Below are 114667 nucleotides of genomic sequence, written 5' to 3' on the forward strand. Positions count from 1 at the left end.
AGTACCTCGAGTTAAGAACTTTGCTTCAGGATGAGAACAGAAATCATGCGGCCGCGGAGCGACAGCAGCGAAAGACCCCATTAGCTAAAGTGGTGCTTCAGGTTAAGAATAGACCTCCGGAACGAATTAACCCAAGGTACCACTGTGCTTAATTCATTCCAGAGATCCGTTCTTAACCTGAAACTGTTCTTAATCTGAAGCACTACTTTAGCTAATGGGGTCTCCCGTTGCCGCCGTGCCGCCAGACCACGATTTCTGTTCTCATCCTGAAGCAAAGTTCTTAACCCAAGGTATTATTTCTGGGTTAGCAGAGTCTGTAACCTGAAGCGTATGTAACCTGAAGCGTATGTAACCCGAGGTACCACTGTATATGAATCATGGCTAAGATGATCACAAGAGCAAGGATCCAGAGAGTGATCTGAGATGCACCCAAGATCTAGCACAAAACCAGTATATATTTTAATACTAACCCCCAATTCTGAGCAGCATCTCATGTCATAGCACAAACTGCTTTTGAAAATTCCCTTAATTTCCAAAGGCACACACATACTGCAAAGACTCATTCTAATTCACAGAATTAGAAGCCTTATAAGTGTCTAGGTCCTGGTGATTACTTTAAAACTAATAAGAGGTGTACCTCACATTGTATTTCTGATATAATTTTATGTCAATATCAGAAGGGGACAATATAATGCAGAATGACTGCTGCTTAGACATAGAATAGATTACATAATGAAAGCTTTCAAAATTTTCTGTTAACTATATGCAACCTCATTTGAAAAGGCAGTCAATCAGTTTCTCTCAAGTCTTCGGGATTTGCCCCATGGCTGAGCAAGGAATATTCATTTTCAACTAGGACCTCAACTAAAACAGAGAGAGAGAGAGAGAGAGAAATATTAGGTTATATCATAGAAGCTAAATTATTTGGAACTACTTTTATGTCCTTGTCTCTAAAGTACTTGAACATGGTCTAAAACAGGATGGCTTGACAACCACCAACTCTGCAAAGATTTTTTTTTTAAAAAACCCACCTCAGCCTCATTTTTGCTATTTTATTCAGTAGTTTCCATGTGATCAATATACCCTGACTCCAGATTTCAACATTCTACAGCCACGAGAAGCTTTAATACCATTTGAGCATTAATAGTATCCTAACAACCCCATACAAAGCAGTAGCTTTAAATTAATGTAAGACACCAAAGAACTGTACTATATTAGTCGGTTCAACATAATAAAGCTTGCTGATCATAGCTTCTTCTTTTTTAAAAAATTTAGTCATCCAGTAATTATATCAGAACCTCCTTATTACAAAAGATATTGAAAATGAGGGCAAAAGGGTTTAAACAGATGGGAGCCATGCACCAGAACTATGAAACTGTGATTTTGCAAGGTTCTAAATCCCACGGGGAATCTCCATGCATAGAGGAGGGAAGACTCTCTGCTTCAAACCGTCACCCTCAGACTCAATAAATAAAACACAATAAGAGAGATGTGCTGAAGGGGGTGTTCCATCACTGCCCCTCACATATTTCTTTGCATGCAGAAACAATGAGAGAGAGAGAGAGAGAGAGAGAGAGAGAGAGAGAGAGAGAGAGAAAGGAAGGAAGGAAGGAAGGAAGGAAGGAAGGAAGGAAGGAAGGAGCCCATTGCACACAATTGTGCAATGGATTGTGGCCAACATTTTGGGAAGGAGGTTAATATTATTGATATTCATCTAACAAAGGAAATTTAAGACACAGAAGCAGAAAGAACGCATACCTTTGTCAGTGTCTAGGGCAGATTCTTGTTCATCCGCTGAGCCTATTTGCTCTTCCATGGGTCGTTCTCCTGAACAATGTCGGCCAGCCAGTGCTATTGCTCCTTTGGGGTTTCTTGCAGGAATGTCATTTGAAGCTTTTGGTAAAAACCCAACAGATAATTACATTTTCATCCATTGACTACTGGGGTAGCTTCTGTGGCTAAGAAGACATACCACTAGTCTCAAAATAAATTGATGTTTCAATATGTTATGCAGGTTTACTAGATGTGGCAGTGAGAGTTGTCCCAGAGAAGCCAGTGAGCAAAATAATATCCATGTGCAAATAGCTTGTGCTTTGAACATCTTAAAAGCAATGCTTTGCCCCCACCCATCCTGTCCTGGCAAATGTCACACCACCACCACTGATGGAGCTCTGGGTCCATCACATACCACTACTGCTTCTGACATTTAACAATAAAACAAACTCAGATTGGCTCTCTACCTCTCTATTGAGGCAAAAATCATGGATAACTTAGGCCCTCACCTGATAAGTCACACTGTTTACTGAAGATAGGAGACCTAAGAAACCAGGAGTGGTGGGTGCTCTGCCTTTTCTGAATAGGATCACATTCCCTGTAAGAACCAGGTACACAAGATTTGGGGCAGAGGAGCATTCTTGAAGCCAGTACTGCTCCTTGATAACTAAATATTCCTTTTTTCCAGTTTCTATTGATTTGCCAGCTGCACCCTCTTCTGGAAAAGGGACAGTTTGCACCTATCATAGATACCATGGTGGTAACTTCTAGATTAGACTACTGCATAGCAGGTTTGGAAAATTCAGCAGGTCCAATATACAGCTGCACAATCACTAATTGGGGGTAGTTTTACAGGCCATATTGTGCCAGTATTGAGAGAACTGCCTGCCCATTTGTTTCTGAGCTAAAGTCAAGGTACTGTTGTTAAAGCTCCACATGGCTTGGGACCAGGATACCTTAGAGAATGAATTCTGCCGTGCCAATGTCCTCAGGAACCGAGGACATTTTGCTGAGAGCTTCCTCCAGGTGCTTGTCCTGGCTGAGAGAAGAAGTGTGACCTTTTTGGTAGTGGCAACCCAGCTTTAAAACACTGTCACTTATAAGGCCCATGTTGCTACTGTAGCTCTTTCGCCTCATTTTTCTAAGGTTAAAGTCTTATGCTGCCAGGCCTTCAAGAAACATGTTCTTGACCTTCTGCTGTTTCCTTATATACCTTGTAGGAATTATGTTTTTAGCACTTAGGTTGCAATCTTATACCTGCTTACCTGGGATTAAGCCTCATTGAGCTCAGTAGGGCTTACTTCTAAGGAAAGAATAGGCTCTTACAGTACTTTTGGTGATTCAAGTGCATTGATATAATGGATACATGGACAAATGCTCCAGCTTAAATCAGACGCACTTTGGACCAGCAAGATCTAGCCAACCTCCATCCAATTGTGAATGAAAACTGAACATGACGCCAGCAAGGGCTGTCTTGTGCCATATTTTGCTGCCCCAACAAGAACCAAATGCACAAAAGCACCAAGAGAATAGACAGCTTTGCTTACCATCCTTCTTTCGCTTCCTTATCTTAAGAAATACAATGATAACAGCTGCAGCCAGAACAAGAAATCCAAGCAAAATTGGTATCACAATTGGAAGTAGATTTAGTTCAGTTTCAGACAATCTAAAAATAGACATAGTACAAAAAAGACCTTTTTGGCTTGGTTTGGTTTGGGTTTGGGTTTTTTTGCTTGTCATCATGTGTAAACTTTTACTTCCCCAGTGGCTGGTGAATGTCTGTTACACATCTGTCTCTTTTGGTGTCAGTGCAGGGATCAGGAGCAGCTCATACAAGTTAGCAGCCCAAACATTAGACCACGAAGTTGCCATCATGAGTCAGATGGAAGACAGGAGCCAAAATCTCAAGTAACAGACCAAGAGGAAGCAATAGTGAGAGAGAAGTAGAGGGCCTTAATAGCAATGGCATTCATCTTTTGTACAGGGTGGGGTGGATATTTATTTTACTTTTTCTCCTTATGGTCCACGCAAAATTATTTTATTGTAAGCATCACAATGAAAAAGATATCAATATTGTTTATAAAAAGTGCAGAGTTGATTGGGGTGAAACCTTGGTGCTGGGAGTGCCAGTTTCTTCATCACTCCAATGGTTCTGCTGCCCGCCTGGAAGCTAAGTCAGGCAGACTGTAAAGGACAGGGTGGGGCAACACTCCGGTGAAGATGGAAACCCCCAACCAGCCAGATGATAAATTGGTAAATGGTAGCACATCAATAGCAGGTCCCAAGGTAAGGGAAATTGTGAAGAAAAGGCAGGAGATAGTAAGGACAAGTAGCAGAGGAGGAGAAGTTGAGCAGCCCAGGATAAAAGGGAGACAAGAAGATGGGGGAGATTGAATAAGCAGGGGAGAGAGGAAATAAAGGCAGATCAGAAGGGGTAGAAGCTGGCAAGCAATGCCTCAAAGCAGCATCACCCAGTGGAATCAAAAGGAGTTCGGGAGTTCACCTTGGTGAGAGAAAGGTGGGGTTGTCCACAGACAGGGCCCCTACACTACAGGTGCTTTAAGCATTACTGGCTAGTAAAAATACTTGGTTAAAAGCATTCTTGAGGGCATCTCATGATAACAAGAGTCCCAAACATAGCAGGAGTGAGGGGCTCACCAGGTTATTTCTGGAGATAAGCAGTGGTTTTTTACTTTAAAAAAATATTTAGGGGTACTCTCATTTTCCTACTCATATTGAAATACTGCCCCTTAATGAGGCCAAATTTAGATTCACAAAATGTTTAGGGGTATGCATACCTCTGCGTACCCCCAGGAAGAAAGCACTGGAGATAAGGGATAGTCTGGTGTTCTAAAGATCCTTGCTACCTTTAGGACTTGGGGCAAAAGAGTTCAAAATTACCCTTGTGTTGTGGTGGGAATTGGCATGTTTTGCCCTTTACAATAGAGCCACAGTCACCCTAAGCTAACTCTTCAGAGACTTCAATCTAGCAGAGGGTGTGGCAAAAAGTGGATGCAACCACCAATCACACACACACACACACACAGAGAGAGAGAGAGAGAGAGAGAGAGAGAGAGAGAGAGAGAGAGAGAGAGAGAGATGCACAGGACACTCAAACATTTACCACTCCCTCCCCACCCTTTTGATGATTGCTCCAATTTCTGCCCAGTCTACAAAATTGCACCCTTCCCACCCATCAGTTAATCAATTGTCTCTAATTTTTCTATAGACCTTGAATTTTGTTTTTTTGTTTGAAATAACATTTGCAGCAGTGTAATAAGTCTTAACACCAGTGAAAGGAGTGCCATCTACTGGCTCATCCTTATTTCTTGCAACGCATAATTCTTTTTCAACGTTTCCTTTCTAAGCATTTGACTGGCTATTCTGGGAAACTGCAGTTCATCTATTAAGTGTGCAGAACACTAGCAGCTCTCCCCCATTTACACATGCTAGTATTTTAACTGGAAGATTCAGCACATTAGTTTGGATCAGTTTCTCATTCTTTCCTTGGCATCAGCTGCTAAACTACCCTCTGGAAGTGCTGGCGCCTATTTTTCAGACTGGTTGGATGACATTTTTTTAAACTTAAATTTTAGAGAAATGGCTGGATGCCACTGAGCATGAGAATGTGCTTAAACTAGACAAGGCATCTTCTAACTTTACCTTTGCCTGTAAACTTCATTTGTAGCTGTCACATAACTTTGGGGAGATGTCCAGATTGTTTGTGGCTCATATGTGGTTGCTGTATCATTTACGATGTTGAAGAAAACCAATTCTGTTAGGAGGAAAAAGATTCTGTAATTGAGGATCATTGAAAATCAAGATGCTCTTGAATGTTCCTACACCAGGGGTGGCCAACTTGTAGCCCCACAGATGTTGCTGAACCACAACTCCCATCCACTGGCCCTGATCATTGATCATGTTGAGTGGGGATTATGGGAACAGTATTTCAGTGCTATTAACTGGAATTCAGAGGGAGTTGTCAGAAGAACGATGGCCAAGGCTTTGCTGGATGAAGCTGAAAGAGGCTACAGCATGGCAATGTAGGAACTGGGTCCTTCTCACCTTTACCTTTTGACTCCAGGGGGCAGTCGAGTAAGTGGAGGTTCTGCAGCCAGTACCATGGAAGATGCTGCACAGTTGATACATGGCTAGTTGGCCCTTCTGATGCCAGCAGCATCAGTTCCAGAGATGCTATCAACTCAGCAACTGTACAGTTGTATGGGGCAGCAGCACTGTCCTATTCCACCTAGCATTGATCAGAAAGAGGGATATCCACCACCTTTATCATGATGCAACAGCTGCCAGTGGTTTCACTTCATCAGGGTCAGCTTTATTAGGCAGAGTGAGACAGCTGCCTCAGGCAGCAGGTGCTAGGGGGCAGCAGCAACCCACTAGCTGTTTCTCCTGGCTGTAGCCTTCTGGTTGTGTGTGTCCTATCCTGCACCCCCATGATCAACCTAATCCTCTCAGAAGCACTGAGTGATGTTCTACTGTTAACAGAATTGAAATAACATCCAACTGCAGGCCAAGTTGCCTTCTGTGCATCAAAAGGTGAAGGAACCATCTTGTCTTTGTCCCATGTGGCAAAATGTATTGGGCCAGACCTGCACATAGCAAGCTATCTCACCACCTGGAGTCTACTTAGAATTGAGCTTTACGCTATTGTGGGACCCCAGATTGGATGTCTGCATGTGATTCACTGTGCAGGCATAAAGGGCAATGCTACAAAAAGTACCCCTAGGGTGAAGTAATGGTGCCTTATTAAGATAGTAATATATGTTTGAGCTATACCACTTCAGACTACAGGGAATGTGGGGAATCTCATCTGATCACACACTGTGTATCTATCTGCCTATCTATCTATAATCTCCTTTCCCATTTTGCCACCCCACCCCACCGCTGCCCTGCACCAAAGGCACCTGCAACCACCAAATCCTCTCTTACCTGGGTTGTGTGGCAGCGCCTGTGAAGTGGCGGTGGCAGCGGGTTCCAGAAAGATCTCATGAGGTGGCAGGGTGGACGTGGGGGTGCCGCCACTTAGGGTTCCACCACCCAAGACAGTTTCCTCAGTCTGCCACATGCGTGGGACAGCCCAGCCTTCCACATTAAAAAGGGAGGTCATGGAGAAAGTTATAGCCTTCCTTCCTTCCTTCCTAAAATCTAGTCGCCCGTGCGCAGGGAATCATTTGTACATTCATTTTTAAAATGCACCACCTCCCCACTGTCCCCCGCCCAACACACATGCACCCTACCTAAGAGCCAACTCTTCGCCTGGCACTTTCATTATACACCTTTAGGCGCCAGGCAAAAATGTTCCTTTTTAACTTGGCTGATTTGATTGACATCCTATGCCCTTTTAAAATGTGGGGGTTTGGGGGGAGGGGTGTTATTGGGCCATTGTTTTTATTTCAATTATGTATTTTGTGGTTTCATATTTTGATTTTATTCTGTGAACCGCTCTGAGACCTCCGGATATAGGGCGGTATATAAATTCAATAAATAATAATAACTTCTAGGGGCCAAGTTCCCTTCGCCCCTCCTCCCCAATAAAATATTCACCATTCAAAGTAGAGCAGCCCGGGATAAAAGGTGATAAAGTGGTGTGCAAGCACTGCATCTTGTGATCTATTATATGGGGTGGGGCTTACTTGCCCTCCCCTCCCCCCATATTATATTCAAGTGCACCTCTGCACACCTGCCAGGAACCACGTGCTATCATACATGCCTCATGTTCCCATAGAACCCTGATTGAGAAAGCAGAGCACAGGTATCATGGCAACAGCTCACCGGAGGGATTTGGAACAACTTCTCTTAGAAACGGCCCTGCCTGTTCTAACAGATTTAGCCACACACAGAAAGGCAAGGGGTTTTATTCAGTAGCAGCCTCTTTCAACTGAGGGCCCCCCTGGTGGGTTTGCATGAAAAGAGTATATGCTCAGGCAAGGTCTGTGACTCCTCAACTTCCTCTGGGTATATCCACACTGCTCAGGGCAGGAACATTATCAACAGTCAGACACATGGAAGTGGTTTCAAGCCTATAGGATTAGAGCAGTTTTAAACAGTAGGTCTTGGACCACTTTTAGTGCTGCAACCTGCTCAGTGCCTCCTAGCTTGCCTGCCCCACCCCCTAGCTTTTCGGTTGCACAGATGCTGTGGGACTTCTTACCATGAGAGAAGGTTGTGAAAAAGAATTTAGCAATTTCCAAAAATGTATTGGGTACCAGCAGAAAGGGATGTCTCCATATAAGGTCATGTAGAATACGTCAATTGAAGCTAGACTTCACTTAATAAGCTGTGATTAATATGTGATTCCCTATACAGTGGAAGTGTCTAGACTTGACAAGTTTATCAGATGAGCTGCTAAGATAAGGAAAAGCTAAATGTTTTGGCAAGGAATGTTCTTTTGCATTTTACAACCCCTTTAGGCAGGTGGTTTCCAGAAGCACTGTAATTTTGTAATTGCTTTTAAAGAAATGCTAATACTTGAGGAAACATTTTTGCAAAACTGTGTGTCTAGTTCTGCCAGCACACTCTCTCGTGGGCAGCTTGGTTTTATAGAAGACTTTTAGTGTCACTAATTGGACCAGAAAAGTGACAGCAGAAACAAGCCCTCAGCCAGCCTGGCTTAGAAGTGGAGGTGGAAGGAAAGCAAATTTGAAAAATTAACTTACTACTGCTTTGGGTTGGGACTAGCAAGGAGAGGAGCAAGGCATTCTGCATCCCCCAAAACCAATCCCATGCCCAAGGATCATTGAAGCTCTGAAGAGGATTATCTTCCATATTTGCAGAGGGAGTATATGCATACCCACCAGCTCATAGGGCCATTATGACATTTGTGATTTTGTCATTTTACTTCTCTGCTTACCTTCTGTGACCTCCAGTTGTATGATGCTTGAGCTTGTATTGTCATCAGACGTTCCTGTTCCACATTTATACATTCCTGAATCTTCTTTTCTCAGTTTGTTTATGAAGACTTTGAAAGTTTCTGAGCTATTTCCAGCAGTAAAAACAATTCTTCCTTCTTGCAGTTTTCCCTTATTCATGCTAGTATCTGCTATGAGAGAACAGCCAGATCTCCTCATCTTACAAAAGGATCTCCTCATGCTTGACTTGGCAGTTTCCACTGGGCATTGGATCATCACTGACCCTCTCACTTTACCCCAAAGTATTTCAGGTGATTTTGGCATATTTGGACCTGTTTGGAGAAAATAAATCAAAGCATTTATTACTCTCCCCCCCCCCCCCGCTAGTCTTAAACAATTTTTCAAAGAATCATTCCTACCTACTACAGCCAATAGTGCATGTATATGAAAATATAAAAAGGTGTTTTACTAGAGAAAGAGGGCACCTCAAGGGCACCTCTACCAATATCAATGATATTGGCACATCATTGGTACAATCAGCAGGAGAGGCCCGATTGGTGGTGTTTCTGTTGGGTGATGTACAGTTCACACTGACCCATGATAGGGTCTCCTCAGAGGCTGAGTCCCATTTGCTGAATGCCCTCCCTGGTCAAGCATATCTGTCTCTCTCATTATTAACATTGAGGAAGAATTTTAAAATGTTGCAGTTCACCTTGGCATTTGGTGACTGAAAGACGCTGTTCCTTAAGATCATTAGCTGTGAGGATATGTGCCTGTTTTAAAATGTTTAATTTTTTTAATGTAATTGTATTGTTTTGCTAGTTTGTTGTTTGCCACCCTGGACTCCTTTGTAAGAAAGGACAGGACAGGAATTAAATTATTAATTATAAAACAACAATCAAGCAGGCACAAAATGTAAACAGACTTTCTCATTTAAAACATTTAAGCAACCCAAATACATGTGAAAGCTGGGCTTGTCCTCATCCACCTAGCAATTTATTGAAAGCCTTGTTTGCCTCTACATTTTTCAGGTGGGTTATTAGCCCTTTGAACAACTGTAAATGGAAAACTGTATCTATAGATAATGGCTCCACATTAGAGTACAGATATGAGAGAGCTTAAAGAGCCATGATTATTGAAGGTTAATAGAGAAAAGTGAGGCAAAAGCAGAACTGGAAAGTGATTGATCTGAATCCCAGATTTCTGCCAAGAAGTCTTTTGAACTAACTTCTTAGCATAGAATTTTACCCAAATATATATTTGTTTTGCTTTTTCTAAACCAGGATATCCCTAATAGCACTTTTGGATTTGGTTTGTTTAGAGAATAGGTGGCAAAGCAACTGCCTTCCAAAGAGTTTTGGAAAAACCTGTTGTGGATACACAAAATACCCATTTAAAAGAAAAACAAAGAAGCAATACTCAGATCCTTCTCCTCCCCCTACCCCCAAAAACCCCATGCACAGCACCAATACACACAGACTAAAACACAGACCAACAGAGACAAAACACACACCCTACACTGCCAAAAAAAGAAAAAGCAGGCAAAATTATCCCATCAAGGCAACTGAAAAAGCAGACCCCAGAAACAAAACAAATTGTTAAAATAGCCCTTCAGTTTTTGAAAAAAGTTGTTTGGATTCCAATAGCTTGCTTACCTTCCCAAATGGTTAGATTCACTCCAGCATAAAAACCATAAGCATTTTTGTTGCCAATGCCACATCTGTAATTACTGGAGTCTGTCTTCACCAGCTGTGTCATTGTCACTTGCAAAATCCCACTTTGAGGGTTATCATGCATTGACACTCTTCCTTCATAGTCTTTGTGAATGAAATCGTTAGTTGAAATGATAGTCTGGCAAGAGTGATGGTTGGTTGACTCCTTGCACCAGTATTTTCTGCCATGTCTATTGGCTGATGTGGTTTCATAGTAGCACTTGATTGTCACTGATCTTCCAGCATGGCTTATCAGCAGCCTTGGAGCATATAATGTTCCTGAAACTGTTTTAAATAAGGGTACAAAAGCTATCAACACATTATTCAAGCAATAACACAATTTATATAGGGTCATGGAGCGATTCAAGCCCCCTTTGAACCAGGCTGGGAGTGATTTGAATGGATTGGGAAGAGATGTTGCTCCATGTGAGAAGCAGTTCCCATTGATCCTGCTGACCCTATTAAGGATCGATGGGAATTATATCTTGCATGTATCATTGCAAGCAGTATGCTGCTACAGTCCTGAGGGTCAAATTTACCACTGCTACCAGGTATATTCTTAGAATGGGTGGGACACAATGGGGAAGAGCTCAGGACTGCAGTGAATGGTATGATTGCTTATTAAAGTGTAATTTAATTCACACTTCATTCACTATCTGAACAAGGAATTAGTATCCCAACAAAGCTTTGGTAATGTTTATATTTTACTAATTGGTTAATCATTTGAAGCATTGACGGTTCCCAGTAAGGAACATACTCATACACAATCCTCTGAACAGTGATAACTCCAAGGGTATAGCATGTATCCAAGTTGCAGTTGGGTTACTGAAGACTTACTATGTTTTGTGACACATGGTTTATTTACATGTATTTACAGGTTGCGCATGGGTGGAGATTCACAGCTTTCACACACTAATAGATACTAGTTCCGTATTTGGTTTTGAGGAAACCCAGGTACTGCACAGCTCCCAAGACATCCTCCAATTCCAACCTTTTCCTCAGACAGTCTTAGTACGACCCCAACTTCAGGTTCAGGCCACACAGACACAGTTGGACGACATCATCCCCAGAGAAGGGGTGGGGGAGAAAGCTAAGCCCTGTTTACCAAATGGCCCCTGACCCTTGCAGTGCACAACAGAGGACACCAATAAGGATGAGATTCAGGTGAATAACTGTTGGTAGTATATTAGGGAACCTCCCAGTCAGAGGATACAGCCCGGCAACCATGCTTGGACTCACCCTTGGAGGTTTCCCCAGCATGTAGTAGTCAAATACTGTAAAATCAGGTCAAAGTCCATCAAAAACTTAGCCAGTTCCTCCAGGAAAGTAGAGCCAACCACCCTACAAACTTTTCCATTCTACATAAAGCTTCAGCAGGGTTTTGTAGCATCAGTTCATTTGGAGCTATCCAAGGTCCTGTTTTTCTCTGCTCTCTGTATAGAATAACCTTAATCTGATTTGCCAGCTGTGATTTGACTTTCTCTACCTTGGCTAGCCTTGATTTGACTGTACTAGACACTACCTGTGTCCTGTTACCTTCAGGTGGCTATGGAACAAATTATTTTTTCAGAAGGGTCTCAAACTATGAGTTCCTATCTGAAGAAGTGTGCATGCACATGAAAGTTTATATCAAGAACAAACTTAGTTGGTCTCCAAGGTGCTACTGGACAATATATATATATATATATATATATATATATATATATATTCCTATGTTGACAAATTGCTTATACTTAACCAACTACTGAACAAAGCTAGACCTGTTTGGCAGCCTTGAGCACTGAAGCAGTCCTTCTACAGACCAGAACTGAACTGTATCACTGTAGAGTCAATGAACCAGAGATGGCCTTGAGGCTTTCTAGCTCAAATCCTAATCCCATTCCAATATATTTTGAAAGATCCTGCTTTGTCTGGATCTTCTCTAATGTAAAAATAGTTTCCTAGAAAAAGTCTAACAGATTTATCTGTGAAAGTCAAAGTAAAGCTCAAATATTTCATAATATACCTGAAGGAGGATCTCCACTCCTATTTCTCAGCCAGGACACTGAGGTCCTCCTCTGAACATCTTCTGCTAGTACCCTCACTACAAGAAGCAAAGTTACAGGGAACCAAGCAGAGGGTCTTCTCGGTAGTGGCACCCTACCTGTGGAATGCCCTCCCTTCAGATGTCAAGGAAATAAACAGCTTTCTGACTTTTAGAAGACATCTGAAGATGTCCCTATTTAGGGAAGTTTTTAATGTTTTTATTATGTTTTTAGATATGTTGTAAGCCCCCCAGAGTGGCTGGGGAAACCTCCTATGTAAATCGGGGCACCTGCAGCAAATTTATTTAATCCTTTCCTCAGACTATGGAAAAGAGACTTAAATATGAACTTTAATATTATTAAGTGTACAGAAAGTTTCCAAGTTACCAATAGAGTAACTCTGGCTGTTGTTATTTTTGTTGTTGTGTTTGCATTTTTTGATATTATAAATTTAAAGCCAAAGTATATCTTAAGCATATATGAAACTGGCTGCAAAGAGAGTGAAAGAGGGGAGAAATGACAATTTACTAGCTATATTGGACTAAAGATTTGTTCTTGAAGGAGCAAGCAGAAAACACAGAAGTGCCAAAGATAGACCAGAAGGAGGATAGTTGTTATGAACCCCAATTCTTTCACAACCCTGAAACAAACTTATCAAACTTATTGAAGATGACACAACTTTTGTCTACTCACCGTGTATGAGAACGAGGAAAAAAATAAAGGTATTCATCATTGTGCTTGATTTCAGATTTATTCAAAATCAAACATCTAAACTGGATGCAAGGAGTAGGACAGGCTCTGAATACCCCTACAAAACCTGGCAGAAATGTGAAGGGTTTTTTAAAAAATCATTACATTTATTAAAGATATTGAAGTGTAAAAGAGAAAATATATATATGTATGTATGTGTGTGTATATATATATATATATATATATATATATATATATATACATACATACACACAATTATATAGTCCAAGAAGGCCGATCATCTGTGAAATATATCTAGCATTCATAATTGCTGTTACAGGTGAAAAAAATGAAATGTTTTCTGCAGAATAAAGCAGCCCCCCTAAAGTGTTTTCTCCCCCAAAGCCTGCTGACAACTCCCTTTCCCTTTCCCTATTTTGCTTCTTTCTGGAATTTCTGGGTAAATTTGTCAGCAGCAGTGACTCTGAATAAAGATAATGTTCATGTGTGTGGCTGCAAGCTCTGGACAGAGAACTTCCTCATGCATGTTAAAATCCCCTTTTTAGTTTGTTTGTGTGTTTCATTTTAAGAAGTTGCTGCTTCAAGTGTCTTCACTTGAAGACAGTAGAATTTGTACATTTCACAAGCACACACATCCATGCCCATGATGAAGAAGATAGATGAGGTTGTCAGCTTTCTTGCTTCTGCAAAGGATGTGGGGGATAAAATAGGACCACAAAGGAAATAAGCATTTAGTTCTAACAGTGCATTGTGTCCCCCAAGCTAGGGTCAGAGAATTTAACCAGATCAGCACTGTGTTACCCCAAAATTCAATGGTTAAGTATGACTTCAAAACCAAATGGAGTCACACAGCTCCTTGCGCAGCTTCCTTTCTGGGGCCCAAACTAAACTTGTTTGTTCACATTTTTGCCCCACGAATGTATACATGGATGCATAACATATGGTACCACAAAATAAGTTTTGTGGTATTTTAAAGACTATCAATTTCATCATGGCATTAGCTTTTATGGACTACAAAAAATATTCTGAGCCTATGGGGTCTTATAACACTCAGAAAAACACAAATAAAAAAACCCATTTTATCAGCTTTGATAGATTAAAAAGAAAATACTCTTGAACATTTGCTTAGTTCTTGCCTTGGCTAGTCACCAACTCTCAGCTCAGTCTCCCTCACATAACTGTTGTGAAGATACAGAAGGAAGAATAAACTGACTGTACCACAGGCACCATTTTTTTCTTCCTTTAACTAGAGTGATGCATCATTGTACTATAAAGAACCATGGGTGGGGTTTGGGGGGGGCTGCAAATTAGTATAGCTCCAAACCTTCAACGAATCTTACTCAGGCCTGATTGTTGCGTATTTTAGATGCATAAATCACAATCCCACTTTTCAGTTCAGCTTACTCCCAGGTTAGTGTGCACAGGTGATGGCAGCAGGGCAGGGCACTCCTATCTGCAGGAACTGCTTTTCCAACACAAATGTGTTATTTCCTTTCAGAAGCTCTGGAATTTGTGATGGAGCTTCAGTTCCTGCCATTTGCTACCCTCTTCCTTTTCCCCAAGTAAGGCTCCCCACTCCCTTGAAATGGGAGAGGAACAGTTGTGCACAATTGTGTGCATGGTTCCTAATCCAACACTGAGGACTTCATGTTCAGTCCCAATTCCTGACTGCCAGCTTCCAGCCAAGACAAACTTCTGAGCACTTTAATGCAACAAGTGCACAGAACCCTGCTTGTGCCCAAAGCTCTGTCTTGCTGGATCAGAGTAAAGTTGGGGCCATATATCCACCCATACTTTCATGGGACCTTTCGTTGCCCACAAAAGTTGGAGGAGAAATACTCACAGGAAGATGTGCCCGTTTACTCAGAAATCAGTCTCACCATTCAACAGGCTGACAACATGGTAAGTGTGCCTAGGAATGCAGTTTTGGAAAAAGCTGTTATCATTATTTTAAAGTGATATGCATTCTCAGCAGGTTTTTAGCATATTCCAAATAGTAGCAATTCAAAGTCCTACTTATTCTCAAAAAGATCCTTATATAGTATCCTCCATTCATTCATTAAATGTCACTTTTCCTATTTTTACCATTTGCAAGAATTTATTCAACCAGCCTGTAATTTCAGTGGAGACAAAAATATCCTGGCAATTAAAACTTCTCATTGTACAGTATGCTATATTGGGAGAACTGGTCAAACCTAGCAAGTTATAAAAGCTGTAATCGCAAAGTCAGCATTTAGCATTAGAGAACAAAACACATTGGATCCAATATAAGCAATGGCTACCTTGACAGGTTTGAAAGAATGTCTTTTTACACTGTTAATTTATCATTGACAAAATGACTTTTCCTTACCTTATGATGACTATTAAAAGCACGTTGATTTTCCAAACTGCAGGTTTGATAATAGCATCACCTACCTGAAAATTTTGGGTTTTTTGAATAAATATTTAAATACTACACATGAAGCTGCAAATTGATTTCAGTCCTACCTTTTAAAAATTTCTGTTTCACACTCTGCTATCTTCAATAAGTAGAGTATAAATGAAACAAGCTGTGTGTTAAAAAGAGGAAGCCTCAAGTCTAGTCTAATGCATCTCAGGTCACCGCAGTTAGTAATATAATGAAGTTCTTGATTTTAAAGAAGAGGAAGGATCTATGGTCAGAGTACGAAACAAAAAAAAATCCCCTGCTTTCTGGGCACTAGAGAACAGAACAGTGGCTGATTCACATAAGCCAGTCCAGGGAGAGTTTCATTCAGTAAATTAGAAACGGTTCATTACCTTGAACTTGAAGTGAACCCCTAAACCGCAAAAAGGAGGCAGTTCAAAATAGGTGGCATAATAATTTGAAGTTCGTGTAATTACTTTGTGGGTGATAAGAAAAGGCCTCTCTTTGCTCAAACCCTATAGGAGTCAAGAGAGTGCTTAGACATTCACCTGAACATAGGATGTTTGAATGGGAGAGACAAGACATGCATACAGGCCTCACCTTCAATGTCCCCTGTATGCTTTGGCATGATCCGCTCAGTACCCAGCCTTCCCATGTTGAGTGAAGATCTGCAGAGGGCTTTTACTCATGTTCTCTCCAACACAATTAGAACCTTCTGCACCTACAGGAGCCCTGATAAAACAATGTTCCTAATGCATCTTTCCAGACTTCTCTTTCTGGCCCTCAGGACCCCTTTCCCCTTGCCACACATCTTATCAAACCTACTTCATAATAATCTCAAACACTTTTACCTGGCAGGAATGTGTGTGTCCTTGGACTGTGACCATGCCTCTTGCTTGCATGGACAGAGGATGGGGAGATAGTGGGTGGTGGTGGTATGGAACTATCAGGGTTTTGCGCGGCTGCTGTAAAAAGGTAAAAGTCCTGTCTCTTGCTAACCCACTTTTGCTTCTGGCCCTGCTCACTTTCATAGAATTGTACAGCTGGAAGGGACCTTGAGGGTCATTTGCCCGCCTCCAGTCCACAGGGACCTTACCTGTTCTCCAAAAAATCACAAAGATTGTAGACAGAGCCTCTGCAATTACATCCATAAGTTCCTTCAGTACCCCTAGGCCTCAGAAGAATGCATTTGTGTCAGGAGCTAATTGGACCGAACACATGCTCATAGGTTCTGTCCTGCAGTCAAATAGTCATGCATGTGACACTAGATAGCCCATACAGTGGTACCTTGGGTTAAGAACTTAATTAGTTCTGGAGGTCCGTTCTTAACCTGAAACTGTTCTTAACCTGAGGTACCGCTTTAGCTAATGGGGCCTCCCTCTGCCATGCGCCACTGCTGCACAATTTCTGTTCTCATCCTGAAGCAAAATTCTTAGCCCAAGGTACTATTTCTGGGTTAGCGGAGTCTGCAACCTAAAGCGTCTGTAACCTGAAGCGTCTGTAACCCGAGGTACCACTGTACATCCGTTTTCTACCTTCAAACCCATCTTTCTTTCTTTCTTTCTTTCTTTCGTTCTTTCGTTCTTTCTTTCGTTTTGGTCATTGTTATTTATTGGGCTTCATATGTTAACATCTACATATTTCTTTTCATTTCTTAACACCCACATATCAAATTGATAATAAGTATCTATAAAAAGCAACTGTGGTTTTTTATAAAAAGCAACTGTGTGTATCTGAAGAAGTGTGCATGCACACGAAAGCTCATACCAAGAACTAACTTAGTTGGTCTTTAAGGTGCTACTGGAAAGAAAAAAAAATTATTATTTTTTTTTTGACTATGGCAGACCAACACGGCTACCTATCTGTAACTGTGGTTTTTTAGTTTTAAATGATTTACTGGTAATCAGTTGTTCTAGTTGCTAAATTTATACAACTGGCCTATATGCTTAACTGTTTGCCTTGATGCTTTATCAATGGGGCTGAAACACTTAATCCCTTTAGACTCCTCTTGTGGTTTTGTTTTTCTTCAGTTTGTCCTACTTTGGAAAATGTGTTTGCTAGCTCAAAGGTTGGTAGATAAATAATAACCATATCGTGCGATTTGATAGGACCAAGCCTAATTGTTTCTCTGGTAATGTTAATGATTGGTTGATATAAGGCTGCCAAGAATAATAATAGTGATCTCACTCTCTGGCTTTATACCTCCCCTTCCATCACCATGCAAGAACTTCCTGCATCAGAAGGCGGTGCGAACAAGGTCTTTATCTTATTCTTTATCTTATTTTGCTGCTTCCATCTTGGCAATATTGGTAACTATAAAACTAATGTGATATGTAGACCCATTTTTATCAAGTATGCCTTTATGGATATTGTACCTGTAATGTACCAGCTCCCAGAAGAAGGGCATTCTGAACTACTAGTAGGTACTAGTAGTAGTAGTAGTACTAGGTACTACTACTACTACCCAGCCTTCTCAACCCAATCCTGGTGTTTTCCCCACACACAATGTGCTTTAATCAGATTGGTATCAGACAACACCTTGCAGCAAGACACTTCAGCACCTCATAATTTGTGGTAATTGTCTACTATTTTGCTTCTCTTATTACACAGCAAGTGCAGAACAATGCTGCCATCAAGTGGCTCTGGAAAAACACTGCCATGAATAACAGAGCCCATTTGAAGAGATGCACCCATAGCTTTTTTGTCTTGTTTTTACGGGGAGTGTGTGTAAATTTAACACTGCAAGGTAAACATTATTCCAAATACACATAGCCTTAGGTCCAATTCATATGTTACCACTACATTATGGGATTTGTTTCCCTGTGATCTGCATTTTTTAAATCATATTTTGATATTTATTGTCTGTTTTACATATTACATAAAGCTATAAAGCTATTCTTCAGTGTATCTTGCCAGCTTGCCCAACTGAACAAATTTAATATCCTTAGAAGCAAACTATTTAGAAGGGTATAAAGCTCTGACAGAACGGATCTGGGTTACAAGCCTAAGTAAGTTCTCAGTCTCCATCAATCACCGTCTTGAAACTGAACCTACAGCATTCAAAGTAGAATAATAATGATGAAATAATATAAGCATATAATGAAATGATATAAGCAAAAATGTATTATCAAAGTTGCAGGTAATATTCTTTTTTCTTCCTTATTGAGCATAAGACAAAGGCATTGACACCAAACATTATTTTACATTGATATATTGATGATTGACTGGCCTTTCTATGGTCTTCCTTGAGGGTATTATGATGGCCTGTGCTCCAGTCAATGGTTTTGTTGTGGGCTTTTATGTGAAAAGCATGAAGGAGGCTTTGTGTGTACATTTCATCTGATTTTTTTATTTAAAAAGTCTGGTTTGTTTGTGTGTACACTTCTTTCCCTAGTTTTTCCTATTGACACAGAGCAGAGTTTCAAGATTTTGTAGCATTCCCAATTGATTAAATAGCTTTTGCTGGTGATTGTTTAAAGTAAGTGTATTCTCATCATCATTAATATGAGTGACATGTATTTACACCGTGATGTGATATAGGCCAAACCTTGACTTCAGCTCATGATTAGTGAGGAAAGAGTTTAACCATGTGACCGGGTTCAGACAACATGCTATGCCTTGGCTTAGCTCAGCACAGCAGTAAAAAGGAGCAAAGAGGAGCAAAATGATTAGGTCTTTTCCAGGAGCCCACATACTCACAAGGTCTTGCTAAGCTGAGCAGGAAGGGGACTCCAGCCCATGGCCCAGATTTGGCCCACCAGTGCAGATTTCACTGATGAGATTATTTCAGAAATTTAAAAAGCATCAGTGAGTGTTAACTAAAAGCTCATCCAGGCAACCTATTTATAGAGCATTCATTCTTATTCATTTGCAATGACAGTCGGTTTGCTGTTCAACAGTGGAAGGCACACCCTTTGGAGGTTATAGGCTTTCCTTCTTTGGAGGTTTTTAAGCAGCCATTCAATGGCTGTCTGTCTTGGATAATAATAATAATAATAATTTATTATTTGTAGCCCGCCCATCTGGCTGGGTTTCCCCAGCCACTCTGGGTGCTTTAGCTGAGATTCCTGCATTGCAGATGGTTGGACTAGATGGCCCTTGAGGTCCCTTCCAACTCTATGATTCTATGAGATTGTGTAACATTGTGTCAAGCAATTGTTATTCCATGTTTTCCTGTCACTTTCCTTACCAGAAATAGCTCAATTTTTATTTCTGTTTTGTGGAAGCAGGTTTATTGCACAAGAGCACCAAATCCACTGTAATTCTGCAAGCTAAATTTGCTAGTATATGATCTAATCCCACCCACAGAAAAGCAACAGTTTGGAGGCAGAACTGTCATAGGGGCTTTCTGAAACATTTAATTACTCTTCTAAACAGTTTAATGCAATATCTCCCCACCAGCAATGGATGTGAGTGAAAGTTTTTTCTAGAATTCGACACCTGTCTTCTCCTGTCCATTTACACTGTTGCTGTTCAGAATGCCACAGAGCTACTTTAGCAAAATCCTGACTCAAGGATTTTACTTTACCTGTTTCTAAAATATCTCCACTAGATGGACCTCTGACTGTGCTCCTTACTTTCTCCCAGCCATACAGTAGCTGCTTATCCACATGGATGAGCCTGATTGCAAGTATCTTACTCATGACCTGGCACCATTGTGGGTGAGCGCTGATTCTGTAGAAAAGACCCATGCAATTGGCCACTGAGTGCACATCTGTTTTGATTAGCTGATCTCCCAGGTGTCCAAGAGCTGGTCATAGATAAATTGCTTCCATAGGGCTGAGAAACATAAGTGCCCCTTATTTTCCAGGGACAATCCCAGATTTACAGAGGCTGTCCTAGTTTCTGATTTGATCCCATAATGTCCCACTTTCCCCTAGGATGTCCCTAGGGAAACTATTAACTCCCAAATCTCTGTGTCCTGAATCTGGACTGCTGTGTACCCAAAGAAAAATGCATATGCAATGAAGTAACAAAGATCACTTGGGCAGGGCCAGATTTTCCTTGATGCAGTAACTGTCAGAAGACATTTTGCAATCAAATGACATCAGAAGGAACATAAAGGGACTTTCTGACTGTGGTATCAATCTGGAAGGCAGCACAGATGAAGGCAAGCTAAAATCAAGGAATCTTGAGACTGGGCTGAATAGGCACTTTAATAGGCATCAGCTATAATGACCTGACAGAAGCCAGTTTAAAATGCCTCCGCTTAAAGTCTTGTGATGCTTTTTATCTTCATAAACTAAACACGAGTCAGCTGTGTCCTACAGCTACAGAAAAGGTGAATGCCACTTTAGACTGCATTAATAGGAGCATAGTTTCTCAGTCACAAGAAGTAATAGTTCCATTTCATTCTGTGCTAGTCAGACCTCATCTGAAGTACTGTGTCTTAAGACAAATTGCAATAGATTCTGAGAAGAGCAACAAAGATTATCGGCATCACAGGAAAAGAATCCTATGAGGGATTCCTATGGATACAGTTTGCCTGGGAAAGAGAACCTTGACAGGGAAAGTTGATAGCACATAGCTGTAGAAGGCGACAAAGACTTGTTTTCTGCTACCACAGAGAACAGGCTCTAATGGGCTTAAGATACAGGACTCTAATTGAACATTAAGAAAAATGCTTACTGATAGAACTAATTACCTAATGACATGGCTGGGCTCTTCCTCATCATAACTTTTTCAGGAAGAAATGAGACAGTTTTCTGCTGGGGATGCTGTGATCCTGAATTTTTTGCACTGAGCAGGAGATGATCAACAACAGCAGCCTTCACCAACCTGACGCCGCCCAGATGTTGTTGGACTACAGCTCCCCTGGTGAGAACTGTAGTCCAGCAGCATCTGGAGGGTGTCAGTTTTGTAAAAGCTAGTCTACAATGCTAGTGTGCCAGTGTGGTGTAGTGGTTAAGAGCGGTGGACTCGTAATCTAGTGAACCGGGTTCATGTCTCCTTTCCTCCACATGCAGCTGCTGGGTGACCTTGGGCCAGTCACACTTCTTTGAAGTCCCTCAGCCCCACTCACCTCACAGAGTGTTTGTTGTGGGGGAGGAAAGGAAAGGAGAATGTGAGCCACTTTGAGACTCCTTAGGGTAGTGATAAAACGGGATATCAAATCCAAACTCTTCTTCTTTTTCTAATTCTGTAATTTCCATTGCTATACCTCTTGTCATCTCTTTCCCTAACAATTCTTCACTGTCATGCTGTTTGAAGTCCTAAAATGCATTGACTTCTCTGCAGTAACACTTAGTTGTTGGCATCTGTCTGTCTTGAAAGACAATGGAGTGTGCCTCTGGGAGTAAAGTCAAGCCGCTATGTTAGCAGTACCAGGTGACCTCCCAAGGGTGCAAGCCTGGTTGGTGTGTATGGAGGTGAACAGTAACACTACAGAGAGTGATATAGCTTTATAAACCTGCTGTTAATTGCTGCTCGGCTAAGCAACAACATGTGGAAATTCTTTCTGGCATGTTGTCTCAGAATTGCAGTGAAGTAGCCACAGTGCCATAGTGTTTTCCATAAGGGCTGTTGCTACTTGAATTTTTCTGCACCATTGTACGAGGTGCCAACTTTGCCAGAAGCATCCTGTAAATGATGATGCAACATGTATTCATTAGACACAAAGTTGTTTCCTTGGAAATCACCATTACCTAACAGTTAGTTACATAACTACGTTGATGGGATTTTTAAAAAAACAACAGAGCCTGAAAACTAGTAAACAGTGCCTATGGATAGGGATACAGTGCCCCAAAATATGTAAGGCATTGTGGCAGTGGCGTAGCGTGGGTTGTCAGAACCCGGGGCAAGGCAAGTAATTTGCACCCCTAACCCGTGGATTTGCGCCCCCTAACCCGTGGATTTGCGCCCCCTAACCCTAACCCCCAGATGTTGCGCCCGGTGCGGCCGGCCCCCCCCTGCACCCCCCACACTACGCCACTGCATTGTGGGCTCCTGGTCAGAGTAACCAACAGAGTCACAGGCGACGAAACCTCATTCTAGCTCCTTTAGATAATTCAAGGCAACATCACAATGTTCTTCTTCACAGAATTTAGGAGTTAGAAGGGACATTGGAGGTAATCTACTCCAACCCTCTGTTTGATGCAGGAATCTTACAAATTACAACATCATGGAATGGCCATCAATTATCTGCCGACATAATGCCCAGCAAGGAAGAGTCTACTACTTCCCAAGGCAGCTTGTCCCACAATTTCTCCTAATGACAACTTCTTCTTTGCCATTTCCACCCATTAGTTCTTGTCCTGCTACCTGGGGGGAAAGAAAACAAGCCTGCTCCATCTTTTGCATGAGACCCCTTCAGATATTTGAAAATAGCTATCATGTCTCCTCTTGACCTTCCCTTCTCCAGGCTAAACAGAACAAACCCTTCCCCATTAAGATTTCTTCCAGACATCTTATAATGCTGGTTGCTCCCCTTTCAACACACATTGTAGTTTGTAAATCCCCTCCTTAAAACCTGGTGGCACCCAGAATGGGGTGCAGCACTCCATTCATGGTCCAGAAGACAAAGACAAGGGTCATGATCCAACCATCATTAGGAACATTTAAGTCCTGTGTATCTCAACAGAATTGCTGAGGATGCACATGCGCTTAGCACTCTCAAATAATAATTAGTGGGACCCAAATGCTTCACTTTGGATGGTGCCCAGCAGGTTATCAGATTACATGCAAAGCCTGATAGTTTGTTTTTTTAAACTTGAAGGCTGTAGCTAAGGTGTTTCCCATCACACCTGTAAACAGTACATTGCAAGGCAGATGTGGTAACTGGAGGCAGAGCTGTGTTGTTCTCTGCCTTGTGTTTTCTATCAACAAAGCTGCTGCTAAAATTCTGACCTTGATTGCCACTGGTGGTAGAATGAGCTGGCAGGTAGTTATCTGGATCATCAGACAATTTAACAAGGAGTCCTGAAGCACAACTGGGGAAGAAACAATCATTTGGCTAAAATTCAGAAACTAGAGACATGGGAGGGAACGTGGAACTGAGCTGAGAATGAAGGCAAAAGAATGAGAGTGCATCTGGATAGTTCTGATTTACAGCTGATATGAATTCATATGTAAGATTAGCACACATTCACCAGGTCTTTGACCTCTCATTTATATTACTTCCCCTTACACTGACTACAGTGTTTGCTCATTTCATTTGCAGCTTGAAGAGTTTGTGGCTGGGTGAGTACCTTTCCTGCAGCTGCTCATTCCTCACACTAGTTTTAACTTGCCAACTCAACAGACCAATCAAAGCCCCAAAACAGAGTCTGCTGGAGGAAAGGGAATGCAAAGTCAGACACAATATGCAGTCATCAGTGTCATTGTTCCCTAACTCTGTTTAGCCCTGTTCACAGAGGTAGGCTCTAGGCAGGGTTTTGTTTTTTAATTTTATTCAAACACTTCTCTTGTGTAACTCAGAATCCTTAGGTGGAAGATAATGGAGCTTATGTCAGCAATGCCCTTTAAGGATTGGGCTGTTGCAATCCAACTGGTTGCTTACGTCTGTGTCCGCCTTTGCTTATTTATTTATTTTTTTAAAGTTTGACATGCATTGTTTGGAAAGGCACCTTGACAAACAAAATGGTGATCAAAATCCGCACATTGGTTATTAAAAGAAACAATAGCCAAAATCAGGAACTTCCTATATCTTTATTGATTGAAAACATTTTAAAGCTCCCTTTCAAGATAACATACATGGTTGAAATAAACAGAAACATTTAACAGATACAAGAACAGTATTTTCCAGCAGCAGCAAGGAGTCAAATAAATCTCTATAGTCTCTCCAAATTAAAATCATTTAATGTGGCATTTGACAGCCATCAAATTTGACCCTAGGCAAATTTATGTGAACATTGCTAAATTCAAAATATGACTAGAGATCAGGGATCTGTGGCATTATTTTTGACTTCCCATGTCTACACTGTACTAGTTAGGGCTCAGTCCCTGGCATCTGTAGGCAACACTGAGGAAAAGGCAGCACTATTCAAAATGCTGGAGAGCCACTGTCAGTCAAAGTCAACAAATATTGAGCTAAATGGGCCAGGTGATCTTGGTCTACTGTTCTTAGCAGAAACCCTATGATCCTATGATCTACTCACTTCTTAGCAACCAGGCAGTTCTCCTTTTACCTTCCTCAATGTGTAGAAACCGATCCAAAGGAAACCAAGATGCTGATATCAATGTAACAAGGGAGTGCATTGTAAATAAAGTATAATCAGAACATCTCCAGTACCTGTTTTATATGTTGTGCATAGAAACAAGAAAAGTAATCCTGAAATCTCAGGTTGCTGTTTTTGGGAATAAAGTATGACTGTGAACAGTCAGTTTGATCTCTGTGCCCTGTGGGGAGTAACTGCTGCACCATCAGGAATAAACTGGTTCAGACTTGTGATTTCTATATATGGGTGACTTTGGTAAGATTTATCACCCTGCTAAATACACACACAACATTCCATTACCGATGGCAGATCCAGGATTACTGAAATGCAGTGACATGAAAGATAAGAGCAAATACAGGGCTGTCTTCAAGTTTGCAAACACACACCTCTTACCGTGCAAAGCGTGACAGGTGACACCAGATCTCTGTCTTATTTCTCTGCTCCTCCACACTCTAAAAGTGGGCAAATGGGAGGAACCACCCTGCAAAGAGCAAGGAGAGTGAGGAGCATGGTGTAACACCATGGACAGAGGAACCAGAAATGGTACCACGGATGAAGGATGAAGGTCAGCAGTAGCAGCAAAGGCATGGCAGAGGATTTTTGATTGCTGACCATGCTGAATGGTACCACCAGGCCTGGGTTGTTGATCTGCTTGATCTGGAGATATAGTTGAAACTTCAAATTGTATTTGACCCATGAACACCAATACAGACTATGGAACAGTCTTACTGAGCCAGTTCTTAGGGCATTTTCAGACCATTGCTATTGTCAGGTGGGATCCAGTCGCATCGCAGCAAATTCAGGTTCTGCAATTAGGAGAAGAAGAAGAAGAGGAGGAGGAGGAGGAGGAGGAGGAAGAAGAAGAGAGTTTGGATTTGATATCCCACTTTATCACTACCCTAAGGAATCTCAAAGCAACTAACATTCTCCTTTCCCTTCCTCCCCCACAACAAACACTCTGTGAGGTGAGTGGGCCTAAGAGACTTCAAAGAAGTGTGACTAGCCCAAGGTCACCCAGCAGCTGCATGCGGAGGAGTGGGGACATGAACCTGGTTCCCCAGATTACGAGACTACCACTCTTAACCTCTACACCACACTGACTTTCTTAGAGTGGATTTGGTGCTACCTTGCCCCTCAAAAGCAAAGTTTTTTTGCAATAAGGAAAGTGATAAGAAAATGCTCTCTCCAGGAACCTCCACACAAACAAATCAGAATGAATGTTCAATAAATAACCAATATTGTCTAACCACCCTGCAAAATTTGCACCAACAAATCAGGATGAGTACTCAATATATAGATGTCATCTGAAAGCAACCCTGGTATGAGGGGCACCGGTGCCTAAGAATATCACCCTCCACTTTGCTCCATATTTATTCTTATGCAAGTGCAGAAGACCTAGTTAATACAAGCAAAAGCACCTGGAACGACTGTGCAATCTCTGTAGTCCTTTCTCTTATAAAGAAGCACTCCACCCTTCTAACAAATACTTCCTTTCTAGGTAGTAAGAGAATCAAGTTGTAAATGTACATGTCACCTTAGGACAGCTTTTAAAACTTGCAATACTCAAGAATATTCCAAAGCAAAGGAAAACACTTATTCAGAGAAAATGAAAGGACAAACTGAAGCAGTGATGTTTAACATTCAACAAAGCTCACATGGTTTCCGAGAGCATTGACAGGTCCCACGAAAGAACAATTAGTGGAAACTATTTCTGATCCTGAGAAGGGAAAGAAAGGGAACAATTTTTAACAATCCTTACACATGAAGTTTTGAAACTAGTTTATGTAATTCAAACAGTATGGAAAATCCTATATGTGATGGTTAAGGTGATTTTTTATATGGGGGTGAGAATTTTCTCCATTCACTCTTTTTATTCTTTTACATATTTTAAAACTAGTAAAGTCTATTTAAAAAAAAATGGGTAGGATACATTCCTGATTTTGCTTTCCCTTAAAAGCTTCATGCAAGTATGATTCAACGGTTTCACTATGTTTCACCATATAGCCTGCTCCACTGTCCAACTTCACAGATGAGTCCTGCATTTGAAGGGCTATCAGATGGCAGCCCTCTATTGGAAGGCATTCTCTGTCTGAAGAACACTCCAAGGGCTCATTCACTACTTGTCCCTTGCTTAGGAAGCACAGGTCTGAGTGACCTTGGTTTTATCGTAGTTAATTTTTAGATGCTCTTTTTAACACAGCTGTCCAAATTTGACCAGCATTCTTCTAAGTCCTTTTTTATTCTGAGATAACAAAACTAAATCATCAGCATAGAACAGAATTGGCACTTAATTCTTCCCAAGGGTGGCGGCGAGAAGGGGTGGGGATGCCATATCAAGGATGAGATTATTTATATAGCAATTAAATAGGAAGGGTGCCAGTATACATCCTTGTTTGACACCTCTGTTAACTGGAATTACCTGTGAGAGGGTGCCTTGAAGGCCCAGTCTCACTTGCATGAGGTTCCCTCGATGTAGTTGATGGATGAGCCAGAAAAGTCTTTGACTTCCAGGGTGGCGCCATCGGTAATGGCGGACTCCCTCTGATCTGGAGGGACCAGCTCCACGGGAAACGGGTCTTTCCCGTTACGGCGAAGCGGGGACCCTTTCAAAAATCACAGGCGGATGAAGCCTGTGACCATGGGACTCGGCGGGCACCTTTAGCGCCCCCCAACCCGCAAAGGAACCCACTAACGGGCTCCGGAGCGAAGAGGGGGAAGTGGCGCGGTGCTGAGAGTCAACTGCTTCTTCCGTGGAGCGAAGCCGCACAGCCGTTGCCGGAGAGCGCTGCCTTTTTCCTGGGACAATTTGGCTTTTAAAATAATCACCCGTGAGTATTTAAAGCTCGGACAATTGAACTCTAAATAATGATTTGTGAGTAGAAAGGAAAATTGGACTTAAAAATTTATTTTAATTTGGCACTGAAACGGGAAGGTCTAAACAGGAAGTCAGCCTTCCCTTTTTTTGTAGACAGATCAAAGCAAAGACATGGCAAACTAGAGTTCAGAAAATCGCTTGTAAGGATTAACTTCCATCATTTAAAATTGTTGAACCCCCTTCGGAAGCAGGAGAAGAGGGGGGATTTTTTCCAGACTGTTTAAACCTGCAGAAGAGAGTGTAAAGCAAAGTAACTTTCCACCGTCTTGATCCTGGAGCGGGGTGTCAGGACTGACGTCCTTTGGGAAGCTCATTGACCAGAGACAAACGCTTTTGACAGATAGCTAAAAGAAGAGAAACAAAATATCTGAAAAAGGACAAAATATCTGAAAAAGGAAACTTTGTTGTCAGATCTGCCTTTAAAAGAAAAGAACAAAAAGAAGTTCTTCCCCTAGAGGGAGCCTGTGAAACAGTTTCAAATTCTGAATCGGGGAGCTTGCAGCTGCTACAGATTACGATCGTGGGAATAGCCTTCTGACCTTGCACAATAATGTATTCAGAAGCTCTGCTGTGTGCTTTCTGTAAAACATGTGCCCTACTGGAACAGCTACATGAGAAGACGGACTTGATGACTGATGCGATCAGAAACTTTGGACAGGCAGTGGGAAATTATATAGAGCCCACCCAGGATTCAAATCAGGAGTGTGCTCTGACAGAACAGATGAGAGAGGATGTTGCTGAACCTTGGGCGCCAGAGATGGAGGGAGTTGTGGCCCAGCAGGAACATGAGTTCTTAGATTTGACAAATGAACTTGGAAAAAGCCAGATTTGGAAAGATAAAGTTTGGTTTGGTTTGGAAATGGGGGGTTGGATAGACCCCCCTATGCAGAGATGTTTGGACTTTTCAAGTCTGGCAATGGGTTGTGAGATGTTTGGGGTTGTGGGGGCTCTTAATTTTGGAGGGACTTTGAAATATGTTTTTAAATACCACATGGAGTTCAGTGTGGACTATGGAAAAGGGGCTGATTTGTCGAGAAGGGTCAAAAACATTGTTAAGTTGGAGTTCCCACGAGTGAAAGGAGCAGGAGACAAAGTAAAGTATGGGTATAAATATGAAGAAGAGCCGCGGAAGAGACATGGAAGGGACTTAAGGGCCTCGGACATAAGATTACCTGGTTAATGCGCTAGATTGATGAGATAGAAAGGACTGACAAACCCGGGACCAGGAGAAGGAGACGCTGGATGAAGATTGGGGGGGGGGGAATTTATCAGGATTGTTTTATAAAATTGATGAATGTTAGAAAAATGTTGGAACGAAATTATTTGGCTTTAGCAAAAATGTTTAAAGAATTATGTAAGAATATTATGGTTATGAGAAATTGGTATAAATAAGATGTAAGTTTTAAATTTTAAGGTTTTTTTATAGTAAGATAAGATTAAAATAGATTAAGGTAATGTAATGACAGAATATTATGAAATATGGAAAGGATTTGCTGCGACAATTAATAACTAGGATACAAAAAAAAGGGAGGGATGAGGAGGTCAAAGAAAGAAGGTAATGACAATTAAGGATTTGAGAACATTGGATTTGTTTTTAAATGTTTGTGGCACATTTTTGTCTTTTGATCGTGATGTGTTATTTTTTGATTCTGATTTTTATTAATTTGTATTGCTTGATGGTGGCTTGCTTTTCCTTTGTTGTTTTTTTCTCTTTCTTTTTCTTTTTTGTTTCCTTTTTGTAACTCCAAAATTCTTAATAAATATCATTTTTTTAAAAAAAGAGCCAGAAAAGTCTTTTATTGGTATTTGAATGGACCAGTTTGTTTTTTTCAACTGTCCCATGCTTTCCAGGCACAAGCCTGAGCAGTTTTCTGTTTGTCCGGCATTTCCCCCAGGAAAGTCCACTGAATTGGAGCAAACATCACTCCTCCGAAACCCTGATTGATGATTGTTCCAATTAAGTGGTAAAGAGCAGGTTTCTTCAGGGAAATGTGCAGGACAAGTAGAGGTCTGAAGACAAAGAACCATAAAAAGGGAGACAGGGGCCTTGGGGTTGCCCAAAAATAATTGACATTTCTAGTTCACAGTTCCTGTCATATTTGTTCTGTATACTAAACATAGACAATCTTCCAAAAAAGGAGTATGTATTAGCTAACTCCGCCATCAACACTTCTTTTCAGACTGATTACAAATAATAAATATTTAGACTTTAAACCAAGGTGTGTATATGTTTCTAGTTCCGTGCATTCATGCATACGTCATTACACGTTTTCTTTATGGGGTTCCTTGAAGACTGAATTTTATTATTCCAGGAAATGGACATATAGATGTGTGTGATGTATAAATAGCTATGTAAACCAGCAGAAAATCTAGCCATCACCTCCAATCTTGAAGTAAAGGGAGAGGCTAGTCATGACATGTCTTCTCTGATCTCTCCCCCACATATACCTTAGGGTTGCTATTTCCCCCCTGGCAAAGTTCCTGTGCCTTTGACAGCTGTTCAAGTATGGAGGTGAAGTGAAGGAAAAAACATATTTTGCCATGCACTGTGAAAGACATAGAAGCTTGACAGACAAAGAAGTGGCATTGCTACTTTGTACAAGTCTAAGACTATGTACATATTAGCAGCTTATTTGCATGGTGTTGTCAGACACCTCAGGCAGCAGAATCCCCTTGAGCATGTTTTGAACTATGGAAAGGCAGCATAGAAATAAAAGTGTGCGTGCGTGCGTGCGTGCGCGCACGCAAGCACACACACACACACGCACAGTTTCATTTTAAAATGAACTTTCCAAGCAATAGGAAAATTCACATTCAAATACCTGTGCATCCATTAAGTCACATTCTCTTAGCCTGGCCCTCATAAAGCTGTTGTGAGACTAAAACACAGTCTGAGTTCCACAAAAGAAAGGTGGAATTTAAATAAATGCCACATTCCTTTACATACTTTTGTAATTTGAAAAGCGGGAAGAAGTGGGAGTAACAATATGCAAACTTACTGAGATAATAAACCCTCACTATTAATTATAGCTGCCTAGAACCAACTATGATGCTGGCTTTTGTCACAACAATGCAAGTTCCAAAACACAAAGAGGTGTCTAAACAAGTTTGTGTGTGGGCAAAGGTGTGTTTGTTTTCGGTATCTGCAGTCCAGCCTAACAACCTGACAGCACCTATGTGAACAATTTCAAGGGTTCAGACTGAAGAATCAGTAGGTACATGAATGTTCAGGAATTCTGTCCACCCACATGACAAGGTTGTGCAGGCCAGTGTTGTGAGGTAAAATAAGACATGTGCACCAGGTTAAAGCTGAGCTCAGCCTAGCCCAGCCCTGCCCATAAAGTGTGTTGGTGGATGAATTCCTCTTTACAAGGGAGGAGACTTCAAATTGTAAATCAAGCCAGCTCATTTCAAAAATATTACTCCAGCAAATGGGAGTAACTTCCCCCAGAGCCAACCTGCCTACACACCTTATTCCCAATATAAATATGTTCTTACAAGGCCTAACCCTTTGATGTATGGTAGTGTTCTCAAATTTTATTCAAACAAACCCCTTTAAAATCTAAGTACGGAAGCTATTTTGGGGGGAGAAAAAGAACTTTGAAAAATGCACCCCCAGATGTAGCTTACATCCAGAACCTAAATGCACATAATCAAAGGGGGAACAAAACAGAGATTGCAAAGCATTTATACCAGTTGAAATTGATTGTTTAAGAGCATCCCTGAAGAAGAATTCTAACATGCATTGGGCTCAAAAAATACTCATTCCTTTCTCTTATTATTGGTGGCTTCCTGGTTTTGTTCTCCAGCCATCTTCCCAAAATAATGATCACCTCTGCTCTGTCTGGCAAGCGAATTAAGGGTGTCCAATTATATGAGCTCTATGCAGCTGCAGCACTCTGTGAAGCACAAGGCATCCATTGTGTTCAGCTGAGCTGTGATATGAACTAGAGAATGCATCCTTAAAATTAACAAAGTATTTAATCCTTGTTAGCTTCCTTGAGCATCCACTGGAAAGGCAGAACATAGATAGTGAATATCTTCCAAACAGATTTGATATGTTGGAGAGAAATACAGAACAAACAAAAGGAAAACCCCAGGAATGATATCCTGAGGATGTCAGATAAATGTGCTGGCATAAATCTGTTTGTGAAAACAAAGTAAAATATATTAAGCAAAAAAGTTTATGGTAAGCTTTAAGGATAACACACACACACACACACACAAAAACCACAATTCACAGAAAATCTGTTACACCAGGGCTGATCCAAGATATTTTGCTGCCTGAAGCAAATGATGAAATCCCTTGCCATTCCCCACTCCATGTACAGCTCCTCACTGGTTCAGTGGCTGAATCTTACTTCAACACTGGCAGTGGAATAGCACCCTCCACTACACGAGTTGCCCCTGCTAGTTTAAGGTGTGCATGACAGGCTGTGTGACACACACAGCTGTGATTCCCAACAGAAAGAGGGAATCCAAAGAGCTCAGGAGGAAAGGCCTGGGAGGCTGCTGCCCCCTCCCCTGTAACCTGAGGAGATTGCCTCACTCTGCCTAATAATAAGGATGGCCCCAAGGTGCACCTAAATCTATTTGAAACTAGGAATAACAAGGCAAAGCTCTGTGGGACCCCTTGTTTTCAAAATATGCTGTTGAATATCACATAATTCCCAAAAGTAACTTCAACAGAGAGTATATAAAATACAATATTTTATTTTATTTTATTCCTAACTGTATATACACATGGTCAGAAAATGGTACAGAATTGCTTTTGATAAGGTGGATAGGTTTGTGTGTCTTCACTACATCTTGGGGTGGGGGGAGGAATAAGTATAGTTTGGTAAGAACTCCACACAGGAACTGTATTTTCCAACTAATTCCAGTTGGAAACTTGCTTTTGTCAGTTTTTCTGTCGAAGTTCCAACTCCAAATACTGGCTATTTCTCACACCTGCCACCTGCAGAGCACCTGTCTGAGATCAAATCCCTGCAGGCAAATTGTCCATTCATGAAACAAAGTAACAACAAATCCAGATATTAATACACTAGACATAAATATTCTTTTGTAATTTTACTGACTACTTGTTCACAATTATCAGGCTGAACCCCTCACATCAGTATCAACAAATAAACTAAATGGGTGAAGAATTGCATTTGCCCATTTTCTCAGAAGTCAAAATATTTTGTAATATTCTTCCAAGAGAATTATAGACCTGAAGGAAGATCTGCAAACTGGGCAAGTGTGCATACTACATGGGAACAAAAGTGCACATATAAACAGTTTTTCTCCCTCTGCAGTTCATTTTCATTTTGTCATTGTTACTTGCTGCTTAAGTTAAAAAATGTTTATTCCCCACAGTCCTAACAATCCCCCATCTCCTCATAGACTGAAGATTTGTGGGTGGCGGTAGGAGGGTGATGATTAAAATACACTCTAAGGATGGCTACAGCGCTGGCTCATCCAATAGGCAGACTAAGAACATGCTTAGTGCCACAAAAAAGGTGGAGGAATTCTAAAGAATTTGACATTTGATATCCCCCCCCCCAAAAAAAGCACATCATGGGAATGGCCAGAATTTTGTTTGACTTCCCTACTGTTTTATTTTAGAGTTTAGTATTGTTTTATTTTTAATAACATATGAGTGGCACCATAATCTTTGCAGCGCACAGGGCCTCTAAAAACTTAATCCAACCCAGGGTGGTTGGAATAAGTTATTTATTTACAAAAAATATTTATATACCGCTGTATCATAAAAATATGCCACGGTGGTTTGCAATATAAAACCATAAAGGTTAAAGACAAAAAAAATTGAAAAACATATTGCACATCCTACGTTGTTGCAATTTGTGAACTTGAACTTTGAACCAGTACTGACTGCATTGTGTGAAATGGCAATGTCGGAATGGGTTTATCATAAACAAACATTTAAAGCATTACAGTAATCAAAGCAAATAAGGTCAATCAACATACTAAAATGCAAAACTGCATAAAACCTAAAGAACCTGCTTTTAAACTCTCACCAGTTCCAGGCTTGTTGAAATTTTGATTTGACTTGCATACAGTATTTAAAATGAATGAGACTCAAGCCTCTACGGACTGTTAAATATTGGGTTCAGAACTTTTCGGCACAGCCTGAACCCTGAGCATGGTACATACTTTCCAGTGGCCTTATACTAGGCATGTGTTGCATAACATCACAGCTGTGCCAAGAACAAAGCCTGCCACATTAAATAGATCCCTTGTAGTAGAAGGCCACATGCATGGGCCTGTCAGGATACAAACTCCAGGATTAGGGAGCTGTCGCTGCTTGCAAAGCTGATCCATCATTCTCCATCTGCCTTTTCCACCACTAAATACGAAAGTATGGCATTCATGTGGAAGAGAAAGAAACTACACAGAAATAACTTTCCCAAACTTCATCACCAGATTCATTTTAGAGATTTGCATGTCTGTGAATAGAATCAGCCATCTACCCACACATTACTTGTCTCATCTCCCCTGCAATCTCTTAAACTAGGGGCAGCACCGCTCACAGCTTAAGAGGCTACTATAGCAGGGAAATATGTGTGTGGAGCAGGCATAACTGATTCATTTTAGAGACACTTCCACTTTGGCAGGGACCAGTGCACATTTCCTGTTAGGGCTATGAAAGATCCCCACCCGAAAACCTGGGGAATTCCTGTAGGCCATACTGAGCCAGAAGACCCTAAGGGTTGACTGCAAACAAGGCAGCTTCCTATGGTCCAGTTGCATACGTGTCTGTATGCCACTGATTAAACCGTCTGATTACGATTAACATTCATTTACCTTTGCAAGTTCACCTGCTATTTATTTTCAACTATGACATTTCCAGTATGATTATTAAAGATGTTCTGCAATTTCTAATCAGCTCTAGTGTCGTAGTACTTTTGAAGTTACTTAAGGCAGTTTAATGGCAGAACTATGCATATGTAAGAGCTAGAATATACTTTACTGAAACCATAACAATAATTGGTTTAAATTAGCATTGTAAACACCAGCAAGCCACTACCAGTCTTTGTACAAAGGATATGTGGCAACTTGCATACATGATTTTGAATCAGGCCATTATAAACATAGTTCTTTTATTAGCACACAAATGTGATGAACAAACTTCCAAAGTCAGGGCACAATCAAAAACTTCACCCACTGCTGGCATGGCTGTGGGGAGCCACTGCCACATCTTAAACCCAGCTGCTCAAATTGGCCATTGCAGGAGCTGAGGAAGGGGAGAGGGCAATTGGATCTGATCCCTGTGCCAGCTGCAGGCTGGTGCAGAGATCAGGTCTGGAGCAGGCCCAATGCCACTGGGTGATGGCAGTGAGACTACTCAGGATTGTAGGAGATCCAAAGGTGTCTTGGTCCTGCCTCTCCCTGCCCTCAGAACCTCATTTCGGGTCTTTCTGCTTGTGAGCCTCCCACCCACTTGCACATTCAGTCGACCTAAGGGGGAGGTGGATGCTGGAGTGCTTTCTGGACCACTCCATCTATAGCAGATGGCAAGAGGCCAGCTCAGCTGAGCAGAGGGATACATCTATTCAATTCAAAAACCCTTCCAGCCTGTCGTAAAGTGGGGTGGGGGGCAGGTTGGGAATGTTTGAATGGTTTTGCCAATATAATAGCAAATATCAGTTCTGGTTAAGTATAATAGTCAACTGCAAAATTTATAGAAGGCCAAGTGAAACAAAAGTTCCAGCTTACCCTCCAAGCCAAAAAAAAATGTTATGTAAGCAGGAATTAGTTGCATTTTCAAAATCAACAAGACTTCTTTCTACATGTTTAGTTAAGGATTTTGGTGTCAGTTATTTAACAGGAGCCACACCCAAAGTTCCACTCTAAAATGGATTTTTACTTCCTTTAATGTCAGAAACAAATTGGCATGAGAAAATTTGCACTTTAAAAACAACAACAGGAAGGCATCAAAGTCCAATACAAAAGTTCACCCAACCATTAAAATTGACATAAGTTAAATTAGTATCCTGGGAACACAAGCAATTTTGAGTTGACATTTGGGATACTATTAGGACTGAGTGCTAAAATGTAGATTTGAAGCATATTTAGGGTAGATAGGAGAATGCCCCTGGCAAGTTCCTGTCAGGAATTGCCTCTAACCCCATCCCCCATGAGTCAGTTATAAAAACATTTCACTCATATTTTTGAAGTGATTTTAACAAGTTGACTTTGTCATATGTTCAGACTAGCCATTTTACTTTCTTCACATGTCTTTGTATTTATTCAGTTGGTTGAGTGAGGTCCTGCCAACTTGCAGTTCAGAGGTATATTGAGCTGGACATAAATTTGGCTCCCTGCTGCAAAGTGATGCGAATTGGCTTTGAGGAGACTGCTAATGCCTATAGTCTTGTAGCATCACCAATTTAACAAATGTAGGAGAGTAGAAATCTGTTCATGGAGTCTCTGGTTCTACAGTTCAAAATCCTGGGGCAGAGCTGGTAGCAGTTGGCAGGGAGAGAACAACTAGTAAAATAAAGCCAAGCTACAGATCAGACTTTAAATCAGTTAGCCACAGAATAACTTTTAGAGTACAAGTATGCTGTTAGTCTCTTCATGCAACTTCATCTAGAACAGGGATAGTAAACCTTTTTATACCTACTGCCCACTAATACATCTTTCTTGATGGTAAAATTTCCTTACCGCCCAACACTGATCGATGGAAGGAGGATTGAGCTTGTGCCGCAGAACCCCCTACCGCCCACCTAGAAACCTGAAATGCTCACTAGTGGGTGGTAAGGACCAGGTTGACAACCCCTGATCTAGAACAACAACATACCAACAAAATGAATGGGTTAGGTGTTTTGTGTGCACCTAGTAATATCTGGATGAGAGTTTCTAATAATTAAAAAAGAATTGTGTTACAATGTTTAGTGTTGAACTAAGATACAGTACATTTTCATTTTCTCTCTAATTTCTTATGGTATTCAACTCCTGAGATGGGAAAGCGTGAGAGAGGGAAAGAAAATGTAAACAGAACTGTTGCACAAGAGCACTTGGATTTTACAAAAGAACACTTTATTAATCATAGTGGATGATCGGCTCCCAAGCTCTTTTGATGTGTTCCCCACCACCACATAAATACTACAGTTCAGCTAGTTCAAAGCCAAAAATCCATCCTTCCCTTATAGATTGGAGACCTGCTGAGCTGCCAAATACTGTGGTACCTCGGTTTACGGACTTAATCTATTCCGGAAGTCCGTTCTTAAACCAAAACCATTCTAAACCGAGGCGCGCTTTCCCTAATGAGGTCTCCCACTGCCAGTGCCCTCCCACCATTCAGATTCCGTTCATAGACTGAGGTAAAGTTTGCAAACCAGGACACAACTTCCAGTTTTGGGGAATTCATAAACCAAATAGTTCGTAAACAGGGCTGTTCTTAAACTGAGGTACCACTGTATGCTGGGGTTCCTCAACAGATGAGTTGGTGGGAAAGGGTCACTTGCTCTAATACTGTGGTGCTAAATACAGTAGGTTTAACTTCAGCTCATTATTATTAAAGAACCTGTAATGTTTGAGCCACAAACCTTTCCAGAGATAGCAGTGATTTTATGCAACTATGCTTACTTTCAAGGTTATGGTTAAATTTTGTGTTTCCCACAGACCAGTTCTCCCTACTCCACTTTACTATTTTAACATGTTTTACTAACCAAATAAAATCCAAAGTTTCCTCCATATAAAATAGTTTATTTTTCAATTTTTAATGCAATTTTCATTCTAGAATACTGCATGATTTTCAATAAGCATGCAATAGTAATTTGTTCACATAAGCAGGTACAACAAACTACCATCAACCAGATCAATTCTAGTTCTAGTATTCATTTGCTTTTAATCAAATTCTAGCCAGCCATTTTGAAGACATGTTGGAGGTGAATTGGCAAGTACTTCTTATCATTCATGAACTTGACACTTAAGATTCATATCCGATGCATTCTTGCCAGTTTATTAAATATCTAGCGCATGCGTCATCTCAGTGGATATAAACAGGCCTCCTGATTCCACCAGCTACACTGTGTGCAGCAGATTATCAGGCCCAGAGTTTTAAAAAAGAACCAAAAAAACATTATTGCAACTCAATCTTAACTAAAGATTTCTAGCCATATGGCTGTCGTCATGTTACAAGACCTATGAGTTCATAGTTTGGCATAGTAATTACAACTTAGATCTTTGATAGTTCCCCCTTCCAGTTAACCACATACTTATTACATAGTCATACATTCATACATACATACATAATCATACTTTTATACACTATATACAACACCCTAAGATCCTATAAAGGTGGTGGCAGATGTAAATGGCAGAATTAATCCTCCTCTACAGAAGTGCTAGTTCTCGTGCAGACAGCTGAAGCCAGTGCTGGTTAATCCATCAAGAATGTCTACAGACTAGACAAGACCTTCATCCTATGCTGCAATTCCTCCCATTTTAGCTGAAGCAGCGGAGGGAGCAAGCAAGTATACTCATTATCCACAACTGAACACACAGTTTTTGTACTAATCAAATGATTTGGCTTACTCCTTCAATAGACCAAGTTTTTTCAAAGCCTCCTTTCTATGCTCCTCTGTGGCCCCCTTAGGGGTGATCTTTACACTGACACATGGTGGCCTGGGCAGCTTAGAGGGAGGCTGAAGTGGATAAGATCGTCGTTTGTCGCTTTTTTCCAACTCAGCATTATGCATTTTGTTTTCCTTCAGATCAACAAAGTCTTTCCCCGTGCCAAGGGAAGCTGGGCGTGGCCGGCTACTGCGAAGAAAGTTTGGAGTGATCTTGTCAAAAAATGACACTTTGCCAAGTGAACCACTGTTCTTAATATTCTGGTCCTCGCTCCCAGAAGAGATGCAACTGCTCAAACCGACACCTGAACGCTCCAGTGTTTTGGATTTGACATTGACTTGTTTGACAGCTGCAAGGTTGATATCCATTGGGTAGATTTCTTTCTCACCAACCTGGTTGTGCTGTTCATCAGATTTCTTATCAGAGGTGACATTATCCATATTTACATTCTCCCTGCTGCTTGTCCTGGGAGTTTCTCTTGGAACTGAGTAAGGTGTGGTTTTGATCACATGATCATCGGGATCTTTTTCTTGATCTAGTGGGAGACCCAGTTTCTTAAGAGCTTCTCTCCTGGCTCTCCCCTGTTCATTTTGGATTGAATGAACTTTTTCCATGGAAAAATCACCAGTTGCAGCTCTGGGCCTGCCGTTTGATGGAGCCAGAACCTTTATCTTGTGACTGGGATCCACATTGAGTGACACAGCATTACCTTTGCTGGTTTTAAGGATAATATTGGGAGGCAGTTTCCTGGGTTTGGGGGCAGTGGGAGGACCTTGCTTGAAGTTGGGATCTAGGGCAGGTTCTTCCAGTGTAGGTTTTTGATAATTTTCTTGAGCAACAGTAATTTGTTCAGAAATATTCTTGCTACTTTTAGGAGAGAGAGGTTTCAGAATGGCTTCTTTCCCAATTGCTACCCCCATCTTATCTAGTGAAAGTTCCGTCTGGGTAGCTGCAGCCCCATATCCCTCCACTACATCAACATTCCTCTTATTTTCATAGTGAGGTGTCCCACTTGGCTCTTGCCCACTTCTAGGATGACTCCTCCGCTGGTCCTGGAAAGGTTCAGGGGGTGGGATGACTATAGATTCCAAGTTAGATGGCCTTAACTGGGAGCTCATTTTAGGCTTGTCATTTGGTATGTCCACTGGCTCGTGCTTAGGAGACCCCCATGAAGTCTGGCATTTCAGAGAATCAGCAACATTAGACCCTGTTGCTTCAGCAAGGGAAACCTTGGGAGCACTTTTTACACTGATGTTCCTTGGAAAGATATGGTGACCTGGATTTGGGGTGACAACAGGAACAGAGCCAGAAAGACATTTTTTGCTCTTTGGTTCAATTTTGTTGCGCTTTCCTAGATTTTCATGATCCAGCTCTACAATATTGGGGGAGGGGATAGAAAGAAACAAAAGAAGGAGAAGTAAGTATTGTTCTTACAATTTTACTATCACAAAACCTCAACAAAGAGAAAGAGGAGAAGAGCAAACCCAAGTCCTTAAATTATTTGCCTTACCACAAAAGGATGAATTAAAAACAAAATACTAACTGTATCAAAGTGATATTTTAACAAATCCCACACATGGTATTTATTAGATTAAAAGCTCAAGGAGTAACAGAGATTATGTCTGTCTGTCTGTCTGTCTGTCTGTCTGTCTGTCTGTTTGTTTCTATGGTGGGGATGTGTGCTTGTAACCAAACTGGAACTGGATTTAGAGGTTAGGAAATGTCTTTGGTTTTTCCACAGCATAAGTGCATTGCCTTGAACCATAATACTTTAAGTTACCAACCTAAAGCGATAACTCAAGCTCATTATGGCTACTTTTAGTTGTTCAAAGGAGCTAAAATGAATGTGTGCTTTTTAGCATCCAAGCTACTAGATTTACCCCTAAATTTTGTGCTCTTAATAGAACATGCATGTGAAACACTTTTTCCACACGGAACTCTACAGTTCTGAAACTAGTTCTGTGCTTTGTTTCCTCACCACCACCTAGACTGAGCCAGGAATGATGCTTCAGCTGAAACATTCCTGTTAAAGAATCACAAGAGAACTCAGCTTACCTTTAGGAACATCTCTCATAGGCCACGTCCGTGGATGCTTAGAAGACTCAGCTGTCTCTGCCTCATCAGTAGAAACTCCGCTGTCTCCTTCAGTATCCAGAGAATCTAGTGTTTCTTCAAGGAACATAAGACATTCTTTCTCCGCCACTGATAGATAGTCATAGCCACTGTCACTCTTCAAGACAAAAAAACAAAAAAAACCCTGAGCAACATGAACAAGGAGACATAAAAGCTCAAAAAGAATTATCCTCATCTCAAATTTATTACCTTCCATAAAGACTTAATTACTGCAGTGAATTTGCAAGAATTTGGTCTGTCAGTAAGCCTACAAAGGAGCACTACCTAATCTTTATAACCAAGGTCAACACCACCATTATTCTCCCTTTTTTGTTCTCCTGCTGAGACCACATAACACCGGTCTTGAAAGACCCACATTGGTTCCCAGTATGTTTCTAGGCACAATTCAAAGTGTTGGTGCTGACCTTTAAAACCCTAAATGGCCTCAGTCCAGTATACCTGAAGGAGCGTCGCCACTCCCATCGTTCAGCCCGGACACTGAGATCCAGCGCTGAGGGCCATCTGGCAGTTCCCTCAGTGCAATAAGTGAGGTTACAGGGAACCAGGCAGAGGGTCTTCTCGGTAGTGGCACCCGCCCTGTGGAACACCCACCCACCAGACGTCAAAGGAAAAAACAACTACCAGACTTTTAGGAGACATCTGAAGGCAGCCCTGTTTAAGGTAAAGGTAAAGGGACCCCTGACCATTAGGTCCAGTCGCGGACGACTCTGGGGTTGCGACGCTCATCTCGCTTTACTGGCCGAGGGAGCCGGCGTACAGCTTCCGGGTCATGTGGCCAGCATGACTAAGCCGCTTCTGGCGAACCAGAGCAGCGCACGGAAACACCGTTTACCTTCCCACCGCAGTGGTACCTATTTATCTACTTGCACTTTGACGTGCTTTCGAACTGCTAGGTGGGCAGGAGCAGGGACTGAACAACGGGAGCTCACCCCATCGCGGGGATTCGAACCACCAACCTTCTGATCAAAATAGACCATGAATTTTCTGCAACCACCACTCCCATTCTCAAAGACTTCAGACAGAAAGACTGAATGTGGCCACAAGATATTTGGGTCAATGGTCCAATGGCCAAAATGAATGCATAAATTACATCTGCCAGATTCCAAGATTCACAGGATTTGTCTGCTTTCAGTAATTTTCAAGCATAGATATTACGAGTTCCAACTGTCAATTATTTAATGTCAATGTCCCAGCTGATATACCCAAATGGTAATAAGATAAAAATCTGACGTAGGAAGAGTTGGATTCCCTTGCTTTTTCTAGGATGAGGCCATGTGGGAGTTTTTGCAAGGTACAGGTTTATTACGATGACAAGGTAGAGGCCCCACAATAATTGAACTACCCTGCTCATCGTTATTAATTAAATGCACAAGTTCACTTCTAGTGTGCAACAGAAGGAATGGAAGTTCAATTCAGAACTGTAATTTGCATAGCTGTCAACTTTTCCCTTTTCTTGCAAGGAATCCTATTCGGAATAAGGGAATTTCCCTTAAAAAAAAGCAAATGTTGACAGCTATGGTAATTTGTGGTTAGTAAATCTCTACAAATTACAGTTAGCAAATATCTAGTAAGCTTCAAGTCAGACAGGAAATAGTTTACCTGGTCTCATCACTCACTGGACAGAAATCCACTCCACCCCACAGGTTACAGAATGACAGTGCTAAACTTGGAGTGAAGCTGTGTTAAACTTTAGTGAAACATATCACAGAAGTTTGCATTTACACAAACTTGGCTAAGGCTCACCACAGTGCACTCTCCATCACCATCTCTTCAATATGGCATTATTATTATTCTTCAATGGACTAGGCATTGGGAAACTGCAACTACAGCAGCTCCAAAACATTTCTAGTGGAAATACCGCCATTCAGTTGTCATTTGAATTTTAATATTCTCAGCAGGTTGACTGAGGGAAACTCCTTCACATAGGTGCTTGGAGAAGCCTCACATCCTAAGGGCAAGTTCATACATTCATGACCATCACTCAAATAATTTAACACCAAGGGCTCATCCACACAGTGCTTTCTAGGTACATGTTCATGCTTGCAAGCTCTGTGTCTAAGCGCTTTAATTTCCGCCCCCCTCCCGTTGCTTTCTCAAGGAAAACCTGCTATTTATGCTGCATTGAAACAAGTGGCAATTTGGGTTTTCTGTGGATTTCCGTTTGCTTCAATTCAGCAGTAAAGAACAGGTTTTCACAGAGAAAGTGCTGGGGGAAATAGAAAAGGACTCAGTCACTGAGCATGAAAGCACAGACCCCTGCCTAGAAACAGCACACAAGGAAGTGACCTAAGTGACAATCAAGTCAAACACTTGCCTCAAAAATTAGTTGCCCCAAACAATATGCTTATCCCTGTGTATCCCATCAGCCTAATTCAGCGTATCAGAGATTATGGTAGTTGTAGTGCAACTACAGGTTCCCCATCCCTACAATACAAAGCCCTAGCTTGCAAGTAATTCTGATTTTTTAAAATTTTTAGTTGAAAACTTTAGCCCAAGGTTAAGATGGTGCTTTATCTTTTATATTTCTTAAATGTTTTAGCAGTTGGATATTTTATTTAGGGCTATAGACCTGTCTGAACGTTCTGAAATTATGTGGAACAGAAAAATAAATTAAATTAAATTAATATACCTTTCCGGACAAGCTAGAGTCGTTGCTGATCATACTGTCACAACTGCCTGCACTGTGAACAATTGCTCTGGGTTCTGGGTCAGCTGTCCTTATCCACAAATCCTTTTTAGGCATATCACTAGTCAGGCAAGGGAGCAGTAAGTATGACTGAGGAACTCTGGAGAGGAAACATAAGAAGAAGCCATAAACATATATCACAACTTCAGAACATACTCAAAAACAGATTACTGCTGCAGAAATCCTGCCGGTTGCTGCATATGAATATCATTTTTCAAGGATTTCAACTCATTTATACCTTGCTGCTTTTACACACATGGCAGCTTACAACAAGATATAAAGCAATGCCCAAATTCACAAGCCTTGGGATCCAATAAAGTCAGTACACTTGACTTAGTAGTACTTTCCCTTCACCATGATACATTGCTATAATAATCAATTCTTGGAAGCAGTGTCCGCAGGGCCACCAACAAACAGGTAGAAGGGGTAGGAGTTTGTGGGTGGCCAACCCCCCACCCCCACCCCAGCTTTCATCCTTTTTTAGTAGCATAAGTATGTCAATCAGACATTTATGAAGAAAATTAGAGCAGAAAATGTGACTCAGCAGGCAGCACTGTTGCTAAGGACACTTCATCACTGTTGCTAAGCAACTGGAGGAAGAAATATTGATGCCCAAGCCTGGGACTCAAGAGGGGCCCCTCCTAGAGTGGCAGGAAAAATCAGAAGCTAAGAAGAAGAGGATACTGGGGTGTGTTTGTTAAAGCACTTTCCTCATGCCCACATTATTTCATTCATTCAGTGTGCTGCCTTTATAGAATAAAACAAAATGGGCTTGGTTCAGTATATGTTACTTAGAAGTAACTCCCTTGAAATAAATGAGGCTTCCTTCCTACTGAGGAAAAATATATGTGATATTGCAGTTGTTACCCTGCTCTGCTTTTCCACACCCCACAAACAATCACTACTGGTCTGCTTGTCATCGCTGGGCTGTTCTTTATTCATATACAGTAATAATCTTTGCCTTGGCTTTTGACATCTGAGGTGTGTTTTTAAGACCTACCCTATCGCTGTGACAGTGATCTATGTTAACTTTTTTAACATCAACTTTTAAATTGTTGTAACCTGTTCTGTTGCTGAAGGGCAGCCAATCAAAATAAACAATACTAAATCAAAAATACAAAAAGAATCAGCAAATAAACCAAACAAACAAAATTAAACACCTTACAACTGCAGCGAGTTAAAATTCCTATACACTGTACTTTTAACATAATAGTTTTTAAAAAAATCAAGGCAAAATGTTTTGCGCACAACTGATAAAAGTTGCAGCCATTTTAAACCCACTTCTGTCTATGCATAGCTCTCTCACACACACCCTACCTTTCAGGAATAAATAAAAATAAATACTCTGGGCAGAATTATTATTTATTACTAGCAACCTTGTGCCCAGCATTGCTTGGGAATTCTAAGGATTGGTTCACACCAGTGTTTAATGTGTATTTGCAGCTCATTTTGTCTCTAATTATTATTATTTTTGCATTGTCTATATCATGCCTCCTTATCCAAATGGCAGCCCACACCTTTTCCCACTAAATTTGAATTTTCCTGATCAATGGATAATCCAGTAAAGAAAGAAAATACAAGTTAAAATAGTATGTGACCAGACTGTGGATCCAATGAAGTGCATTGTGTGGGCAGGTTGTTTTACATGACTGGTGACATTTCACTGGGTGCTGCCTGCCACACTTCCGACTTCCATTTTGTTTCCATCTGCCCAAAGAAAAGCTGCTGAAGGCACATTCACATTTTAACAGTATTTTTTTAAAAACCCCAGTTATTTTGCCAGAAGTGCTTTTTGCTTGAAACAGCTGTATTAAAAATAAAAATAAAACTTGTCCTTTCAGGTACAAGAGGTGGGAAAGGAAATAAAGGCAAGGAAGTGACCGTCTTTCATACCACTGTCTCCAAATCCTTGCTTGACTTGGAGCCACACACATTACTGAAGGGGCGGCGGCGGCGGCATTCACTGTTTTGTGCACATCTGGTACACCAGAAAACCTGTATATAAAAAATTAAAACGTGCACATGTACAGGTAACAAATATCTGTGCAAATATCCACAACAGACTTCAGGTTTCCTGGCTTGGAGCAACACATACATTTAAAAAATAGTGCCTTTTGTACAAATTTGGCACACTGGAAAACTTGTATTTCAGAAATTTATGAAGTGTGTGCATGGGTAAGTAAATACCTGCATACATGCCCACAATGGACCTCAGGTTTCCAGAACCTATGATGAGTTAGGAAGTACTAACTGAGAGCAGGGAACACCAACACAATATTGTGAATACATCCAATCAAACACCACCTACTAGTGCAGACAGAAAATAGTAAGAGGTTTTGAAAGCACTCATGTGGATGACAACAAACAAGCATGCACATGCAGAAGTTGGCCCATGTCCACATTAACCCCTAAAGTGATCACTAATATAAAACTAGCATATCAGAAAGGTTTTGAAATCAGTGGTTAAAAAATCAGTTCAGTCCACCATCTTGATTCAAAATGCTATCTAAATGTACTTGAACAGACGAAAACCTGCTCTTTGATCTCAGGAATCATTACGCAAAATGTGGTTACAATATCTTAAGGAGGTGTCCAAATACACAGTGAACAAACATTTTTCCAAACTACATAGTAAGTATTTTTAAGTCATGTCACATATTTCACAAAAAGTGACTCAGAATGTTAAAAAACTAGCAGGTAAACAAAGTATAAAAACAAGACTAGCTGGAACAAAGCAAGAGTCATACAGCAAGAATAGCTATTAAAAGCAATTTGCTCTTTCGTAAGGTTTTTCTTATAGCACTTCTTGCACATCCATTGCTGTCACAAATCCCAACATCATTTGGAAATGCCATGTTGACAAAATCAGTTTCTCTTTCTGCTTTTTAGCAGATTTTTATACATTCCTGTTGCTGTTTCAGTTCAGAATTGGATCAATCCCAAGCCTTTTTAAGGGGTTCTCTTTCTTTATGTAATAAGAGGAGGGGGGCGGAGAGACTGGCAAGTCCTGCCCCTTCCAGCACATCCCCCTCCTGTTCTCTGCTGGTTAAGGCTTGCTGCACGTTCTCAAACCCCAACAAGCACTGCAGAAATGGCCCATGCCCACATATATCTGGCTATAGAGATGGAATCTTACTCTGGATTGTTGAAGACCCTGCTGAAGTCCCCACAGTAGCTACCTCTGAAATGAGTTCTCATCTTGGAGTTTAAGACCACTTCCTCCTGTACACAATTTCTAGCTTGTGTGCCTTAAATGGTAGAAGAGACCATTTCGAGTTACCTCTCTCAGTCAAGAGAGAAGGCATTGGCCAAGACCAATGCTTCACCAAACTGTAGACATTTTGCTTGCCAGACAGAATAAACTCCTATCTTCATCCATCACGGCATGCTGTTCTAGGTGTTCTCCCAATGCCACGCCCCCCACGCCCCCAGGCTGACTGGGTTGGGGGTGCGAGTGGAGGGAGGAGAGGAAGAAATCCCTGTTGCACCAGTGCAGCTCATTGCTCCCACTAGCGCAGCTATTTCGTTGAATCTATCCCTATGACCGGATGTAACCCTTGTAGAAGAGTTTGGATTTGATATCCCGCTTTATCACTACCCGAAGGAGTCTCAAAGCGGCTAACATTCTCCTTTCCCTTCCTCCCCCACAACAAACACTCTGTGAGGTGAGTGGGGCTGAGAGACTTCAGAGAAGTGTGACTGGCCCAAGGTCACCCAGCAGCTGCATGTGGAGGAGCGGAGACACGAACCCAGTTCCCTAGATTACAAGTCTATCGCTCTAAACCACTACACCACACTGGCTCTTGTAATGAAAGAAAGGCTCTATGTTTCTCCAAGCCTATAGAAGTTCAGCCTCAGGACAACAGAAGACCTGCATGCATGAAATGCACTACATTAAAGCACCAGCTTTCTTTGCACAGGAGCACATTCCTTCGGAATGACAAGGAGAGCAAAGGATGACATTTCACAATATCATATCCCTTTATTATTACTACTAATGCTGACTCTGCCTATGAACCAGCAACGCTGCAAAGTCACAGATTAACTTTAAATAATGCAAGGTTGTCACAGGCTCTATGGGCAACCTGCCTATTTACTTAGGGCAGAGGCCAGGGTGTGCATTTCCCTACCTGGCACATACCTCACATTCCTTATGTGAAGGAGAATGCCTTAAAGGGACAGGCCACACACATATGGTAGGACAGGGGTCTTTTAGAAAAGGCCCATCCAGACAGCCCCTTCCCACGTTCCCGCTTTAAAGCTATAGTGCACAATGAGTGGTGTGGGATGAGTTGGAGGAAATCTAAGCAGGTGTCTTTCACCCCTACTAGGGATGGAGAAATCTGCCAGTTTAAGATTTGCATTTTTCCAGTGTTAAGTTCAGTCCATCACATTTTCACACCTGACTGTGATTTAAAAAAAAAAATCTTAGAAGTATTCATTAGCATTTTATTCCACATTTTGCCCAATGTGCACACTTTTGTAAGCAATTTTATCTAACGGAATGTATTTTTGTATGTTATTTTCACTATTGTGAGCGTTTTCATGTACATTTCCCCATAATAGATGCAAAATTCTGAATCTTTTGAAAGAAAGTTGACTTTTGGTTCACATTTTGTTTTGGTGAAATATAAATTAGGTACAATTATGGAATTGTAGAGTTGGAAGGGACCCCAAGGATCATCTAGTCCAACCCCCTGCAATGCAGGAACATGCAGCTTGTCCCATATGGGGATCAAAGCTGAAACCTTGATGTAATCAGCATCACACTCTAACCAACTAGATTCACATTTAAGCGTACACTGAAATGACTTTCTTCCCCATCCCTCATCCCTACACACATATACGAGAGGTCACTGAAAGAGGCCAGCTGCTCTGGTGCCACTGATATAAAATTAACAGCAACAACATATGTCTGATTCCTTACCCACCTGTCACCATAAGGTTCCAGGGAGGATTACAGCAATTTAAAAATACAATATTAAAAACAATTAAAAACAAATTATAGTCACAATAATAGGGTGGATCCTAATAATATATATATCATATATATCTCAGGTCACGTACCAGAGGCCAAGGTACAATGGAGACTACACAAGGAATGTGTCAGATACACCTCTGTGGGGAGGGAATTCCAAAACTTTGTGGTGGCCACCAAAAGTGCCCTCTCCCAGGCCACCATGCACAAATTTCTGAGGGTGGTGGAACTACCAATGTGAGGCCCAGATGAAAACTGCAGCTGTTTTAAAACAGAGGTTGATACATAGGGGACTAGTGGGGGATTAAGCTGACCGCAGTGTGTGGAATTTAGGGCATGTCCGGAAATTCTACACCGGTTACAAAAGGCAATATTGACTACACCCCAGCTAAGCTTCAAAATCGTATTAAAGCTTCAAAATCATATTAAAGGGCAACTGAGGGGGTAGGGGTATGATGGACAGGTGGCATTTACAAATCAGAACATTCATCGGTTCATGTGAAATTTGTGCAAAGTTTGCCTCAAGGTGATACAACATCCGCTGTTTATTGAGCCTTCATTCCAATTTGTTTGCGCAGTTCATAAAACTTCACTTTGAGTTATTGTTGTCCCACACTTCCGAGTGCACGTCCTCATTTTTTTAATAGACTTTTTCTTTTATGGTGTGTATAAACACTTCCTTATATACTGCTTTTCCTTCAGGGAGCTTGAGTATGTGGTTTGGCTATACTTTATCCTCACAACAACCCTGTGACGTTAGCCTGTGATAAGATCACCCACCAAGTGTGCTTCATAGCTAAGTGAATGCCTTTCCAGTCCTAGTCATTTAGCTTAACTTATACTAACAAAGACCTGATTGGACAGGAAATAATACAACCATAGAAATACAATGGCTATATTCACATCAACCTCAATACAGCCTCATGGTATCATCCTCTATGTCACATACTGTCTTATTTTTCCCACAGTCTTGAGACTCGAATTCACTACGTGCTGGTATGCTCCCTCTTCTCATATATTGTCTCCTCCTTCACAGCTTGCTGCGACAGAGCCAACTGTGGTTATACCTGATCAGAATTGCTTCAAAGCTATGATTTACAAACCTTCACCAAACACATTTAAAGCCTTTTAATCCTAGTTTGGTCCTAATGCAAATCCTACAGAAAGGGAAAAGCACGCACACCTCTGGTTAACCTTGAAGCCCTCTGCCCCATATTGTTTTATGTCAAACAGCACTGGCCACAGCCCTCATGTTCCCCAGCTTCCCCCTCAAAAAGTTTAGAGTTACATACTAAGGCAACTCTACACACTGAAGCCATTCATGTTTCACCCTGATGCTTGACTCGCACCCAATCCCCTCTGCCTTCTGTCCTTCCAAAATAAATAGACATAAGCCCTAGTCCATAGACACTGAGTCTCTTTGTGTGTGAACCTCCAGGCTGATCCGCAAGGTCAGATTTGAATCTTCAAGCTACAGATCCAAGCCATGATCCAACAGCCAAGCTATGTGAGAGGCACCCTACAGCTTCTGTTGAAGCAGCTACTGGACTTGCCTAAGACTATGCAACAAAATCAGTGGCAGAAGCCAAGAGTGTCACCCATCTTTTCCCACCACTCCCTCCCCATGCTTCATTCAGTACATGAAGCCATTCTGCCTTGTGAGGATGTGGTCACAAGCTTTCTAACCAGAAATACATGTTTCCAGCTCCACCCCTCTGCCTGTCACATTCTGTAAAGTCATCCAGCAAGAGATGGGAAGACTACTCCCTCTTAACATGGATAACTAGTATTTAAAGCTCAGCAGCACTGAAAAGCTTCTTTTCAAAATGCAGGCATGTCAGTTCCATTCGTAAGAAGGTGCTAGAGCATCACAGGGTGTGTTCATTCAAATTGCAAAAATCAGCGTGATCAAGGGTGCTATCACGTCAGCGAATCATCTTATATAATAAAAAGGAAACTCTCAAAGATTGCAGTGCACGTGTGCCAATCATAATATTTACAGTTTTCACATGGGAGACTGAATGCCTTCCATTATTCCTCAGCCTTGGCCATGCCCTTGATGCCACATACATAAGCAACGATCTAGAAAGGGGGCAGTCCCTGCCTCACTTCCCATCTCATCTTCCTTAGGTTAGGAAGCACCTTTATGAACTCTGCTTGGGGGAAATAAGCTATCTTGTGTTGTACAAAATCCAGCAACAGGGTTCATTCACATCACGGCACTGTACACAGAGATTAAATCAAGACAAAATCCCACGGCCTCCTATCAAAGACAGCAATTTCTCCACTCGAGTTACCGTATTTTTCTGTGTATAAGACTAGATTTTTTCCCCTTAAAAATAATGTCAAAAATTAGGGGGCATCTTATACACGGATACATCTGCCCCCCCCCCATTTTCTTAAATCTGAGTCCCCCAAAATAGGGGTGTCTTATACATGGGGGAATCTTATAGATGGAAAAATACGGTACTCTTGTGTTCCAGTACACAGTATTTGTGACGAAGTTGGATAAGAGAGTGACTAACAGGTATTTAGCAACACCACCATCATCAGTGCAGAATGTTCAGTATGGACAAAAGGAAAGTTGCTCAGACACAGATACACATACATCTTACCTTTGCTTTAACAGGATGAACACTGTTGTTTTGTGAAACAGTTTTTCTTAGCCATCAATTATACCATTTACTTTCAAGTGTATAAGGAGGCAACCACGACAAGAGAGTTACAGGGCTGGCCCAATACATTTTAGCACCTGAGGTGAACTACAAAATGGCACCACCACCCCTTCCCCCAGGGAAGAATGGGTGAGTGAAAGTCTACATCAGGAACAAGGGGGGAAATAAATCTACATCTGGATCTGCTGCCCCTGTGGATCCTGTCGCCTAAGACAATTGCCTCACCTTGCCTCCTAAGTGGGCCAGTCCTGCAGAGTTATTTCATTAGGAGGATGCCTCATAGTAAGAAAATGTGGGGGGGGGGGAGAGACTCTCATCACATTGGATCAACAATGATCACAAAAGAAGATGTGTAAAAAGCAGTCTTCTGACTTCTGTTACTAAGAGGAACAAACATGTGTCCAATGTGATATTAAAGGGTTTGGTGCACTGAATAAGCAGCCAAGAAAATTACAACCTAACTTGCCCAAGACTGTATATTACTACTTAAAATTTTGATCCCTAGCATCACAATTAAGCAGCTGAACCTGGAAGGACAGTTGAGTAATCCAGAGCCTAGATATTCAGAAGGCTTTAGAAGCTAACAAAGGTGTAGTTAAAGCTCTAAAATCTGAGATATTAAATATTAACTCACAACCTGAAGCCACAGTTCACTGATAGCGATTATGAACATAGAACACAGCAGTAAAATGTTTTCTTGCTGCATTGCCACTTATTCTTAAGGAAATGAAACCAGGGTGTGCCCAATACCTGATATTGTTATGAGTTTGAGGGAGAGGAAATAGGCTGTAGGTGAGATCCTTGTAACCCCTTGTAACCCCTTGATCCAGCAAGTGTTAAAACATAAGCCAGGCCAGCTAGATGAGGTGATAGCCTGGGTGATGGGCCATTAAGGGGAAAACAAAGGAAAGGGGCAATTGAGTTTAGAGTTGAGTTGCAGTGATGTGGGCCAGATTTCAAGCAGCAAGCTGGGAGGAGAGAGAGCGAGAGAGCGCAATGTTTGATGTCTGTTTGAATCCAAGGCTGTGGATATAGGAGAAACAAGATCCTTTTGGGTGTTGATGCTATGATAGGCTCAGGTTGTATACATGCGCAAATAAACCATATATCATAAAGGCACCACAGTCTCCGCTATGCCTCATTCCCAAAAGGAAACATAACCCCTGGGTAAGCACCTAGAATCCCTGTAATCTTGCCCCACTCGGAGATTAGGGTGGTGTGAAACAATATCAACAACGCATATCATATATGAGCCAACTGAAGGAGGCAGGCATTTTCAATTCTTGACCTTCAGCTACAGTGGAGTCCCTGTAGGCTCTGGGCCCACAAAACATATGTTTACCATCATGTAGTGAAACGGGTACCAACACTGTGGAGGGAGCAGAGGGAATGGGCAACAGCTAGCTCTCAGAAGGGAAGCAATGAGTGAGGCAGCTGTACCCACTACCACCTCAATTTAAAGGGGGTAGGAATATGGATTTGAATCCAAATTGCTTCTTGCAAACTGAGAAGACAAGCCCCATTGGAGTTCCCAATGAGGAACTACCTGCTGGATCTGATCCTAGCGGGACTCCCTGTCAGCATCTATCCCTTCAAGTTCTCAATTGTGCCTTTGTAGCTGCAGCTGTATCTGTCCCGCACTGACATCACCTATGACATCGTTTGTAGGGAAGGTCCTCACTGGCCAAACTGGGACTCTCGTGGGCCAAATTATGTCACGAAGCAGACGTTCCCCACTGCTATTTTATATCATAGGTATTAGAAACAAACAGCCCTCGGTACATGTAGTACTGCTGATTACTTTTTAGACAGAGGCAAAATACTTGGGTCTACAAGATCAGATGGTCTCCTCTATAACTAGTTGTTTTTTAAACTATAAGAAGATTAAGTACTAGGTCCTACAATCTGGAAGGTAAAGTCCTTCCACCAAGGGGCATTATAAATATGGTTTATTGTCACAAGTGACGTTAAACGCCAGCTCAGGTCCTTCATTTGAGGCTTAGCTGCAAGTGGATTTTAATAGTGTAAAATGAAAGTCTCATCCAAATCCCTCCTCCTTTCTACAACCTTTCTACAACCAACCTATTTATTATATGTGCGCTGTTACATTTTGTTTAATGTATATTTTAATTAATGTTATTGTGTATTTTAAGTATAGTAGTAAGCTGCTTAGATTTTGGCATATAAGTGGATACAACAATCAATCAATCAGTCAGATGAAGCAGTGCACATTGTTGGAATTTAGCATGCATCGGGACAAATACCAAGAGTCAATTACTATCTCTTTTCCCTGTTAGATCATTTCATGGTCCCCTCAAGTAGAGGTTACTTTAATTTCTTTTATAGTATTTTCTTGGGGGGTATAGGCTTGCTCCAGTTTTTAATCTAGCACACAGAGTTTAGCTGACTGACTGATACATTGCCCAAGAATACCCTGCAAATGAAACTCAGTGACTCCATTGAAGAATTTAGATTTTGTTTTTAAATAAGCTTTGGTGACATGTATTCTTATGTATTAAAAACCAACAGAATTAAAGAGAGTTGCCAGTTCACTAAAAAAAAAAAATGCTACTTTGAATGCATCTGCATGGACTAATGCTATTCTGCATCCCAATGGCCAAACCACATCAGAATAAGAAACAGAACGTGTCAAACATACATGCACAAGCACCTTGACCCTGGAGACCCATCCACTTCTACCTACACAAAAGACTCTTTAATCATTACCCTTACAGTACCAGAGCTGCACAATCCTAGTTTTCCAGTTTCAAATTACAAGCAGGCATAGTTCTGCATGTTTACCTACATTTAACTGATAAGGAGCACATTTCCACCCCCATCTCATGTTAAAAACAATTTCCATCCAAGTCTCTGAAGATTTATTAAAATAATTTAAATGATTGCAAAACTTAAAGTAAGCTTATTTTCCCATAAGTGTGATAATTATATATATATATAGAGAGAGAGTATAATGTATAAAATATAATATTATATATATATATATATATATATATATATATATATATATATATATATATATATTATATATTATAGAGAGAGCGCATTTATGCTTGGTTGCATCTTCCAGATTTTTTGAAAGGAAGCTGCTTTTCTTACTATATATTTTCATTGTTAATAAGCCTGAACAGAAGACATGAAAGAGACAAACATTTGTCATTCACAGATTTACAGATTAAAAGTCATTTTAAAAGCAACTAAGCTACCAACAGAATTCCCCCTAAAATCTATCAGGAAAGGTTTGCAACATGCATGGATTACCTTCACTAGGAAACTCGAGACTTTCCATAATCCTTTACGAGCCCAAAGATTTCAGTAGGAACAACGGCAAGAAAGATAGCACGAAACAGGGGAAGCGTATAAGCAAGACTGGACAAGCCAGCTATCTGGTCGGCTATTTGTATCTAAATCCAGGAACACTCCTTTTCCGCCTAAGCAAACATAGTTTAGTTAGAGTTTAACTCACCTTTACTAGGAAATAAAAACAATTCCAGCTACTCTGCTATGAAATGACACGACCAAACAGGCTATACCACCTTCTCTGTTCTCTTCTTGACCTCCTACTGACTTACCTAGACAGGTAAATTCCTCCTCTGTCTTCCTCACTCCACCCTGCTTCTGACTCTCAACCAATCATGCATCCTCCTTCAAACTCCTCATTCCAGCTGTTACCAAAAGGAGGGGAAGGCGGGATTACAGAGCTCTCGGCCAACCACTTTTTTCCCCAGTTCTAAACTTTGGCAGCCAGGAATGAAGCAAAACAGGTAAATGTTTATTTTTAATCTGCATTTTCTGAAGATGAATCGTTTTGCAGCTAAAATGTCACAGGTTATATTTCCCATTCAGGGGGAACTGTAGGATATGAGTTTTCTCTTCCTCTGAAAAAGGGGGGTGGCAAAAAAAAAAAATCAGAAGCCCACGCATGGCGTGGGATGCATTGCTTCATTCTTTGAAGCCCCTTGGCTTTCCCGTCTTTGTTAAGGCTGTACTCGTACTGCTTTTCTTCCCCTACCAATTGCTCAAAAATGCAGGCAGAGGATAGTCAATAACTCTGGAGAATGGAGTTGTAGACGTGGGTCACCTTCCATCAGCTATCTGGCTTAGATCCAGCAGTGTGTGTTATTCATTTTATTTCTTCTAACGTTCTCAGTGTAGCCAAGCTTCCCCTATCTCATTGTTGGCATCCGTCTGTCTCAGGAGACAATGGAGGAGTGTGCCTTTGGGAGAGTTACAGCACCTGCTGCGGCTGTAGAGACCAATGCAGGTGAGACATGTTTTGTTGCAGCTGGGGCAGATGAAGGCATCCGGTTGTGCTGCTGCAGATGCACCATGGCATTTCTTCTCTCTGTACTCATTTCTCCTCTGGTGTGTGCTACACACTCACAACCTATCAGTCTCCAAGCACTATGGTTGTCTGTAAGGAATTCCAACACAGTGGAGTTGTTGTCAGCCTTCATGTCTCACAGACATTTTTGTAATGCAGAGTTAATGTGCCAATGGGCCAAGTGCCTGAAGCCAGCTTTCCATAGAGCACGACCTTTACACCTATATGTTAGCATCATCGCTACCCCTTTACAACCATGAAAACTAATGAAAAGAGAAATGGACCTCCCTCTGTGAACAGACTGCAGATGTGGGAACTGAATCTGTGATCCACAGGTACCAGCTGCTAGAATGAGGCAGGGAAAAATGAAGGATACAGAAGTGCATCTGCAGGCCTTAGAGTGGATAGTCATTGCCCAAAACAGACTCAGGCTTATCACCATGTAAATATGCATGGATATGAAGTCTTATTTTCATTTCTGATCCATCAGAAGTTTCTTGGCTGATGCTAGAACTTGTTCAGATAAATGGGTTGCTATTATATGCAGCGACACCTGGCTGTTCCTACACCTAACCCATGAAAGGCTGGCATCGTATAAATGGGAAATAATAATAGTAATTGGGAAATTGTAGGCTTGCTCTAGATTAGTGGAATTTAAACTTCCTACCCTCAGGAAACACTTTCTACATCAATCCATCTCCAGAACACCCCTTGTATAGTACAGAAAATTCAAGGACATACCAGTAGTTCCAGTATGCATTCTAAAATACATAGCCATCACTGGAGTCTTACTCCCAAGGAAGAAAGTGTTCATAGGCTCCTAGCATGGGAATAAGTACACCCTATGTACACTTAGGGACGCGGGTGGCGCTGTGGGTTAAACCACAGAGCCTAGGGCTTGCTGATCAGAAGGTTGGCAGGTTCAAATCCCCACGATGGGTGAACTCCCGTTGCTTGGTTCCTGCTCCTGCCAACCTAGCAGTTCAAAAGCACAAAGTGCAAGTAGATAAATAGGTACCGCTCCAGCGGGAAGGTAAACAGTGTTTCCGTGCGCTGCTCTGGTTTGCCAGAAGTGGCTTAGTCATGCTGGCCACATGACCCGGAAGCTGTACGCCGGCTCCCTCGGCCAATAAAGCAAGATAAGCGCCACAACCCCAGAGTTGTCCGCGACTGGACCTAATGGTCAGGGGTCCCTTTACCTTTATGTCCACTTGCACGCATATCCTAAGTGAGCAAAAGTGCCTGCTGCTATGCCCTTGGCTGGTGAACCAGTCTCTAGTGATGAGATAGCCGTTTATACATATGAATATGTGGAGCAGAAGCAGGAAACCCAATTGCAGCAACAGTGGCAGAATTCTTGTGGCTTAAGAAAATAGTGGCACCAGTGGGCCTTCAGAATTGGAGTAAAGTGACCAGACTTGCATTCCTATATGCACTTTCCTGAGAGCAAACCCAGTAACCCACTGAACTATGTGGGATTTACCTCTGCATAAACAGTCCTGGTATTGCAAATATTAGGAAACCAAGTATTTCCAACCCAAAATACAAACCAAATGAAGTTTCAATGAAGTCCAGTTTAGCAGTCCTAGGATTAATTCATATATATATATAGAGAGAGAGAGAGAGAGAGAGAGAGAGAGAGAGAGTTTACAGGTTATTTCTGTTTCTCTTTCTGTCGTTTGCTGTCCCTCCCCCACCCCACCCACTTCAGAACACATCAAAGAGAATAAGAATGGTGGCAATATCAACTTTGCAACCTCCCATCCCACCAACCAATTAATGAATGGAACACAACCTTTCTTTGTCGTGCTCTCAAGGCTGCTGGGCTACTTCAGAGATGGCAATAAGCTGCCTATATTTTCAGATGCACAAGTGCCTTTCTTTTGCCTCATACATTTCACTGGGAGGCACCACCTTCATTTGGCATGTCGCTCTTCTGCATAGTTTGCTAGTGACACCTTCAAAAGAGAAACTCATAGCTTTGACTCTAATATGTTCCTACCTATTAATTAGTTCCTTCTAGGATGTGGCTTAAAATATATTAGTTCATCAAATTTATTGTCCTAGGTGATTTAACATGGCGTGCTTTACAAATCGGCAACAGGAAAAGCTGAAGAGGCTGGTTCTTTCACAAATTGCTCATGAATCAAGCTTGGGCTGTGCTTTACAAACATTTCCCCAGCACCAGGCATATACAAGAATTCAACCTGAGCACGAGAGATTTACAATCCAAAAATTATTGTCATCCTTCCATTGGCTGTTTATAAAGATTTATGGACTGCTTAAACACAGAACTCTCTCAGTGGTGTACATAATAAAAATTGTAGATAAAACACAGCTAAAATGTAGCAAATGACCACTATACAAATACTGGGAGCCTACTGTAGTCCAATAATGAGAACAAATTGCCCAGCAGCTATGATTTATTTAATTTTACAGATTAACAAAGATTTGAATAGTAGAGTGAAGAAAAGATAAGCTACTTATCAATTCCACATTTACTCTTCTCAATTCCACATTTTTCAGAAAAGGGCAAGAGACTTTAAAACATAAAACAGAGCAAAGGGGAATGGATATTTGAACAAAGAAATGTTGGTAAGATCCCAATAGAAGATTAAGGTCTAATTTTGAAAAATTCTAGGAAAAAGGCAGCCAAGTCTCATTGAATTATATATAACTCATTATTTAACAGACAGGTATAAAATATAGTCTACACTAGGGATGCCGTATTTCAAAAAGTAAAGTTTGCTGAGCTTTTAGATAACCCACCGAAATTGTTGAGCTTTATAGTAAAAGCTACAAGAATTTTAATTCAGGACACCATTTTAATCCAGAACATATAGCAGCCCTTGTATATACCAATTTTCAACTACGGGTATAAAATGTATTTTCCAAATTTGTTAAATGAAGCCTAAAAGCAAGAGACTACATAGCAAATAACTCTCGTAACAGCAGTTTCTCAGACCCTCTCATGACAGAGACAGATTTAGGGAAGCTCAGTCGGTTCCGCTGCACTGGGCATGGGCGTTGCATGCAACACTGCAGGGGTATTGCAACTACAACATGGTCAACTGAGCAGAATGGAAGGTGAGGGGCAGCGGGCGCTGAATTTTGGCCTTGCACAGCACAATGCTGAAATTCGAAATACCAGACTCCACCCCTGCTCACGAGCATCTTCATGGTTACACAGCTACACAGCTTCACTCCTCGAGTGGGGCTTCAACTTCTAAGATTTGTTCTCAGCATAGAATTTAATGTGCTGTCTATTAAGTGCTGAACTTTATGGTCTCTTCTTTGTTGAATTCCGGGTGCGTTCACATTAGTGCTTTACAGCACAATGGGCTTTTTAGTGAGTTCCATGGCACTTTGCCACCTAGCTGTTCACATCACACCAGCTTCATTCAGAATTAGGAACAGCTAAAGGACACCATAGGGATGCAGGTGGCGCTGTGGTCTAAACCACTGAGCATCTTGGGATTGCCAATCAGGAGGACAGTGGTTCGAATCCCTGCGACTGGGTGAGCTCCCGTTGGTCGGTCCCAGCTCCTGCCAACCTAGCAGTTCGAAAGCACGCCAAAAAGTGCAAGTAAATAGATACTGCTCCGGTGGGAAGGTACTGTAAATGGTGTTTCTGTGCGCTCTGGCACTCGTCAGTGTCCTGTTGTGTCAGAAGCGGTTTAGTCATGCTGGCCACATGACCCGGAAAAACTGTATGCAGACAAACACCGGCTCCCTCGGCCTGTAAAGTGAGATGAGCGCCGCAACCCCAGAGTTGTCTGCAACTGGACTTAACTGTCAGGGGTCCCTTACCTTTTTAAAGGACACCATGCTGGATGTTAGGTTTTCAAATTTTTGAAAAAGTAATGGAAACTAGTCCAAATGCAAATGCTGGAGAGAGGAGAGGAGGAGCTGTATTATTAATTTTAAAGATGAACACAAATTTTAATAAATGTTACCATGTGGAAGTTAGGACAAACAGGGGCCCCCTCCTCTGCCCAACACTGTCTACTCTTTCTTTCCACATCACTGAAGTATGATTCTAAGTTGGCACACAAATGTCACCTCTGCATATGCTTAGCATTCCATTTTCTTAATTATTAACTAAAAAGTACTTGATGGAAGGGGAGAGGAAAAACTCAACATTTATTCCAGCTCAACCAGTACAACACTCCCTGAAGTAGGTTGTGAAAGTGAATAAAAATCAAACAGCAATTTGCTTCCCGTTAGTCCAGCAAGATAACATTTGAATTAGTACCCACATTGCAATAGTATGGAACGGACTTCCTGACGAGATGGTCCCTAGAGTGCTGTGATCAGTGGGGTATACTGCACTGCAAAATGAACTACTTTAAGCCACCACTTAACAGGCAACATTTGTCCTGAAGAAGCTCAGAATTTGAGAGGCACCAATTTTGGCATCAACAGTTTGATGAGGTCGAGGGACTAGATAGATAACTTTCAGGATGCTCCAAAGGCTGTCATTCATGAGTCACTGTGTTGTGATTAATGGCCAGTGCATGGACCACTGGACTGGACTGCTGTTTTTTGTATAAGTTCTGCCTACAGCTGTCTTGCTCGTCCTTTGGAAATATGGAGCTCATTGTGGTAGGTCTTACAGATTGGTTAAAATTTTTAAAAAACATAATGTGTCTAAGGAAAGGATTATGAAATTAAGCTTAACACTAACAATAAGTATTTCCATGTGCCTGGAGATATATCTGTGTGTCACTCGGTTCCTTTCCTTCTATAAAACAGACTATGGTGAACTCCTCAAGACAACAGAAAAGAAGCAGTATGTTTGATCTGAAATGCTGCAGCACAGCTCCAATGGCACAGGACACTTTCTAAAGTGTGTTCTAATTTTGTATTGCCGTATTTTTTGCTCTATAAGACTCACTTTTTCCCTCCTAAAAAGTAAGGGGAAATGTGTGTGCGTCTTATGGAGCAAATGCAGGCTGCGCAGCTATCCCAGAAGCCAGAACAGCAAGAGGGATTGTTGCTTTTGCTGCACAACGATCCCTCTTGATGTTCTGGCTTCTGGGATTCAGAATATTTTTTTTCTTGTTTTCCTCCTCCAAAAACTAGGTGCGTCTTATGGTCTGGTGCGTCTTATGGAGCGAAAAATACGGCAGTTGATTCAAAATACTTGGTCCTTATATTCTCAGCAATGCAACTCACAATTCCACTTTACCTCTAAAATTATCATTCTGCCTTTCTTTTCAAAATAAATGCCAAGAAAACTAACAAAAGCCATAAAATATAAAAAACTGCAACAGAAAACATCACATGCCACAAATGCCGTTTTGCCCAAGCGTTTCTGAACAAGAGAGAAGAGATTTGGCAGGTCATCTCAGTAAAATTCTGTAAATCTAGTGCCACAATCACAAAAGTGCCTGAACATATTTTACTTTATATACTACTACTACTACTAATTTATTTATACCTCGCCCATCTGGCTCGCTTTCCCCAGCCACTCTGGGCGGCTCCCAACAGAATATTAAAAACACAAAACATCAAACAATAAAAACTTCCCTAAACAGGCCTGCCTTCAGATGTCTTCTAAAAGTCATAGTTGTTTATTTCTTGGAACAGGGCTTTTAACTAGAATTCCTGTGGTCAAATGATGGTTTATGAAACAAGACTGCATATGCAGGATCTCCTAAGAGTTTTATCTGAGTTAAGTGATTCTCCAGGTATGAAGCCTTGTTTAACAACATATGAAGTACCTTGCTGGATCCGACTAAGGTCTCCCTGCTCAGCATTGTTTGCAAGAACCCCACAGCCAGAATTCCCATAGTCCACTGGAAAGAGACCAGTAGCCCAGTGTCTGCTTTTCACAGGGTCCTGTCATAATGGATGAGTCAACTTAATATAATTAGCATGTACAGTACAGTGGTACCTCTAGTTACAAACTTAATTTGTTCCAGAGATCCGTACTTAACCTGAAACTGTTCTTAACCAGAGGCGTGCTTTCGCTAATGGGGCCTCTTGCTGACGCTGTGCCACCGGCACACAATTTCTGTTCTCATCCTGGGGCAAAGTTCTCAACTCAAGGTAACTCTTCCAGGTTAGCAGAGTTTGTAACCTGAAGTGTTTGTAACCTGAGGCATTTGTAACTCGAGGTACCACTGTATATTATTAAATACCATATGCATCTAGAGATTTGAAATAGAGAAAATAAACAGACATACAAAAAAAAGAATAGAGTTTTAGGACTCAGCCCTGCAATGATACATAATGGTTAAGATTTATCGCCTCATCTGCTGGTCAAACCAGTATGCAGGTAAATTTTGTTGTGGCCTTTATTCTGGATTTCATCCATGTTTTAACTTTAATTCCAGAAGCAAACTTCATTTAAAGAAGCGAAGCGCAGATTGTGGTAACTGAAAAAAAATCCACAACTGATTTTGTACATATATTGGTACTCCTTATCACAATGTATTTGACCAAACTGCGGGAGGCAGTGGAAGACAGAAGTGCCTGGCATGCTCTGGTCCATGGGGTCATGAAGAGTCGGACACGACTAAACAACATCATCATAATGTATCATTTTTAGTAACATGAAAAGTGGAGGGGGAGAAGGAAAGTTCCATTATTCATGATTCAAAGGTATACAACCCCAGGCTGCTAAAATGTGCTATAGTCTGAAAATAGTACTAACACCATTTGAAGTACGAGCATCAAACATTAACCCACAGGGAGCAGCTAGAGCTTTGAAAACAAGTTACACTGCTTTTGTGGAAAAACATTTTAAATTAAAAGGCTTTGTTAATAATGAGCAGAGCGCTGAATCCCACTAGAATGGCAGCAGTCAGACATTCACTGTTAGCTTCCCACAGATTTTATCCAGCCACCAGCTAAAGCAGGGGTAGGCAACCTAAGGCCCATGGGCCACAAGCAGCCTGGGGGGGGGTCGTTTAACCGGCACACGAGCCGACCCCTAACCAAGCCGCCAGCTTGATGAGTCCCTGTGTGCTGCGCTAAACCAGCACGGTGCAGGGACCCACTTCCGCGGCGCCGAAAATCATGTCTGTGCATGCACAATGCCAAAAAATGTGTCTGTGCAGATGCAGACACCGGAAATCATGGACGTGCGTGCTTGCGCATGCGCGCAATCCGGCCCACGGAAGGATCTCCACTGGAGTGAACTGGCCCAGGCGAGGTAAACTTTGCCGACTCCTGAGCTAAAGCAAAGACCTACAGTAGCAGAAGACCCTTTGCACAAGTGAGCACCTTCTTCCAGCTGAGTTAATATACTTCCATGCACAGGTGAGCACAAGCTGTAGAATGGCCTATGCCCAAAGCCCCTCTAGTCTTAAGGAAATGACCTAGAGCTTTTTGTTCTGCATTCAACCAATCTGCATTTAATCACTTCATGCAATGAGTTGCTTTGCTCTTTTTTTATTGTTTTCAATCAGCTGTCATTTCTGTTTGGAGTGCTGAGAGCTACCCTGATGGCTCTAGTAGTGAGCCACATGGCAGTATACAAGTTTTAGAACAATGCACTCCAAAGAAAACTTGAGACTTTTATTGCCTTTCTTCTGGGGTCAGAAATACTGTACAGTATGAATATGCAGGCGCCCTCTGCTGTTGGAAGTCTCCTGCACGTTAAGCACCACTAAGCATTTCTTTTGGTCTCTAGAAACAAGACTTAGCATTCAAAAGCTTGTGACTAGCTTTAACTGAGCAGAATAGTAAAATCCCAATTAATCTTGCTTAAAATGTAAACATTTTCAGTTAACCAAGCGTCTAGTAATGATTAAATTTGTAAAGACCAAGCATCGCTACAGTTAATAACCTAGATAGAAGGCTTGATAACTAGCCAAGTGACTACAAGTTTTACACACCAAATTAATGTTTCGATTGACCTTAAAAATATAGTTTTTCAAAAAGTTAAGGGACATTCATTGCCATATTGTAGATTTACAATTTTGTAATTCTTCCAGGGAAGAAAAAAAATGATCCTATATTTCTGATGTGCAATTGCAACAAGACCAGCTAAAGGAACATTAGAATAAAACATTATTCATTCTCCCACCAGCCACTCTTAAGGGAATAAATGTGGGGGCGAGGGAAAGAATGCCAAGCCAAAGATTGCACAGGCACACCTTCTTCACACTGTACTCTATGACCCAGAATGAGTTTGTGCTCCTTGCAGCAACAATACAGATTATTGCTGATTTTACACTAGAGATCAGTTCCAATCGATTTTTACAAGCTCTCTAGACATGCAATATGCCATGCAAGTGAGATGTACTGTTTAAAAGATATTGATGTATTTTGTTTTCTGACCCAAATCACGGTCATTTCCAGAGCATGAGATTAAAGACACTGAACAATTCTGTTGTTTTTCAAATGAAGGGAAAGCATCCCTTTTATAAAGCACCATTACCTCCCATAAATTGCTCATGTTTTATAATATTCTAGGAGTGCTTCATAGTTGCTCATCAATGCCTACCGTACAAGTAAGCCATATGGCATCAAATGCATTGATGGCCAAAGCTCAAATGGAGAGCACACGTCTTGAACATAGGAGAGCCAAGTTCAATTAATTTAACTGAAGGAGGAAGGGATGAGGTAGCAGGTGATAGGCACGACGTACGCGCAATACCCTGGAGAGCTGCTGAAAATATGAATAGACAGTATTAGGCTAGATGGTTCAACAGTCAAACCCAATAAAATGCAGCTTTATACATTCATTTAACTGACTTAAGTACTTTGGCAATCTAAACACATTTGTAGTTCATCAATTTCACTACAAGAAATAAACTGACATTTATTGGTTTGGTTTGGTTTTTATTATGTATTCTGTGTTTTTATTTTGTCTTTTTATGCTGTGAACTGCCCGGAGATCTACAGATGAAGAGTGGTATACAAATTTAAATAATAGTATTTTTTGGTAGAAGAGGCAAGAGTCACATTTTCAGTAGAGTTTGCAGCAGTCCTTGTACTCTATGCACATGTTCAAATACCAATGTTTATTCAAGATAAAAAGCAGAAAGGAGTACAAGTGATCACAATGTTGAATATGCATGCATAAATATTACAGTTTATTGCTGCTATAACGACTTTAAACTCAAGGGCACATGTTCAACAGAACATACTTTAATGGTATGAAACAGCAAGATGCAGTGCCATTGGGAAATAGTTACCAGGAGTTTTAAAATGTTGTATATCAGAAAAATAATTAATAATGCACTTTCTGCACCACTTAACTCCTAGGCAAAAACACTAAACTTGTAAACTTTGATTGACAAGCTTTTAAAGTGCTGTTAGTTGAGACAGTCATCTCATATAAGAGTGTGCGAAAGGCCACATGCTTAAGAGTAAGTGAAGTTCCTTCATCCTTATGGAAGTTAGTGCTGGTGATAGCTGCCAGATCTGTAAGTCTCAGAACAGAGCTTCAACATATAATCCAGTCAAGTAACATTACAGGTTTGCGTTTCATTAACATTTAGACATTCAATATTTATACCACACCCAGTTCTCAACATTTACTGAAGTGTTCAAGGTTAATGATAGCACTCAGAACATTAATATGGCAGTTGTATGTAGCAGTACATAGAAGCTGGCACTGAACAGAGACTAGGAATAGATGCATCTGTTCATCATTCCAGACTGAAGACGACAGTAGGAAAAACATTTTTCCCTATTATAAAAGGATATATTATATTGTAACATTAAATAAGAAAGCTACTGGAAGAGACTTGTCTTTCTATTGTCCTATGTCAACATAGTCATTTTGAGAAATTCCTATCTTGTATTCTTTTCCACCAGAGATTGAATGTGTTCAGTAATGATGCTTTCAACCAATAATTTTCAGAATAATATTTCATATCAACTCCTTCCACAGGACATGGAAGTCCTATGAATTAATTGATATTTCTGTATTTATAAGAGGAATGCAGACAGTAGCTTCTAAAGACAATGCAGGTGTAATTTAAAATAATAATAATAATAATAATAATAATAATAATAATAATAATAATAATCAAAAAAATCACAAAGGAACAGGGAACACTGACTATTTGATAAATACAGTTTTTATTTTTAAAAATGTGTTCTAGGCTGTGACCTAGGCCTCGGATTTACCAGCATACTTGAGTTTTCTGTGCAAAGTAGTTCTGAAGGCAATGGGACATCCTGACAGAAGAACAGTATTTCCTGCAGGAAGGTTTATGTCCTATTTGATTGGTTCTTGGAGGAATGGGGGTATCATCCCTACAAGGAAAATCTTAAGTGTTTAGGACTAGTCTAGAAGAGGCAAAGGGAAACATGAGCGATTTATGAGATTACAAAGCATGGGGGAAGCTGGGAGGGTATTTCCCCCCACTCATTTCATAATAATAGCACTCAGGGTCACCCATTGGTGATTTGTGATTGATTCAGTACAAAAAAACCTTAACAGACAACCACTGGAATTTACTACTAAAGCATACGGTAAGGGCTGCTAGCTTAAATGGCTTGGTCTATCAATGGCTATTTGGCAAAAGTCAAATGGCACCTCCATGTTCAGAGGCAGCATGACTTTGATAACCAGATGTTAAAGAGAAACGGGAGATAACCATCATCTTTGTGCCGAGCTTGAGAGCTTTCAGATTAAAACAGCCAGCGAGATTTAACAGGCTTTCAGTTTAAAAAGTCTGTTTCAAGGCGGTTTGTATAATTTCAAACATTTTGCTCCTCAAATGCATCAATCTTTCATGGTCCTTTGAAGGTACACGGCTCCTGGTTTCAGCAAAATCAACCTGATCTACATTTGAAAATATTTTATCAAAAAGAATTAAAACATAATGTGCATACATAATACTGATGGTCAAATTCAGGAAGACAAAATAACACTTTTGCACTTGTTTTCACTTTTTTAAAGATAGGCTGCAGGGGGGTTAAAGTCTACTAGTTCAATATTAACCATTATCAAGCGTTGCCTCCTGAAAAACCACAGCAAAACCATAAAACTGTAGCTTGAGATATACTTCCAAAATTAACATTTACTAGGAAAAGATATACAAAACTAATGACCTAGGGAATCTTTGTCCATGCAAACAATAGGTCACCTTCACACCACTGTTGTGAACATTACTAATTTCTCAACCAGCCAAACTGAGGACAAAGTAATAGCCTACCAATAGTCTGAGAAAGTCAAGGCTCACCTCAAGAGGTTCTGCCTTTGCCCGACCCCCCTTTCCCCCAGAAAATCCGCTCTTTAGTGCTAAGTTGAAGCAAACGTTAATCCACAGAAAACCTGACTGATGTTTGCTTCGATTCAGCAGTAAACAGCAGGTTTTCCTGGGGCAATCAGAAGTGTGGATGAGCCTTAAGTGAACAAATATGGGAATATAAATTTACTCTGAGCTAAAGGACCACAGGGATTCAAGTGAATTTCACTCAAATCAGTACTTTCAGATCACAGCTTTTGTATCTTATTTCAATACCGTATTTTTGCTCTATAAGACTCACTTTTTCCCTCCCAAAAAGGGGAAATGTGTGTGCGTCTTATGGAGCGAATACAGGGTGCACAGCTATCCCAGAAGCCAGAACAGCAAGAGGGATCGCTGCGCAGCGATCCCTCTTGCTATTCTGGCTTCTGAGATTCAGAATATTGTTTTCTGAGATTCAGAATATTGTTTTCCTCCTCCAAAAACTAGGTGCGTCTTATGGTCTGGTGCGTCTTATAGAGCGAAAAATATGGTGCATTCAATTGGAGGTCCTACTGATTTTAATGCAAACTTCTTCAAAGTACATGGCTTTAGGCCTGGTGTTAGGCCAGCTCAAGTATTTTGTGTAAAATGTGTCACATATTTATTTCCTCTGTTCTTCCACACATTTTAGACCTATATGCACAGGCTTGTAAAAAGTTACTGGAAGAGACTTAAAACAGAACTATTTTAAAAAATTAAATTAGTTTCACAGTGCAACGCTAGGCATATCTACTCAGAAGTAAAACCCACGAGTTCAATTAGACTCACTCCTAGGTATGTGTGTGCTGCACTCTTAGTCAGTCTGACTTGAAAGTCAACATCAGTACCAATATTACTTATTTAAAATCCATCTGTTTCATTGGCTTCACTCTTCATATGCGCTACTTAAGACACAATCAAGCAAAGCCTAAAACACATTAATTGGAATTACAGTTGTACCTCGGCTCCCGAACGCCTTGGGAGTCGAACGTTCTGGCTCCCAAACGATCGAAAACCAGAAGTGAGTATTCCAGTTTTCGCACGTTCTTTTGGAAGCCAAATGTCCGACAGGGCTTCCACAGCTTCCGATTGGCTGCAGGAGCTTCCTATCAGAAGCCGCACTTTGGAAGACGAATGTTTCGGAAGTCAAACTGACTTCCAGAATGGATTATGTTCAAATTCCGAGGTACGACTGTATTTACACCTTTGCTTCCTTCAGCCAAGGAAAAATTGGAAGTGTCTTCCTGAAGCATAGCCCTACTGTACTTGGCCTGTCCAATTAAGGCTTCTGTCAAAATATCACAGGACAATTCTATGTTGTATCTGCACTAGCCTGACCCAGCTAGTTAGTTATGAGCTAGGGTGCAATCCTATGCATTTTTCTGGGAGTAAAGCACCACTAGACACAGTCAGACTTCGTTCTGAGTAGCCATGCACAGAATTGTAGTGCAAGCTTTGTTGAAAGCAATAGAAGTATTTCATTCTAACTTTTCCCTTTGCTATAAAGGGAACTTAAAACTAACATCACCTGGCCAGAACAAATCTGTTTTCATCAACCATTCTGAGCACCTATAACTGGATGAACACAAACGTTTCAATGTTTCCAAACGGAAATAATGTAGAAGTATAGCAAAATGGCTAAAAAACATATGTAGTGAATGTAAAGATCCCTTCAAAAGGTAAAAGCATAATGTTAAGGTCTAGCACCCCAAACCAACAGCACAGACAGCTGAAAGCACAAACAGCCATGTCAACACGTCAGTAGTGCATGTCAGCTGCAATCTCATTCCAATACCAATCAAATATTAGACTCTGGGCGGGATTGATGCCACATGGAATAAGCCTCAACCTGTTTATGTTGGACAACTTTATGCTGTGCTGAAATTGGCATTTATGGCTGATCCCAGCATAATGTAAACCCATAGTAGGCTGCTAGCACTGGCTCCTTGCAACTCCAAGGCTCATGCTACACTCTTGTCTACTGATTCTATCCACATTCCAACCATTTACTTTCCCACTTAACTATGGATGAGTTGGGGGACTTTTATAAATATGCAGGCCTTTAATTATAGGAAAATAAGATTCTTAGTCCTAACAAGTGTACCTACTGGATCTAAAAAAATGCCTTTAAAAAGATCCTTGCCTTTAAAAAAAATGTTCTTACTTAAACTGAAATTAAATTAGCCCAGAGGTAAATGTGGGTGTTCTGCAATCTATTAATGACCTGGTTTCTACTAAAAATAAAAAATGTACATGTAAACCAAACTATTAATTATTCATAATTAAAGAAGACAGAAGCATTAAAGTGATCAAAGTTATTTAGATACCAGGTACAACCCAAATACTGAAGCAGTTTCAAGACCCAACGCCAAGAGCCCATGTACAAAATAGCTTACACTAACCAGTGATACGTTACCCACTTAAAGGCCTCAGCAGCAAGAAGACTGTGGCACTTAACCATGCGATATAATAAGAGTTGGATCACAGTATAGGAGCACTTGCTGTCATATTAATAATGGCAACCACAAATGTATAACTAGCAAGTCACCAAATTGTGGTACTGGATATAGACCAAGAACTACCACTATTGGTGAGAAGCACCAATCCCAATTGACAGATTATATAAACATGCTAACCCCTCAATTCACATCATAAAGCAGGTACATGTTTGAGGTTCATCTTTCTTGGACATGTTTCAAGAGGAGACAATCAGCAGTTAGCGAAATCCAGCACTGCCATATTTAGAAACCAGAAAAGAGGCAGACTTACTTGGAATTTGGCCCCAAAAGTTCCACTTTAAGCAAATAAACATGTGGCAATTTGGGAGGGGGCATGAAATATCCCCCCATGCACCTTGCGTATATGATTTATCTGTTGTTTTAAAAAACTTTTATTTGTATTGCTTGGAATGTTGGAATTTCATTAATTTTGAAGAACGTGCCATGCACGTAATGCACGTAAGCCTCCAAGCAGGCAACAACAGTTTAAAATGTAATTAATGGGCACCAATATATTAAGTACTAAGGAAATGTGGTCTTATTGGTAGCTTTTCACTATCTAAGACAGCTGAAGACTAAACCTCCAAGCTGAAGCCCTTTATCACGACAGCTTCACTTACGCAAACATGGTATGCTTGTTCAGTGATTTGAAATAAACCAACTTTGGGATTCCTATATTGAAGAGGCAACTGTGTAGCTTATCTGCCTTTAGTTAAACAAATACACACATTTTGCATGAACAAAGCTGAGAGACACAAGTAATCTTACCAAATTTGAATGGAAACTAACTTAAACTCTTCATTAGATTGTATAATCAAAAACTCTGTAACCAAGCTGACATTTTTATTCCATCAGTGATTCTAAAATCTTATATGCAAGCCTAGCTAGCTACAGTAGTGAGTGCATAACCAGTTGTGTCACAGAGGAATTCCTGCATCAGCTGTTCAGATTCTTTCAAGAGCAGTTGGTATCAATAGTTGTCTCTAGTTCTCTTAGACATGCAAAAGAACACTCCAAGCCAGTTGGAAAATGACACACATACACGCTTGTAAACTTCTCAAACTAACCACAGCAAACCTGTGCGCATCAGCCATAATTAAATTTAGGTCTTTCAAGCTTATAATGGATTCATTTGATTACATACAGCTTATTTAAAAACCTGGAGGCTTGTTCTTGTTCCGTGAGGTAGTAGATATAACCAACCCCACAGAAAATTCACACTTCTCCAAAGTTGGTGTGCCCAGTCTCCTTGGCATGTTCTCTGGCTTCCACTTGCCCTGTTAATCCTTTCTGACACACCATACATCTCAATGTAAACCGGTTTACGTCAGTAAACTGTCTTTTTCTTCTGGCTTCATCTGCTAACTCCAAAGCCTGTGCAAGGACAATGTCATCAGATGCTGAAAAAATTGTCTGGGGTGGAATATCTGAGTTGGGAATTTTACGCTCAAGTGGATCATAGTGAATACCATCATAAATTAAAAGAACCCGTTTGGCATAGCCAGCATCTTCCCCAAAACGATCAATTCTAACCGTCTGAGTGTCCACTACACAAATTTCACATTGATAGAATTTAGACAAAATGGAAACCTCAATTGCACCTCCCCATGTATCTTCTCTTCTGATCCATTCACAGTATTCCTGGTTAGTTTTCCCTAGTACTGCCTCACTATAGGATTCTGGATCACTTGCTACTATCTGAGCTATAAGATTTCTCATCTCTGGGGCACATCCTGGGTCATAAACCCCACCTTCTACCACATAGTATATACTGGTAAAGAGACATGAGTTATCTGCTGGAACAACCTTCCGAGCAAGCACAGGGAGTGCTTCCCTGACTGAATTAGGAACAGTCCGTTTTGTAACTATGGGTGACTCAGTCTTGGGCTTGGCTGCATCTTCTTCAACTATTAGTGTATCACCTGTCAAGAAAAACAGAACAAAGAAATAAAGGTATAGTTTACTGCAACAATTAAGAGCATGAACTACAAGTCCCTCCCTACTGAGTCTCAGTCGACCATGAATTAATCTTTCAGATGCCCCCTCCCCGACATTATCTAATAGGGAAATAATAGTCTGTAGGCTGAAATGGTTACTGAGGAAATATATTAAGTACTCTGACACTCAGGTAAAGGATTTAAAAAACTGGTCATGAATATGTAGGTAAGATTTAGATTTTACTGCCAGCATGATTTCCTGGTGGCTAAATGCAGAAATCAGAAAACTCAAAATTTCATTGTAGAGCTTCTAGAAATAGCTTTAAAATTCAACTGTCAACAATTCCTGAAAGTTTTCTTCAGATGTCAACAGGATTATTGTGCATACAGAACTACATCTCACTGAGTTTTATGACACATTAAGTGTGTTTTTGGAATTACAACCTATTCCTGAACAAGATTTATACAGACAAAAAAAGAGAAAAAAGAGAGAGATAGCATATTCCCCATTTTAAATAGATGAGAAACTACACTAATCCTCTTGTGCATCAGGGTAGGCTGAGAATATTCAATACTAATACTAATAGCAAAAATCTGAAATTTAATTATTGGGTAGTAACAACCAACACCCAGCCAATTTTAGACAATTATAGGATGTCAAAACATCTGTGTCATTGTTTCAATATTTCCTGTTATGTGATTGAATACATGCTGTGCTTCAGAAATATTTTGCAATGTGTAGTTTCCCTCCAAAGAAATGTTGCACCACTCATCTTTTGTTAACTACAACTTTTTAAGAAGTCAGCCTAATATTATTGCTGGATAGAACTATTCCTCTTAGGCTGCTGATACTAAAGGGGGCAGGTAAGAGCAGAACATGGAAGACAATTGAACTGCTTTATTCTAAGCTATATAGGATGTAAACCCAGTGGAGCGGAAGCAAGGGCACTCCTGCATTCCTATCCGTTTCCTGTTGTAATAATCAGAAGCAAAAGTAAAGAAAGGGAAGCAACGTATTTTGGCAATTTTTGGAGTGTGTCTAAACTTCCTCCTCACTGTATGTGGACTTGGGGACATAGATAGCTTTGGATCCTTGCAGCTTCCTAGAACACCCCCTTTTTGCCCCACCATGTTGGAGCTCCAACACTGTTTGGGCCAAGACACCTGAGGAGGAAGAAACAAAAAAGGAGACTCTGACATCAGGTCTCCTTTCCCAACACTAAAGGGGTAGATCCATTCTATCCTATAGCCTCTGGGACACACTTCCAAGGAACACAGGATTGCATTCTAAAATCATTTGCGAAAACACTCATTCAGCTGCACCAACTGAAATCAGGCTTGTCCCTTCCTTACCAGCTGGCAGAAAAGGAAATGACTGGTGCCCTCCAGATGTTACTGGACTATGTCTCCATCATCTCTTACCATTGGTCATGTGGCTGGGCTGGAGGGAACTGCTTGAAACACCCAAGAGGGCGCCAGGTTGGGGAGGAAGGATAGATACATCCATTCTAACTGGCCAAAAAACTGAACGAATATCCCAACCTATGTTACTATTACAGGCTGCTTTTAATCAGTGTTGGACATAATTGGATCCGCTCACCACCTTGGATCTTACCTTTGAAAAGTGTGGTGATGGCAACCAACTTGGAAGCCTTTAAAAAGGGGAACAGACAAATTCGCGGAGCAGAATAATACCAGTAACTGTTGGTTGCGATGCCTGCCTACCTACCCTGTGTTCCCAGTTCCGGAGTGAGATGCCTCTGAATGCCACTTTGCGAGGACGCATATCCCAAGGCTACTCGTGAACTGACCCTTCGTCCAGCTACACAACAGCAGGCGACACTACCACACATCGTACAGGGCCAGGAGGAGTTTCGAGAGACACCCCCCGGCTTCTCAGGAGGAAGCTAAGACACCCCAAAAAAATTTCCCATCTGAAGAGGCCTACCAGAGTGGATGCCGAGCTCCCCGAGGCGCCGCTCCTCGTCGCTAAGGTCCAGGCCGAGCGGGGGGAAACCGAGTAGCAGGCGCTGGGCCTTGACGGGGACCCCGGTGAGGGTAGCGATCGCGGCCTGGAGCTCGCGCAGGCGGGAGTGCGCCGTGAGTCCGGGCAGCGGATAGGAGCCGCTCCGGGCTTTACAGCGCAGCCGCAACATCTCGCCGCCTGATGTTCCAGAGTTGTCCCGGCGGCGGCTGCCGGGTTTCAGAGCCCCCCAACAGCAAAATGGCGGCGGCTACCGGCAGCCCTCGCGTCTCCTTCCTCAGACTTCCTATTGGTCCCTTTCCCCCATCGAACCAACGTGCACGGCACCGGGGCAACCAATCAGATTCGGGGGCGAGCTCCCAGCCAAAGATCGCTTGAAAACATCCGGCTTAGGCGACTCCCACGCCATTCCTTCCACGCGCATGCGCGGTAGAGGCGGCTCTGAGCCCGGAGGCTTAAGATGCCTCGTCTCGGGGGCGGCTTTCTGCGCTCCCTTTCCCCCACATTGTTTTGTAACAGGAGCCGCTGCTACGCGGAGCCTCTTTGCACATGCGTTTGCGGCGTGGGTCCCGAACCGTTTGCTGCATTACATTTGGCTCATTATAAGTGCCACCAGCCCTCTGGATAAGTTTCCTGCCCGCGGTTACCTGTCGTCCCCCCGTGGACGGGTTGCTTTTCAAACTCAGTCCGCGAACGTGTGCACGCATTGAGTGTGATGCAACACCCAAGAAATATGATGGATGTACAGGGCTTATGTAATTTCATGCACATCGTTAAATACACCATCACCCTTGAGAAATACCCTTGTGATCATACGCAAATGTACGATAACCCTCCTTTTGCCACTGTTTTTTTCCGTTTCCCTCTTTCTGCGTTTCTTTGCGTCACTTACTGAATTCGCACCTCGTAGCCGGCGCTGCCGGTTGGCCGTCTTCATTTCCGCATCTTCACAGAGCCGGCCTCCTTTTCCCTCTCGGCGTCTGGAAGGTAAAATAGGATGCACCTGGATACCTGCTGCTGAGGTTTCGGATGCACTGCAGTGCCCTGGCTTCACTGGCCTTTGGGGGTAGGCGGGGCGGGCGGGCTCTTTCTCAATCTGCATTTCTGCTTTGGAGCTGCCGGACCGGCTCCCGTTCTGTGCTCAGGACGCTGGGCTTGCTGTCCCCGGCGACGGCGTGCTAAATTCTGCAGGTGTGTTGGGCCCGGCGGGAGGAAAGCCTCTTTGAGCTTGAGCAAGAGATTTTGAGGCTCCAGCTGCCGAACTGACAGGAGGGCTCTAACTCCAGATATAAATCCTCGTCAACAGTTATTCGCGGCTACATGTCTGGGATCGCCGGTGTGTGTTGCTGCTGGCTTTGGGCTGATCACTGTAACGCCCTCTAGCCTAGAAAGGTCTTTAGCAATTGGAATTCTGCAAAAAAGAGAGAAAGAGAAAGATGATGTAATTGTCAAATGAAGGATGCTAAGGATTATATAGGGTGCAAATACCTATTTCCTGGTTGTAAAGGTTTCTTCAGGGAGAATGACACCTTTTCCTACTTTCCTTCTTTATGGGGTTTGTGCCATCTTTGAAAATAGTACGATGAGTATCTCTTGACCTTGATTAGCAACTTCAATGTAGCTTCTGCTTTTCCCTGCCCCACTTTAGTCCCTCTTGGAAGGAACATCAGGGACAGATTGCTGTTTGTGCATGTTGTTCTTTTACTGCCAGAGAGCTGAGCATTTCATAATACTCCTCCTTTGGTTTCCCAGGAGAAGGCTGGCGATCAAAAGTGAGGAAGTGTGTGCCTTGCAGCAATGTCAGGGGATGCAGCTCCAGTACCGGAGCAGGTAAACAGCAACGGTTGCAACCAAGAAAACAAACCTTCAAATCAGCGATTCTCGGAGAAAAAGTGCTGTGAGTATTTGTGATGCTTTGCTTTGCTGGGCAGCACGTATATAAATACTGAAAGAAAAGTGGGGTGTGGGTGTGGGTGGGTGTGCTCCAACTTTCAAATTTAGCACAGTGCTAAATATAGGGATGAATTATTCCCCGGGGCACAACCCTTGATGTTATGAGACCAAGCTAAATTATACATAGCGACAAGCTTTCTTTTAGCCTCACCTGTTTCACAGGGGTTGTTCTGAGGAGAAAAAGAAAACTCTGGAAAGAGAAGAGGGAGAACCATGTTACTTTGATATATGAAGTTCTGTGAAAGGCAGAATAAAAATAAAATTGGAATAGAAATACTTTAAAGGAATTGATAATGGGATTAATCTTATATAAATTACTGTCAGCCTGGCCCACAGCTACTTGTATCATTTCTGTTAAAGTGACTAAACTACTACTGCTTCCCCCACTTTGAATAGCTGTATACTTTTAGAATGTCAGCCAAAGGGTTAGTTGTATGCTGTAGGACCCTAGTTTCTAGGAGACTTCCTACAACTGTTACAGAGTCATGAGATAGTTTGCTAATGAAGAATAAACAACCTCAGTACCAGGATCCTTTAACCTATATTCTTAGAACTCATTATTTGTTTTAGATCCTCTGGGAAGAGGGTGAATAAGTAAATGAATGTGAAGTCCAGTAGGTCAGTAGGGTAACTTACATTCAGTTCCTTCTACGCTGGTAGGGCTTCTTGCAGTCTTGTGATTACAGAAAATATACATGCAACTGCCAGTCTCTCTCTACCACCAGGAAATTGCTGGTCTGCACCCCATTCCAAATATTTCTCTCTGGCTGTATGACTGTAGTGCCTGCAGTATTCCTGTAATCAGTGCTTTTTTCTGGGGGGACGTATACCCTAAACATTTTGTGAATCTTTGTACTTTTGTTCATTTACTGTTTTTATTTTTCCCTATTTGAACTATAAAATGGTGATTTTCTTGAGTCAAAATTGAGAGTATTCCTAAACATATTTAAAGGAAAAAAGCACTGCCTGTAATAGCTAGGTTTGTTGCATTGTTCTAGTACAGTGGCCTGCATACAATTTGTTTTTGCTGACATGACAATTTTTTTTAATTTTAATTTTTTGACTCTGTCTTGAACCCTATCCCTCAAATTTTTGTAATGGCACTGACTTACTTTATTGGTTGAATCCTATACTACTGTAGTGCACCAGCCTAATCTCTGAGTAGCAAGAGACTGTGGGGGTGCCTGCACTTTACTCAAGGCTTCATTTCCTGTGGTGCCTTTAGGATACATGGCTTTATTTACACTTACTGTATATACAATATGAGTATAGGATGGAGGGGCTCATATAGCATTAACACCACACCATATCTTGCTTCTCCATTAGGCTTCCAGGGAAGCCCAAAATTCAGCTTCAGATCCAGGACAGAACAGATATGTCTAGCTTCCAGCACCAGCTAAACACACACACACAGCACTCATACCATACTATTGTTCTTCATCCTAAGATGACAGTGGCATCCAGTCAGATGAGGGGAGTGGAGAGAATGTCAACCCTCCATCCCTGGACAGCACTATCACTTAGTTGTAGCTATTGCAGTCTAGTTCATTCTCTTTGACATGCCAATGAGAGTACTTAAGTGGCCAGCTAAAGCCATTATCTTACATAGAAATTTTGTCTGACCTGTTCAGCAGCCTCTCCTAGATTGTAACCCTCACTGGGTACAGGCTCACAGGTCTGGAAGGAATCCAAGGATATAATCCAGACTGACACACAGACACCCAACTCACAACGCTATTCTTTGAAAATTAAGGCCAGACAGACCCTTAGTAGGGTTTAGTCATGGTAGACTGACAGTTTGAGCAGACAATCCGTGTAGAGCTGGCTTCCTCAAACTCAGTCCTCCTGATGTTTTGAGACTACAATTCCCATCATCCCTGACCACTGGTCCTGCTAGCTAGGGATCATGGGTGTTGTAGGCCAAAAACATCTGGAGCTGAAAAAGCAGCTTGAGGAAGCCTGGCTGCTTTTTCAGCATAAGTTGCCCAATTCCTTCAACACAAAATTTTGATCTGGAAAATTGCTGTTGTCTGTGGTTTTGTACTTTCAGGACTGTCACACCGAAGCTGAAATGTGATTTAACTCTTGTAGAGATAAGCTATTAAAATTGTTCTTTCTCTCAGACAGACCTAGCTCATCTTTACATGTCTCCTTATTTTTGACACTAGACCCAGTGAACTTCTTTTGCTGATGCCCCGCTGAAAACAAAGCAAGTTGCATAAAAATAGAGATTTCTTCATCTGCAACTTCCATCTATTTCAGCCCAGCTTGCAGAATGGGTTGTACCCATTTTTATGTTACAATCTACTTCCTTTAACCTTGGGATAAAAAAGAAATTTTGTTTAGGTTATTGCCAGATTACATTTGAGAGGGAAATTTATCTCATTAGTAAAATTGGTAGGCTTGGGGGTTCCATCTTATTTCAAGAGATCCAGACAAGCCAGTAATGAAGTAGCTTCAGGTTTCTCTCATATGATATCTGTCAGAGATGGATATGGCCACACATTGGTAAAATGTTCAGTTATGCAATTTAATCCTGGATCCACTATAATAATTGAGAATGCTGGTGCTGACTGAAATGGAGCCAGGATTTCTTGGAGTAGTAGCTACAGCAGCCACCCCCAAACTAGTCCTTCCATAAGCTGGGGCTATAAATGGGGAGAAATTCTATTTAGTTTGCTTTTTAAAATAATGACATCTAGAGAGTATCGTGTTGGGAAGGTTTGTCTGCAGGTTCCACAGACATCTGTTTTTTTAGGCTTTTGATCATTGCTGTACCGAATACAAATCATGTACATGAACTGCAGACTATTCTTTCACTGAAGAAAAATAATATATTTCTTGATAAGCATCATACGCAGCTCCTGTTCATTTGAGGGCAGCATGAATGTTAGAAAATTCAGCGTCTTAGACAAAAAGCAAATAAAAGACCAGTTTACTTTATTTCAGATCTATATTCATCATGTTCAGAAAGGAAGCTGGCTCCATTGGTGTTCTCAAGAGGGATCGTGACATTTTTCTGTTAACCTTGAAAAGCCCACAGCTTAATTGGGAAATATTTTTAACTGAGTGACACGCTCAGTTTGAGGCACATAGTCAGTGGCTATTTTTTGCTTGGTTAGCCTTCTTCATTAGCAAACACCTGATACAACCATGCCATAGTCCGCTGATTGATTGGGAGCAGAACACGGTGTCCTTGTCTATGGCAGATGTATGGGCAGAAGGAGTTGTGGGAAGCCTCCATTATTTTGGCTTATTGCCAGCATTTTTCTTTTTCAGTCTTGTAGAAGTCACCTATTCTGTCTTTGCTTTCTTTGCAGCATGGGCCTCTTATATGACCAATTCCCCTACTCTGATTGTAATGATTGGCCTCCCTGCAAGAGGCAAGACCTATGTGTCCAAGAAATTAACTCGCTACCTCAACTGGATTGGAGTGCCTACAAAAGGTTTTTCTATATTTCTATGCATGAGATATAATAGTTATTACGCAGTTAAAATAATAAATAGTTTCTGATCAGCTGCAAGTGGCTGGGAAAGTTGGTAGTTAGAAGCTTGCATTAATCCAGTCCTGGTTGAATGATTATGCCTAGATGCGGTTATCTTTTTATTTCTTCCTATAATTGAAAAGTTGTTCTGAACAAGTGCTAAATAACAAGTTCTGAATAACAAGTTATGTTCTGAACAAGTGCTAAATAATACTGACACTTTTCGGCAGTGTCAGTACAAGGCAAAGAAATACGTTTCAGTGGTACTTTAGAAGTCTAATTTCAGCTCTATTTTTTGAAAAAAGTTTCTTATTGCGATCCCCAGAGTCTTTAGGTGGTTGAGAATCCCAAACAAGTTGGTGGGCCTCTATAAGCATAGTGTTTGTGATTCAGTTTTCCCATTGGGAAAATGGAAATAACCAGACTTTCCTTACTTCATTTATAGGTTAAAAATATTAACAGAGGTATTCATGTAGTACAGCAATATTTGTACTTAGATCACAAACAGATGCCTTGATGCCATGTTTTTAATTTCTTAATCTCCTTTTTTAAGTGAGACCCATGGGGAGGGGAGTGAAGTGAAAATCTGAATGAATAGTGGTATTTCAATGACTGGCATTTAGATACCAGATTTCCACCTGCTATTAGTACTGTACAGTGGTGCCTCGCAAGATGAAATTAATTCGTTCCGCGAATTTTTTCGTCTAGCGAATTTTTCGTCTTGCGAAGCACGAAATCCCATAGGAATGCATTGAAAATCAATTAATGCGTTCCTATGGTCAAAAAAAGTCCAAACAAAGCCAAATTTGATAAAACAAGAGTTTATTAAGTGCTCTTTAAAGTCACACATACTGTAAAGAGCATTTCAAAATTCAAACCCAGAATTTTTTTAAAAAAACAGCAGAGTGGCCCAATGGTCACAGAAAATCATAAAAATGCAGGAAAAAAAACAAGCTTCCAGATTCTTGCAAACCCCTCCCCAACTGTTCCCCCAGCCACCAAGCACACAGAAATTCAAATCCAGAATTTTTTTTAAAAAACAGCAGAGTGCCCCAATGGTCACAAAAAATCATAAAAATGCAGAAAAAAACACACAAGCTTCCAGATTCTTGCAAACCCCTCCCCAACACCAAGTCCTTGAATTCCAAACACCCCAACCCAAAATCCAAAACCCCCCAAAAAAGTTTTAAAAGCTTAACTTACCAAATGGCTGCAAAAGAAGTTTTGGGAAAGCTTCAAAAATCACCAAAGTCTTTAAAAACCTCAAAAAAGGCTACTATGTACACTGCGTTCTATGAGTTGCTCCTCGAAGTCAAGTCGCAACTGTATTAACGGTGTTAAGAAAAAGGAAACAAACTTGCAAGATGTTTTCGTCTTGCGACGCAAGCCCATAGGGAAATTCGTCTTGCGAAGCAGCTCAAAAAACGGAAAACCCTTTCGTCTAGCGAGTTTTCCATCTTGCGAGGCATTCGTCTTGCGGGGCACCACTGTAACACTATTTATTATGGAATGTTGACAACTGAATTTCCGTTTTGTGAAGTATTTAACTTAGGAGTCTACCGCCGTGAAGCAGTACAATCGTACAAGTCATATGATTTCTTCAGGCATGATAATGAAGAAGCCATGAGGATTCGAAAGTAAGTTAATGCCAGCATCTCTCAAAATATTGGTGACTGTTAAATAGTAACAGATAATCATAATTCAGTATTTATGTTGCTAGTTTTGGAATTCACTAAAATTAACCTCAAAACACAGGGAGATGTTATTTTTAAACCTTTGAAGATAGAAAAGCCAAGATATCATTCAACTTTTAGTAAGTTATCCCCATGGGATAGAAATAAATAAAAGGAAGGGCGGAATAGTAGGGTAGAGAGGGGCATGTGAAGAAACTATCCTACTGTACCAGGGGCAGCCCATCCCATTTCGCCACCCCCATATCTGATTCAGTGGGTTGCACTATAAAATAAACAGGGAGAAGGCTATTGCTGTATAACATATTCCACTGACTCACTGCATCCAGTACAGTAGTATCTTGAGTTACAAACACCTCAGGTTACAAACTCCACTAACCTGGAAGAGTTACTTTGAGTTGAGAACTTTGCCCCAGGATGAGAAAGGAAATCATGTGCTGGCAGCACAGCAGCAGCAAGAGGCCCCATTAGTGAAAGCACGCCTGTAGTTAAGAACAGTTTCAGGTTAAGAACGGACCTCCAGAACGAATTAAGTTCGTAACTAGAGGTACCAGTGTAGTTTGGTTTGATGTCGTCTTTGGTTTAAACCATCCTACTCAATGATGATGATTATCTTGCAGACAATGTGCCTTGGTGGCCCTTGAAGATGTGAAAGTTTATCTCATGGAGGAGTCTGGCCAGATAGCTGTAAGTGCACACAAGATTATTGGCCTTCAGCTGGTGGTTTGGGACCCACTACAGGCGGGACCGAGACACAAGAGCACCACTCCCATCACGTAAATACATACAGGGGAAATTAAGAATTGGCCTCATAATGTATGTCTGGGCTAATGGTGTGTCCAAGATCTCAAGGTGGGCCCTAAATGAATTAGAGTTTATGGCACAAGCCCAGAATACATCTACTCGTATCTAATAACAGGATGTGATTTCTCATGGCTTTCTCTCCAGAAAAACCCGCTCTTTAGTAGTGAATTGGAACAAACAGCAATTCAGGTTTTCTGTGGAACTGTTTTCAGCAGTAAAGAGTGGGTTTTCATGGGGAAAGCGTCAGGGCAGAAGAAGAAGAAAAAGAAAGAAAAAGCTCTTAGACACATAGAATCATAGAATTGTAGAGTTGGAAGGGATCGCAAGGGTCATTTAGTCTAATCCCCTGCAATGCAGGAATTTCAACTAGATCATACATGAGAGATTGCCATCCAACCTCTGCTTAAAAACCTCCAAGGAAAGAAAATCCGCCACCTCTCATGGGAGTCCATTCCACTGTCGAACAGCTCTTACTGTCAGAAAGTTCTTCCTGATGATCTTGCTTGGACTCCAAGATCATCTGCTAATGCCCTTCTCTGAGTACCTCTCCCATCAGAAGGTGATAAACTGAAGTGAGGCTTCAACTGCAGAGAGGACTTTTCTTGGCTAGGCTGCCCTAGTTATGGAATTTTGCTCTCCATGGGGACTTGTCCAACCCCAACATAATCTTTTAGGTACTAGGCAAAATGTTTTTACTCCCCCAGGCCTTTTAAGCACAGTTTCTGATATTTTATCAGCTGCTTTTATTTGTGGTCAGTGTCAACATGTTCATTGCTTTATTGTTGTGAATCATCATAGCATCAAATTTAATGAAGGGCAGTAAACAAATGTTTGAATACATAATTAAGGCTGTCTCCAAATACTGCTTTCTGAAAAGATTGGAGTGTGTTGGACTTGTAGGTGTCAAGAGGTGAGAAGTTCCAAAGATTGGAGCCACAGCCAGAAAAACTTCCTCGTTTGTCCCCGCCAATCTCACTTACTTGGGTAGCAGGGTCCCTACCCCATGTCAATCTATCCTAAGTTTGAGTTTTTATCTCTGTTTATATTTGTTGTGTCACCCTAGGCTCTCAGAGAGGCAGCAGATAAAAATGTAATAAAGATTTTAGTATGTGGTTTGAGTTGTAATTAAGACCTGGAAGTTCTGCTTCATATGTTCAGTGAGATTCCGCCAGCTTATCTATTTAAAAATAATAAGGTGTGGAGTCCAGTAGAGTTCTTTGAGATTTTGTTATGAGGCGGACTTGAATTCAATCCATTATTAAATGTTTAGCTGAGATTTAAAGCTGTCTAGGCATGTGTGTATTTGTATGTTAGCTGCCTATTCTTTTAATGTTCCGTGGACACCTAAGTTTGATGGGCACATTTGTCTATCTCTTTAAGGTCTTTGATGCAACTAACACAACTCGGGAGAGGCGGGACATGATTTTGACCTTTGCTAAAGAAAATTCTTTTAAGGTGATGACTTCATTACAAGCTTGTTCCCAGTTCAAAGTAAAAAATGAGCTTGTCTATCATTGTGTGCTAGAGCAGGGGTGGGTGCGGGTGGGGGGTGTATAATAAGTTCTCAGAGCAGGTTACCTCTCATTTTGGATTCTTTTTAATCGGGAAGGAATTATCTAAATTTCTAAATTAGGACTTACTGGTTATTAAATTATTATTACTGAAGTAGAAATTTTAGGGGCCTGATGACAGCTGTAGATACAAAATCTAAATGAAAGTAAAAACCCATTCAGGTGGTGGGCCCATATCAGGCAAAGCCAGAGCAAAAGTGGCTGGACCACCCCATTTCTCTCTCCTCCTCTCTTTCATTGTTTATTTCACTTCCTCCCTCTGCCTCTCCTCTTCTGCTACCTTCTTTTCTGCCTCTCTTTCTGACTCTCCCTTTTCTCTCCCCAACCTTCCTCTCTACCACTGCTGGTGGTAGAGAATTCCAGTGGGCGGTGTGAACTGATTGCATACCAAGGCTTTTTGAAATTAGGCTGAGGGGGCTGCAGCCTGTAGAGGACCTGCAATTTAATAAGCATCTTTCCTCCTCCAACCCCCAACCCTTTTGCAGGTGTTTTTTGTGGAGTCTGTCTGTGATGATCCAGAGGTCATTGCTGCCAATATATTGGTGAGTATTTGACATATTCCAGAGGTTGGCCTACTTAGATTTTCTTTGTTACAGAATACTTAACTGGCATTAGTTCGGTGTTGCTAGAGAAAGACCACCATTTTGTGATGTTTTAGATCAGCTCCACATTTCATGCATCATTTGTTCTTCCTGCTGGTTTGCCAGTGTTGTGTGGATATTCATCAAAGAAAAGGCATACTACAGATTGGATGTAGACTTCCTGTGAGAGGAACTCTGTTCAGGGGAATGCTTCTGCCAGGGAAAAGGGTGTAGGCAGCAATTTTCATGGGTTCCTCCTTCCCCCTGCATCTCCCTGGAAATCTGGTCTTGAGGGTTGAATCTGGATTCAGTCCAGTTTGAACACCACTTGAAAAATATCAAACAAAATAATGGCACATACTGAAGACCTTAGTTCTTAGTTCTCGATGAGAGCTGGGGCTGGCTCATCCATGAGGTAAAGCGAGGCTATCATCTCAGGTGGCAGAATCCATAGGGGCAGTAGATCTCGATGTAGATCTTTACATTTTCTCCCTTGTTCTTCCCTGGTGGGGAGGGGGATGCCATTTTGTGGTTCACCTCAGGTGCCAAAAAGTCTTGGGCCAGCCCTGATGAGAGCTGTCCAAGGTCATTCAGTGGTTTTGTTTTTTATATTGCAGTATTAGACAGTGCTGTTGCCAACACTATCTGTTCCAAGACTCTTGTTTCAAGTTCTCAAAGGGCCACTCTATACTGTGGCTGGAGTTCCCTGGTATGTGTCTGCATATGTTTATGGTCACATATTGGTCACATATTGCCCTTCACATGTTATGTAGTACACTTGTTATGTAGTACACTTGTTACAATGGGGTGACCCTGGTCTTTGCCAGAGTAACCATGTAAATTGGCTATCAGCACTGCAGTTAGACCCCATGTTTGCAGCACACCTGCATTTTAGTGTCATGCTTAGATGCCAGGTTACACAAGATAACGTGTGTCTTTACAGATTCATCAGTCCAATTTTTAAATGGCATGTGATTTTAATGACAAAAGCTATCTGCAGTTGTAGACTGTTGAAACCCCTTTCCCTCACCTGGAAAAGGGGGTTCAACACTTGAGGTTATTTCCCCACTTGAGGTTATTTTTCCACCAGCCAGGCTGCAGTATCTGAAGTAAACCCAGCTGGGAGAAATGGCCCTGCAAATGTAGAGGAGGGATTTTTGGCCTGGCCTTAGAGATCAGCGGAACGGTGGTTTGACCCCATATAAGACACTTTTTAAAGAATTTCCAGGCTTTGTGAGTAATAAATCCAGAACATCTTAGTGATCATTGGGTTTGCTTATTTCTATTTCAAAAGTAATTTTATCAAGCTTATATGTATCATATACTTCCCCCCTCCATACTTTTACTCCAATGGGGTGGGTGGGTAGGGTGTGTAAGTAATAGCTTTTGGCAATGGCTACTTCCTTATATGCAGAGCTTGAAGAAAATAGTGTTTGTTTAGGTATGGTAACTTAAGGCTAATGGATGTATTTATGTAAGTTATGTAAGACTTTGGAAGCTAAAATTAAGTCATCAAATTATTGACCTTGGAACATATTTTTGGCACAAGCTTGCAAACAGCATGCATGGAAAGGTAATAGAAAGGGCAGCCCAGTCTATCTATTCCCAAAGCAAATAATGCACTATTCATTTAGTATTGTCCTTTGTTTCTGTGCCAGGATGAGGCAGACATTTAAACAGTATCTTTTTGTTTGGAAGCTTAGGGATCATGTGTGTTGGAGCCATGCTGCTTCAGGAGCAGCCAGTCAGACACTTGTTTCACTAGTGTTTTTTCTTTTCTTTTTATGTATAAAGTTTGCTTAACTTTTGAAACAACTTTCTTTGTTGATCAGGAAGTGAAGGTTTCCAGCCCTGACTACCCAGAGAGAAACCGAGAGAATGTGATGGATGATTTCCTAAAGCGAATAGAATGTTATAAAGTCACCTATCAGCCTCTTGATCCAGTTAATTATGACAAGTAAGAGGCAGGACAAAGGAGTCAGGAGATTTTCAAGTTGTTGTATGTATTTGGGGTGGAAATGAAACCAAGAAGAGAACTACATGTGGTGACACTTCAGCATTTCCACAAGGATATTGTATGAGACAGTTGTTCTAAACCAGGCATAGGTAAACTCCAGCCCTCCAGATGTTTTGAGACTACAATTCCCATCATCCCTGAGCACTGGTCTGTTAGCTAGGGATGGTGGGAATTGTAGTTCCAAAACATCTGGAGGGCCAGAGTTTGGCTATGCCTGTTCTAAACCAACACGGGGAGAGGAAGTTCAAATGAGTTGACTTACTCTTTCCCCACACTTGTTTAGTACATGCGAGAACACTCTCCATAGTAGCAGAAACAGCAATCTCTTATATCAATATCCATTCTTGCTTCCCGGGAATGTTCTAGGATTCCTCTCTGCTTTTTAGAATTTTAAGCACTATCCTTGCATGTTTGAAGTTCTCCATCACTGAGAACTGGAAACACATTGGAAAGAAAAGAAAGAAGGGTGTCCCCCCCCCCTTGTAGCTTCATTGAAATATGCTTCTGACACTCTTAAGAGACTAAGCATTCATCACCTTAGCGCAAACATGTCTGGTTTGGCTCGCAGAGTTGCACTGTCGCTACTGTAAGTGGCAGTGTCATAATTACCTGGTTTGGAAAATGAATTTATCCAGCTCATAATCGACAACATTTCCTGTAGGTATTTCTCTGCACATATGCAGAAAATCATTTCTGAGCTGAGCAATGAGTTTTCAACTGCCCCATGCATATTTATGTATTTTCCATCACCAGCCCTGTTTCTTGGTTTAAGTTGGGCTATGTTATACAAAAGCCTCCAAAGCATTATTTTTAAGGCCCTGGCAGATCTCTGATGAAACTTTTAAATTTTGAGCTAGTTCCAAATCCAGCTGAGGGGAATTCACACCACACTGTATCCTGTATTTACGCAGCAGTTTGTGATTCCGATGGATATGCTGCAGCTCTTAATATGTATACATTCACTTATGGGTTGTGAAACATGTACATACGGAAGAAAATACGTATTGAATTATTATATTGATAATGTTTCTGGTGTTTTCTGAATTCCAGAGACCGTTCTTTCATTAAAGTGATCAACGTAGGGCAACGCTTCCTTGTCAACAGAGTCCAAGATTACATCCAAAGTAAAATTGTCTATTACCTTATGAATATCCATGTTCAGCCACGCACCATCTATCTCTGTAGACATGGTGAGAGTGAGTGCAACCTGGTTAGCAAGATTGGTGGGGATTCAGGCCTGTCAGCACGAGGGAAGCAGGTATGGTCTACACATAAGTTTTGTTGCTATCTGTATTGGCATTTTATTTTATTTTTTATAATAGATTTTTATTGGTTTTACAACATATATTAAAACACAATACAACTAACAATTAACGACACATAAACAAACAAACATGTAAACACATATAATTTCTTAACCTCTCTTTCTTGAACCTTGTTTCAACGACTTCCCCATACCTCCCTTTTCTGCATCCCTGTTTTAAACTTTTCCAGCAACCCCTAATTTCAGTACTTGTAATTCAGTTTCTAATCTTTTTCCTCTTACCCAATTATTTATCACTGCAATTCTGTTTTACATTACCCATGACATTTTAGCACTCATTAATTTTACAACAGTTCTTAAGATAAACTTTAAATTTCTTCCAATCTTCTTCCACCATCTCTTTCCCTTGGTCACGGATTCTGCCAGTCATCTCAGCCAGTCCCATATAGTCAATCACTTTCGTCTGCCACTCTTCCAGCTTGGGTAGTTCTTGTGTCTTCCAATACTTTGCTAAAAGAACTCTTGCTGCTGTTGTAGCATACATAAAGAACGTCCTATCTTTCCTTGACACCAATTGGCCTACCATGCCCAGGAGAAAAGCCTCTGGTTTCTTATGAAAGGTACACTTAAGTACCTTCTTGATTTCATTATAGATCATTTCCCAGAAGGCCTTGATCCTTGGGCACGTCCACCAAAGGTGGTAGAAAGTACCTTCAGTTTCCTTACATTTCCAGCATTTATTATTGGGCGTATGATAAATTTTTGCAAGCTTGACTGGGGTCATGTACCACCTATAAATCATTTTCATAATGTTCTCTCTTAAGGCATTACATGCCGTAAACTTTATACCGGTAGTCCATAACTGTTCCCAGTCAGCAAACATAATGTCATGACCAATGTCTTGTGCCCATTTAATCATAGCTGATTTAACCGTCTCATCCTGTGTATTCCATTTCAACAGCAAGTTATACATTCTTGACAAATTCTTAGTATTGGGTTCCAACAGTTCTGTTTCTAGTTTTGATCTCTCCACCTGGAAGCCAATTTTCCTGTCCTGTTTGAAAACTTCATTTATTTGGTAATAATGAAGCCAATCTCTTACTTTTGACTTCAATTTCTCATAGCTCTGCAATTTCACTTTTCCCTCCTCTTGTTCTATAATTTCCCAATATTTTGACCATTTTGATTCCATATTAAGTTTTTTCACTTCCTTAGCTTCCACTGGTGACAACCACCTAGGGGTTTTGTTTTCCAACAAATCTTTGTACCGAGTCCAAACATTATATAGTGCCTTCCTAACAATATGGTTTTTGAAACCTTGGTGAATTTTAACCTTGTCATACCATATATATGCATGCCAGCCAAACCTGTTATTGAACCCTTCCAGATCCAAAATGTCTGTGTTTTCGAGAAGCAGCCAGTTTTTCAGCCAGCAAAAGGCCGCTGATTCATAATACAATTTTAAGTCCGGCAGGGCAAACCCCCCTCTTTCTTTTGCATCAGTTAATATCTTAAATTTTATTCTGGGTTTTTTGCCCTGCCAGACAAATCTAGATATGTCTTTCTGCCACCTCTTGAAACAATCCATTTTATCCACAATCTGCAATGTTTGAAACAAAAACAACATTCTCGGCAAAACATTCATCTTAATAACAGCAATTCGGCCTAACAAGGAGAGTCTCAAATTTGACCATATTTCTAAATCTTTCTTAACTTCTGTCCAACATTTCTCATAATTGTCTTTAAATAAGTTCGCATTCTTAGATGTCAAATTAATCCCCAGGTATTTCACTTTCTTTGCTACCATTAAACCAGTTTCACTCTGAAACTTCTCTCTTTCAGCAACTGTTAGATTTTTATCCAGTACTTTCGTTTTCTGTTTGTTCAACTTAAAACCTGCTACTTGACCAAATACTTGTATTAGCTCTAAAACTCTTCTCGTACTAGTGTCTGGCTCTTGTAAAGTTAATACTAGATCATCTGCAAACGCTCTCAATTTGTATTGTTTAGCTCCGACCTGAATCCCTTTAACCAGCTGGTCCCCTCTGATCATGTTTAATAAAACCTCCAAGACAGATATAAAAAGTAATGGGGACATTGGGCACCCCTGTCGTGTCCCTTTTTCAATAGTCTGTATTGGCATTTTAAGAGCTAAGTTGAGGGTCAGATTTTCTGCCAACATTCACCTTCATTTGTGCTAAGCACAGTCACAAGTCACAACAAGCCATACTTAATGGTTCAACGTGAATGCTCCTTCCTTGCACCAGGAGGAATCAAATAAGGAGCCCTTCATTCAATTAATTCAAACCAAGGGTTGTAGTTTGGGAGTGAGACAAATATCAATCCTTCATTTTGGGGATAACTCTTAGCCCAGGGATTTTGATTTGTTTCCTCCTACTGTGAGTGGGGACAAGGTGCAGTTTGCTTGTGCATGTTAAGCCATGATTTACGGTGCACCATGATGTGCCAATGCAGCCAATAATTGCAAAGAAAAGAATCATCATCCTAAATTTATCACCCTGCTAGGGTTCCTGCTGGTAAAATTGTTCCGTTTATTAAATGGCTTTCTGAGAAAACACCTACAGATGTTTCATTCATTTATTTGAAACCTCAAAGCAGTTTTCTTCATTATTTAAAAACATGCAGAAGATGGTTAAAATCAACAGTAGCTAAAAAGAGATAAAACACGTATAACTTATACATATCTGAAAGTTACACAACTACAGTCGTACCTTGGAAGTTCAATGGAATTCATTCCGGAAGTCCATTCGACTTACAAATCACGGCTTCTGATTCGTTGCAGGAAGCTCCTGCAGCCAATCAGAAGCCATGGAAGCCCTGTTGGCAGTTCGAGTTCTAAAAGAACGTTTGCAAACCAGAACAATCATTTCTGGATTTGCGGCATTTTGGAGCCAAAACGTCCAAGTTCCAGGGCATTCAGGATCCAAGTTACGACTGTATAGCGTGTGTGTCAATTTAATCATTTTTTTTGTAAGTCGAAGGCCTCGGTCTTCATCAATTAATTTTATAGAGTTCTGTGTGATCATTCATATTGGATAGGTTCCTAAACTTAAGTTAAAAGTATACTTTTACTTGTCTTCACAGATACATTCTTTCTAGTTCAGGAGTGAGGAAATCTTTTCCTATGAAAGGTCATTAGCCCATAGGAAAAGTCAGTTGGTTGCCACAGCCAGTGGTAGACAAAAACCACAACCAAAGCTGGTGGAGTTTGCTGCACTGCAAATCTCTCTGTTTTTGTGAAACCCCATTCTTGTGGGCTGCATGAAATTAAGGTTGGCTCCAATCCTATATAACAAAATATGGCAAATTCTGTACCAAACTGTGTTTTTACATACTTTTGGGAAAGAGTGCTTTTCCAAAGACTCCCATCATCTGTCTTGATTCTTCATGCCCTTGTAGCTACCTACCCTAGCATTGTGAGCAGCATCAGACTTCGATTGGTATTCTCATATTCTTAATAAAAGAAGAGGAATCTTTCCCCAGGACAACAAGCCAAAAACTGCTTAGGCATCTCAATTGTATTGTATTGTATCCTAGTTTGCACAAGCATTGAAAAAGTTCATCAAGGAGCAGGAGATTGTGGATCTGAAGGTGTGGACTAGCCAATTGAAAAGAACTATCCAGACAGCAGAGGCCCTGGGAGTCCCATATGAGCAGTGGAAGATATTGAACGAGATTGATGCTGTGAGTAAAATTACAAATTGGCCACACACTGGTGGTGAAGATGGTGGTGGGTGTTGCAAGTGATTTGTTTTGATGTAAGGATAATTTAAATAAAACTTTACTTACTTACTTACTTCAAGAAATTACAAGTAAGCCAAATTTTTCAAAAAGTATAATTAGTCTGAATTTCAAAAGTTTGAAGCTCAGTCTTGTGAAAGGTTGATGTGCAAATTCATGAAATGTTCTGCATTTTTGGATGTTACTCATTTTGGTGCATGATGTCCTGAGCTCTGATAGGAGGAAGGGTGCAGTTAAAACGTAACAGACAAACAAATATTTAAATCAAAGGAGGTTCTGGCATACTCAGTAGCGTTTAGTCCTAAATTAGTGGGCATGAGATTACAATCATAAATGTCATCAAAATTATGGAACCTCCATGTTTTGAGATAAAACCTTCTATAATCCACTGAAATTATTTTCACTCTTTTGTAAGTGAATGCAAACTGGTGTCACATATGTTAAAAAGGGGAATTTCTGAATGCAGATAGCTTTTCATTTTATCTTCTGGAATTAATTCCTATTTTGCTAGGGAGTATGTGAAGAAATGACCTATGAAGGAATTCAGAGGAAGTATCCAGAAGAATTTGCACTTCGGGATCAAGATAAATACCTTTATCGCTACCCTGGAGGAGAGGTATGGAGCTTTTATCATCAATTAATAAAATATTACTGCTTTTGACTTTATAGTTTTGAAGGGATAGGCGGTGATCAATGGTAAAACTGCTAATACAACTGCAAAATACAGTAAAACAGGAAACTACAGCAAGGACTCTTACTGAGCTGATTCAGAAGCTAAGACAAACCATTGTATCTCATAATGGGAACAAATCAAAGTGAGCTCCTCTTCACCTCTCTTCCAGAACAGTAGTAAAGAAGAGATCAGAAGCTTGCTTTTGTTTTTGATTAACTGCTTATTGTTGTTTTGTCCACTCTAGCAAAATGTGGGTAATCTTTACTGTACATTCTTTGAACCAAGCCAAATTCAAACCATGGTTACAGTAGGGATACTACTACTACTACTACTAATAATAATAATAATAATAATAATTTATATCCTGCCCATCTGGCTGGGTTTCCCCAGCCACTCTGGGCAGTTTACAGCATATAAAACACAACAAAACGCCAAACATTAAAAAAACAAGATATCCTATACATGCAACAAACAAACCAATAAATCAAAACCAGTAATAATAATAACAATACAGTAATAATAAACAGTTTACAATTATACCCTAATTAAAGTAACAACCAACCCCAACCCAACAAAAATGAAACAGAGGAACCAAAATTAGAACCGTTTAAAACATTTTAGCCAGTTGCCCCAACCCTCCTTGAAGCTGTGCTGATGAAGAGAGAGAGGGGAGCCTGGGAGCCTGATGGTCACTGCAGCTTGTTTCCGTAATAGTTTATCATATTGTCTGAACTGGCCCATTATTAGATCTCAATTTTGTAATGTGAATATCTGAATTCATTGTGACTTCCCTAGGTAGCCTCCTTCCACATCATCAAAATTGTGACTTTTTTTGGTGAAATTTAAGTGTTGTTTTTTTTAAAAAAAATTAAGGCATACTCTTAAGCTCTACTTAAGTATGGTCGGATAGATTTCAGGCATTATGATTATTCTCATAACTTGGAAGAAAACCTGCTGATCTTTAAAATAGTAATTACTTCTAACTGTGGGTGATTCTGCCATAACTTACGATTGTCACAAGGGTCCACTTAAGGCATTTGTTGTTTCTAAAGGAAGAGTCAGAAAATAAGTCTTAATAGATTATGGTGATTGATTAATTAATTAATTAATTAACTAACTAACTAACTAACTAACTAATTGTAACAAACTCAGCTAGGGGGCAGATTCAACCACCCAGTTCCAGTAGCGAAAGCCAGAACAAGGACTTTTGCTAGTGTAACAGGGCTTCCTCCCTCTCTCTGTCCCCCCATAGTGCCCCTTCACTTCCCCCAGATCTGCACTGGAGGGTAAGAAGAACCCCAAGAACAGTATATAGGGGAGCAGAGGTGAGATTGTTCCATTAGTGCAAGCATTTCTCCTTAGTACCACATTGAATTCCACTGCTGGTTTTTTTTAATATATATATATTTCTGATCGCTTTGAAACTTGTGAGGTTGTAAAATCAGGTGAGTGCCTTTTGTTTCTGGTAAATATTTGTTTTTGTTTCCTAGTCTTACCAAGATTTGGTCCAACGCTTGGAACCTGTGATTATGGAGCTAGAGCGTCAGGGCAATGTTCTAGTTATTTCTCATCAGGCAGTTATGAGATGCTTACTGGCCTATTTCCTTGATAAGAGTGCAGGTAAGGCGCAGAGCTGTTTTTTGTACATCTGCTATTATGAAGCACGTTGTTATCTGGAACAATGCGGGCCCAAACTGCACATGACCTAAATACATTATTAGGAACCACATCACTATTAAAAACATACTGATGCAAATCACCCAAACGCAATATTTTCTTCAGGGCTTCAGTGCATGGGAACCAGATTTATCATGACATCCGAAGCTCATTCCCCTCACTGCAGTTCCAACATTAACAACTCCTCTGTGCCTATTATCCTATTTCATTGTTCTTAATTTTCATTCTCATTATGACTGTACGCTTTTATTTAAAAAAATGCTTTGGCTACGGTTCCATACACACACTTCATCTAGGAGTTATCCAGATGGGACTTATTACTGTGTAGACAAGTGTAGGATCTTACTTCTTGTAAACCACTTTGCAAGTGATTTATACTGGATATAATTGCACAGAGTGATAGAAATTATCTCTTGCTAATTGGCTTTTGCACATCTACATCCTCCAAGCATTATAGTCAAGGTACATTCACACGTTTACCACAAAGTTCCTTCTGAGTTGAGGCAACAAGGAGAGTTGCATAAAGTACATTTTGGACCATGCTTGGTAGTTTTTAATTCTCATTTTAGTTGAGATTCCTGCATTGAAGGGGGTTTGACTAGATGATCCCAACTCTATGATTCCACTTCTATTCTTATAGATGAGCTGCCCTACCTGAGGTGCCCTCTTCATACCATCCTTAAACTCACACCAGTTGCTTATGGTAAGTATTTGTTTGTTTATTAATGTAGGCAGGGAGAGAGGAAGCAATGATTCTAGTGCTTACTAGTGCTTAGAATGTTAACTTGAGACAAGGTTCAGATTGCACCTGTTTCACAGAGCTAGCAGAAAGTCATTTGACCACCCTGAATCATCTTTTCTCCCACCTCCTATAAATTGAGGGACTGATAGGGTTGTGTTCAGTTGGTGCTCTTTTATCTGCAGAAGTGCCTTTGCCATAGCAGACACACATACAGTCGTACCTTGGATCCCGAACGCCTTGTGAGTCAAACGTTTTGGCTCCCGAACGTTGTAAACCCGGAAGTGAGTGTTCCAGTTTGCGAACATTCTTTTGGAACCCAAACATCCAACATGGCTTCTGTGGCTTCCGATTGAGTGCAGGAAGCGCCTGCGGCCAATCGGAAGCCATGCCTTGGTTGTTGAACATTTTCGGAAATCAAACGGACTTCCGGAACAGATTCTGTTCGACAACCAAGGTATGACTGTACTAACAGAAGAGGAAGTTCCCCCCTACAACTCCCAGCAGCCCCCAAAACCAGCTCCAGAGTGTTGGAGCAGGTGGAAGGTAGCATGGAAGGAGCTGCAGAGAGAAAGAAGCAAGAATGGTCAAAAAACGCCCCTTCTTCTAGCAAAAAAACAAGAAGCACTAATTGGATTGCACCTATAACCTGTCCTGTGTTGTTGAATTCTTTGCCCAAATAAGAAACAATCCAGACCGAATGTTGAGAAAACTTGGATGCATACAGTGGAGCCCCCGTCTCTTCCTCAGAAGCATCTTTGCATTTCAGTTTTGGAGTTAAAATTAACACTTCAAGATTTTTCCCCTCTGTTTTTATTGTCCCCCCCCCCTTGTCTAATAATGTAGTAATGCATGATTTTAAGTGTATTCCATTTTCACATTTATGAAGGCTGTAAATTGGAAATGATTTCCCTGAATGTGGAAGCTGTGGACACACACCGGGACAAGCCACCCACAACAGTATGTAAAATATATACCAGCCCTTTCCTGTGTATTCTGTTTTGTTTGTTGCTGAACTGAAAGTTTGACCCACGACTGTTAACTTGATGTACCTAGATATGAGCTGTCAAATCTCATTAACTTTTTACAACTTAGGCCCAAGTACTTTGGTTTCATTGGACTATGGGTACAAAACCCTTGGAAATCAATGGGAAGCTCCTGGTCCACTTCAGATGGGACCTATTGTGCTTTACTCATAAGGAGGGTAATGTTTTTCTGGCACACTCAGCTCCCCCCACCCTCGGTTCTGAGAAAATACTATCCCCTTCTTGTAGTTTTTTTTCAAAATAAGTCATGGACTATATTATCAGATTAGAGCTGAGGGATCAAATTTACAGTGGGAGAATTCTCATATATGTGTGCACGTGTGCCTATTCTCATTTTTTTGAATGCTTTGAAAATACTGTTTAGGGATGAATTTCTTTAGGCTATTATTTTAAAAATGCACAAAGAGCTATCACGATAGTATTTCTTTAAAAACCTCAGACATAAATGTCTGATCTTCAGTTTGAATGCTTTAGAGCTTTAAAGTATATCGTTAATGGTTTTGGGGGTAAAGAAAAGCACTGCTGCATTCCAGATATGGTCCATTTTGTTGAGTTGTAAAATATAAAGATGCGGCCTTAGACTTAGTAGCTCAGGCTGCAACCCTGTACTCACTTACCTGGGAGTAAGTTCAACTGAACTCGCTGGTGTTTCCATCTGAGTAGGCACATCTAGGCTTTGTATTGTTGCTCTTGGCATGCAAGATACGTGAACTGCAAGATACGTGAATCTAGATACGTGAACTGTAAGATGAATCCAGGCAAGTATTTACCAGGTCACAATGTACTCCCTGTGGACATAATCACTTGAAAACCTTTACCTCCCCTGTCTGTCTAACCTGATTGGAAATCTGAGGAAGCAGAAAACAAAGTAAAATCTCACCTCACCCATGCACCACTCATTATGTAACAGGTGATCTATTGCCTCTTTAAGAGGTTGCCAAAGTACAGGATGAGTCCAAATTCTTGTACACACATTGTATGTTCTTGTACTGTATTAAAAGGCTGAAATGTGACCTTTGCATATCAGTTTGTCATAAGTGGAGGGAAATCTTGTAGTGGTTAAGAGCAGTAGACTCGTAATCTGGTGAACCGGGTTCGCGTCTCCGCTCCTCCACATGCAGCTGCTGGGTGACCTTGGGCCAGTCACACTTCTCTGAGGTCTCTCAGCCCCACTCACCTCACAGAGTGTTTGTTGTGGGGGAGGAAGGGAAAGAAGAATGTTAGCCGCTTTGAGACTCCTTCAGGTAGTGATAAAGTGGGATATCAAATCCAAACTCTTCTTCTTCTTGAAGTGCCAAAATAGCAGCCAGTATATTTGATATAGTTATTTGGGGAAATAAGGTTACATTATTACAGCTTGAAACACAACCTTGCCTTTTTTTTGGTTGCTTGATTTACTGTAAGAATGAGATTGCCGCGAGCTTAGTGCCGTTGTACCAACAGATCTAATTCAGGTTGCTAAAAATGGTTTACTCACAATTCAAGATTTATTTATTTTTAAGCATTCAGTTAGGCCTTCTGCCTTCACCTCTGTAATAGCTAGTATGCAATAGATACTGCTTAGCAATCTTATAGCAATGGTTCATTCAGTTCAAAAGCATTAAGTGCTTTGAATATGCAAAATCTGCATGCAACTGGTACTACATTACAGCATGACATATATATCCTATGAATTTGCTGGTTTGAAGTTTTTATTTTACAAGGAAAATAAGTCCCAGGGCATTGTTAAGACCAAAAAATACTAGGTGGTTTCAATATACTGTGAACCACTACACTTTGGGGATGTTTTAACCTAGCTTCCCTCAGTTTATACTATGAATAAAATAAATGACTGGAATGTTCTTTTGAATTACAAAGGTATTTTTTCTTCTGTTTCTCTGAAACAAGATGCCCTCTGCTCTGCAGGAAGGCCTTCTACCCCCTACCCTCCATCCTCACCTCTCTTACTCCATCTAGATTTCAAATGATTAGATTTGCTGTTTTTTCTGGGGCTCACAGAAAGCAAAACAATTATGAAAATGCTGAAGGGCAGAAAAATACATTTCAATGTGTAGCCACAGTAGGGTAAAAGTAAGCATGAACCAAGATTTTTTAGGACTTTGTTTAAATCATCTTTGTTTTGTTTTCGGGCGTTGTTGTTTTGTTTTGTTTTTGTCCCATTCTAAGCCAGGGTCAAAAGCCAAGAAAGTGGTGTGCAATACTGTGTCGCTAGTAGGCACTAAATCCATGGAACAGAAGGCAGTATTTATGTGGTTCCTGGGTGGTTACCCATCCAAGCCTTGACCAGACCCAGACTTCCTTTGGTGGCTTCATGGGCCTTCAGGCAATTCCCTGGCCAGCATGCTCAATATGAACATTTGGAACAAGTACTACTGTATTCACATAAGTTTCCCCTTGATTTCAAGACTAATCAAGGAAACTTCATGAAAAATAGAAAATAAATGAATGAAACTGAACAGCTTGGCATTGTCACTATGTTGACAGATTCAAGTGCAAGGGACAGTGCTGAACTTTTGCTTCCTGCTTGCTGTGCTATAAAAGAGACCACGGGCTTAAAGCAGAGGAAGGGTTCGTGAAGACTTACTTCTGTGACTTCCTGAGAGCTCTTAGACTAGCCCAAGAAGGCTTGTGTTGGCCCAGCCCTGCAACCAGGAATTTGTATGCTAAGGAGCTCTGAAGGAGCTGAATTGAGCATCACAGAGTGCTGCTTTAGCTGCAGCAACAAAATATTCACTCGAAATGCTGTAGCCAAAAGTAGACCCTGAAAATCAGGCTGCCCTCATGTCACACTTCCAAACAGCTTACGTAAGAAAAATAGCTGAAGTCATCTGATCGGTGAGCAAGAATTATATCCTGCATGCAGAGACCCTGAGCATGCAGCATTTGATATTTAACCTGCCTGAGTGGTACTGAAGGATTCCCTGCCTGGTAATACTCTACTCATTCATTTGTATTTCCCTTTTCTTCTCTAAGAAAATACAGCTGGGTAGAAATGAACCTTATTTAGGTTTATTTTGCTGATGTTTTACTTACAATATTTATACTATTTTCATAGGCAATAACAAGGCAGGGTACAAAAAAACTAGATGCATATAAAATAAAACAACAGTTCACAATAACACGGCTGCCTCCTCCCTGCACTTATGAGAAGCACTTGGAGGAAGAGAGAAATGTGCCCTTACTCCTTCACCGCAGGAGAGCACACCATATGAAGCAGAGATATGAATATCAGTGGCATATATATATATATATATATATACACACATACGCCTGGCATCAACAATATTCAGTGGTGTTTTAACTGTGGTTTAAAATTCTGTGATTCGATTTCTCACCCCTTATAATATCCTCCATTTTCAATCAGAACAACCTTCCCAAGAGCCAAACCCCTGTAAGGATGCGAAGGAACAGCTTTACACCACTAGCCAGTCCGGACACATTAAAACGTCCTCGCAATTACAGTGTTGGGAGCCAGCCTCTCAATCCGGCAGGGTCTCTTCTGTTCCGGGAGGCTCAAGACGGGGCTGATCAACAAAAGCTGCAAGACAGTGTTCAGGTGGTAATATCTCTATCCTAATCTTCTATTCCAATTTCAAGCACGGCAAAAATTGTGCAGTATTATGTCACCTGTCACTCCTTACTTCAGAAATTGACCTTTTCAAGCCAATTGAAAGATGGTGATGCTTTACGTGAGATTATTAAACAGAACCTACCATCAAAAGTCAGGATTCAAAGAACCTACTGTGCATGATTAAGATGCTTCTGTGCGTGCATTGCGGGGAGGGGGGGATAATCTCCCTTCCAGCTGCAGCCTTTTGCACCACATTTGTTAACCTTTAGGGTGTGACTTTCACAAAAGTGGAGTAGCTCAGGAGGCCTTGATGCAAAGAACTCTGTGTGGCCTTTTAGATTTTGGCCAAAGGGTTCATGTCAGGCCACTCCAAATAGCTATGTACTTTGAAGTATTCTGGTTTGAAAATTATGGGTGGACACTTAAAAGTAATAATGATTTCTGTTGCTGCAAAACTTTCCTTTTTATGAGGAAAATATGTTTCTAATGCTAAGCAAAACCCTTTGAATAAGGCTGTTGTCTAAAGTGAGCATTTTAAGACAGATTTGTCAGATCCATAGTAGTTTGTAGCTGAGTGCATGGGCTCTACACAATATACCCAACATATACATAATTTCTTACAGTGGACAGTCATATTTGCTATACAGTGGTACCTTGGTTGTCAAACAGCTTCACTCCCGAACAAATCGGCTCCCAAACACCGCGAACCTGGAATTCCAGGTTCCAATTTGCAAACGTTTTTTGTAAGCCAAACATCTGACACGGCTTCTGATTGAGTGCAGGAAGCTCCTGCAGCCAATCGGAAGCCGCACCTTGGTTTTCGAACAGTTCTGGGAGTCGAACGGACTCCCAGAATGGATTAAGTTCGACAACCAAGGTACCACTGTACTATATATGCAGTAATTTGCTGCAGTTTTCTTTGACCCATGTATATCCCTCAGATTGGATAAATAGTTTTCAGCAGCATTTCCAATATCACTGCAATTTTGCTTGCTGATTTGCATTTTGCTTTTTTGCTTTTTCATCAGCTGCTTATTTCTCAGGCTACAACATAGTGCTCTGTTGCTTAATAAAACAAAGACCCAGTTTCCAGGGCGTATGTCAGACAGTAGTCTCTGCCAGAGCAAGTTCCTGGAGAGAGGCTGTAGATGAAACAGGATTTCAGACTATTTGCAATCTCTTTATTTGATATGGAAGTCCAGGATCTTTTTTAAAAAATACAAATACCCAGGTTTGTCACTGTAATATATGAGAAGCAGATTGATGGAAGAACAGGAAAAACTGGTGCTGAAATCTTGTTCTTTGCAGAGCCTTTCGGCAATGACTTCAGTATAAAAAACAGTAATTGATAGTAGGCCTCACCTCCAACTAATAAGTAGTTCATGCTAAAACTGAAATGTGTTTCTTGGGCATGGTGATAAAAAAAAATGCAGATGACCATTTGTTCTTGTAGCTTCTGCTCACTTGCTTTGCTTGCGGAGGGAAAGAGCTATATGTAATTATGCTAGGCCGGTAGCCATTTAACAGTCACTGGCTTGCATTTTGCAATAATTTTGGATGCAAGTTAACATTGGTCTTCTTGCTCATGAAGACTGCTTTCTGTGTGCTGTTCTGCTTTCTTGCTTTTTATATCTTCATTGAACTGCAGCTTGAGCTTTCCTATACTGTTTTTTTCTTTCTTTGCAGCTTCAAGTGGGAAGTGCTTGCCTGTGAGTATCATTGTGAACAGCTTGCATGTGTAATTGTATGTTTTTGAGAAATAAACATTTACCAAGAGATGATTAGAAGTCTGTTTCAAAGGAATGTACATGGAGAGAAAGTACCAAATAATTCTCCTACAAATTAAAGCCCCTTTAAGTTGGGTGTAATATTTTACAGCTCATAGATCAATATCCATTTATAGAAAAGTGACTTTATTTCAAAATGAGCAAGATGGATAAAGCACAACAAAGAATAAAGTATAAAACCTTTCTTTAAGTAAGCTTGCTGAAGCTGTACAAGCCTTATCTTATTAGGACTACTACAATTTATCTTTCTCATACTCCGAAGATTTGCTAAGTTTTAAGCCAAAAATGAAAAGCATGACTGCAGGTGTTTGCAAATGAGTTTAAAATATGAATATAAAAGTTTGCAATGTACTGAGTCAGACCATAGGTTTAGCTAGCTTAGTATTGTCTGCTATGGTGTGCACTGATCTCAGGCTGTGATCCATCCAAGTCCTGCTGCTTATGATCCTATTTCAACTAGAGATGCCAGACACAGAATAAAATATTATGAATACAAAGCATGAGCTCTGCCATTGAACTGCGGTCCCTACAGACTCCATGCTGTTGCACTCATGGGGAAGCCACACTAGTTTGCAGTTACCTATTGAGTCTACAGTTATTTGTAAGTTTCTCTAATGGGATGAATTCTGGGCTAAATTCACAGCAGTGTATTCTAGGCATGCCTTGCATTGCCATGGAGACAGGATAAAAGCAAATTAATGACAAAGCATTTTGACAAAGGCATCTTCTAATCCCTTGATACGCAATCTCCTCTCGAGGCTCAGTTTACAGGAATTTTGTAAATCATATATTTGCTTCCCAATAGCCCTGTAAAATGACACATCTGCATCTCACAAAAAGTCGGAGATTACTGTTGAGAGGGTAAGGCTGAGAGCTGCTGGTCACATTCCAGTACCAGGAATAGTGGGAAGAAGTTCAGAATAGTGGAAGCAAGCTACCACATTGCAGAAATTGCCAAGTGTGACTTGGTACCTGTAGATTCTTAGAACCTGTGCACTATTTTGAAGAGAGAGTACCTGTTAAGTAATATGACACACACATTCTCTGGCTATATGAACTAATATAATCCTACCAGGAGTGAGTACAGGAATGAATGCAGGAACATCAGACCATTGGTCCATCAAGCTGATAGACCAGTTTTCCACACTGACTGGCAGCAGCTGTCCAGGTTTCAGATGGGAGACTCTCCAAGCCCTACCTGAAGATGCAAGGGATTTGACCAGGGACCTTCATCCAGCTGCTCCACCACCAAGTTACAGCCCTTCACGCAGGAGTAAATATAATGAGGAGGTGTAGGTTATGACCATGAATTAATGAGAGAATGAGAGATAACAGAAGAGTAAATAAATATAAGTGGAAGAAATAAGAAAGGAAATTAAGAACACAGGAGAAGTTCAGAGATAGGTAGGAAGTCACAGAGGCTCCTATACCCCTGTATCTGACTTATACCCATGTATAAGCTCTGTCATACTCAATGAGACTTATTTGTGAGCAGACATGCATAGGACAGTGTTGTAAATGTGAGTCATAAGCCATATGAGGAGACAGACTTTCTGTCATAGAATGTTGCATGAAAGAATTCATCTGTTAACAGTTTGTGAACATTCTACATCACATTGCTGCAGCCAATTGCTATTGGACATGCTTAACAAATCATCTAGCAATTGTGAATTGGTTATTGCATATTTGCTCACACACACACACACACACACTTTGTAAAAGAATCCCCTGTCTTTTCTTGGTAAGGAAGGTAGTCAGATCAGATCTGATTCTGCTCTTGCAGTGCTTGTGTGCTGCAGTCCTCCTGAAATGTCATGCCTTAACAGTGCCAGCTAGATGTGTCTAGCACACCTAGACATTGTCAGTTGTCCCTGAGAAGCAGAATACAAAGAGTTGGAAAATACTATGCTGTCTCTTTCTCACATTATAATGTGAGAGGATATGTCAATGGCATGTTATTTCCCTCTCTACAGGGAGAAATCAGACGCAATCATCTGTGAGCCCCTGGTCTCGCTACCACCAAGTGAGATTGTCCCATGAAGGAGGCATTTGCTGCAAACCTGCACAGAATGGCCAGTCTCTTAAATTTCCTTCCCCTTCTATTGCTCTGCAACTATGCTGGTCTGCATTCCCCTTTGCAGCATTACTAAATGTAACTGTGGCAAGTCTCTCTTTGATATCTTAGCTTTTTCCATTTTGTGTGTGGACCTCACCTGTATTAATATTTGTAAATCTGTGGTTATTTTTGTAACATTCCCCAATAGCTGTGATCGTCCTGTACAATTGTGTGTGTGGAAGAGAGAGAGGGATGTTGTGTATTTCTGTTTGTGGTATTTTTGCTTTGTGGAGTTAGATTTCTGCCCTGCATGTAATGGTGATTGTGACAGCTGCCTTGCAACACATGTGGGAGTCGCTTTTCCTTGCCATTTATGGAATGCATTTTTTCCTAGAAACCACAATCCATTTGTGGTCCCTAGCTGCTTTATGGGAGTGATTTAATAATAGAGATATTTTTTTTGTTAAATATTTGCTGCATATTAGGAAATAGATGCAGGGATATGTGATTCAGGGTCTGGAATGCACTTTCGATACTTGGCACTGTTCCCGTACTTTGCCTTAATGGGAACACTCCCAAAGAAAGATTATTTGCCTGCACAATGTGCTTTATTGTTTGCTGAAAATGTTTCAGTTTTGTCCCTGGCTGTCCTGGAAACCTTTTCATAGGTTCCCATACCCTAGTGCTTGCATTTTCCCATAATTGCAATCTTGTTGGTGTATGTTTTGTAAAATGATAATAGTAATAATAATCTTGGTAAATGCTACATTTGTGAACTTTCAATAATCCACCCCCTGATAAACTTGATTCACTTTGCTGGAGGGAAAGAGAAGGCAACAGGGTGGGTCTCCTTGGTTCAAGGATTGTGAAATGCAGCCAGGTTTTGATGAATGACTGAATATTTTAAATTGGAAATTTGTTCCATTATTTTTAAACGGCTTGATTAATAAAGGAATAAGAGGGTGGGGCAGTGATGAGGGAAAATGAGAGCATGAGACTTCTGCCCAGACCAGCCACATAAAGTAAGGATGGGCAAGCTGTAGTCCATCAGATGTTACTGGATTTCAGCTCCTATAACCCCTGGTCCTGCTGGCTCTGAGACTGATGGGAGTTGGAGTGGGGGGGAAACCCACAGTTTTTGTTTGCCTCCAGACTGTCAGTATTTTGCAGGAGGGCTTCAAGCTCATACTAAAGTTAGGTTTGCACAATTAAAGTGGATTAAAGTTGCCCTGGTGCAAAAATCTACTTAAAAACAACAACCAACCCCACAGACTTTCTGTGGTTAGAATAATGACAGTGGATGTATCCTGGTTTCTGCTTCCTGATACACAATCAAAATGCGTAGACGTGCTTTCATCCACTGTACCTGCTTTTTACAGTTTTAAGCACTTGGAAAAAGACAGAACCACTAAGAGAGTGATGAAACTCTCCTAGAACAAAAGAATTAGTGGACTGCATACTTGAATGATGGTCACTTTCAGAGTAAACCCTCAGAATAAATTATATTCTCCAAATACACAAGCCTATAATTACATAGTAGACATCTAAAACATACAATTCCTGTTATGGTAGCTCTACGCAAAGCCCTTTAGAGCCTTGGGACAGCCCTAAGAGGCAAAGGTACGATTGCCATATTTCAAAAAGTGGCACAAAATTGTTGAAATCTCATAACAAAAAAAAGTTAAAATTTTCTTTAAAAACTAAACTTCCAATATGCATACAGATTTTCCAAGCCATTTCTGCATTTTCTGTTCAAACACAGTTTCAAACAGCCAAATCATGGCTGTGTCAGGGAAATTCCGGACATATGGCAACCGCAGGCATAGGTGAGGAGTTTGATATCTTACATTTTGATGTATACTGTTAACTTTTAAACCACCACCCTTTAAGGAATTCCCCAGTAAAGGTACTAGACTGTATCTTGATGGTTTTTGCAGGGAAATCTCCACAAACTGCCACCTTACAGTTTACCCAGTCATGGATATGTACATGCTTAGTATGGAACCCGTTACCATACTTATTATTAGTTGTTTTTATTAAATTTGTCAGTTGCTTTATCTTGCCCAAGGCAACCCAAAGCAACTTATAAACAAACAGACAATAAATACCACATTGATACATTAATACAAAGAGTGATGGGAATACATTAAAAACATTTGTAAAAGGCCACAGATGGTAAAAGGCCAATAGCCTAGTTATAGAGAAACATTTTTGCTTCTCACCAAAAGTTAAATAATGATGGCACCAGGCAAGCCTCCCTGGGGAGAGCATTCCACAAATGGGGAGCCACTGCAGAAAAGGCTCGTTCTCATGTTGCCACCCTCTGGGCCACTTGTGGAGGGGGTACATGAAGGAAGAGCTCAGGTAATGAGTGCAGGGTTCAGGTCAGTTCATATGGGGAAATGTGGTCCTTGAGGTATTGCTGTCCTGAGTCATTTAAGGCTTTATAAGTCCAAACTGGGACACGGGTGGCGCTGTGGGTTAAACCACAGAGCCTAGGACTTGCCGATCAGAAGGTTGGCGGTTCGAATCCCCTCGACCGGGTGAGCTCCCGTTGCTCGGTCCCTGCTCCTGCCAACCTAGCAGTTCGAAAGCACGTCAAAGTGCAAGTAGATAAATAGGTACCGCTCCGGCGGGAAGGTAAGCGGCATTTCTTTGCACTGCTCTGGTTCACTAGAAGCAGCTTAGTCATGCTGGCCACATGACCCGGAAGCTGTACGCCGGCTCCCTCGGCCAATAAAGCGAGATGAGCGCCGCAACCCCAGAGTCAGCCACGACTGGACCTAATGGTGAGGAGTCCCTTTACCTTTAAGTCCAAACTAGCACTTTGAATTGGGTAGCTGGATGTAATGCTGTCATCACAGCATGCTTAATTCCAAATTAATTAAGCCCTGTATAACATATCTAGGTTTTGCTTTCAGAGGCAAAAATGCATTAGCCTGCTCATCTTAGGCTAATGAACACATAAAGGAAGTAAAAGAGAGTGGGGAGCACATACTCTTTGGGAATCTGAGCCAAGACACCCACACTTGCACAATTTTTTACCCCTAGTGCTATACATTCAATTGCTGTTGTCTGTAGCTGAGTGGCCTTAAATTATTCTTTTTACTGGTAGCTCATCATACAAAGCCAGTTTTCATGTAGACGTTACAAATGGAAAGGTAACTAGTTGCTAGTACTGAAACACCATGTTCAGAATGGACTAGTAGGGGTTTGTGAATGGCATTCTATCGTCATGTAAGACAAAGCTGTAGCAAAACCAATATAAGCGTGCATTGTGATTTTTCTGGTTTTTCCTGAGCAGTTATCTTAACACTAATGCAAGCTTAGCAGGCATAGAAGTAGTTTGTGCACAGACACACAAAAGATACCCAGACTACTGTTTCAACTAACTCCCAACTTTGAGAGATGACCTCAAAAAGTGATCATGTAGTTTAGCTTCTTATCTAGGACTTTATTCTGTATTACCCTTACAGAGCAACCCCAACCCTGGGTCATCCAGGCCTGGGGGCACTCAGAGTGTCAGAGCCACTACTGCATTCAAAGCAACATCAGCTCCTACCAGTCAGGAAAGGGGAGAGACCCAGTGGCGTAGCGTGGGTTGTCAGCACCCGGGGCAAGGCAAGTAATTTGCACCCCCTAACCCATGGATTTGCGCCCCCTAACCCTAACCCCAGATGTTGCGCCCGGTGCGGCCGGCCCCCCCTGCACCCCCCACACTACGCCACTGGAGAGACCAACTTTTTTTTAAAGGAGCACCACCAGCACAAGCCAGCTCCTTTGGCGGGCACAGTGAGGTCTTATGTGGTGGCGGAGCCTCCCCACCAACACCAGAGCCTGATGGAGGGACACCTCTGGCATCCTAATCGCCTCTAGTTCTATGGATCAGGGGTTAGAATTGCTCCCTTAATCTAGAAGTTCATATGCTAGACTTCAGTAGTTTTAGTCTGCAACATATGACCCAAGATTAATTCTTTTAAAAATTCTATGTGATACTTTGTTGTGGTAAGGACGCATAAATGTGCAGGCAACCGGAGAAACACTCACAGCCACTTTGCTCTTCCCCAGTCTTTTGAATGCGGCTCATGGCTAAAGCACATGGTTAGTGGGATGAGAGCTTAACCACTAGAAAATCAGGGCTGTAGAAGATAGGAGAGACAATTTTATGACTAGGCTGGTTAAGCTGGGTTCTCCATCAGTCTGCACACCCAAGCCAAAACACATTAGACTTCAATTAGTTCATTTCAGCAAATTCATTTCCTAGCATGTTTGGACATCTCTTTTTTTTCCTGTAGTCTCTTGCTCAGAGATCTCTGATGGTTCTTTAAACCTTTATTAGAAGTATGGAATTAGGAGTAAGTTTGATTGATTTATTCTTCATTTGATAATTTGTGGTCAGCATTTTCAGAGATGAATCACCGTCCTGTGTTTCTTAGAACAAATGAATGTGTTTCAAGTTAGAGGGCAATGTGCCTTGTTTTCCTTGGCTCTCTAATGGTGAACTTGAAATAATAGTGAAATCATAATAAATATTATGTGTTTATTTATATGTACACTGTAAGCAATTTGACTTTTACCAAAGCTGCAATAATGCACAAGCTTAAATAATGATCTCCTGTATGTGTAAATATGAATGTTTTGCATATGGTCAAAGGTAACTTTATAAAGATGGCATCAGAGCACTGTGGAGGTCTCTCTCAGCACGTGTGCACACGCACACGCACACACACACGTGTAATTCATTTTGCCCATCTGTTTCTTTTATAAACCTCAAAATTTTCCAAGTGCCAGAACAAGGATGTTATCATATAGAAGATGACTTTTTGCTGCAACAACTTTGTTATACATTCAGTGGAATTTTTTTTAATTGTATAATTGAAGGCTAATGCACATAGAACTGTTTTGCTGTGCAATTTATGGTTTTGACACATGTATGCTACCTTCCATAGGCAGGAGCAACTGGATAATCAAGGATGCATTGCTTATGCTGGCTCAAATGCAGGAGGGCTCCATTATTACTGTATTGCCCCATCATTCCAGATTATCGACTAAGCAGGGACATACAAATGAGACCATTATTACACTCCATGGGAATCCAAATACTAATGCTGTTAATTGTGGCTTAAATTAAGACCAAGGCCTAGAACCACTATTAAGTTGCATTGCCCAGGAAACAACTCAAATTTAGAGATGCACCATGGCTTTATGTGGTGGTGCATTTGTAACTATAGCCATATTTATGTTCATGTTGCTGTCGTGTGAATGAAAGCACTCAGGTAGATAATGATATTTTTCATCCTATATAATTGTAAGTTAAAATACTGCACATTGTTTCATTTTTCTACATAATAGTTTCATTTAAGCAAAAATTTACTGCCCAATTACCTACGAGAGATTTATTAGATCTTATATCTCAATCATGTCTGCTCTGTATGCATATCTTCTTGGTTTATTTCATTTAATTTGCGGGTGTGTATATGTGCAATTATGCTGTGTGAATGTATACTTCTAAAAAGCATCAAACTGCCAGTTGTTGACTTTCTGTGCAGAAATAAGTAGAAGTCATAAAACCAGCAGGTTTTTTTCCATAAAGGTTGGCAGTTTTAGCCTGGAAGCCTGAATATCAATATTGTAATGAGTCATCTTAAATAATTGTATTAGCATTGTGAACTTTCTTGTGGACCAGGTAAATAAAATTTCACCCACTGCAAACCACCATGCTGCAATGCTTTTCTTTCTCATTACTTTGTGCTGGCACTCTTTTCAAAATCAGTAACAATTTGTAAAGGTGGAGGCAAAAATGCACTTTCTCAATTGTGTGGAGCTCAGGCAGATGTAAAGGGTAAGTGGTTGCTTTGCACATTGTGGCTGGAATCCAAACACTCACATCCATGTGCAGGTGGAAAGCACTTGTATGGGGAAGGACCAGCCAGTGGTAGGGCTCCAGACTTTAGAAGAGCTTCTTGGGAGAGCATTGTAAGGGAGAACTTGAAATCACCATGCTTTATGGAAGGTTGACCTTTGGGTCCCACTCTACATCTTATGCATACCTGTATAAATGTGACAGATATGTTTGCAGACATTGCACAATCATCAGAGAGCTATGACTGGCCACAGCCACTTTCAGTTTTCAGACTGAAACCTAGCATCTCTTAACCCTGGACAGGTCTTTGAGCATTTAAAAGAGGTGTATGAAAGACACAAAAAAATATATTCTGATGTGAACCATACCCTAAAGCAGCCTTCCCCTAGCTTAGTGTCTTCCAGATGTTTTGCACCACAATTCCCACTAGTCCCAGCACAGGGTTGGAGAAGGCTGCCCTAGAAATAAAAGTGCTTTTTGGTGTCAAGGCCTGAAATACAAAATAAGGTTTAAAGAACTCTTGAATCAAGCATTGTTTGTTTTTATTCCTGTGTTCATTTCATCAATGTCCATTAAAAAAAATGTGCCAGTGACAGGTCGCTTAAGCTCAACTTTGTGAGTATTTGCAAGTATTTACATTTAATAATCATATATGACCAACTATGAATGCATGAAATACATATTATAAAGAACGATTTTGCAGATGAAGTTATCGGACACCTCCACAAAAGTTGTCTTTGAGCAAGTTTTACTCAAAAGTAAATCCATCTGAGTTGAATGGGGATATCTCATAAATGTGCTATGGACTGCAGCTTTAATTGGTTTGAATGCACTTCAAAATGCAAAATTAACAAATGTGATGAGCAATGCAAAATTATTTTTTGAGCATGTGTGGAATTCATTGCAGTCAGATTTGTTATACGTACTCACTTGAATTCCATATGAACCCTGATTAAAATTATTATATGGAAAGATAATAACACAGGATATAGGTGTGACAAGGACAGACAGTGGACTTCCCTAATTCTGTAGTAGTCAAAGAGAAGAAAACTCTGTAGAATTCATTTGCAAAATTTCTGCAGATCAGTGTGTTTCAAGCCAGATTGATGATTGCAAATGGATTTGTGTGCCTTTTTAAATAATAGATCTGTTTGTTTGTTTTTAATCATAGTTTGGAAAATGACAAGTTAAAGTTTTTTTAATCTACAATACCAATTAGCCATTTTGGGGAGGAAATAAAGGCATGTGTTACAAGTTAAAGATGGTCAAGGGCTGAGTTAGGCTAGAGTAGCATAACAAACATACCTACAGATGCTGAGAGAAGGGGTGGTCCTATGAACTTGGCAGCTAGATGAGTATATTGAATGAGGTTTTGAAGGTGGAGATGCCATGAAGACTTAATCATTCTAGAAGTAGAGCACAATTTTGTACTGTTTGTGAAACATTAATTCCAGTGATTTTATGTGGTCCAACATTATACATTTAACATGCATTTAATTAATCTTACAGTTAATTAAAAAGTGAACAGAAATATTGAGAATGGCAATGTGGAATTCCTTTAGGATCTAAATGTTCATAGTTTTGACTTTTGCATTTGGTTTCTCCTTTCCAGAGAACAGCTGGCATAGCACTGTAGAAGCATTCCGCTTGTGTGATGGGAAATCGTCACGGAGGCCTCAGAAAATAAGCCACCTGGGACTGCAACCCCTTGCACTTGATCAACATCCTGAGTGTTAAATGTAGTTGTTGTCTCAGGAGACTAAAGCATGGTGGACTAGCTAGGTTTCTGGACCAATGACAAGTTCTCTTAATATCTCTAAAAATGGTAGTGCTGAAAATCTGCTTTGTGAAAAATACACTACTCAACATCTAAATCAGGCATAGGCAAACTTGGCCCTCCAGATGTTTTGGGACTACAACTCCCATCATCCCTAGCTAACAGGACCAGTGGTCAGGGGTGGTGGGAATTGTAGTCCCAAAACATCTGGAGGGCCGAGTTTGGTTGTGCCTGATCTAAATACTAGAGCAGGTGTGGGGAACCTTTGGTTTTACAGATGTTGTTGAACTCCCATTATCCTGATCATTGGCCATGCTTACGAGGGGCTAAGGGGATTTGTAGTTCAGGAATGTCTGGAGAGCCAGATATTCACCATACCTGCTCTAGAGCAAACTCATTTTGAACCTCTCAAGCTCTGGTGATGCACTTTTAGATCTTCGAGAAATCATGTATCTTTAAGACATATTTGCCATTCAAATTTAAATCACTTTCAAATCTATTTAAATCACCCAGTTCCTGACAAGGTAAGCTCTGAGAAATGTAGTTCATGATGGTCACTATGAGCACAGGATGTTGGACAAGATGGGCCTTTGGCCTGATCCAGGAACAGTGGCGTAGCGTGGGGGGTGTAGGGGGGGCCGGCCGCACCGGGCGCAACATCTGGGGGGGCGCACTCGCACTCACAGCTCTCTGCCCCTACCTGGCTCGAGTGCTAAAATCCACGGGTTAGTGGGCGCAAATTACTTGCCTTGCCCTGGGTGCTGACAACCCACGCCACGCCACTGTCCAGGAAGCTGTTCTTATGTGTTATGTTTCTTGTCTGCTATCATCACAACCATAACCCGTGTTTTGTCTGCCCAATCTAAATTGCATTGTTAATACTTAGGAAGATTATTCCTTGTAGAAGAGATCCTGAGAGGAGTCTTCTGCCTACATATCAGGCATGAAGACATGATGAATTTTCTTAAATATGTGACATTGAAACACTGACAGTACTGCCACAAAGTCCAAGCAAAATCTAGTTGTTTTTCTCATTTGGTTCTGTGGGAACTCTGAAATGTTTCTGGAGCTTTTTTTCATAGACATTCAATCATGGGGAGATATGATATCTTAGCTTTTCAGTGCCCATTCCAAAAATAGACACAGCTTAATGAAATTGCTAGCATTAAGGTTTCCAAGAGCACAGGCAAGATTCATTTGGCTATGGAAGATCCATTTTCATGGCTTGGATTAATAGAAATAACGAGAGATAACAGACTCTAAAATGACACTTTCTTGCTAACCATCCTGAAACATCTGTCTTTCACTGTTGGTAGACATACTACTAAAGATGGGCCATTGGCTTGAGAAAGTCAGGCAATTCTTATTAAATACTAATAATTTATTTTAATGTATAACCATTTGAATATATGCTATGGGTACACTAATTTCACAGTGTTTCAGGTTTACCTATGGGAAATATTAGTTATATCCAATGGCGTCCATCAATGTTGATGAAATACTCTTTGATCTAATGGAGGTTTCCATCAAGAGAATGGGAGGGTGATTTTTTTGCCGATTCTCCTTCTCTCCTGCAGTCCCAACGCTATTCCAAGGAGTCCCCCAACCTTCTGTAGCAGATTTTGAGGGTCAGATCCAAGAAAATACTTAATGCAACTCACTGTTGAACTGGAACTTACTCCCACAGGAGGCAGGGATGCCTACCAACTTGGATGGCTTTAGAAGAGGATTGGGCAAATTCATGGGGAGATCAACGACTACTAGGCACAATGGCATTTTCCATCTGCACTGTCAGATGAAGTATGCCTCTAAATGTCAGCTGCTGGAAATGGCAAGTGAGCAGATTGCCGTTCTGCTTGTGTTCTGCCTGCCTTCAGGCATCTCTTGGCCACTGTGAGAACAGGACACTGGAATACATGGGCTAGTGGCCTGATGCAGCAGGCTTTTCTTAAGTTCTTAAGGCAAGCCATGGCATAGCTACAGAATGGCCAGGGAGGAGCAAAGTCAGTGCCCACCATGTCTCTCAGAGCCCACACATTCATACCCAGGCATAGTTTGGCATAGTGTAATTTGCAGGGCAGGGCATTGTAGGTTCAGAAGTTCATTCAGGCATTATTGTGTGTCTTTTTTTCTGAATCCTGAACAGAATGGAGAGAAATCTACCGTATATGCAGTAAGTTTGAGCTTTCCAAACTGTGTGTCACGACACATTAGTGTGCCAGTGTGTCGCGCTTCTCTCGGGGCTGGAAAGGGGTTAGTTTAATCTCCGGTTTGCCAGCAAATTACTGTGTCTCAAAATGATGCATGTCTAAAAAGTGTGTCACCAACATGAAAAGTTTGGAAAGCTCTGTGTTACATAATGGATTGATAGCATACTTTTTATTTCTGCTGATTGAGCCCACTAAAAAGGGTTTAGTGTAATCATTCCTATTATTAATATTATTAATTTATTTATGCTCTGCCTTTTTTCCTGGCGGGTCTCAAGATGGCTTACAGATAAAAATAAGAATTACTTTCCTACTCTAATCCTTGTTTACTCAGAAGTACCCTATTCAATATGAGTTATTCCCAGGTAGGTATGCATGGGATTGCAGACTTACTGTTACTCTTGATGTTTATAAAGAAAATATATAGGGGACAGTTCCACAAAATTAAGCAATTTCCATAGAATATATTTAAGCATACCATAACCACATTCCAATGTGATGCTACCGAAGTACACAATCCTGCTTACAATTAGGATAAATATGTTGCCATAGAATTAATATACTACCTATTGCCTCTACGCACAATATACTGCTGTATCTTTTGCACAGTTTTATGAGGGAATGTTTTTGATAATGACTCCCTGCTTGCATCAAGAGGTAAATAATAAATATGTTTTAAATGCCAGGACATATGAATGTGACTGCTTATTAATGAGCAGTTTGATCCTAATTGACTAAAATCACTGCTGTAATATAATAATCTTCTTAATGCTGGGGGTTGTTTCTGCCACAAACAGCCTGCGTTGACCAAGATGCTTTCTGGTCAGGGATGTCTGAAATTTCCTTTTGTATATCTAAAACTAGTGTTGTGAGTAATGTGCTGTTGCCTTAGATTCAGAATACAAATATGTGTTTTAAAAGCACAGACATTAGTAGGTAATCATTCAAGTGCAATCCTATGCTGATTTTGGTTCATTACAATGGTACCCATGCTCAGTGCCTCAATAATAAAACAAATCATTATGACATCTGATAATCATTCAGTAGATACATACTGCAGACCCTCCAAGTGTCCATATTTTCCAGGGACAGTTCCAGATTTACAGAGGCCGTCCCAGTTTCTGATTTGATCCCGGAATGTCCCGCTTTTCCTTAGAACATCCCTATTTTCATCGGAGAAATGTTGGAGGGTATGGAGTTATGTGACCCCCGAGACAAGCAGATAAGTAACTCTGCAAGCTTTAGAAGACATCTGAAGGCAGCCCTGTATAGGGAGGTTTGTTAATGTTTTATTATGTTTTTATATATGTTGGAAGCCACCCAGCATGGCTGGGGCAACCCGGTCAGGTGAGGGGAGTATAAACAATAAAATTATTATTATCATGGAATAGGGTGTCCCTATTTTCATCGGAGAAATATTGGAGGGTATGATACTGTCACCCCATTGCATGACTTACCAAAGCTGTTGTTGTCTTTGTGCCCTTAACTGTACAAGTAGGCTGTAGTCTAGTACACATGCTAACGAAAACATCCCATTTTATCTTAAACAGTAGCTTCTAAGATAGGTTGGATAATGAGCATGGCGCAGTCAGAGAACTTGGCACTACCCCAGGCTTCTTGATTGATTCACTTTTCCAGATAGAGAAGGTTCTTTTCTTTCAGAAGAGACCAGTTGACTGAGCACATGGAAAGCTTAACTCTTCCAATGCAGGAATAGATCCTTCCTTTCAGGGAGGAGCCCAGTTATCATCTAGTAGAGTCTCTGGTTATCTAGCCCCTCTGGCCAGCTTTAAAGTGGGCCTACTACTACTACTATAATACTACTACTATTTATAATAATAATAAATTTAATATTTAAACCCCATCTATCTGGCTGGGTTTCCCCGGCCACTCTGGGCATCTCCCAACAGAATATTAAAAAACCGATAAAACATCAAACATTAAAAACTTCCCTAAACAGAACTGCCTTCAGATGTCTTCTAAATGTCAGATAGTTGTTTATTTCCTTGACATCTGATGGGAGGGCATTCCACAGAACAGGCGCCACTACCAAGAAGGCCCTCTGCCTGGTTCCCTGTAACCTCACTTTTTGCAGTGAGGGAACCGCCAAAAGGCCCTCGGCGCTGGACCTCAGTGTCTGGGCTGAACGATGTGGGTGGAGACGCTCCTTCAGGTATACTGGGCCGAGGCCGTTTAGGACTTTAAAGATCAGCACCACCACTTTGAATTGTGCTTAGAAACGTACTGGGAGCCAATGTCAGAGCAGTGTGCCCTGACACAGAGCAGGGGTTTTGTTTCACAGCAGCCTATAGCAGATGTAACAATATACTGTAGCTTTATATGTGAGAATTCAATGGGGCTTATTGCCTTCAGCTTGGACTGTTTTTAATGCCACTGAGTAGGCAATGCAATCCAAATTCAGGTTTGTAACTGAAATGTTCAGTTTCATCTTCAGACAGATCACCATTGGCTACAACAGAATATAAGGCATTCAGTCACACAAATACACACTGGAATGAATGTAACAGTTTGAGTGTTAGGAGTTTGCCACACAGCATTCCATAGATTGCACACCAAATATTATACAATATACTAGTTCCAAACAGACATGAAAGCACAGATGTTGGAGCTGTAGTATATGGGAATGATAAAGAATAGAAAGTAATTGTCAATGGCCCAAAGTAAGTGAGGAGTTGGTTATACATACCACAGTTTTGTCCATATTAGATTAGTAGCTAAATGTGACTTATCTTCTCTTTTTATTACTCAAAGCTCTGCACATAGCAATAATTTTAAAAATGAAATCTGATTGATCTATATGCTTTATGAAAGAGTAATTATTGCACTGTTATGCACTTTAGTAAGTAAATAGAAGCATGCCTTGTCCTTGCATGTTCCTATTAGTAGAGCATAGATATGTTTTGTTTTTTAAATACATCTTCAGTTAAGCAGGTCAGAATTAGTTCAGACCCTGAAAAAAGGACATGCATGAGTGTGTGAAATAGGCTAAACTGGTAGGTTTAAGTGAAGAACTGGCAAACAACATATTTGCCTTCAAATTCTATATTTGAGGGGGAAATGCCTAGAATTTCTTTCATGTTGCTGTCCAGGTTAAATAGTACAATGCTGGAATCTCATGTTCCAAGGTATTTGCACAATGTTTTTTGATTTGTGAAGTATAATAAAAGCATTCCACTAATGTAACCTTGTTTCTCCCTGTTACTTTCCTGCAATTGTTCATCAAACTGATCTGTTAGAAGGATTCAAGAGCTGCTGCTTTGTTTGCCTTCCATGCCACGCTTCTCCAAACTTGCTCAAACGGAAACACAGGTAGTGGCAGGAGCTGTGAAGCACTGCTTAAATGCTGACAGCAGCTCCATGAAAAGCAGGATGCTGAAGGGAAAGTAGCAGGGAACTAATAAGTAAAAGGGAACAGAGGATGAAGGAATCAAAAGAAGAAAAATTTAACAGGAGGAAAAATGACAGTGAAGGTAGGAGAAAAACCGGATTGGCTGCAAGTAGAACTAGAGGGAAGAGCAATTCTGGATTGTTAAGCCCTGTGGGTGAGCCAGAAAGAGGCATTATAGGATAGCGTAGGTGGGTGAAAGGAACTACACTACCGGCATTATGGCACTAAGGCATTA

General features: G+C 40.9%; 4 protein-coding genes and 1 long non-coding RNA gene across 18 annotated transcripts; 1 reads left to right on the forward strand and 4 right to left on the reverse strand.

The window, feature by feature from the left end:
* Positions 1-222: 222 nt before the first annotated feature.
* LOC310765713 (polymeric immunoglobulin receptor-like) lies at positions 223-15582 on the reverse strand. 2 transcript variants are annotated; one of them, XM_083621074.1, is made up of 10 exons: positions 15437-15582; positions 14930-14998; positions 13069-13192; positions 10295-10636; positions 8642-8971; positions 6721-6873; positions 5437-5548; positions 3321-3439; positions 1759-1893; positions 223-864 (listed from the first exon to the last, which is right to left on the reverse strand). In XM_083621074.1, the coding sequence occupies exons 3-10, from the start codon at positions 13106-13108 to the stop codon at positions 788-790; spliced, it is 1308 nt and encodes a 435-aa protein (XP_083477200.1). In that variant the 5' UTR covers positions 13109-13192; positions 14930-14998; positions 15437-15582; the 3' UTR covers positions 223-787. The 2 variants fall into 2 exon arrangements, with proteins under 2 accessions (XP_083477200.1, XP_083477201.1); XM_083621075.1 differs by lacking the exon at positions 6721-6873.
* A 21613-nt stretch (positions 15583-37195) lies between these two features.
* On the reverse strand, positions 37196-54214 carry LOC310764112 (specifically androgen-regulated gene protein). 4 transcript variants are annotated; one of them, XM_083617459.1, is made up of 4 exons: positions 54149-54214; positions 42849-43005; positions 40142-40316; positions 37196-39458 (listed from the first exon to the last, which is right to left on the reverse strand). In XM_083617459.1, exons 2-4 carry the CDS (start codon positions 42960-42962, stop codon positions 38044-38046), a joined length of 1704 nt encoding a protein of 567 aa, XP_083473585.1. In that variant the 5' UTR covers positions 42963-43005; positions 54149-54214; the 3' UTR covers positions 37196-38043. The 4 variants fall into 4 exon arrangements, with proteins under 4 accessions (XP_083473585.1, XP_083473583.1, XP_083473584.1 ...); XM_083617457.1 differs by having other exon boundaries at positions 54043-54165; XM_083617458.1 differs by lacking the exon at positions 54149-54214 and adding an exon at positions 53838-53979.
* Positions 54215-66018: 11804 nt separating this feature from the next.
* Positions 66019-72671, reverse strand: YOD1 (YOD1 deubiquitinase; the record flags this gene model as incomplete). The annotated part of the gene is made up of 2 exons (XM_083617595.1): positions 66019-70500; positions 72464-72671. 2 exons carry the CDS (start codon positions 72669-72671, stop codon positions 69794-69796), a joined length of 915 nt encoding a protein of 304 aa, XP_083473721.1. The 3' UTR covers positions 66019-69793.
* Positions 72672-72930: 259 nt separating this feature from the next.
* On the forward strand, positions 72931-111708 carry PFKFB2 (6-phosphofructo-2-kinase/fructose-2,6-biphosphatase 2). 10 transcript variants are annotated; one of them, XM_083617486.1, is made up of 18 exons: positions 73352-73486; positions 74252-74396; positions 77773-77898; positions 79478-79574; positions 80249-80315; positions 81813-81887; positions 82489-82545; positions 84417-84541; positions 85652-85859; positions 89424-89570; positions 90139-90243; positions 91791-91920; positions 92618-92680; positions 93606-93676; positions 97127-97318; positions 99020-99042; positions 101094-104762; positions 104912-106888. In XM_083617486.1, the coding sequence occupies exons 2-17, from the start codon at positions 74297-74299 to the stop codon at positions 101158-101160; spliced, it is 1653 nt and encodes a 550-aa protein (XP_083473612.1). In that variant the 5' UTR covers positions 73352-73486; positions 74252-74296; the 3' UTR covers positions 101161-104762; positions 104912-106888. The 10 variants fall into 10 exon arrangements, with proteins under 10 accessions (XP_083473617.1, XP_083473615.1, XP_083473619.1 ...); XM_083617488.1 differs by having other exon boundaries at positions 73472-73690; XM_083617491.1 differs by lacking the exons at positions 99020-99042; positions 101094-104762; positions 104912-106888 and adding exons at positions 108652-109425; positions 109607-111708 and having other exon boundaries at positions 72931-73486.
* On the reverse strand, positions 73826-75154 carry LOC310764224. Its single transcript, XR_014549085.1, has 3 exons — positions 75089-75154; positions 74604-74640; positions 73826-73910 (listed from the first exon to the last, which is right to left on the reverse strand). It is a non-coding gene; the product is annotated as an uncharacterized lncRNA (long non-coding RNA).
* Positions 111709-114667: the final 2959 nt, after the last annotated feature.

The sequence above is a fragment of the Podarcis filfolensis genome (genome assembly GCF_964270895.1).
Source record: "Podarcis filfolensis genome assembly, chromosome: 6".
Taxonomy (NCBI): Eukaryota; Metazoa; Chordata; class Lepidosauria; order Squamata; family Lacertidae; genus Podarcis; species Podarcis filfolensis.

Bases quoted from the DNA above. Each gene is read 5' to 3' on its own strand.
- PFKFB2 (XM_083617486.1), top strand. From the start codon at position 74,297: ATGTCAGGGGATGCAGCTCCAGTACCGGAGCAGGTAAACAGCAACGGT. The intron at 81,888-82,488 runs GTGATGACTTCA...ACCCTTTTGCAG, and splicing joins CTAAAGAAAATTCTTTTAAG to GTGTTTTTTGTGGAGTCTGT. The intron at 97,319-99,019 runs GTGGTAATATCT...CTTTCTTTGCAG, and splicing joins AGCTGCAAGACAGTGTTCAG to CTTCAAGTGGGAAGTGCTTG.
- LOC310764112 (XM_083617456.1), bottom strand. From the start codon at position 43,163: ATGTGTGTAAAAGCAGCAAG. The intron at 43,006-43,143 runs GTATAAATGAGT...TTTCCTCTCCAG, and splicing joins ATGTGTGTAAAAGCAGCAAG to AGTTCCTCAGTCATACTTAC. The intron at 40,317-42,848 runs GTATATTAATTT...TTTGTCTTGAAG, and splicing joins ACTCTAGCTTGTCCGGAAAG to AGTGACAGTGGCTATGACTA.
- LOC310765713 (XM_083621074.1), bottom strand. From the start codon at position 13,108: ATGATGAATACCTTTATTTTTTTCCTCGTTCTCATACACG. The intron at 6,874-8,641 runs GTAAGCAGAGAA...TTAATGTGGAAG, and splicing joins ACAACTGGAGGTCACAGAAG to GCTGGGCTGTCCCACGCATG. The intron at 3,440-5,436 runs GTAAAGTTAGAA...GTCTATTTTTAG, and splicing joins AATGAAGTTTACAGGCAAAG to ATTGTCTGAAACTGAACTAA.